The sequence below is a fragment of the Medicago sativa genome, chromosome 4, assembly GCF_051527215.1.
Source record: "Medicago sativa cultivar Bolivia chromosome 4, Bolivia_mono, whole genome shotgun sequence".
Taxonomy (NCBI): Eukaryota; Viridiplantae; Streptophyta; class Magnoliopsida; order Fabales; family Fabaceae; genus Medicago; species Medicago sativa.
In genome coordinates, this window is record NC_140752.1 from 88,022,876 (window position 1) to 88,167,054 (window position 144,179).

Below are 144,179 nucleotides of genomic sequence, written 5' to 3' on the forward strand. Positions count from 1 at the left end.
ATTGGCCACAAAAAATTGGCATTACAATTTTGACCCCAAAATATACGTCGGTGTAATTTCTACCAAAAAAAAACGACTAACACCGACAAAAAAATCCCTTGTTAATTGCCAAGTGATTGGAGAAGATCAAGTGACATAAAATCTTCCTCATCTTCCGCAATAACTTCAAATTGTTGCTTTGGTTTTTCGGGAGTGTCCAACAAAATAGGCGCCGCTTTGTTTGATTCCTTTTGTGGTTTTGGCAGTTTGTTTCCACTTTCAATAGCCATGAGCTTTCGGAACAACTCATGTTGATCCAAATACTCATCTTCCCAAGTCACCGCATCTTGTTTCTTGTGATTGTGCCACTCCGTAGATGATGGAGGTAGTGGACAACCATTCCTCAAGTAAATAAGCACAAAGTGATTAGGAATTACCCCAAGGCACATGATGGGAGTTTTTTGCTTGCCCGGCGGTGGTGGCCCTCTTAGTGGGAAAAAAGATTCTGAGTTACCAACTTCAAGATTTGTCAACACAACCACACACCTTTTGTAATAATTGGCAACAATGTGCCCCATGTCCGGAAAAGTCAACCACTTATCAACAAGATGTGCACAACTTTTTGTATTTGCGGGAGGATGTAATCCATTTAAAATGTAGTTATAACGATCCTCACCCGCAAATACTTCAACATAATCATCTCTGTGATCTTTCAATTCTTGAATAAGATGTGTACGAATCATGAGATGATTTTGTTCGGTTAAGCCCACGAACTCGGCTATAGCCCGGAATCCACAATGTCCATCGCCAATAACATCCACCACTTTTTCAATAAATGGAAGCATGAAGCGTGGCATATAATCAATAGGCCTCATAACCGGGATAGCCTTAGGCTTTGGATACCGAGAAGGTGGTGGAAGTGGGGAAATTGGTGCTTTACCAAGACGAGCACCTTTTTTCCTTTTATATGATGATGTTGTTAGTGATGGTGACGGTTGACTATCCGGATTTTGGGAATCAACAACCTCCCAAGAAGAAGGGATCCGGCTAGTGGATGTAATTCTTCCTTTAGACCTCGCAATGTCCACTTTTTTCTTGGCTCCCTTGGTTGTTGCCTTTTGTGGTGGTGGAGACATCATGGTGGTTTCAGGAAATGCCAATTGCCGCAAAGCCTCCTTGACTTCAAGCTTCATTTGGAAAGGGAGTTTCTTGAGACGTTCTACAATACCCTTCAACTCATCATCCACCGAAAAACCAAGTTCATTACTTTCTTCTCCCATGCGTAACCTTTGCCAATGGTGGTGTATCTCATCCAATAAAATTGGCTTTTCTTCAAGGAGTTTAGTTGCAATTTCGCATGCACATGGTAAGCCATAAGATGTCCTTTGAACACAACCACAAATTTCCTTGTTCATGCACAACGTTTCCCTACAACGTGACTCTTCCATAGCAATGTTGTCCAGAGCATATCTAGACACATGACCACCTAAGCCGGAGTACAAAGTGACATCTTTGAATCTATGTTCCAACACGGTAACGCTTTGACCAAAGGCTGTTTGTATCGCAGTGTGTTGAAGCAACAACATGTTATGTATTTTCTCCCAACAAGTACCCAAATCACCCACACTATTGTCTAAATATTTCTTCACCAAAGCATGAGCCGATTCTACCCTATTGGTGGATCTACAACCAAGATGCAACACACGGTCTGTCCATACCCTCACTATTTTCTCCTTCACTTCATTCAAGGTGGTCATGGCATAGGCTAGGAAAGGTGGGAAATCACTACAAGCATCTTGGAACTCCACTAATGCATTTGCATATAACTCTTGAGTGGACGATTCAACCATATCTTTCCATGCCCTCATGATCTTCTTGACAACATCGCGATTACTCACCTCTTTCCCATCCTTTTTTCCCATAGGATATTTACAATCTAAGACGCACCTTTGTTTAACATTTGCTTGCACATGAAAGTAACAATTCATACCATAACTTTCCGGGAAAACAATTCCAACCGCTTTCATCAAAGACCCATCTCTGTCGGTAACAATCACCTTAGGCATATTCATCTTTGAAGTAAGAAGTTTACGCAACATTTTTAAAACCCAAACAAAGTTTTCCTCTTTCTCATGCATCAAGAATCCAAACCCAACCGAATATGTCAAATCGGTCGAAGTTACCCCAACTACCTCAAACATTGGCATCTTATACAAGTTGGTTTTGTAGGTGGAGTCCATAACCAAAACCGTTGGAAAATTGTTAAACAACTTAACGGATGTTGGATGAGCCCAAAAGATATCTTCGATTGTATTACTTTCACCATGTGTTCTTGAGTAATAAGTATAGTTGTGCTCCTCCAACTTCGAGATTAGATATTGCAACGGCTTCTTGTCACCTCTATTTGCCTTCCATATTTTTTGACGTTCATTGTACACTTGCTTCACATTTGTCATGCAATGTGGTCTTTTGTTCTTCAAGTGTATCAAAATATTTCTTGGAAGCACCTTGCTCTTGGTCAAGTCATGTACAATCTTCTTGTCATCCTCCTTTAATCTACCGGCAAGAATGTGTCCTTCTAAAGCCGGCTCCATCGCATGGTTGTGAACTCCATTAAGAATGTTCAATCCCCATTCCTTTGTTTGCGTACTTTGATATCCACTAATCATGAACAAGCACCCGCATTTTCTTGAGCCCGTTGTCGCATGCTTCGGTTTTTTTTTAGGCACTTTGTGAGCTCCACTCCTTTCACACACTAGGCGCAATATTGGATGGACCAAGCTTGATCTTTGTGTAACAATTGTAAATCCCGCCTTGTTTGCTTGACAACGTACCCACCCAAGCAATTCTTCTCTATCTTGAAACTTAATGTCGTCAGAAAAAAACCTAGCCGTGTCCACTTCGTGGGCTTGAAGTGGGACGACACCGGGGCTAACATATTTAGAAGCTTGTTCAATGTTTGGTTTGACTTCAACCTTAGGCGGCTTGACATCTCCGGAAATTTGGACAAAATTACGTTTTGTCTCTTCCGAAACATCTTCCGCGTTCTCGGTCATTACTATAATTAAACAACACATAAATATGAATTAACAACTAACTAATGCATAAACATCAATGCCATAATGAACTAAAACAAAAAAAACAAAAAAAAACAAAGAAAAAAAAAATTTGAAAAAATGGCAGTAGCTACCATTTTTTCGTCCTTCAAAATTTTCGTAAGTGTTCCTCGGTACTTAACTACCGAGGTTTCCCTCGGCACTAAGCTACCGAGGATTTCCTCGGCAGTAAGCTGCCGAGATTCCCCATGCCAGTCTTACGTGACTGACGTTGTAAACCAACATATGACAGTGTAACATATAACAAAAATAAACCGAATAAAATGCACAATACCTTTTTTTTTACGTCAAAAGTATGTTGAATGATCCTAGGCTTGATGTTTGAATCATTTGGGGGAAGATTTGATAGAAAAAAATTATTGGATTTGGGGGAATGGATGGGTTTGATATGGAAGTTGATGAAAATAGTGTGTAGGGGAGCAGGTTTCCTGTTTCATCTGATGAAACAGCTTTTTTCGGCAGTTAACTACCGAGGAAATCCTCGGCAGTTAACTGCAGCCGGATTTCAAATTCCTCGGCAGTTAACTGCCGAGGGGGTAAAAGGGTATTTTACATGTGTGTCCCAGCCATATGGAATGTGTCAACATCAATTTTCTTTGGTGTTTTGCCATTAAATTTTGATGAGGGGGTAGGTTTTTAGTTAAGCAAAAGGGTCCCGTGAATTACATTGTAATCAACGTTTTTCCAAAAAATGAAAATACCAAGTGATTGCACTATATCGTAATTATTTAGAAAATGCAATTATAAATAATAAATGTGATATGCCAAATAGTACAATGTTTACTATATGGTCTATTTTAGAGGAAAAATGTAAGATTCAAAACAGGGTTCATTTATGAGAGCCTACTCTTTGAGGCCTAATTCGTCATTTTGGTCATAATTTTTTATGCTAGCAGGCAATAAATTAAGGGGTTTGCTAGAACACACCCACTAATTTTTATGTGGGAGTGTTTTAGCAAAGCTACACCTTAGGGTGTAATTAACCACTTTTTAGTTATTTACTTGCTAAAACACTCCCACATAAAAACTAGTGGGTGTGTTCTAGCAAATGCCTATAGGATTTGCTAGAACACACCCACTTGTTATTGTTAGAAGGTGTGTTATAGCAACATACACCTTAGGGTGTATTTAACCACTTTTTAGTTATTTACTTGCTAAAACACTCCCACATAAAAACTAGTGGATGTGTTCTAGCAAACCCCATAAATTAATAGTACAAACAAAAAATAATACAGTCACTTGAGTCAATTCTCACCAAATTCTTCACAAATAAAATATGATCAACCAGCCATCTTTTTCGCTGAGTATGCAAGAAATGATAAAAAAAAAAAAAAGGAAAATGCTACTTTTCAAGAAAAAAAGCTTCAAGAATTTTTCAAGAAATAGTTGGCAAATTTTAATTGGATGATTTATTTGTCCACTTCCTATTTTTCAGCCACACCTCCTTGAATTGTGGCAAATAGTGCATTGTGATTGACTATTCTTTATTCTTGAAGAATTCTTGAGGTTATTTTTCTAGAAATATAGCATTGCTCCAGCGGTTAAACGTTTGATAAAAGGTTTTGACTTTTATGAGTTATCTAGATTAGAATTTATAGTTGGCTTTCAGTTTCACTTCATCCAAAAAAAATCATTTGATATTTGAGATTCTAAGTATTTTTTTTTCTTAAGCTAAATTAACTCATCCAATTGATATCGAAGAGAATCGAACCTCAGATCTCAAAGAAGAACACATTCTCAGATCTCAAGTCAATACCACCAAACCAACCCAAATGGTAAGATTCTAAGTAATTTATTAACAAAATGCTTCTTATATTTTTGTTTCTTCTTATATTTTTTAGATAAATAGAGTGACAATATTCGTTTCAAAACTTATATAAAACGAAGGGTTTCGATTCAATTTAGATCACGATATTCAATCTATCAATTTTAACACTTTATCGATTGAACTAAAACTTGTATAAAGTTAAGAAAACTACCAACATCTTTAAAGATTTTCTTTCTAAAAAAAATCTATAGAGATTTTCAATAAAATTTAAGTATAATTTCAAAATATATCCTTCTGGAATAGTGTGTTTGAAAATAGTGATGCTGAACCGCCAATAATTAAGACATAAATTTAATTTCTTTTTTCACAAAATAATTTAACTTTTTTTTTGAAGGAACAAAATAATTTAACTTGTTTTGTCAAAAAAAAAAAATTTAACTTGTTATATCCTTTACATTTATCTATCTTATCAGGTCAATATGACAATAATTAAACAATAGTATTATAATCAATTCAATTAGGATTTTCACTGAGAAACTTTAAACTCCGTCTTGTAAACTACTCTTGATGTCTCAAAATCAACTAGGATTTTCACTGAGAAACTTTAAACTCCGTCTTGTAATTTGTAAACTACTCTTGATGTCTCAAAATAAGTTACTACATCATTTGACAATGTGCGTTATTTCTATAACACATTTTGACCATATTTTTACTACATCATTTGACAATGTGCGTTATTTCTATAACACATTTTGACCATATTTTTTTACTATTACTTAAAGTCAAATATGAAAATTTTCCACCGTGACGCTGAACTTTTCATATTTAGTAGCATATAAGATTTTGTTGAATTTGTCTCAATAAATATTTTCAAACTATATAATTTTGGGTCATGTTAACTTGTGCCTAAGGGCACATGTTAAGGAATCGAAAAAGAGTAACTTTGCATTAGAAAACATAATATTTTAACTTTTAAGAAGTTAACTGCATGACTTTTGATACGTATATTTCTATAATAATTTTCTTAACATGTGCCCTTGAGGGCATAAGTTAACATTTGCCTATAATTTTATATTTTCTGTTGATACCCACTTAAAGATATTAAATATCAAGCATATGCATTAACATATGTGAAACAGTCAACAATATCACTTATTTCAGGTCGGAAGGAGTAACTCGAGACATGTTTTTAGGTGCGCTAACTAACCTTTGAGTAGAGTAGCTACCGTCTTCAACCACATATTGTCTCTAAGGGAGACGATCTAGGCCCACTCTTGTTAAGGTATCAACTATCAATCATCAAATCATTATTTCCAACTTGAACATTTGTATCAAATTTAAGAAAAATTCAAAATTCAAATCTACTTTTAAATGATTAAATATGTTTGATTCTTTTTAACAAAAGCAAATCCTACAAAATTAGGATGTGGGAGTTTTCACCATTTAAAAAATGCAGAGACTCATGTTGTGGTTAACTATGATTTGCAAGTCAACATTGATGTAGTTTGAAGCAGCATAAAATTTTCCGACAAAGAACCACAACAACGGCACTCCGCTGCCAAATCCAATGCAGCCATTAGCTTCGTAGTGGAAAGTTCACGCTTCTGCCTCACAGTAATCAAAGTAGACAGGCTGCAGTACCCATAATTGGGTCTTTCAATTTGTTTAAGTTTTTCAATATTGTCTAATTTACTACTACATGCTTCTCAAATTACAAATAAAAAAAATTATTATAAGTTGTTTTACAAATTCTTTTTTAATATGATGAAGATAGAATAAAGAATTGAAATAAGATAGAGTAATAATTACTAGTTAATTGTATAAAAGGAAAAATAACATTAATGTTTTATTGGTATTGTAAAACCATTTATAAATGTAAGAAAAGTGAAAAGTGAAAAGTGAAAAGTTTCTTACATTTGAGACCGGGGGGAGTAGTCTTTTTTTCAAAACGACTTATAATTTAGGACTGGTGGAATATCTTCAAAATTAATATTGTTACTTTTTTATATTTTTGTTTTATATATGTTATTTATATTACTCTTAATTATTTATAGTTTGTTTATTTACACAGTATTGTATAAGTAAGATGATATACTCCCTCCGTCCCTCAATACTTGACCTACTTGACCATTTCACACAGTTTAAGAAAAGTGTAAAGATGAAAGAAAGAGAATGATACTTTTACTGAATTGCCCTTGTTATTATTTTTAAACCTTCACTTTTAAGTAATGATTACTTTCTTTGTTCCACTACAAACTTTTACATGGAGACCATAAAAAGTATTTATAAAGGGTAAATTTGTCAAATTCTGCTTAAAAATCTGAGAAGGTCAAGTATTGTGGGACAAATATTTTTTTCAAATAGGTCAAGTATTGAGGGACAGAGGGAGTACTATTTTATTTAATTGAAAACAATAATTAGGGGTGTGAACAGGTCAGACCGTCCGACAGGGGCCTACGGCCTAGCCTATTTAAAGTCTAGCTCGGCCCAACTCGTTTATTAACAAGGCCAAACTCAAGCTTTTTATAAGGCTTATTTAATTAAACAGGTCAGACTAAGGCTTGCAAAAAAACCTATTAAGCTCATCAGGCCGGCCTATTAAGCTTTTCATATACTCCCTCCGTTTCAAAATGAGTGTCGCTTTAGCAAAAAAAATTTGTTTCAAAATGAGTGTCGCTTTACATTTCCAATACAACTTTAATTTTTTTCTTCCAACTTTACCCTCTCCAACTTTTCTCTCACACAATTTTCAATGCAACTTTAATTTTGTATTTTTCTTATAAAGTAGGGGCAGTTTAGTAAAAGCGTTATATCCAATGATTATTTCATTCTATTTCTTAATCTGTGTGTCAAAGCCTAAAGCGACACTCATTTTGAAACGGAGGGAGTATAATATATCTTCCATTATCGATATTTTTGATTTTTTTTTTTCATAAACACAATCCTTCATATGATTGGTTATTTAATAGCTGATATATTGGTGTGATTAGACCTTCGTAAGAATTCATTATTTAGTAGCAAACATATTTGTGTGCTTTAGGCCTTAATAAGTTTTGGCCTATTTAGGAGTGGACTTACATGTGTTGTCAGACCTTAGCATAAAATAGGCTTTTAAATAGACTTTCAGGCTTCATCAGACCTTTAATAAGGTCAGGCCAGACCTCGAAAATGAGCCTATGACGGGTAATAGACCAGACTCAGGCCTATGATTTTTGAAGTAGGCCAGGCTTAGGTCTTACAAAGTCCGACCCGGCCTAACTCATTTCCACCCCTAACAATAATGATGTAGTATTACTATTTATGTTCCTAATAAAAAGAGTGCAAAATTATGAATTTAATATAAAATGCCAAGACAAACTTATTACTTTTAATTTTTTAAATCTACATAAGTTTGCCCATAATAAAAAAAAAACTCAATTATTTATTACTATCTCGTTTTATCTATTTCTCTCTGCAATAAATCATATTTAAGAGAAATATTGGCAAATAATTACTACCTCCGTTCCTTTTTAATTGTCACATTTTGACATTTTACACAAACCAAGACAATCAATAAATGTTGCTACTTTTGATACAATAATTTCTATTTTTACTATAATAACCTTATTTATTTAATATCTCATTACATATATTTCTCTCTCCACAATAATAAATAGAGAAATGATATTTTGACAACTATTTTGTGACAACCTATGTGACAACTTTATCTCTCATACTCACATTATTTTTTTACTTTCTCTCTCTATTGCTTTGGTTTCCGTGTCAGTATCTACTTTCCTTTGTAAATTAGTGGTTGTCACAAAAGTTGTCCCTCAAATGGTTGTTCATATAACACACCTCTAATAAATAAGGGTAATATTAGTAAAATAACATTTAATGTTGCATTGAACTATGTAAAGTGACACTTAAATAGAAACAAAAAAATTCTCCAAAAGTGACACTTAAAAAGGAACGGAGGGAGTAATTAGTAATGTTGTTTATAGCGAAAACTTCAACCGTAAATGCATCCCAATTAGTTGTATTCAAATAGCAGTTGTTGTAGCAAAGTCTCACTTTTCAATCCCACCGCGCATTATTTTAGCCAAATGCAAATCCTATGGTGTGAAAGTTTCGAGAAAGTTTCGTAATGTTATTTCTCGCTAGAAATAGCAGTGCTTATAATTAATTAATGTTACATTAAACTTTAAACAGAACGGTTAAATATAAAAAAGAATCTTCAAATGTGACATTTAAAAGGAATAGAAAAAGTACTTTGTTAGTGTAAAGTATGTGAAAGTGAATATATTAATGCATGGCGAATATAATAAAGCTAAGGTTTTTATATGTCTTTGGACTTCTTTTGGTCATAATTAAAGGGTTTATATATGACTAACTCAAAGAGTTTGGTCTATTGGCAAAATGATAAGTGATAGACTTGGATTTTTCGAGATCCAGTTCTGTTGGGCACTGCCTCTTACCCTAAATATTTTTTTTAGAAAAATAAAGGATATGTCATTGTTCTATATAGACACAGTTAGATCCGTTCATTTTGTAAAAACAATTTCTTGTTCTATTTTCTAAAATATGAGTTCATATTTACTTGTTAATAAAAGTATACATGTGAAACTCTTGAGGTAAATAAGTGTAATAGAGAGAAGATGAAATGCTATTCAGATATGATTCATTTTTAAATTTGTAGTTTATTATCTGTTAGCAAGTAAGATCAACACAAAATAGAACAAAATATATTTTCACAAATAAACTGATAATACATTCATCAAAGCAACTCATATACAATTACAAATAGTACTCGTTTTGAATTCATGCAAAAATAATATCATTCATCCATTTCTTGAATTTTGTTTGTAAGTTGGTGTCGTCGTTGGTCAAGTAGGATTCGATGTCAAGTCTCTTGGATGTTCAATTTGTTTTTGAATAAATGAATAATTGCAAGGAAAGACAGAGATAACAGATGCACATGACAATCACATGAGCTACTTACGTATCTACAAATAAAGATATACAGGAAAGGACAATAAGGAGATGGGATCAACTTCTTTCAAAATTTCTCAATAAAATAATGCTACTATAGATCATGTCATGCCAGTGAAATAAATATGATCATTGATCAGCAGTTTTAACGGATATTTTTCTTAAATGAAAATATTTAACTCATATTGCCTCCTCGTATTAATATTTAATTAGTTTCAAAAGTTGAACTTTTTTTTTTGCAAGCGAATAAATATCCAACATGTAATTAATTAAAATTATATGGTGTTTGGAAGTAAGATGTAGGGATGGTAATTTCTTTCTGTAAAAAAATGGGACGGTAATTTCTTGCCATGCTTAGATGTCAAAAACTCTCCAATCTTTTATTTAGTTTTAAGGAAAAATTCTCTGATCCATAACAACTAATTAGAGTAGGGTTTGGTGGTCCGCTTCGTCATTCTTCTAGGACGTGGATCTCGAGTTTCTCGAGGCTACTTTTAGGATTCTCCGATCCGTAACAACTACTTAGAGCAGGGTTTGGTGGTATGCTTCGTCATTCTTCCGGGACGTGAGGGTTTGGTGGTCTGCTTCGTCATTCTTCTAGGACGTGGATCTCAGGTTTCTCGAGACTACTTTCGGGATCCACTAATTTTCTTCATAGAATACATTATGGGCTTTTGTTGGCTAGGTAGCTGAATCACCATGATGATATTACTTGTTACACATATTCTCTTCGTTATGTTGATATGATATCCTTCAAGTTCAAACACCAAGGTTTCACAAATATGTCACTTTGATCCAAGACATCAAAGATCTCCTTCATCAAGATTGCCATGTTCGCATTGTTCACATGCTTCGATAAGGAAATAGATGTGCAAACTTCCTTGCTAAGTTAAGAGCTTCTTCTAACATTAATATCTTGGTCCACCCCTCCTTTGTGAGACTCTATGGAAACTTGGTTCCCCAGAGCTTAGTTATTCATTTCTTTTTGTTTCATTTTGTTTGTCTTTAGCTTTCCAACAAAAAAACTCTCCTACAAATTATGCACTCCTTTGTGAGACTCTATGGAAACTTGGTTCCCCAGAGCTTAGTTATTCATTTCTTTTTGTTTCATTTTGTTTGTCTTTAGCTTTCCAACAAAAAAACTCTCCTACAAATTATGCAAGGACTTTTTTTTTTTTTAAAGAGGATGCAATAAGTGGTTATATTGCAAGAAATTATAAGATCATTCAAACACATGAAAAAAAAATGTCCTGTAAATGTTTGAAAGATTTAATTTTTTTTGTTTAACAATATACTCGAATGTTGAAAGAAATATAAAGCATATAGGCTAGCTAATCACAACATCCAATGGCACGTGCGGGCCATAAGACACAATCCTTTGCTGGTGATCCATCATCTTCCAAAGTAGGCAATTGAATCCTGACATTTCTTTCTCTTTGGACCCCCTAACCCTAAGCATTTGGACTTTTGCCACCTATTTTGGCTGCACGTACCAACTTGTTCATAGTTTCTTCCATTTGTTTCATCGAATTCTCCATTATATTGTTGCTAATCTTGCTTCTATATTACTTTGTTGTTCCTTTATATGCTCTTGTTGCTTCTTGTGATGTTCTTGTTGCTTCTTGACAGCATCTAAATTTAATTTTCATAACAAGCCGATTATTTCATATTTTGACTTTTTTTTTTTTGTCAAGCATATTTTTAGTCTTTAGTTTCAAAACTCAATTCAATTGAATTAATTCATGCTGGAAATAGTTTCTTGATTTTTAGGGGTTGTACCAAAAGGAGGTGAATCTAGTAAAATGTGATTATTTCTTTAAGTACAACTTACATTCTAAAATCATATAATAGATCTTATTTTTACTTACCGCAACCACTAGGAAAAACTTGTGATGGCGGATAACATTTTCACTTTCAGTGCAAAAATAATTGGCTTAGTTGGGATCAATAGGTCTGAGATTGAAATACTACTACCTAAAAATAGTTGAAATAGTAGCAAATACGTTGCCATCAACTTTAATTTTGTTTTTGAAGCATTGATTCAAATATTTTGTGGATCATTCTTCTGACACCATTTCTAAAGGCCAGTTTGTACTGCTCAGTGGTCCAATATACACCATTATTCATTAGCACTCAACTGAGTATCTGACATCAATGGGTCCAAGGAGTTTCTCCTAGCACTAACCTCTAAACCTCCTGCCTTAAGAATTTATATCTAGAACCTATTTTTTATAGAATAGGATGAACCTTTAAAATCCATGCCCTTCCAATGTATGAGACCTTTGCAAATGTTAGTTCCTAATCTTAAAATGGTGGATTTAAAATTTGGACAAATCAAAGGCCTCTAAGAAGAGTGGAGTGGAGAAAGAATCCGTCATTTTTTCTTTTGTTTTTTAAAATCCGGCATCTGATCTAAAAATGGACTAATCCGTTGATACCAATCTCACTAACCATTATTGGTAGTCCGTTTGAAATCAGAACAAAACTCTGTATAAACTAGCTCACACAAATTGGCGTTGAGAGGATTTAAACAACTTCAAGAGCATTTTAAAATATAGCATGCACTAATTTTTGGCACATTTAAATGTACAATTAAAAAATAGAATTAAAATAGGATGTCATATAATGCCGTATTTTTTAAAATGTCAAGTTAAATCTCAAAGTAAAGTAAAATTTTACTGGCATATTGACCCGCTAGTCTATTTCAAGATATGTTGTATCACCATCCATTACTGATAAAGTTTTGTGATGATTGGGAGGCATTCATGTGAACATGGAGTCGTTTCAGCTGTGATTGAATTGCGGCAATGGTTTCTTCCCTTTTTTGGAAAGGTTTGGGAGGCATGAATAAGAATGAAAGCATCAATAATATAGTACTTACTTTAATGCAACGAGACCCAACTCGAGAAGGGATCAAATCTCCTAATAATTCTACGGTAAAAATATAAATTAAAGATATTGTTTAATTCTCTAGCTCTTTTCATTGATTTCAATCCATTACATAGGACAGGACAATTCAGTTACATAAATTGAAGAGACCTGAAATCTTAGAGAGACAACATAAAAAATAAGATTGGTTGTTGCTTAATTGTTGTTGAAGTATTTCATCCAACAAGGCTGGTACCCGGATCATGAAGCTTGAGAAACATGTCCGTGAGTCTAGAAAAAGTTGCAAGAAAATTTTACTTTGTCTAGTTTAAGATTCTAAACTAATTTTCTATTCTATTTTGTCTCAATTTTCTTTAACTTTTTTTTCATATGATAAATATTCTCACTACCAAATGCATATTTGCTACAATATTTATGCACATGCTCCACAACACGGAATCCAAGCCAAAGCCTCCAATGACAATGGTTTTATAAACTGAAGGCCATTACTTTTCCCACCCTATCCTGCACCCTATTTGGATTCTAAAATCCGAAATACTTCAACATGTTTTTGGAGGTTTTAAGGGATTTTTATGCAGTTCGGATTTTGGATTTTTATGCAGTTCAGATTCTAAAATCCGAACTGCATAGGGTGCATGAGAAGCTCATAGGGTGGGACAAGAAACAATCAAAACTGAAATAGAGAGAGGCCCAAAATTTGAAGGTCAAAACCAAATTTCAAACCAGAACGTCACAAAGTCCATACTCTTGCAAGGTGTCTTGTCCAAAATTAGACCCCCTCCTGCTCCATCACCACTCCCAATTGTTAGGCAATATTCTCATGTGCACTGGACTTTGAGCAATGAACATCAGTATATTATTTTTGGAATTTGTAATGTAATTTAATTTCTTCGTTACAGCTCTTTTTGATATTGATTCGCCGTGTGTGTGTGTTGTAAACCACCTTCTCATGAACAAACAAGAAACACGCTAATGCACAATTTCTAAACACACAAAAGGAGTAGAACATAAGTAACATACCTCCGCTTAGGTTGTTTTCAATTTCATATGTTCGAATGGTTGTACAAATATCATTTCTCTTTCATTTTCCTCATTACTTGGGTTGTTTTGTTAGTCAGAACAACACACTCTTATTGACATGGTTGGAAACAAATTTTGAGGGTATGCATGAAATGTAAGCACAAATCCAAGAAAATTATGAGTTTCTTATATTTTTCATTTGCGTTTAATATTTTAATTTTTTTGTTCTCTCTACTATATTATACATCGATTTTAATATTTTAATCTACTATACTATACATCGATTTTGAAATGTATACTGACAGCCTACGTTGCCTTGCCTAATAATGCACTCATGTTTCTTATGTTTTCATTTACCTGATTTGAAAATATGATGTTGGCATACGCATCAAACTATGATGTATCTCTTAACTCTTCACTATAATATGAAAGAGCTAAACAATGATGGTGAAATATGAAAACATGTTATGCCTCTTATTTCATATATTCATTAATAGAGTGGAATCTGTCTTTTACAAAGAAATTATATAATTATCTCAGTAGTTCCAATTTCATGTGTATTTTTCTGTGCTTTTTGTACTACAATTTATTGTAAAGTCAGTATGACATGACTTCAAATATTCCAAAAGAATTCGGTAGTTGGATTTATTGTATCTCATAGACTCATACTATATGGATTACTGTTGATGAACTTACTCATGAAATCTTTAGTTTAATTTCAAATGACGATTTGGTCCTTATTTAAGACCAAGAGATCATAGGGAAAATAAATCATAGATTTGAAACATGAAAACCCATATGCAATCATAGGTGAAGGTCCAAAATACAACAACAAACAAGTCTTATCCCACTATGGGGAGAAGGTTCAAAATGACATGACAAAAAGACAAGGACCAAATCGTTATTTGAAATTAAGTTAAGGGACTGCACAAGTAATTTTGCCTTATTACTCTATAATATGGACTCATGTATCCATGCCACACCCAATTTTGAGGCTATATTAATTACCAAACAAAATCATAGTTAATTACCAAACAAAATCATAGTTAATTACCAAACACGTCGCTGCTAGTTCAAAACCTTGGCCATAACATTGTACCAGATAAAAGAAGAAATAAATGACCAAAAGGATGATTGTATCAAGTAACAGATAATCTGAATTCATAACATTGTGTATATATTAAAATCCTCAAAACATATTGTTAAAAAAATATCCCCATAACGAACCTAACTTCATATTGTATTCTCTAAGCCTCCTTACGCAAGTACAACTTGCCAATCACATGAAGGATGGCAACAAATGCTATAAAGCCAATGCTCATCACAAGAACCACATTTGGGGAGATCTTGAGTCCAGGGGCATCATCAGTGTAAAACTGAAGCATAGTCCCTGCAGCTCCTCCAGATGCCCCACCACCGGGTGTCTTCCTTCTTCTCATGCTTGCAGTCGCTGCTGCACTTCCTCTTTGGGGAGCTGCTCCACCTGAAGCCATTTTCTGAAACACATGTATTTGAAATGTTAAACTACAAACCAATGAAAATGTAATGCACAACATAATCATATGAGCAACAGATGATAGGTAGTAGTTTTGGCAGGAAAATATCAATTTTAATAACTTATCCTTCCTCCAACATAACGATCAATCTCAGGTTAGAAAACCGAACAGTTTTTAATATCGGCAAAGCCTTATCCTATCTACTGCAAAGGAGCCCTAACCCTAACAATATCCGAAAATAAACAAACAAACCATAAAATTTTAATTAATCGGTGCACCACTCTGTTTTTTCTCCTGCCCAACTAAACAATTACAAACCCTAAAAATGATCATTCAATAAGAGATATTCAGAAAATCTCATTGCTCATACAATAAGAAAAATTAAATAAAACTCTATCAACACAAAAGCATACATGGTCATTCATGAAAATTGGAAATCACAATTCAAACTTAATCAAAATCAAAACAAATAAATACATGAAACAATTCATATCAGAGAAATCAACACACAATAAAAAAATCCAAAACAAAATTTCTAACAATTAACACTCCTATGACACAAAATCACAACCCTTAAACCAAATAGATGAGCATAAATAATAATCTTATACTATTCTTAAACAGATCCATAATTACACAACTAAAACATCACAATCTCATGAGTTTTCAAACAAATTTGCATAATCTCAATCTAAAATCACCAGATCTAGGAATGTATCAAGAAAAATCGATTACAAAACGAAATAAATCCACAAATCGGATCGCAATCACCGATCGAAAGCAATTCAAAACAAGTCAAAGCACGAAGATTAAGGAAGAAAAGCCGAAGAAACATCATCGGATAACATGCAACAGCGAGAGACATAGATTGAATAAAAGAGACAAAGTGGAAGAGTGTTGTTACCTCTGCTGTGGAAACGGAGTTCACGCGTTCAACTGCAAAGATAAATCGAGGGACAGAGGAAACAAGTCAATCAATAGTGTCAAAAAACTCCCTCAAACATCTTATTTATATTATTTCTCCTTCAAAATAAAAATTAATCTAATTTAATTATTTTATTATAAAATAATTTGTTTAATCAAATTTTATTTTTAAGTTAGAATGATAATTTATCTTTTGATTTTACTTCTGAAATTCAAAAAGATAATTCTGTAAATAAAAAATTAAAAAAGATAATTTTATAATTTTTCTTAAAATAAAATACTTCAAATTTTATCCAATTTTAAAAGTCTTATGAACATTCAACTATGTTTTAAAACAAATCTTTTTATTTACTCTAATTCTAAATATTCACTTTGAAACAAATTTATTCTTTGACTAATAGACGTACACTGAACGCCTATATGTTTTTTCTTTTATTTATTTTTTTATTTATATATATTATCGTAATTACGTAGATTAAATGAAAAATCATCTTTTTAAAAAGGAGAATGAAAGATTGGGAATGAGAAGAATAATGGAGTTTAATTTGGCTTTGTTTGGTAAATGGTGCTCAAGATTGAAGGAGGAATGCGTGAGTTTATGGTATAAGGTTTTAGCTGCTCAATATGGGAGGAGGGGGAAGGACCGGTGATGGTGGGAGGACGAGTTCTATTTGGTGGAATAATATGAAAGTTGTAGGAAAAGACGTGGGTGAGGGGGTATGGAGATGGATTGAAGACAACACAGGTATTGTGAGGTGGGGGATGGATCTTCGACGTAATTTTGGAAGGATGGGCTTTAAAGGTAAGTTCAGTCGCCTGTTTGCTTTAGCTAAGAATAAGTTGGTGACGGGTGGCAGAGATGTATGTTTTAGGTTGGGGTGAGGGGGAGAGACGTAGAAGTGGAGGAAGAGGTTATTGGCTTGAGAGGAAGAACATATAGGGGAGTGTTGTGCCTTGTTAAATTTTATTGTTTTGCAAGCTAACATGGAAGAGGGATGGATTTGGTATTAACATGCATGTAAAAAATATAAAGTAGTGGTGCTTCTTTCTACTTGCTCTCGATGAGTTATGTTAATATTCTAGAGAACAATAGTATTACTTGGCTTAAGGTAACTCCTCTGAAAATGTGCCTTTATGCATAGTGAATGTTTCGTAATCGTATTCCTACAAGATATAATTTAGCAAGGAGAGAGGTTCATTAGAATGAAGAGCAACTGTGCATGGGAGGTTGTGGTTATGAGGAGGATCATAAGCATTTGTTTTAAAAGTATTTTTTTGTGGAAAAGTTTGGACTTCTATTTCTCGTTGGCCAGATTTTCTCACAGTTACTTCGACGCGTATTTTGGATCATTTACAAAAATATGAAACTCCCTTGATTCATGTGTAAAGGACAAGGTATACTAGCATTAGGCATGGCATTTGAACCCACACCCGCTCAGACATGGCCGCCCCGCTCCGTATTTAACGGGGAAAAACCGATTTAATTGGATGTGGGTGTGGATGTGGGGGAAAACCTGTTGATTTAGTACAGGGCGGGGTCAGGGGATGGTCAAACCCGCGCCCACCCCCGCCCCGTTTATTTTAAATTACTTTTTTACCTATATATTTGATAATTATATTACTCTTATACCATTCTCTTGTTTTAATAATCTTGCAACTAGATTTTTTTAACTCTGACATTTTGATCTTTAGAAAATGTTCTGAGCTTTAATGATTTTAGAAGTTTTTGTTATTAGATCTTTTTTGTTGCTGTGAAAGGACAAAAAGTTTTTAATTTCTACTACAGTTACGGGTGGGGGTTAGGGCAGGGCTGGGAAACCCGTCTCCGCTGGGGGCAGGTTTGGATGTGAATTTGCTATTCCCAACGGGTTTGGGGAAGGGGGTGGGGCTTGGTACAGTGAAGCGGGGGAGGGGACATACTTGCTAAAACTTGTCCCAACCGGACCTGTTGCCATGTCTAAGTGGCATTAAGATCATTAAAACCATAACCTTTCTTCCTTGTGTAGACCATCAACTCTCTGTTCCTTGAAGAAAACTTTTCACGTTAGTTTAGGGAGCAAGGCTCTCCCTTTCGTGATCGTAGTCATAAGTTGACGGTATTGTCCTCACCATTCACCCATCCTCTCCTTCCGCTATCGAGGAAGACCTTCAGTAGAAGGAGTGCTTCTAAGAGAGATTCCAACAAAACTGAAGTTGAGACTCCAAAAATGAAAAATAAAATATTCTTAGTGATTAAAAACTTATTTAACCTTCTTTATAAAAAAAGACTTATTTAACCTCGTTTAAAAAAACTTATTTAACCTTAAAATTAAATGGTAAAAATGAAAAAGAAACCCATAAATAACATCATGTAGTACTTAATGAGAGAGACATAGAGGCAACATATATACTTTATTCGCCTCAAAATAATTGAGTCATTTCATTATTTCACACATATTAAAAAAATTGTATAAGTAAAAGAGAAAGAAGCATTCAAGTGTCATTCTCAAGTGTTGGTGCATTCGTCATTATCAGAAATATAAAATGAAGATATTGAATTGAGAGTGATAAAATTAGTGTATAATTGAAAAAACAATGAAATGGATCCCTATTTTAAGATAGTATTTCCTTTTTTTTACGGAAGCCCCTAATATGGACCTTAATTTTAAAGGACCATTGGTGGACCTTATTAATTTACCTGCTATAGCCTGTCAACTGTTTTTGTTCTTGTTCTTCCTATATTGGTTATTTTGGGTTTAAAGGTGCAAATTAATCGCATCTCCTTCTCCATTTCTCCAGCCATTTATGGTTGCATCCACTTTCCCAATATTCTCTCACGTTCTTTTTTTTTTTTACAGATACACATACTCTTTTCTTTCACATCTTCATTATACATGACATGCCCCTATCGTTTTCAAACAATAGTGAAGTAATTGTTTGTCAATTGAAAAAAAATTACAAAACATATTTCCCCTTTTCTCTTGTTTGTGTTATTTGTTTAGTGTCTTCAAACAAATAATGGAAAAAAGAAGAAGAAAATTGATCTGGAGTAGGTGCTGTTTGTGTGGTTGTGATTGAAATTTTGAAGCTTTTGGGTAAATGGAAGGAAACACAAGTGTGATGTGGTGCTGGTTGTAGTTATGAAAAATAACCAACAAATAAATATTTAGTGTTCTCTTAAAAACAAATTAAATCAAAATATAATCAGTGACACAAAAATGGCAGTCTCACACACACATTAATTACACAGAAAGGAGAGACATATGACAAGTCAAACTCATAGAAGGGAGAAGAAGAGGGAGAGACCCACAAGAATGGAAGAAATGGGGTGGTGTTTTTGAAGGTGAGAAACACCCACAAAGTGGATTTTAGACTTTGAGATAGACAAAGAGATACATGAACAGCACAGAGACCAGAATGCATAATGTTAATAACTTAAGCTCAAAATCCAATGGTTCATAATAAAAATTGTGGACAAGCTATAACAGGTAAACTAATGAGGTCCATCAATGATCCCTTAAAATTAAGGTCCATACTAGGGACTTCCTTTTTTACAAATGGATTATTTATGTAGGACACAGGAGGCGGTTTTACTTTTATTTTTTTTATAAAAGATATAATTCATAAAATCGTATCCTACTTTAAATTCTTTTGAGGGCAAGTTTAACCTAAGGCTTCAACGATACAAGCGAATCGCAATATATAGGTTACTTTTTATTAAAAGGTTACTGCTTGAATGTTGGGGTCCAGCATGATGATATGACATTTTTAGAGCTGAAAACTTCTAAACAGGGGTCCAAGGTATCTCTGCTACTTCATGCATTTTATACTCATTCGAGTAAACTTTCAAAAGAGCCATAAAAGACAGAGAACCCATGAACAATCAATCAAGCAGGAAAAGTTCTTAAAATATACTCCCTCCGATCCTTATTATAAGAAACAATTGACTTTTTTGGTTCATTGTATAAGTGATGTATCTAGTCTATATTTACAATAAGATACATTAATTATTCTATGAACCTAAAAAGTAAACTTTTTCTTATAATAAGGACCGGAGGGAGTATGCCTCTATGAGTGAATTATTCCACCACCAATAAATATTCCTACAAGCAATTTCAATCCACGCCAAAAAGAGCATTTAAGAAATATATATAAACAAAAAAGACCTAATAAATATACTATCAATTTCCAAAAAATATAAATAAAAATGGAAAAAGTGGCTCATAAAAACTCCCTTCATTCCATGTCGAACTTGTATGTTTCAAAAGAATAACTTTTACCATGTTTAATAAAAAATATTTTTTAAATACTATAAATTCAGGAGCAAAAACTATATTTGACTAAAATTTACTAAATACGGTAATATCCATTTTTGAGTTGGATCCATAGTAGACCTCACTCTTTAATATATTAAGGTTTTGCCAACAAACTTTGTTAGTGATCGAAGGCTTATGATTATTGCCTGCCAGTGTAATATTTTTTTTTACACTATCGGTGTTTATGAATTAATCGTATTCCTTTCAAAAATAAAAATGAATTAATCGTATTAAAATTACTAAAGATTTAGAATGGAGCGGGTCATCTTTATATAATACAAAAACATACTTCTATGGGCAAAAGTACATGTGGCATCTTCACATTCTTCATCACATTTAATGTTTTCTTATCACCCAATCAAATTAAATTATGACTCATTTGTTTTTTTATTAGCCAATCAAGATGGACAATGACTCATTAAGTTTTCATCAACCAATCAAAATTGATCAAGCCATGATTTTTTTTCCCTATATATAGACAACTTTTTTTCATTATTTTCATGTGTCTCTTCCCCCATCAACAAATCATTATTTTTTTCATTATTTTTTATGTGTTTTGAAATCATAGAAGTTTAATCACTTGGTCGTAGATTATGGGGTTGATTTTCTTTTTTATTTGTATCTAATTGTTAATGGATAATGTTACTTTCTCAGGATCTCATTGGAGAGCATGTGTCTACATTCTACGACTTCAAGATGTTCAACATCAACAATATAATTTTTAGTCAAGACAATGTTTTGTATTTGATATAGAATCAAGATGTTAGAGTTTAGATACCTTAGGTTTATTGAATATTATTTAATGAATTTATATGTCGATAAACTAATCTCAATAAATTGATTTAGCCTTTATCTATATCTATTTTATGAATTTTTGTCTTGCACAAAAACGTATATTACACATGAACTCTTATTTGATGAATCCTAATTGATGATTTTAAATACATCTCCGGACATGTTAAACATCATCATAAAGGTTGCATACAATTGGTTCACATCATCTAATTTGGACAAACCTTTTCTAATAAGAAGACATTTTAAATCATCATGTTTTACTATGACGGCTTTTCACTTATCATAGTTTCTTCAATAGAATGTATCAAAAGCTTCAATCAACCATTGAGCAATATACATGGTTTCTTTTTTATTTCTTTTGACCATATATGAGATAATACACAATCCTTTAAGTGTCATTTCATCTTATTTATTTGACAATCAATATATGACTTTTTCTCCTTTAATTTGTCAATTAGATAGTTACTATTAAATAATTTTTTTGTGGGGACTATTAAATAATATTGTTAATTTTGTTATCTACCCTTTATTATAAATATCATCCATTTGCAAGCAATTCCACCCACCATTTCAATCAAAAATTGTATTATTTTCAATCTTTTGTCTCAATGTCATGCCTTTTTTCTTTTTGTTTTTTTTTCCTTTCTAAGTTTCACGTATTTGGTATTTTTAACAAGCCAAAATGATTTTTTTTTGGGGAATTAGTCACTTTAGTCCTTGAATGGGGAACGATTCGTCAATTTAGTCCCTGAATGCAGATAATATGCAAAACAGTCCCTGCATGGTCAATTTAAGGGACTAAAGTGACTAACGAAGTCTACATTCAGGGACTAAATTGACTAACGGAGTCTGCATTCAGGGACTAAATTGACTAACAAAGTCTACATTCAGGGACTATTTTGTAATTTATCTGCATTCAGGGACTAAATTGACGAATCGTTCCCCATTCAGGGACTAAAGTGACTAATTCCCTTTTTTTTTTTGAGAAAAAAAAATCCATTTAATATAATTCTCAAATATAACACAAAATGAATTATATTAACACAAAATTTTCATGTATTTTTGTATACTTAATAATTTAATATAGTTCTCAAATATAATTATTTTCGCATTTATTAAGGATAATATAATGATAAAGCAATTTAAGAGTAATTAATATGTCATTTAAATTAGAATGATTATATAAAGGTTAAAATGTGTCATTTAATTATTTAGAATGAAAATGCCTCATTTGGTGGATCAGACAGGAAACAGAAAAAAAATTAAAGGATAGCGTTAATTATAACCCTTAATTAAAGGAAACAACTAAACACTACCAAAAAAAAAGGAAACAACTAAATCAAAAAAAAAAAGATGGAAACAAACAAATATTGAAGTATAACAAATAAATGGAAGACATTTAAAATTCAAATAGTTCGATTTTCCTATCTGTATAAAAAAAATGAATTATTTGAATCTTTTAACCTTTTAATTAATGTTTTATATTCATTTGTTTTAAGGGAATATTTAATTTACATAAAAAAGTTTTTGACAAATTCACAAAAAAAAAAAAATTCATTAAATTTTGATTTTTTTTGAATGGATTAAATTTTGAAATTTATATTTTTATAATTTAAAATAATTATATTTTATGTGTCATTTTAATTGGGTTGATCCAATAAATATTAAACTTTGTCATTTAATAGGTCAAACAAATAATAGACTAAAAAATAAACGGTTCTTTAAATAATAGTCATTAATGTGGTAATTTAAATTAAAATGATTCTGTTAAATGTCTCATTTATTTAGTCAGATGAAAAAATGTTATTTAAAAGATACCATTATATGATATCATGTTTTGATTCACTATTTTTGCTACTAATACTTAGGGGTGTTCAAAACCGGATCAATCCAAAAGAAAAACCGCTAATCAAATCAATCCAAACCGAAACCGCAAAAAACCGCATTTGGTTCGGATGTATTCGGATCATTTTTTTTACCTAACCGCATGGTTTGGTTCGGTTTACGGTTTTGATTTTACCAACCGAACCAAACCAAACCAAACCACAATATAAGAAGAAAAAAAACTAATTAAATATATATCATCTAGATCAATACTCATAGAAATTCAATGGAAACTTTAATAAAAGAACATATTTTTTCTCTTATTAAGTTTCTACTTTGCTGCTTTTTCTATCAAAAATGTATTTATGTGCTACTTGAACTCTTAGAGAATGATTAAAATTTTAGTCTTTTGTATTTCTTACAAAATAGTATTACTTTTTGTCCTCGTTTTAATTTGGTCTACGTAGTTGAAAACATTGTTGGAAGAAAATAAAATTATAATGTTGGATGAAATTTAAAACATTCCTGAAAATATGTTGTGTTTTAGCTTTTTAATTTGATTTTAAAGTTGAAAACAAAAAAAATATATTATTGTCTAAAAAAACCGCACCAACCGATCCAATCCAAACCGGATTGGTTTGGTTTGGATTTTATTTTAAAAGTCAACCGAACCAAACCAAACCACGTACTTATTTATCTTGCGGTTCAGATGACTAATAATAGCATTTCTAATCAAGATTGGTTTTGCTAATAATGAGTTGACTCAATTTCAAGGGTGTGGATTCAATCTCCGCCATTAGCGTGAAGATCTCTTTGACAAGGGCTCTCTAAAAATTTTGTAAGTGTTTATTGAGTCATGAGACATGTCCTGACCTTGATGTGTCCTAAATTTTTTTTATGTAAAATTAAAGTCTATTTGCCAGATTCTAAAGGAATTTTTTTTGTCAAATAATAATAACAAAGATAATTTAAAAGGAGAATCGAATGATATCTAAAATTAAATTTTACCAATAACTCGGTAATTTTTCATATTTCAATTTTACGAATTTCCTACAATGTTTATCTTGATTTTTTTTTAAATTATGTCATATGTTTTAATAACAAATGCACGTAATTGTCAAAAAAAAAAATAACAAATGCACGTAAATGTGTTTTAATATATAAAAAAAACTTTCTCTATTATAAAGATTTGGCTTCAGAGAATGCAAAAGTACACGTGTACATATATGGTGTTTAAGCTCACTAAATGTTATCAAACTAATCCGCATCAGCATGTACATTTTCAGTTTTTAGTGAGAAAGAAATGCATTAATATGATATTTAAGATTAGACATTTATCATATCATTAGTCAACTATGCATTTATCCTATAAGATATCCATACATTGATGATATCACAAAATTAAAGGGGTAATTGATGTTTTTCTTTTTTGAGGGGAAGGGGGTAATTGAGGTTATTTAATTGATTTTTATTTTATAAAATATTGTTTCTAACTTTCAACATTTTCACACTGTTTCAAAATTCAACGTTCATTCTAAAATTTGAAATTCTTCTCGAATTCTCAAATCCCTTTTTCGTTGAGTGGAGAGTTTGGTTTTCGATTGTGTCCTCCTTCAATATACGTTGACATCTAAATGTAAATTTTACATATCATATTTGTAATTTTTTTTTTCTAAATTAAAAGCACAACTTAAAGAGAATATATGACGTCTCAACTAGACTTTATTCATTTTTGCTTATATATATTATATTATTAAAAAAAGGGGGAGATACAAATACAAATTAGGGGGACATAAACCTACCCCAGTAAATCCACGCAAAAGTGTAGGTCGACCCTAAACGGATAATACAAAAAATTAAAACAACACAAGTGGGTCAGCTTCTAATTAATCGTAAAACTAATCAAAGGTTTTGAGTATATATGTAACTCATCAAATTATTTCCCTAATTTATCTATCATATATTTTTTTAATAAGCATGTATTTTGTCAACTCAACATATCACATTAGCGTTTTTCCATTTTTAGATTCCTCCAAAGACCAAAAATGAAGGAATTTAAAATAACGCAAAAAAATAAAATGATTTTTTTATATTTAATATAAAAAATTAAGCTAATGATATTAAAAAACTAACAAAATATTTCATCATAATGTTTGAAGTTATGAGGGAGTCTTCAATGGGTTGGATCTTCATATTTGTCTAAGAGAAACCTCACAAATGAGATTGACACACCCCTAAAAAAAAATGAGATTGACACCACATCTCACTTATATGTTACTCAATATGTACTTTTGCATCTAATGTGTAGAAGTTTAACTCACACACGACACATTAACATCTCTCCCTTAAGCGTGAGACTCTTTTGTATCTATGATATGGTGAAATAACCAAATAAGGCCATTTCGTAGAGAGATGTTTTCACTCATTTATTTCATGAGAAGAGAAAAAATAAAGTAGAAAAAGAAATCAGATGAAAAAAGAATTTGAACATGAGAGAAAAAGTAAGGGAGAATAGTGAGTTGTTGGTAATTTTATGGGTTTGTTACGTTGAAGAAAATTAAGATAATTTAGTAATTATGCTATCAAAGTATCAAACTCATTAAAAAGTCAACATCAATTTAAAATGTCTAATAAACATCTACAATTTTCCTTTTTCAGATTCCACCAAAGACCAATAGTGAAGGAATTTGAAATAATAGATGTTGAATAAAAATATATATTGCCTTGACAAAAAAAATTGCATGAAAATGAATGATGTCCAGCATCTAAATGTTAAGATTAAAAATATTAAAAAAAATAACTCGCAAAACTAACGAAACAAATTATCATAATGTTGGAATTCCCAGTGTAGCCTACATTAGGTTATATCGTAACATTATGCTAAGAGAAACCACAAAAATTAGATTGATACCACATTTTCGTACAATTTGTTTAGTTCATATCACTTATATGTTATTCAACATCTTCTCTTTTCTCCATTATAATTTTAACTCACATTTGACATATTAACATCTCTCTCTCAAGTGTGCGAGTCTCCACGTCTGTAATTATGTGACATAGGCAAATAAGGTCAAATGAAGGCACAACATGGTCATAAAGATGGGATGGTAGTAATTAAATAGAAGGAGGTTTATATTTCTTACTTTTATGAGAAGAGAGAAAGGAAATTGAAAAAGAAAGAAGATGAAAAATAAATTTGAGATTGAGATAAATGATACAGATAGAAAAAAAAAAGAATTGTGTATTTGTCGATGAGGTTATAAGAAATAAAGTGAGTTGTTGGTAATTTTATAGGTCTATCGAAGAAGTTTGATATTTTTGGGTAATTAATTTGCCAAAAAATTATACCTAATTAAAAAACACTACAACATTTAAATCTTTTTAATAAGAACGAATTATGTCAACTCAACATTCTACGTGAGAATTTTTCTATAGTTAAATCCAACCAATGATCAAAAGTGAAGAAATTTGAAATAATATAGATTGATTAAAAAATAGTGCATGAAAATGAATAACATCCAAAAAAAATATATTTAATATAAAAATGAAATAAATGACATCAAAAAACTAACAAAATAATTAATCATAATGTTCGGAGTTTTGAAGAAGACTAAAATAGGTTAGAACAACACATTAAGCTAAGTGCGACTATAAAAGTGAGATTGACACCACATCATCACCAAAATCTTAACACATTAGTTATATTGATCATCTCACATATCTATTTCTTAACAATTGACACATTAACATATCTTCGTTAAATGTGAGACTCTCTTCGTTTGAGATCTGGTGACATAGCCAAATAAAGCTAGACGAAGGCAAAACATAGTAAAAAAGGTAGGTTGATGGTGGTTTCATGGAAGGAGATTTATGTTTGCACATTTAATGAAAAAGAGAGAAAGAAAAATAGAAAAAGAAATAATATGAAAAAGAAATTTGAACATGAGAGAAATGATAACGGAAAAAAAATTGTGTGTGTTTTGTCCGTGGAAATATTAAGAAAAGAGTGTGTTAGTGATAATTTGATGGGTTATTTGAAGGAGTACGAGATTTATGAGTAATTATTTCACCAAAAAATAGACTCAATAAAAAAACTCCACATCAATTTAAAATGTCTAATAAACATGTACACATGTACTTTATCAACTCATCATAACATATATGTAGTTTTCTATTGTTCAATCTCATCAAAGATCAAAAGTGAAGATATTTGAAATATAGAGGTTGGATAAAAAATTGAATGAAATCAAACAACATCCAAAAATATATATTGAATATTAAAAAATTAAGATATTATATTAAAAAAATAAAAAAATTAACTAATTCATCATAATATTTGTAGTTATAAGGGAGCCTACAATGAATTGAATCATCACATTTGACTAATAAAACTCCAGAAGTGAGATTGACGCCACATCTTCACCTAAAACCTCAAGACATTAGGCATATTATCAATTCATTCATATGTTGCTCAATATATATTATTGCATCCAAAAGAGAAATTTAACTCACATGACACATTAACATATCTCCCTTAAGGTTAGGAATCTCTGTGTATATGATATAGTGAGATAGCGAAATCAGATCAAAGATACAACATCGTAAAAAAATTTGGTTGGTGGTGGTTTCATAAAGGAGTGTTTTTGTTTGTTTCTTTCATGCGAAGAAAGAAAGTAAATTAAAAAAAAGAAAGAAGATGAACAAGGAATTTGAACATGAGAGAAATTACGAGGGAACAAACTAAGGAAAGTATGTTTTACCCATGAGAGTATAGGTAATATAGTGAGTTACTGATAGTTTATGGATTTGTTGAAGGCGTTGGCGATTGCTGGTAATTATGCTACCAAAATATTAGACTCATTAAAAAAATACCACATCAATTTAAACTGTCTAATAAACATGTATTTTGTGACCTAACACATTTATATTTTCCACTATGATTCCACCAAACACCAAAAGTAAAGAAATTTATAGTAACAAAGGTTGAATAAAAAAATTTGCATGAAAGCGAATGACATCTAAAAATTAAAATTTAAGGCTAAAAATTCAACAAATGACAGCCAAAAACTAAAACAAAAAAATCATCATAATATTATGTCTTCTGTGGAAGCCTACAATGGGTTGTATCATCACATTAGACTAAGACCAATCATATAAGTGAAATTGATATTGCACCAATCGTAAGATATTAGATATATGAGTCACCATACTTATATGTTGCTCAACATCTATTCTTGCATATAATGTGAAATTGTTACTCACAGTTGACAAATTAACATCTCTCCACTAAGTATCATAGTCTCTATATACGTGATCCACTACCAAGAACCGCTCCCCAACAATGTTGAACTGGGATATGATACCGTCGTTGGACCTTCAAGGGGAGACATCACTGGTGTGGATCGGCACATTGGAGAAAGAACAACCACACAGGTAAGAATGATACCACATCTTCATTCAAAACTTTAAGGTTTAAGTATGTGTTTTTTTTTCTATTTGTTTGTTGTTCAACCTCCACTATTTTATCAAATATTTAGCTTTAATCGATACATGATACATAATAATATTCTCTATGTCAAGTATAAGCAAATTCTAGCCCGTGCTTGGCACGGGTGTCCAAACTAGTTGATAAATAATAGATATGGTGATGATATAATATATTCGTGGACTATATACGTACGTATCAAGTTGCCAAGTAATGAATGAATTATTTTCAAAAAAAAAAGTAATGAATGAATTGGTTCCCACATGATTAGACAAAATCAAGGAAAGGGTCCTATGTAAACCATTACCAAGTGATCACAATAATGCCTATGGAGAAAAATGATGATTGGTGTGATTGCATTTTTATTATTCTTCGTCCTATAATATTGCTCTCTTTATTCCTATTTATAAGAAACAAAAAGTTATAAAGACCAAAGAAATTCAATTGAAATTCTGCCAAAAATAATCAAAATACAGTAATTATTCAAAGGTGGGGTTTTACCACTTTTAGTAAAAAAAGAATTTTATAATAAGAAGAAGTAAAGATTAAAAACAATATTTTTTATTCTTAAAAAAATATGCTATTAAAATTTACCAAAAGAGAAATAATATTTGGACAACCATTTTGTAAAAAAAATTCTAACTTCAAAAATTTACATTGTGTTTTTACTCTCTCCCTCACTCCGTTGCTTTTGTCTCAAAAGAAGAGGAAAATAATGGTTGTACATTTATATATGCTACATACATCATTTATTGAATGAACCTAGAAAATGGATTTTTGCTGATGTATTTTTAAGAAAATTTACCGTAGTGTTAAATTTGTTAATTATCGTATTGTTTCTTCAAGTTACCTATTAAAAAGAGAGGGTTAAATTATCTTTTCATTATAGTATTGTATTTGAGTTGTTGGTTACAAAATATACAAAAGAATTGGATCAATAATTGCAAATTTATTTTCACTATTAAATCAACAAGCCGGTCTTATTTTTCTGTTGTTCTCTGCCATTTTTTTATTGGGGTGGTTTTGAGTCAATTTTTTTTTACTTGAAATCACCCCTCCTCATTTTTTTAATCTCTATTTCAATCTAAATAAGTAATTTTTACATATATTTTAGTTTTTTCTTCTTGGTTTTGTTGTCTGAGTGTAGTGTTGTGTTATTTGTTGTCTTGTGCGGTGTTGTTTGATTGCTTGTCTTGCTGCTGTGTTTATTTGATTCATATTCAAAGATCGGTTATTCAATCAATGATTTGGACGTTAACGTTGAAGATACGAAGACATGAGTATCCCAATCACTTTAATTTTATCATATTATTTGTAGATATTTTGTCTTTGTATACTGTAAACTTGGGTGTTGTTAGTTTGCTAGTCGATTTATATTCCTATATGTTTTAACGATGTAGAATGATTTACTCTATCAATTTGAGTGAATGAACATCGTTTTTTTTATAAGAAAAAAAAGTTACAAATAATCATAAATATTTTCTTAGAAAAACAATTAATGCATTTAAATTTTTTGAAAGGAACTTATAAAAAGATTATTTATTTAAGATAGTCATATATTTTGAAACCTAAATCAATTTTCATATGAATTTTCAAGATTCAAATCTATGATTTGATTTCAATACGAGCTCTTTAGTGGTCAAATCTATGATCATCCGCTCATATTTTGATATGAATTTTAGATTTGATGTTTGAAGATATATATACACACACACGGAGCAAAACGACAAAAATGACGTGAAAAAAATGGTGAAATCATCATATGAAATCAAGTTAAGAGACAATGAGTGTAATTTTGCCAAAAATTTAATAATATATGCTAGTACATGCATAATAATATTCAAGTAAAAGGTAGAAATACAAATTTGCAAATGTAGGCCGATTTAGTTGATAAAAATTCCTCCCAAGTCCCAAACCTTACGTGATATATATATTTTTGAATAAAGACCTCACAAACACTTGAGTTTAATTTTTTCTTATCCCCGATGAGTTGAGTCATCTAGAGTCCTAGACATTTTCGTTTATAAAATAAATACTGTATCAATTTAGTTCATAAACTATATGTAAATTTAAGATATCATATTTAATGTATATAAATTCATCAATTTAATAGTTGAAATATATAAAAATTCATCAACTTAATTTCTAAAAAAAAATAGAAATAAAGATACGATGGGAAGAAAAGCACTTAGACATAGGACCCACGTTAGGTCCTTTCAAAAGACCACAAGTCGTGATTTTCATCTTTGTTTCTCCACTGCACCAACACCAATACATTCATTCTTTCACTTCACCTTACCCTGTCAAGCACAAAACATGTCTTCTTCTTCTTCCCAAATCGAAAACTCTTCTCTCCTCGCATCTTCTTCCAAATCCAATCATCATGATCATCATCAGCAACAACAGCCACTAAGCAGGTATGAATCTCAAAAACGGAGAGATTGGAACACCTTTAATCAATATCTCAAGAGTCAAAATCCAATAGTTCCACTATCACACTGTAACTTCAACCATGTTCTTGATTTTCTTCGTTACCTTGATCAATTTGGAAAGACTAAGGTTCACTTTCAAGGTTGCATCTTCTTTGGACAACCTACCCCACCTGCACCTTGTGCTTGTCCTCTCAAGCAAGCTTGGGGAAGTCTTGATGCACTCATCGGACGCCTTCGAGCTGCCTACGAAGAGAACGGTGGATCATCGGAGACTAACCCCTTTGCCGGAGGAGCTATTCGGGTTTACCTTCGTGAGGTGAAGGATAGTCAACAAAAGGCAAGAGGGATCCCATATAAGAAGAAGAAAAAGAAGAAGAAAAGTTACCAAATTAAGGGGACTACTCAAGCAGATCAAGGTGCTTGTGTCAAGCAACAAGATTCTTATAATTGAGATATATATCACCCTATATATTGATGGTAAGCTTTTTTGTTTTTTTTATAAGAAAAAAATTATTAAGATATATGGATGGTTATAAGTTTGTCATATATAATATTGATGCCTATATAATTAATTGTTGCTTTATGTATTTTGATTTATCAATTATATAGCTTCAAATCTTTCAGTAGAATCTAAACTAACTAATTAATTAGCAACTTGTATATATATATATATAACTATAAGATAAAATTACATTTGAATTATTGGATAGCATCCGGTGGGAGAAGCAGAAAAGGATTAGATAACTAATTAAAGATTAGTATATTGGGAAATTGAAAGTCTCGATGATTGAAAATAGGAAAAAAGAGGTCAAGTATATGGATCGATGGGGATAGAGCAACAACAAAGTTTGTAGTATTTGAAACCCTAGAAGCAGGACAGAAACCCTAAGTTTGCAATATTGTTGCAGTTTAGACATGCTTTGCTTGGAGGATTATTTTACTAGCTGCTATTATATAAAAGACTGTTAGAGTAATGATTAGACTAAAACTGTTTGTTTCTTTCTCTCTCCTATAATTCAAAATACTATTACTGCACTGCAGTTTTCATAATTAAATATGCTAATCACTTGCTTTAAGCTAATTGTGTTGGAACTTTTTCTGATTCTCCGAGATTTCTTTTGCTCCCCATGGATGTGTTGTGTGTGATCAGCTTGTTCTATCATACGTTGCATGACACACACAACATGACGTAGAAAACTAATTTTTTTTTTAATGTGGTGGTCACATATAATTTTTTTATTTTATTTTAAAACTAATGATAAATTTAACCAATAAGAAGAAAAAAAAATTACTATAACTATTACTTATATAAAATGTACTACATAAAATATACTTAAAACAAATAAGAACGAATTATACAAAAAAAAAAAAACAATAACAGATTGTACCCAAAAAAAAAACAAAATAGGATTGTACTTTTTTTTTTTTTGAGGGAAAATAGGATTGTACTTAAAAAGCAACAACAAAGGAAATAAAAATTGATAGTAGCCATTTATTTTTGAAGGATTAAGGATGCTAGCTATTTATTTTTTTCGAAGGAAAGTAGCTATTTATGAAAGTCAAACTAGACGACCCTTCAAAGACTCGAATTCATCCATAATTTTCTCTAAGCTAAAGTGACTTGCAATGTCTTTTTCAATGTAAATAAAATATATTGTTTCATTGTCGTGTACACACAACTCAGTTGATAGCTGCAAAAACAATTACATGTATGGTTGGGGTTCGAACCCCATACTCTTTATGTTGCTATGTGATTCAAGACTCTAAAGACGACATAAACTAATATAAACCTACGACCCCTGGTGTTGGATACACATATTCTGAAACAATGGATCCTCCTATTATCATGGCTTTACCCGTTAACAAAATTCATTACTCAATAAACTTTATTATTATTACTGCTGCTGCTACTACTACTACTACTACTACTACTACATTTTTAAGGAGAAATATTACATTACGTACACTTGAGGTGTTAGTTTAGTGGTAATAGCTTATGGAAAATGCTATTTATCTAGAAAAATAGCATCAAGAATTTTTCAAGACACATGTGGCAAGTTTTAATTGCATGATTTATTTGTCCACTTCCTATTTTTCAGCCACACCTCCTTGAATTGTGGCAAATAGTGCATTGTGATTGGTTGCTTTTTATTCTTGAAGAATTCTTGATGTTTTTTTTCTAGAGATATAGCATTGCTCATAGCTTATTTCAAGGTACAAAGTTTAAATTTCCTCGAGACCATTGTAAAATTGTCATTAGTGTGTCAGTTTAATTAAAAAGAAATATTATCCTTTCCTCATACTTCTTTTATAAAAAAAAGTAAGGAAAATTTCAATTACTTTATTTTTGTGCGTGTTAATTCCCTCTGGTTCACAGGGAAAGGGGGTCCTGATAATCAGGAGTTCGGCCGAAACGTAAATAAAGAAAGTTTAGCTAAGAAATGTTCCACTCGAGAGTTAAACTCAGGTTCTTTTGAAAAATTCGTCTTTGATGGAGCTCATAAAACAATAGAACTAAATTGCTTGATTGACAATTTAATTAAATTTAAATAAACAATCTGACAAGAAATAAATATAGTTGCAGTGAATTAGAAATTGGAATATATTCGATATAAAAAAGAAAACAGAAAAATGTTAATATAGCAAACATGATTTCATGAAAATTTATATTATTTCACGTCTCAGAAAAATAGTGTATAATACAACCAAAATGTGTTTACAACATTAATATTGAATCCTGTAAAAAAAGTTAATATTGTAAGACACTTATCATGTTAATCAATAATCAAGAAGTTGCTTTCTCTAAAAAGAATTATTGAGATATCAATAATCAACAGTCATAATTATTTATTTGATTGGATATAATGTTGATGATATTTTTTCTCAGGTTATGATTCCTTTCCATACATATTTCGAGCACTAATAGCCAAACCTAAAATTAATGAATTTGTTTTAATAGAGTAATAAATTTAAAATGGTTATTTTAAGAACTAACTTATTTCAAATTGAATATTTTCACTTTTTCGAAACAATTAATTTAAAATTATTAGAAATAGTCTATTTATAGTATTAACTACTAGAAAAACATTTGGCAATATGTCATTATTTCCCTTACAATAAAATTATAATACACTCTTTCTTAATAGACAAAATTACCATAACCACTTAAGAACTCATACATGTATGTTGAGGAGACTGAGTTCTAACTTTATCACAATGTAAAACCTAATAATTTCACCATATTTATCAATTCAGTTATAACTTATAGATAAAATTATCAATCTTTAATATTTAAGGGTCCTGCTAACCGGTGCCCCGGGCACTGGTTAAGCATACCATAAAAGGGAATTATTACCAAAGAAAACTGTTTTTGACTTTATTATAAATTAATTACACAATTTCAATGCATTAACTACTATATAATTTCCTTTTTCATATCCTTAACCAGTGCCCGGGGCACCGGATAACATTTCCCAATATTTAAAAGGGTGTCCTGTGACACTAGTTAAAAAAACTAATATAGAACCATTTGATTGATAAGATCTCATTTGATTTTCTCTCAAAAAAAGATCTCATTTGATTTCATTCATTTATTTCATATAGAATTGGTAATTAATAATATTTAAAATTAAAATAACTAATAGCATACACTTATCAAAGTAAAAGTTAATTATATTCCATAAAAGTGAACATATGATCAAAACAAAAAAAAAAACATAAGCATAAACAACACCTCTCGGAGTTGCCAAAATATTAACATTCTAGAAAACAAAGCTGTCTAAAACCAAAGCCACCACAACACTGGCCACAAAAGAACCACTCAACCTCGTAAAACCCGAACGATCAGGATGTGGCGCTGGAGCAATCTTGTGGTGAGCACTTGGTACCAGAGCAATCCCGCCGTGCGCACTTGATGTCGGAGCATTTGCTGGTACCGGAGATAATGATGGTCCATGATGTTCTTGGTGGTCTGAAGACAAAACAACAAGGCTCAACTTTTCACCCTTTACGCAATGTTTAACATTTCCACTGATGAAGTAAAAGTGTCCCGGTTTGTCCAACAGAAAAGTTGAATCTCCACCATGCATCTTACGAATTGGGTTCGTAACGTTGCATGAATCATAGTCTTGTTTGTTTACCACCAATACTGAATCGACTAGTTTGTTATACTTGAAATCTGCATGCCAAAACACATCATCATTATGAATAAAACAAAAATTTGCAATTTTTCTTAGAGTATTTTTTAAGTTGAATATAAAATTTTAATAATCTAAACAAATTTTTTTTTGTTTTTTGTTTGTTTTTAGTTGTTAGATCTACATTTTAGTATATTCAAATTATAAACTAAATCGCTAAAGAAAGCCTCAATAGATGCTGTCTAGTAAATAATGATAGTCTATAATATATTGCACGGAAAAGTGGATACATAACGAAAAAACCAAAAAATAAAATCCGATGTTTTTTTTTTTATGAAAAGATCCAATGTCAGATTAAAAATACATTTAACCCATATGTAAATAAAGTTTTGATATTTAGAGATGAAAAAATAAGATAAAAAAAAATAAGATTGTTCTTACTAAGTGTGTCGTTGACTAGAAACTTGTTTCTACTAACCCAGACATCATAGCGTCCCGAGGCTTTCACTGTCCAACCATCTTTCCCACCGACGTTAAACTTATATGCAGATGACAATGGAGTACTGAGAATTAGCATTGATAGAATCAAAAGAAAACTTGATCTCATCATTATCAAATTATTGAGAAGGAGATTTTAATTCTAGTTTTAATAATGATTGAATTGAAATTGAAAATGAGATATTGAGTGATGTACAAAAAGTGAGGCTAGTAATTCTTATTTATAGCGCCGTGGCCGCGTTTAACGAGATGATATTTGTTTATCCTCCATAATAATAGTATTTTTTTTTGAAGAGGCCCTCCATAATGATAACTTAATGAGACTCATTGTAATAAATGGACCATGCTAATTGCTAATGTGTCTCACTAATTTTTCTGTTTAGTCCTCTCAAATAAATATTGTTCTAGTACCTCATCTTTATATAATACAAAAGGATACATCTATAAGCGATAGTACATGTGGCATCTTCTTGCTCTTCGTCTCATTTAATGCTTTTCTATCAACCAATGAAAATGGATATTGAATCATTTGTTTTTTATTAGCCAATCAAAATGGATTATGACTCATTTATTTTTAATGAGCCAATCAAAATTGATTATGACATGATTTTTTTCCCAATATATAGAGACAATGTGTTTTTCATTGTTTTCATCTACATCTTCCTCCCATAAAAAACCATCGTTTTCAATCGCATTCCCTTTTCTTTTATTTGTTTATTTCTGAATTTTTATTGTTTGTTTAAGATTTATTATTCTTATGTTACTTTTTATTGTGATTTCTTATGTTGTTATTTTCTATGCATATTCTCTTTAAAAATTTTCTTTTGGTGTTTGTTTCTATATTCTTTGTTTTTGATCGAATCTCTATTCATGTTTCTATTTTCTTTTGTATATACCAAAAAAAAATTGTTTTTATGGCTCCTTTGATTTATTTAAAACAGACAACAACAAAACTAATATTTTATAATTAAAAAAATAGATATTTGAGTGGACAAAGTTAATTAATTGATGTGCGTATAAATAAAAAATAAAAACAAGACCTTGTGTTAGTATATAGTGTTTTTGATTTTTTTTAGTTTTATTTCCTTCATCCTTATGAAATATTTAAATGAATTCATACTATTATTAAAAACAATATTCTAATTAAAGATTATTAAATTATTATATTTTTTAGAGAAAAAATATTACAACGCCATATCTTTGTCTTCATTCTTTTTTTTTTAAGGAGCATTCATTTAAAACTTATAATCACAAATGATTTAAAACCGATTCCATATTTAATTCTTTCCACAATATTTGTTCCATCCTTACTTCTACAGAAAAACAATTCTTTCAAAACACTTCTACAAACTTGAAAAATTAAAATTGATTGGTTTTGAAATTGTAATCATAGTAATTTAAAAAAATAAATATGAAAACCAGGTATTTTGGCTCAAGTTGTTTATGAACTCTATCAAATAATTTTTTTTTAGGAGAACCCGAATTTTAGTTACTTCCCAGTTGAACTCTTCTCTTAGGAACCATAGAGTTAACAAAAAAAAAAAAATAAAGACACATAAATACCCATTATTATTATTTTAGGGAATAAATGCTCATTATCATTTTTCCTAAAAATAATCATACAATATACTACAACAATATAATTTCCACTAAACGACATTTATTACTTTTCTAAGAATATTGAGATTTTTTTTGGTGGTGGCCGGGATTTGAACCCCGGACCTTGCATATTTTTATGCATTGTCCATACCAACTAAGCTAAGCTCACGAGGACAAGAATAATGAGATTGAATATGTCATCATATTTTTACACCTATTCCTTTTAAAAAAAATGATATTGCATTGCATAGGTTTGTACTACATACAAATTTGATTCTATTTAATGGTGTTTTTTTTTGTTCATGCTACTAACAAAGTTCGATTTTGTTATACGATAAAGGATCAAGTTGCACTAACTTAGACAAATTAAGAGTTCAATTTGACTTATATTAAAATTAAGGGACCAAACTGAGATTTTAAAATAAGTTTTTGAACCAAATTGACCAATTTTAAAGTTTTGGGACTAAATTGAACTTTAAAATTAGTTACAGCGCCAAAGTGACATTTAAGCCAAAGAAAAAAAAAATAACAATATGGAAAAATTATAAAATTATAGAAATAGTAATAACAACAACATTTAAAAGGAGAATTGAATGATATTATTAGTATTAATATTTGCTATCATGTTTTTTTTTAATATGGTAACATGTCTTTGATTTTTTTTTTTTATAAGTTAATACTAAATTACTAATGAAGATAGAATCAATTGGTAAAGAATTGACTTAATTGCAAGGTAATTGATTCAATTTATGGTGCATGCGCGAGGACTTCTTTAGTGAATGATTTACAACTTTAAGCCATGAGATTTGTTCTGACCCTGATGAGCTTCCGAAGCCTTACTCATCTAAACATTTTATCATAATTTTTTTAAATTGTAAATTTTAAAAATAAAATTAAAATTGTGAAGTCTTAACTTTTTGATTCAAAATGGAAGCCTAAATTTTAGCATATTCTAAAAAAAAAGATTATTCAAAAACATTTTTTAGGAAAGATTATTCAATTAAATGGAAAAATGATATAATTATAGAAATAATAATAACAAAGTTTTGAAGAAGAATCGAATGTTCCCCAAAATTAAATTTGAACAACAAACGATGATTTTTTAAATTTCAATTTTACTAATTTTCAACAAAGTTTGTATTGCGATTTTTTTTAAAGTATGTCGTATCCTTTTCATAGCATAATGCATGTAAATGTATTTTAACAACAATTTTTTTTAATGCATTTATGTCTAATTTTATAACGAAAAATGTACACGGGATAACTCTTTAATGATCATTGCACTATAACGATTTTTGAGGTATAATATTTAACGAAGTTAATAAAATAAAAAACAAAAATCAAAATGAATTTATTTTTAATAAAAAAAATGTTGAGGAATGTTTTTTTTTTTGAGCAAATGTTGACGAATGTTGAATTTGTTAAAGGTGTGGAATTTCATTTCATCTATCTCGAATGATATTAGCGGTGCTCAAAATTCAGAACCTCTTAATCTAAAGTTTGTCTTTCTTTTTTTTTTTGGTACAAAAAAGTTTGTCTTTTTATTACTAGACTAAACCTTAAGAGTTGGAAAATCACAATTAACTAGACTAAATCCTGAGAGTTTATCATAACGTCGGGACTTCCAGCGGAGCCTACATTGGATTGGATAATCATGTTAAGCCAATAGCAATTACACAAGTTAATTTGACACTACATCTTCACACAGAACCTTAAAGCCCTAGACATATGGGTCATCTTATTTATATGTTGATCAAACTCTACTCTTTCTTCCAATATGTAGAACGTTAACTCACACTTCATACATTAACGTATTTTAATCAAGTGTGTGATTTTATGCGTTCGTAATTATGTGACGTAGTCATAAAAAATAAAATAGAGACACAAACATGTTCAAAAATGTGGATTGATGGTGATTTTAAGGATGTAGGTTTATGTTCCTTTATTTCATGAGAAGGGATAAATGAAATTATAAGCAAAATGAATACGGTAAAGGACATTGAATATGAGAGAAAAGAAGAGAAAAAGAAATGTAATGTGTTTTCTGTCATGAGAAGAGACTTTGAAACCTCTAAATCCAAAGTTTTTTTACCACCAGATTAAACCCTAGAGTCGGAAAATCACAATGAACTAGAAAATGCATTTTTAATTCAAATTAATCATGATAAATAACACATTCATTATACATGAACCATCTCTCATCTTGGTTTTTTACTGAAAAAATTTATTGGTTTAATTGTTCTTGATTATTGGAATGACACGATCAAACACATTTTTCAAAAGTTGTTGGTAATTTTATGAGTTTGTTGAAAAGGTTGAGAATTTCTCGATAATTAATTTACTAAAACATTAGACTCAAATAAAAACACACCACATCATTTAAAAACATGTAATAAACATGTATGTCGTCAACTTTGCATAACATAAAAGTGCTTTTCCAAGGTTAAATCCTACCAAAGACAAAAAATAAAAGAATTTGAAATAATACAAGTTGAATAAAATAAATGGTATGAAAGAGAACAACATGGAAAAACTTAAATTTAATATTTTCCAGAAGAAAAATTAGACTAAACCAAAAAAAGTGTCACATCATTTTAATTTTTTTAATATGCATGTATTTTATCACCTTAACATAATACATCTACATTTGTCTATTATAAAATTCCATCAAATGCCAAAAGTAAATGAATTTGAAAAAATTAAGGTTGAAAAAAAATATAGCATTAATGCGAATGGCATCTAATAACTAGAATTTGAGATAAAAAAAAAATCAAACAAATGACATTCAAAAACAAACAAATCAGTTTATCATAATGTTCACCCTATACCTTAAGGAATTAGGTATATTGGTATATCATTTAAATGTTCTTTAAAATTTACTCTTGCGTTCATGCAAAACTTTAACTCACACTTGACACATTAACATCTCTTCCTCAAGTATGAGACTCTTTGCATATGTGATCTACCACCTTGAACCACTCCCACTTTCCCCACAAAGTTGAATCGGATAGAGAGGAACCCCACAAATGAGAACGATACCACATTTTCACCCAATATTTTAAGGCACTAAGTGTATGAATTTTTTGACTTATATGTTGTTCAACCTTCAATCTTCTACTCAATGTTAGACTATAACCTACACTTGATACATCACAATATTATCTCCCTCAAATATAAAGAAATTCTAGCCCGTGCTTGGCACGGGTGTCCATACTAGTTTGTCCTTAATTCTAACATCATTTACAAAAGAGAAGTTTTGTCTTTAAATATAAATATAAAATCATCTACAAATTTGTAGATACATTTATTATTATTTTTCTTTTAAATACATCACTTATTAATTCTATCAATTCGTTTTATAATATGAAAAGTTAATATTAGATGTATCTATACGTAAGTAATTTAACGAGTCACACACATTTTAGACAAATTTATACAGTGGCGAAGCCAGGAATTATATCGAGCCTGGGCAAAATTTTGACCGCAAATTCACATGTGACATAATATATAAATAGTCATAAATCAAAATAAAATAGGATCGTCATTTTGACGATAAAAGTACAGTTTGAAACAAGAGAGATGAAACATAACCTGTCAATAGTGTGCTAAATAAAATTAGGAGGTAAATGTCCTTTCTGAAACCTCTTTGCGGTCAATGTTCGAAGAATATCAACATGTGACTTGAATATCTCCCGCTCGGTGTAACATATCATCAAGTCATTATTTTTCACGGGCTTATAAGATTATTTTACTAGCTCATTGACAGGGCTTGATAACTGGTGGACTTCCAACTTCTGCCATAAATTTTGTTACCATAAATTAAATGAGCAATGGAGTATATATAGATTTTAATTTATGTGAGTATTAAGAATTTTTGTGAGTATCGAGTATTGGCTTGGGTGAATGGTATAATAGTTCATAGTTAAGGAGAATTATTTTAGTTAAGTCACTTCAATAATTTATTCTAAAAATTCATTATAGTAATCAATTTCAAATTCCAATGATATTGATTATAATATTTTATTATATTGATTAAACTAATTTTAGTCGTAATTTTATGAATTATTCATTTTTAGAATTTATAGTAGAATAGAAAATATAATAAAAATAAATAAAACAATGATAAGTTTTAGTGACAGCCGAAACCGTAGGTAGAAGTCCATAATGTTTTTAAAATGGTCTCCTTAAAATTAACTACGTTTTGTCCGTAGGTAAAAGTGGAAAACATGCAATGACAACCATTTGGTACTGACAGATGGATTTAGCTACGGAAATTTGCCCTATAGTGACAGATTTTGGCTGTCACTATAAGTCAAACTTCTTGTAAATTTCTTTTAGCAATACAAAGAAGGTATATGGGTTGAGCCCGGGCGTGTGCCCGGGCTAGCCGGGTGGTAAAAACGCCCATGAATTTATATTGCTCAAACAGTTTTTCTTAATACTTAATGATTTTTGTTACAAGATCTTGTAAAAAGGGACTGATGAAGTAGTAAATGGAGGGCAGATTAATAGAACAAGCCCAAACTCATGAAATCACCGGAGAAACTATAGGCAATTTTCAATGATATTTTTTTTGAAAAGTCGATATTCGATGAAAAAACTACCTAATTCGATAATGTCAATCTCATCGTCTACATGATTATGAATTTATGATATTAATTTCAAATCACATTAATTGCTTTTACACAAATAGGAGTACATCAGCATGCCTATATGTCATTTTATTTGGATACTTACTCATCAAGTATATCTTTTTTTTTTATCATGCTAACATGTACCCTAATAAATGATCAATGTTAAAGATACATTAATTTTTAATTTTTTGATAAATAAATTGACATAAATGAATTGGCATTTCCTGCTTTTTTTCCTAATACATCAAGTATCTTTTCTCACACACTTTAATACCACACGTTTTGATTTGTTTTTCCTTTCTTTCTACTAATCACGCGTTTTGAATTCTAAGACGACGCAGCCCGTTAGACGTAAATTAGTGTTCCGAATCCCAAGTATTCATGTACTCCCTCCGTTTCAAAATGAGTGTCGCTTTAGCCAAAAAAATTTGTTTCAAAATGAATGTCGCTTTCAGTTTCCAATGCAATAATAACTTTTTCTTTTCAATTATACCCTCTAATTAATACTCTACACACTACTTCCAAAGTATTACTTTTAAAACTAACCAATAGTTAATAAGGATAATTTGGTAAAATAATCATTCTCTTTCTTTTAATCATTGCATTTCTTAATACGTGTGAAAACACCTAAAACGACACTCATTTTGAAACGGAGGGAGTAATTTTTTTGGTGGTGGCCGGGGTTCACACCCCGAACCTTGCATATTTTATACATTGTCCATACCAACTGAGCTAAGAAAAAATATTATAATTTAATTATTAATATTAATTGTAATAATGTTCCTTGTAAAAAAGTTAAATAATGCGATTCAATGAGATATAAAAATTTCCTCTATCGTACTTTTTTTTCTTTCTACAATTACTTGCTCAAAATATGATTAATCCCTCGAATAATCATCATTTTTAGAAATTGATGATCTAGCATGAGCAATTGTCATAACGATATTTGTTAGCATTTTTCTATAAATTATCTACTAGCATGAGCGCCTTCAAAATCCTTCAAGCCTACACTTCTTTTTTCAGTTTTTGTATCAACTATTATTATACATATTAACAGTTCAATTATAATAATATATATAAATTTATTTATTTAAGCATTTTCTACTTTTAATTATCATTTAATGGTAAAAAAATGTTAAATCACTTAAAAGGTTGTTAAAAGTATCGAAAGATCCCATAAATGTAACTCAATTAGTAACTAGTGGACACTTTATAAGCATGGACCAAGGTTTTAGCTCCGAAATCTGCCCTTCTCAATAACTAAAGTTTGTCAATCTAGCAACTAACAGGGCCGGCCGTAGGCCATAGGCAAGGGTGCGATGGCCTAGGGCCCTTGCCGGTAGAGGGCCAAATTTTTTGTATGGTGGGGGTGTATATAGAAATATTTTGTTTATGGGAGGTATATATAGCAAAGTTTACATAAAGGCCCCAAACAATTGACATGATGATGGGTTGGGCTGAAGTCTGTTAATGTTTTTTGGCGTGATTTACTATATGCACCCCCTATAACGCACAAATTTCCATCACCCTCCCTATAAAAAATGTGGTTGTTCTTAATAATGTGCCAAAAAATTTATAATCGAAAAAATTGGTGATATTTTTTTGGGCCCTTTTTTCCTAATAATTTGCTTCATTAATATTAAAAATATAGGTGATATTTATTATCCAATAAATTGGGATAATTTTCATAATAAAACAAATTATATTTTAGTTGAAAATAGACCTACTAGAGAAATTAATCTTAATCTTGTCTTTCAAAGGTGGTTTTTTCTACATTACCCTCTCTTGTTTAGGGGGTATTTACCCCTTCAAGTTATCAACCAATCAAAATGTAATATCCAAATGTAACATTAATTGTCAAATAAATGAGTCAATTTTTTCTATAAAAAAATGAATTTTAATAAGGTAACTTTTAATTTTTATTTAATTATATTTAGGTATACAATCTTAATTAATTTACACTATAGGGCTTGTAACAATTAAAATTTCACATCAAATTCAACCCATCATGGCTGTGTTTGGTAACACGAATAAGCTAGCTTATAGCTTGTTGGACTAGCTTATAAGTTTGTTTTGATATAATAAGATGTGTTGGGTAAAAATCTTTTTCCACTAGCTTATATCGTTTTTTGAGAAACTATTTCAAGTAGCTTTTGAGCTTATAGCTGGTAGTTTTTTTATATTTTCTTTCAATTTTAACCCTATTAATTTAATTTAATTATTTTTTAATAAAACAACATGTTCATGGGTTAAAAAATAATGGCCAAGTTCATAGCTTATTTTTTAATGAAACAACTATCACGTTTTCTCCTTTGAAAAAAAACTGTCATGCTTTATTTTATTTTTTAACTACTAATAGACCCCCGTGCGGTTACGCACGGGTCACGTAACATTGTGGTAATCATATAAAAAATAATTGCTTTGTTAGTACTATCAAATTTTTTTTTTCATATATTATATGTAAAAAATGTTAAATATTTGAATCGTGTATGTTGTGGAATTTATTTTCTTATGTACACGAAAACAAATTTTTATATACACATATAAGAAAGCCAATAAAATAAATTTTTTAAAACTCATGATTATTTTCAAAATATCAACATCAATGTAGTGTTTCTATTAAATAACTTTTTATTTTATATGCAAAACACCTTTCAATGTTTTCACCGTACCCGTTGTAGATTTTATGTGATTTTTCTGCAAAAATAATTTTTTATGTTAATATATGAGAAAGTTGATATGATAAAATCGTAGAAACTCATTAATATTGTCAAAATATAAACATTAATATAGTGTTTCTATTGAATAACTTTTTATTTTATATGCAAAACACCGTTCAATATTTGCACCGCTCTCGTTGCAGATTTTATGTGTTTATATATGCATAAATAAATTTTTATGTACATATATGAGAAAATCGATATGATAAAATTTTGAAAACTCGTGACTATTTTCAAAATATCAACATCGATGTAATGTTTCTATTAAATAACTTTTTATTTTATATTTAAAATACCGATAAATATTTGCACCGCACTCGTTGAAGATTTTATATACTTTATGCAGAAGATTTTTTTTTAACAATATGTAATAGTCAATATGATAAAATTTAGAAAACTCGTGACTATTTTTAAAATATCAACATCACTGTATTGTTTCTCCAAAATACCATTAAATATTTACACCGCACTAATTGTAGACTTTATGTGCTTATATCTCCAAAATCAAATTTTATGTATACCGATATGAGAAAGTTGATATGCTTAAATTTTGAAAACTAATGATTACTTTAAAAAATTTAACATTATTGTATCGTTTCTATTAATTTTTTAAATATGCAAATTATTAAGATTAAGAGATTAAAATAGATGAAAACAAAATGACGATATAGAGAATTAGTTAGGCTTGGAAGTGATAAATCTGAAAAATGAAGATACATAGAGAATTAGTTAGGCTAGAAAGATAAACAAAAATATATATAAAAAAAATTTCAAAATGAATAAATTTGAATTTTATTTTGTAATATGACGATTAAACCCATAAAATTAAGAAGATTGTGAGGATAATTATGAAATTTTGCTCGAGTAAGATTTTCTAATTTTCTTATTATAGTATTAGTAGTAGTAGATTAGTAGTAAAAGTAGATATTTAAATTTGTTGTGTGGAATTGAAAAAATAGTTGTCCGTAATTATCATGATAATATATTGGCTTTTAAGAAGGACAATTATGAAATTTTGTTGGATTTTGATTTTGATATTTTTTTAATAAATATATTGTTTTTTTAATAATTTTTTTATATATTGTTAGTAGATTAAAAAAAACAAATAATATTTAAAATTTTAGAGTATTCCAAAGACTTATTAATTTTGCAACAAAAATACAAATATTGGTGGAAATTTGTTATATCAACTTATCCGTGGAAGTACAAATTAGGAACAATTTTTTTTTTTGTAGAGAAAAAATTGGCTACACCTTTTTGTTTTTAATTAAAAAACAAATAATGTTTTAAAAGTATTCCAAAAACTTATTAATTTTGCATCCTAAAAAATAAATATTTATGGGTTGAATTTGATGTGAAATTTTAATTGTTACAAGCCCTATAGTGTAAATTAATTAAGATTGTATACCTAAATATAATTAAATAAAAATTAAAAGTTACCTTATTAAAATTGATTTTTTTTATAGAAAAATTGACTCATTTATTTGACATTTAATGTTACATTTGTATATTACTTTTTGATTGGTTGATATCTTGAAAGGGTAAATACCCCCTAAACAAGAGAGGGTAATCTAGGCTTCACCTTCAAAGGTTTCAAAAAAATAAATTACATCAATATAGTAATGTCAACTTTCTTGAATTGATTGAAATCATTGCATAGTTTACTTTGATAATGCAAGATCATGTGAGACACATTCATGCATCATCATAATGAACATGTTAGATATACTTATAGCATATAAAAATAAGAATGATGTACTTCTAGTATACAAAGGATTTCTTGTATCTATGATTCCTCTAAAAAGTTTAACACTAATTTTGTATCATGTATTAATGTTGTTATGAGTTTAACATTGTTTAGGTGTCTATGGAGTATTTGATTTATTTTCAGATGTTGCCTGAAAAAAACATTCATTGGGTAGTGTAAAGTGGAAAAAAATGAAATGAAAAGTTAATAAAATCACAACAATGAGCTAACAAATTTTATAATGTATTATGTAAGAGGTCATTTTCTCATATTATGCCCAAGACCCCTAAAACGCTATGAACGACCCTGACAACTAAGCTAATTGACTCCTTAAAAAAACTAATTAACCAAAAAAAAAGTTGTTGAAAGCAAAATGTGTGTATATATCGCATGCAAAATGAATGATTTGGTTGTGCAAAATAATAATTAAATTGACATGTTCCTTTTTTATTAAGAGTAATTTTTATCTATAGTTCTAATGATGTAAATGGACAAATAAGGACTAAAAGGACAAATTATACTCCTAATGAACATCAACAAATGTATTTTTTTTCGGTGGCATGTGTTGTGCCTAACAAATTGGAATACGAAATATAATTTTACAAGCGTATTAATATTTAAAAAAAAAGCATATTCAGGAAATGAAATATTGTTGATGGTAGCTAAACTTAGTCGAGGTCGGCTAAGATTTCTCAATTGTGATTCCTTTGCTTCAAACGATTAATGTTGAGGGAGAAATTCTCTCTCCCAACTGTGTGTGTTCCTTAACTACTCTATTTGAGAGTTAGGTACTGTTGTTTTAGATTTTTGAGCAACACTGAAAAATACATAAATAAATACAGAAAGATAAAGGGATAAATTATGAAAATAAACTTACTTGATTGATTGGATGTGTTAATTACTATGTATGTACAAATATTTACATTGAAACTATTGCCTATTTGACAAACAACGTGGCCTACCGTGCAAACCCCATATTCGGCAAATTTTTGCGAATATGCGTCCTAATTCCCATGTTAGTGGGATTGTGGCGTCCCATCTACTTTCTCCTTCCCTCGACACGATTCGTTGACACAATCTCTTTAAGCGTAACTCCACCACCGTTCGTGTTCGTTTCCTCAATCCTCAGAGTCGTTATTGGCGTTTAGAGCAGCAAGTCGTGGATACTACGTCATTATCCAGTGCCACTATGTAATTGATTCAATTTTGAGCATCCAACAACCCACATTCTAAGTTAGTGGCTTTGAGAAAGAATATCATCTTCCTCACTCGGCTGTTGGATGAGGGGCTTCCTCGTCTGACTATTGTAATCGCATACTTGTTGGATACATTGATAAAATTACGTCACAATCTTCTATCATAACAATATTTTGGTTCAACTCATTAGTCTCTAAATCTTTTCTAATAGTTTATCTTAAAGTTTTTTCTAAGTCTTTCTTTACCTTTGATGATCTCACAAAGTCACCATCTTTTCTTTTCTACTATAAGTGATATCCAAACTCTATATTATTTTTTATTCTAATTATATCTCATTCTAGTCGGTAATCCGAAATTGCACAAAAAGTAAAATAAAATAAAGCTTAAATATTTGATTCGTCCTGCAAATATGTAACTTGTTTGCTTTCGTCCTTGTAAAATAAACGGAATCCGTCCTTACAAAATAAAATGTTATTTATATATATATATATATATATATATATATATATATATATATATATATATATATATATATATATATATATATATATCCATGTCTGGTGTTAGTTTATGGCTTACGGTGATGACGTGTTCGTTTTTATTAGATTTTTTTTAGAGACGTATTTGTTAAAATTTAAGTAGCTTAAATAACACGGGACCAAAATAGAAATGATGAAAACGCATCAGGGACTAAAAAAACAAAAGAATTCCAGATTTGAATAAGAATTGAGAAAATAACATATTCAGGAATTCTAACACTTCACAATTCACTAGTTTTCAATTCATGAACGATTGAAACATGTGTGAATCCCTCAACTAAATTTGTATTGATCACCAAATTAATAACGAGACTTTGTGCAAAATTTGAATCGAAAATTTAAGAACAAATGAACATGAAAAATGGCTCCATAATGAAATTTGAAAGCAAATATGAATTCATCGAATGTTTATATATGAAGAAGAGAAGGTGATGAAAAAAAAAGAAAAAGAATGGTAGAAATTTGTTATATGTTTGGATTTTTTTTGTCAAATAACCTAAGGACTAAAAAAATTCATCTTTAAAAGATGAATAAGTGGATGTTCGGAGATTGGACCAATTGAGATAAACTACGATTACATATTTTTATTATGATTCCTATGATTCCAAATGTATTTTCATCAATTCTTTTTTTTTTGAAGAAGCTAAATTAGCCCATCCAAATTGACACTGGTTAGAATCGATCCTGAGACCTCGAGGAGGAGCACACTCCCAGATCCCAAACCAAGGCCAACCCAAGTGGGTTTATTTTCATCAATTCTATGTTGTCCCTATGTTGATTAAGCTTCGTTTTTAATAAAAACTAGAAAAATATAATAGTGTTTGCACTTTGCATTGAAAGATGTGCCGTTAATTTCTTAAAAGTTAAAAAAAAATGTCATTTTCAATTTAAACTTCGTTTTTTGACTTCCTTAAACAGTGTCCTAAGATACCGGTTGACATAAACCTAAAAATTACACATAAACTCTGTTAGCCCTAAATTAATGCCATGTCAGAGATATACCCCGAACGTCTTATTTTGCAATGCCTAATTCTTTTTTTTTTTTTGTCAAGTAGTCCAGTAATTAACTGATTTTTACCGGGACAAAAATAGATAAATTTGCATATTTACAAGAACAGATCCAATATTTTTTCTCAAAAAACTGATCAAATATTAGACCTAAAAATAACTACCGACTATAGAAAATGAGAAAAATAGACAACACATCAAAACCATAATGAATCATAATTATTTATCAATAACTTATGCATGACTAGATCACCCAAAAAAAAAAAAAAACTTATGCATGACTAATGACTACATTATCACAATAAGTTAAAAAATGAAAGAAATAATTTATACACCTTTCATAAAAATAATAATTTGTACACCTAATAAATAGCACCATAGTCAATACCAACAAAGCTTGAATGGAGGTACATTTCTATCACTAGAAGAAAAAAAAAATCACAACACCTCCAATTCCAATCCAACAGAACCCTCTCCACTCCATCCATCCATGGCAGTGGTAGCTGCTCCCAAGAAGAACAACTCAATCAACAAGAAAGATAATCCAAATCTTCTATTGGGACGTTTTGAATTAGGAAAACTCCTTGGCCATGGAACCTTTGCAAAAGTCCACCTTGCTAAGAACCTCAAAACAGGTGAATCCGTAGCTATAAAGATCATAAGCAAAGACAAAATCCTTAAAAGTGGTTTAGTTTCACATATCAAACGAGAAATCTCCATTCTCCGTCGTGTTCGCCACCCCAACATTGTTCAACTCTTTGAAGTCATGGCTACAAAGACAAAGATTTACTTTGTGATGGAATATGTACGAGGTGGTGAGCTTTTCAACAAGGTTGCTAAAGGTAGGTTGAAAGAAGAAGTTGCAAGAAAATATTTTCAGCAGTTAATATGTGCTGTTGGATTTTGTCATGCTAGAGGTGTTTTTCATAGAGATCTAAAGCCTGAAAATTTGTTGCTTGATGAAAAAGGTAACCTTAAAGTTTCAGATTTTGGTCTTAGTGCTGTGTCAGATGAAATTAAGCAAGATGGGTTGTTTCATACTTTTTGTGGTACACCTGCTTATGTTGCTCCTGAGGTTTTGTCTAGGAAAGGGTATGATGGTGCTAAGGTTGATATTTGGTCTTGTGGGGTTGTTTTGTTTGTTTTGATGGCTGGTTATTTACCTTTTCATGATCCTAATAATGTTATGGCTATGTATAAGAAGATTTATAAAGGTGAATTTAGGTGTCCTAGATGGTTTTCACCTGAGCTTGTTAGTCTTCTTACTAGGCTTCTTGATATTAAACCTCAAACTAGAATTTCTATTCCTGAGATTATGGAGAATCGTTGGTTTAAGATAGGTTTTAAGCAAATTAAGTTTTATGTTGAGGATGATGTTGTTTGTGATCTTGATTCACTTGATTTTGATGGTGATGATAGTAATAAAGTAGTAAAGATCGATGATCATCGCGATGAAGTACTGGAATCAGTATCAGAAAATGAATCGGATTCTGAGGTTGTGAATAGAAGGATCAGGAATCGTGGTTCGTTGCCAAGGCCTGCAAGTTTGAATGCTTTTGATATTATATCGTTTTCGCAAGGTTTTGATCTTTCTGGTTTATTTGAGGAAAAGGGCGATGAGGCTCGGTTTGTGTCAAGTGCATCAGTGCCAAAGATTATATCAAAATTGGAAGAAGTTGGTCAAATGGTTAGGTTCAATGTGAGGAAGAAAGATTGCAAAGTTCACTTGGAGGGTTCAAGAGAAGGGGCAAAAGGGCGATTGACTATTGCTGCCGAGGTCTTCGAATTGACACCTTCTTTGGTGGTGGTTGAGGTGAAGAAAAAAGGAGGTGATAAGGTTGAGTATGATAAATTTTTAAACACTGAATTGAAGCCTGCTTTGCATAGTTTAACCAAGGAGGAATCTGCAGGTTCTTCATCTCAAACTACACCAGATGAATCTTTGCAACAACGTGCATTTTCTGATTCTGCCATTGACAAACATTCAGATAGTATTGAATCTCTGAACTTAGATACCTGAAGAATGACATTGACATATAATAAGATAAAGGGGTAATTTTTTGTTTATTATAGGCTGTGTATGTATGGTACTTTTTCTTTCTTTCTTTGTTCTGTTTTTCCAGATTTGTCCTGTTTTTTTCTTTCATGTTTGTTCCTTGACTGGAGCATTAGATGCTACTGTATTTGTTTGTCCTAATAATGTTGTAAGAAGAATGCATATTCAATTTGAATATACTCAATGGAATATACATGTCCTGTTTTGAAACATTAATTGTTGTGCATTTTATTTTGACAAAATAAGTATGCAATTTTGTGTTAATCCCTGAGGTATTTGAGTTGCTTTGGATTTCATGTATATACCTAGCATTATCATTAAGAGAAGTGTTATTTTGACAAAAACGTCGACACCATATGTCGATATCGAATGAAATGCACCAGAATGAGTATTAATGTAATCCGATGACAGAAAAAGTAATATAAAATCAAAAACTATATTCTAATATGGTGTCTATGTCGATTTTTATGTCGACTAAACATTTGTTCCTTATTATTAATCAACATGTCACAATAACAACTTGTTAAAACTTAAAATAGTGTGTGTGGTGTATATAAAACTAAATCAGGTTCAGAATTCAGATCTTTTTTCTTCCACCAGTTTCTGAAGGAAGGAGGAAACAAAAGTTTTTCTTTAAAGGGCTATTTCCCAATCACGGGCATTTTTCAATCATAAAATAGATTGATATTGATTGGTTGAAGAAATAATATAATAGATTGGTTGGACTGTTTCTCATCACTCCAAATATAAGGTTTCAATTTCATCATACTGGCCCTACACACATTTACTAGTGGCTGACCCATACTGCTTATTGAAAGAACACAGACCGTGAGTTAGGTTGAAGAATGACCCTACAAACCTACAAGTGGTGCCTATTAAATTGACTAACTATCTCAAGTATACCAAGTATGAATAAACTCTAATAAAGAAACCTTTACTTACATTGTTTGTATTCAATTTGAATATGAACTGAACTTTGTTTTAATCTATGATCTCATGAAAAATAAATAAAAATTAAGTTCCAGTTGACTTGTTAGAAAGTGCACACCTTGGTGTGTAACATTATGTAAATGCTAGCACAAATTTCCCATTTCTGGAGTATTTGACACTTTATGCTGATGCAATATATGCAGGCCTGGGTTGGACTAGAACAAGTGACTGTAGATTTGTCTTCTAGTAACTAGTAGTATAACTCATCCTTCACTAATTACTAAAATTCATGCTTGTTCCTTTTTGGGGTCCAGAACAATATGAATCCATGCTTTCAAATAATTCAATTGTAGGGGCCATAATGGTTAATGGAACCAATTATTTAGGACCCACTTTGCTGCTAACTTTGCTTTGTCTCCTTTTTCTGTTTATTTTTTTTATGTAAGTTTATATATTCAAAACTAACCTGGAAGTGGAAGGCTGAAAATGGCAATGGATGGGGGTGGAGGCTGCTGGAGTTTTTCATTTTAAATTTGTTCCCACTTGATTATGAAAGAGTTTAATAATTAGGCTTAAATGCACTTTTGACCTTCTATGTTTTAAATAGTTGCGATTTTGGCCCCCTAAGAAAAAAAATGGATATTTTGACCCCCTATGTTTTGTTTCTCTTTTGATTTGCTGATTTTGACCAAGTCAACGCATATGTGGCATGCCACGTGTGTAATTAATTAATTAAAAAAATAAAAAATCGAAAAAATCAATTTTTAAATAAAATAAATGAAAAAAATAATAAAAAATATTAAAAAATTCTGGAAAAATGAAAAATAATAAAAAAATAGAAAAAATTCCAGATTTTAAATTAAATAATTGAAAAAAATTTAAAAAATCAATTTTTAAATTAAATAAATGAAAAAAAGAATAATAAAAAATTAAAAAATAATGAAAAAATTCGAAAAAAATAATGTCAAATTTTCCAGATTTTTTAAAAAATTCGAAAAAAATACGGAATTTTTTTTAAAAAATCCGGAAAATTTGACATTATTTTTTTCGAAATTTTTTTTTCAAATTTTTTCCAGAATCTTTTACAGAATTTTCTAATGTTGAAAATTTGACATTCTAAAGGCGCAAGGAAACGAAAAAAATATACACAAAAACACCGACGAGAATACAACTTGGCCACAAATTTGGTACATATTTCTTCTTTAGGGAAATGAATGTTTCCATGACATTACTTTTTCGAATAAGTGATTCTTGGAATTGGCCATGAATTTTTGTCAAAATTTTTTCGTTTTTTTAATCATTTTTATTAATATTTTTATTTTTCAAGAATTTATTTCATTTTTTTTGTAATATTTTTTCGTTTTTTAATTTTTTTTATTTTTTCATTATTTTTCATTTTTCCAGAATTTATTTCATTTTTTTGTAATATTTTTTCATTATTTTTTTCGTTTTTTAAAAAATCTGGAAAATTCGACATTATTTTTTTCGAATTTTTTCATTATTTTTTAATTTTTTATTATTCTTTTTTTCATTTATTTAATTTAAAAATTGATTTTCTGGATTTTTTTCATTTATTTAATTTAAAATCTGGAAAATTTTTAATTTTTTTATTATTTTTCATTTTTCCAGAATTTTTTAATATTTTTTTATTATTTTTCATTTTTCCAGAATTTTTTAATATTTTTTTATTATTTTTTTCATTTATTTTATTTAAAAATTGATTTTTTCGATTTTTTATTTTTTTAATTAATTAATTACACACGTGGCATGCCACGTATGCGTTGACTTGGTCAAAATCAGCATATCAAAAGAGAAACAAAACATAGGGGGTCAAAATATCCATTTTTTTTCTTAGGGGGCCAAAATCGCAACTATTTGAAACATAGCGGACCAAAAGTGCATTTAAGCCTAATAATTATGCAAGTACGGCGTAGTTTTTCTAAGCAAATATCGATAAGATTTTGTTTTTACAAATGTGAATTGATGCCTATCATCAGATTTTCAGCTCACATTAACCATAAACTTTTTCAATTCCCAACACTCCACATCATTTTCTCTCTCTTATTCAACACTCATTCAACTCGTCTCCAATGGTTTTTCATTCAACACTCTACCCCATCACCTTTTATTTCTTATTCTTATTTAATTTTATATTTTTGTTTTTATAATTACATAAAATTACAATTATCGATTAAACTTATAAAAGCAATATTTATTTTTAATCCTTATATTTAACTTTTTAATCAAAAAACAAATGGTTTTTGTATTATACAGAAATGACTAAAAGTGACAAATTTGTAGAGATGTCAGCATGCAACGTTTAATGATATATCCATACCTTCTTTATACTGTACCGATTATAAACCATTGAGAAATGATAGTCATCATTATTAAAAAGAAAATGATAATGCCCTTTTACTCATGGTTTGAAGAAAGCATGGTATATACTAGTTTCATTCATAATTGAATATGAATAGACCTGTATAGAAGAAGTTCCATGCTTCATTGGGACCAGGATAGCATAGCAATATATAATACATCATGATTTGTTTTACATTCCAAGGTCCATCAACAAAAGTACAAATTTACAACACCCCACTTGCAACAAAATAACATAACACACTTCCATTGGAACACAAGAATAACTATGGTATTAATCATATGGACTTACAAAAGAACAAATGGAATTAAAGAAGAAAAGAATTTGAGTTGCAAATATCATATAGTGTCATCACAAAGCTTTATATTTTGTCAACTTGGTACAGGTTAGAGAGAGGCTTTGACTTACAAACACAAATAAGAGAGCTTAAGTGGCCTCCACCGACAAGATCTCAAGTTCAGCCCACCAGAGTGGAGAAAGTCTTGGCACTGCTTGATCAGGTGATATAGAAAGCACTTCCCTCAATTTGTGAGTTACTTCCTTCATTGTTGGCCTTAACCTCTGATCAGATTGAACACATTCTTTTATCACCTCACATATCACATCAAGTTCGTTGTCTTTGAAGGACTCGAGCGTGGGATCGATCAAACAGCCAATGTTTCGCTTATCATTCAAGTGCTCAGCAGCCTAGGAAATTAACGAAGAAGATTTATTTACTTAGACGCATGCAAGAAGGATATTGCAGCTAAAATTCTTAGAAAGGAGAGTTCTAAGGAGGGGGAAGGGGTGCAGATTCCAAACTTACCCAGTTCACAAGGTGACCTTGTTCTTCAGAGTATGGTAGTTTCCCAGAAATGATTTCAAGCAATAATATTCCAAAGTTATAAACATCGGTTTCAGGACCTTGGGGGGGTGGCAATTCAGATTTCTTTGATTCATCGCCAACTGTGCTGGCTGGTGATAATCCATTACTTCCAAAACTGATCTCTGATACCTGAGAAAGTGCAATAGAACAGATATTTGTTATATAACATACATCATAAGATAAAGCGAACGAAAGAGAATAGAAATGTGTATACCTTAGCAGCAAAGTCATCTGTTAATAATATTGCAACTGAATTAAGGTTGGAATGAGAGACTGGTGGATTGAGATCATGGTGCATGTACTGAAGACAATAAGCTGTGCCCATGATAACCCTCATCCTTGCACTCCAATCAAGATGTTCAATTTCCTTAACTGAAGAAAAGCAAGACATACATAGCATGATTCTTTTTTTTTTTTTTTTTGGTACGGAGAGCTTTTGAGTCTAATTGACACAAGTTTTCAGTTTTCAAGCTAATAACTTGAACAAAAGACGGTTACCATGTAGATGCTCGAATAAGCTTCCATTTGGAGCATACTCCAACACCATCATCCTTGTGAATGGTTCTTCTTCGTCACAGTAACCAATAAGATTGGTAAAGTTCTTATGGTTAACACGGGACAGAGAAGCAATCTGTAAGCATATAAGAAAAAAAAAATTAGCAACAGTTAAGTTTGAAAAATCAGAGTCCCTCTGTCAATTGAATTGGGATTCTCGATGTTATAAGAAGGAGAAAACCTTTCTCCTATAGGCCATCTCCATGTTCTTTGACCAATCTTCGGAAGAAGTAACAACAGTAGAATCAACAGCAATCTCAACTCCACTGGACAGTGTTCCTTTATATATGGTGCATTTTTCAAAACTGTTAATGATATTGCTGAAATCTTCACAGGCTGTCTCCAACTCTGCTCGATTCAACTTGGGGACCCCTGCATTTCATACAAGCGCAGAAAATAAGTTAACAGGAAATTCTAACTCGAGCGAGAGCATCCACATCACATTGGAGTCCTAACATGGTTGAATCGAGCAATTTTACAGCCACTGAATTGCTTGAAAATGGAATCTGTCCATCTATATTAGTCAATGATGTCTGAGATATTTGCAAGTTATCATCTCAATCAATGATTTTCATCAAATGTCAATGATTATTTGCTACTTAACAAACTTGACTGAAATGAGTTCTAGCCTAACTATCATCAAACATGTTAGAAGAATGTAGTGAAAGCAAGATCTAATAACCTTCCAAATATTAAGTGGAATAAACACATATCAGTCAAAATATGAGTTTTTTGTGACACAGGCTTTAATTTTATATTTTCAAAAAGAAAAACAAACATCCATCCGGTGATATGCTCAAGAGACAGTATTACCTGTTACAAATGCCTTCTGTAACTGTCCACTTATTCCTGTCTTCCATGGCTTTATTACTTTTGCAGCTCGTTTTCGCAAGATGCAAAACATGATCACGCTAAAAATGGCCAAGAAAATCACACCGAAGATAATAATAATATATTTCCAGAGTTTACTTGGAGCACCATTAGCTGAATTTGGTTGACTTATTTGATTATCATGTGGAGAACCGGTAGCTGAATGCAGTGGCGCAGAAGATTGATTTTGTTTCTTATGGGCATCTGGCACAGCCGGGAAAGATCCACTACTTATTGAAATTGGAATAATACTGATCTGTATAGCAGGTCCACCGCTATAAGGTGCAGCTGCAAGGTTATTGGACTGATCGAGCAACTTACGACGTGCAGAACTGATTAGATTTGATACATCTGGGCCAAACTCCGACTCGTCAGAACCTACATGATGCAAGGCATGTTTTGAAAGTCAATTAAAAGCATATATTTCAGTCTGTCACATACCGCAAATGAGTCAAGATTCTCTACTCACTAGGAAGATTGCCCCAGTAATTCTCCTCATAGCCATGAGAAGCGGCCTTTCCAAGCTTGAACCTTCAAATAAGAGCAGACAATTTTAGTAAGTTGAATGTGATGAAAGAAAAATATGTATATATTAAGATTGAAATGGGGAAAAATGCTGTCTACATACAGTTGCAGCGCCATGGCCTTAAGATATCTTTTAAGTGCTCCTTTAATTGGAACAGCCAAAGAATTTGCCTCGTTCCATTGCTTGAGATCTCTATACCAGATGCTGTTCACACCATGCACCAAAAGGTCAAACATTCTTGTTAACCGTATAAAAGATGGAACAAATTTGAGAGAAGTACACAAATCCCAGTGGATGATCATGCACAGATTTTATTTTATCACCCTATACAGACCTCTAGTCAATAAAGAATTACATTGCCATCGTGATGATGCATAAGATTTAACAGATGAATTAAAAGCTCCATCACAAGGAATATCTGTATCTACCAAAGAATTGCACAGGAACTTTACATCCAAACAAAATTAACTATTTCAGTTGTGTGAATATAGATATAGGAGATCTCAGACATATTCGCATTTCTCAAAATATTTGAAAACAATTAACATCGACATGATTAAGAAATCATAACTGTGCTGCATTTGATATATCTAGAATAAGTAAATACAGGCACAATGGCACATTGTAAGTTTAACCAACTAAGTAGAATCTATTTCACACAATGCCCGGCCTAGTCGAAATAATTTATCAAAAAACACCCAATATATATCAGTGATTGTATGAGAATAAATTGTGAGAAACGTTCTTAAATTATTTCGAAATAATTTACCAAAAACCACCCAATATATGAACGTATGCAAGAGAAAAAGAAGCATTCAATGGAATTACTATGATCCCTCACTCGGTCAAGGAGAAAATATGAAGATACGCTTACCAATGTGCAAACTTTCTATTTTTGCACTGAAATAAACTTGTCAGAGGTGATGAATAGTTGTCACTAAATAGTGATTTGGAAGGCAATCCCATGTTCCCGAGCTCTTGAGAATCACCACCTTCAATTTTATTGTCATGAACCAACCTAAGGAATAATAAAATCTCATTGAAGATATGCCAAGAAATCTTACAAAATAAATAAGCTAATAGAGTTAACTTACAATTGCTCTAACAACAACATCCTGCCAATTTCTGCAGGGATATTTCCTGTCAAGTTATTCTCCCTTAAATCCAACAACTTCAAATTGTCTAGATCTCCAAGTTCCTTGGGAATGGTGCCAGAAAAATTGTTCTTGCATAGCACACTATTTCAAAGTAACAAAGGTAGGGTATCCGAATTAGAAATAGCGTGAAATATAAATTACTAGATTAAGTCAACTGAACTGTTGGACTTTTAAACTTCTGAGAAAATAGCCTCTAATTTAATCTTTCAACGAAGAGATAGATTAACAAATAGGGTAAGATAGCGAAGAATCCTTACAGAGATTTTAAGTGATTAAGTTTCCCAAGATGAGGAGTCAATGTCCCTTCCAATGATTGCCCATTTAGGTCCCTGCAAGAAATAGCAAGAAGACACAAAATCCTATAAGCACAAAATATTCAACACTGTATTCACCTCAATCAAAATGGAAGCGTTCTTCAAACGTCAAGAACCGTTACATGTATTAGTCGTCGCTAAAAAATAACAGCACTGTCTCAATGGAAAACTTTAAAGGAGGAAACCAAAGGAACTTACAGGATTTGCACTTTACCATCAACACAATGAACTCCCTTCCACTTGCAAGGGTTGGAATCATTTGGATTCCAATTTAGCAGAGCACCATACGGATCAGAAATTATTCTTACCCGAAATTCCCACAAAGCAATTCCTGCGAAGTTCCATTCCAATTACAACAACAAAAACAATCTCACATCAAGATACAACAAATGTATTACACCAAATCCAAATAATCCATTGTAAGTTGTAAAAGGCTAATTCATGAAAATCACCTTCATCATTCAGAGACCAGCACAGTCGAATTCCCCAGATACAAATCAATCCAATATAAATTCTGAGCCATAATCCAAACCGATCCCATATGCATTCCATTGCAGTAGGAAGGCAGCGGTCGCTTTGGTAGAGACGCAGATTCGTATCTCTCTTTATAAGCTAGAAGCTATATGATATGTCAAATCATTGTACAAAATTTGGCAAGGTTTATCTGTAAATAGAAACCCTTAAGCCTTTTGAGATGAAGGTAACTAATCAACTAAGCAAAACTTGTATGTTACAATGGAAAGCAAAAATAAATGCAGCAGTTGGGTCCAAAGATAACATCAGGGTCTCTCATCTTTCTATGAATCCTTCCTTACAACCCTTCCCTCACCAAATACATAACCAAGCTTAGTATCTTCTTCTCAGATGATTCCCAACACTATGGTTTGAGCTGAAAAAAAGAAAAAGCACACCCACATAACCAATTAACTAACTTTTTAAAACCCCGAATTTTTTTTTTATGCAAAGCTGATAACAAAGTAACAAACCAAAAGCATAACAATGAAGAAACATGGAATAACCCTATTAGCAAGCAACCTTTTCTAGGGTATCATAAAAATTTAAATATTTTCCTAAAAGAAAGGGATAAAAATCTTTGTAGCATCGACATTTATGATCGAAGGCATGTCCTTGTGTCTGACACATGAGATGATGACATTGATAGATAAAAAGGTAAGAATTTGTAAGAAAGAATAGAATTACCATGCAAAAGGGAGAAAAGGGTGCAAGAAAAGGAAGTCCTTTGTTGGATTGTAATTGAAGAAATGAACAATGTGGAGGGGGGGGATTGATTTGAGAGCTTGAATGAAAGAGAAAAAAGGCAGCAAAAATTACAAGGAATTAATAGATAAATCGTATTAATTAATTAATTAATTAATGAAATGATAATCAAAGAATTAAAGCACAAAGATTCTTTTCTTGTAAATGCTGCCTTTTTCAAGATGATCTCAGAGGAAGTTCCTCTTTTCGATCATCTTCACCAAGTTTCTCTCTCTCTCCCCTCTCTCTCTATGTTACAATGTTTGTGTTTTTTTTTTTTTTTTCCTCTTTCTTTTGGTTTCTCTCTCATCTCATCAATACCCGCGCAAATTTTGCGCTATAACAAAACATGTTTTCTAAAACTAAAATTCTTTGTAGGTCCCATTGGCCCTTACTTCCGAATAACTCGGACGCGCTTTTGTTGTTGATGTCACTGTGATATTCTTATCTTACCCGAAAAGTTCCAACAAAATCCTTATTTTTTTTGCAGGGAAATGGTTTTCGTGCTCTCACGAATGTAACAGTGTCAATTGTTGTTAAAACGTTTCACATTTTTTAATTCCTTTCTGGAAATTCAATCGTTGAATTTATTCATCCTATTGAATCTATGATATGATCTTGATACCAGCTTTCTCACAGTATGACCAGTTGAGTTAGATATTTTTACTAAATTAGTATATTTTTATAAATTTTGACACATTTTAAATATATGAGTGGATGATTAGTAAATATGGCGATGTGTCGCAACTTATTAATTATTATCTCAACATGTGATTAACAACTAATTTGAGGTGGACCAAGAACATGGTTGCAATTGGTGTGATGTATTTGCAAACACTCAATTCAGTTTTCGAATAAGGTGAATGAGGGATTTTTGAAATAGAATGTGTACCTTTATCTTGGTGAATATATAATTTTATAACAAGGATTTTAGGAGAAATGGACTAGAATAACAAAAAGTTACCGTGCTTAAATTCAATGGATAGTTAATGAGTTGTGATGCTTAGCTATGTTCATTAGTCAATCCGCTAAATATAATTAAGCCCATATTTAAATTGTGTTAATCATTTCAATTACTAGAAAAGACTTAAAAAAAAAAAATTTGGTTAATCATATTACATGCACTTTTGGTCTTCTATTTTTATTAAAACTAACTTTTAGTCTCTCCATTATTTTGGTTAACAGCTATGCTATACATAGCGACATTTTTTATCACGAGCAGTTCAAGAATATAAATTGACCAATGAAAAATCAGGGATGGGCACAAATCAAGGAAGGGTTGTAACATACTTGGAAAGCAACAAATAAAGTGGCGAGTTAAATACACAGTCGGGATAAATTCTTGAGTTTCTTTCTCGTGATAAATAGCATTTTTGTTTGGTTAAATACTCTAGTGGCGAGAATTATACACCTTAATTGTGGATTAATGAGGAATTTTTAATTCGAACTCGCATCCCAACACATCAAATATCTCTACAGAACAATCCGTCCATTTATAAAACTTGGTTTTTAGTCCTCTTTAACCTTTGGGATTTTTTTTGTCCTACCTATTTTTTATGATATGACACGAATCGGATAAAATTTAATCCTTGTCATTAATCAATATACCCATATAATTATTTTTCTAATTAAATATATTTAAATATTAATATTTTTTATAAAATGATAAAAAAACACATGAACCAAAATCCTACTTGATGCAAACCCCCTTTATCAGGTTGAAGAAGGTGTAGTTGTGATTTTTGTGTGTAGATGAAGTGTTTAAGTTTGTTGATTTCTAGATCACTTTAGTCAGATTAGAGCCAGATTTGTGCTTTCCATGTGGTGCTGCATGCAACTCTTGAGAGATTTCTGCTCTTCCCCCTGCGCTTTTTGCTCGCATCTAGCTGAAAAGACAATTATACCCCTGCGTGAGTTAAGTCACACATCACTGTGCGCACGTTGGCCGGTGGTCAGAACTGAAGAACAAACGTTTTTTGGTTTTTGGTCAGTTTTTCAACATTCAATCTACACGTTTTTTTTACCAATTTTACACGTTTTTTTTACCACATTAATGGTATTTATAGCCTATACTACCATTCCCACCTATAAATACCCCTCCATACTTCCCTACTTCCTCACACCATATCACTTTCCCTCCCTCCTCACTCTCTCCCTCTAGTTCTTTTTTTTTTCTTTTTTTTCAATAGTCTCTTTGGGGGCAAAAGTGATCAGACTTCTTCGGGGCAAAATAGTGAGTAACCGACTTGGAGAAGTGATCAACCTTTGGGATAAGTTTAAATTTGCTTTTTTTTACCCCAGAAACTTTTTACTGTGGGTAAAAAGAATCTTCTTGGAGTATAAAAAAAAAAACCAGATTTAAATTTAGCCCAAGAGTTCATGATGTATTTTCCCCAAGAATGTTGGTCACTATTTTACCCCAAGAAGGCTGGTCACTTTATACCCCAAAAGGGTAAAAAGAAAATAAGTAGATTTAGTGAATTCGAATAAATTATTGTATCAATTATTGTATGAATTCTATTAATAAAATGAGATGTTGTTATATGCCTCAATTTTGCTCATTCCTTTTTATTTATATTTGCTTTTATTTTCTAATTTTGTGTTTAATGAATAAATATTAATTTAGTTCATTTCCTTTTATTTATATTTGTATTTATTTAATGAATAAGTTCGAATCAATATTTATTTGAAGTTCATAAATAAATTAGAATAAAGTAAATACGTAAATAAATTAATTTTAATAAAGTAAATAAATTAGAATAGAGTGAACAAATAATTTAGAAAATAAATAAATTAGAATAAAGTGAACAATTAAATTAGAAAATAAATAAATTAGAATAAAGTAAAAAAAAATCAGAATAAAGTAAATAAAATAATTTGAATATAGTAAATAAATTAAATAAAGTGAGTTAAGTCACTCTGCGTGACTTAAGTCACGTAGCGTAACTTAAATTGCGCACATTTTTACTTCTGCGTTACAGCGTTAGTTAACTAACATAGGGGTAGTTTGGGTATTTCAGCTGGGCGCGAGCGAAACTTGCTGGGAGAAGAGAAGAAATCCTCTTGAGATTCACTACCTTATTGGGCTGGCCTTTTTCTTTCTTGGGCTTTTCCTTGTTTCTGTTGCGGGCTTTTCCCACGAAAGTTGAAACAAATGTTTTTTCAACATGAAACTTACTTTTTCCACCCTATTTGATTTATTGTGCGCCTTATGTTGTTCAAATTACAGAATCCAAACAAAAAAAACATGAAACCATCCAAAACATGTCAAATATTTTGTATTTTAGGATCCGAACATGATGCGCGAGAAACTCATCAAATGGGAAAAGTATGTGCCTTTCAGCATTCACACGGTTCACAAATTTGATCAGTTTCCGTTGTAAAATATGTAAAAGTATAATTGGTACTATATAATAATAATAATAATAATAATAATAATAATAATAATAATAATAATAATAATAATAATAATAATAATAATAATAATAATCCACAAATTCTAGCTCAATTGACAAAAAATACTAAAATTGTTATGTCGGATGTCGTGATTGAAGTTCGAATCCCATTCTTTCACTTGGGCGCGTGTAAGTTTCCATTATTGTCATTTCATTTATCTACGGCAGTAATAATAATAATAATAATAATAATAATAATAATAATAATAATAATAATAATAATAATAATAATAATAATAATAATAATAATAATAATAATAATAATAATAATAATAATAATAATAATAAGAGTAAAATACACACCCCTCCCCCCAAAGATGGACTCGGATTCCCTGCTGTAACTGCAACACGCAGTTTCACGCTGTGGTAAATCTCAGCCATAAAACATTGATCCAACGGCTCAGATTTGTTCTGCTAGTTTTCACACAGTTTGATCTCAACCACTTATTTATGATCGGACGGTTCACACGCCTTACAGCATCCTGCTGTTACAGCAGGAAATCTGCTTCCCCTCAAAGATATCAATATCACACTCCCCTCCCCTCTTGTTACAAAACACACACTCTCATCCCTTAATAAATTAAATGCACTACAACTTGATCCATTTGTGCATTTTCCGTTAACTTCAATCAACACCCGTTAAATTTTATTTTTTATCACCAAAATACCCCTATCAATTCTTTACGGAGTGTTTCCTTTGCTTTTGCTTGTAATAACATCCATGAACAACAGTTGATTTCTGAAACAAGCAATTGCCATGTTAATTTACAGACAATTAAAACAAAACCTCCATCGCTAAGAATTTCTTCAAACAATATGTAATATTTGGATATTTTCCTAATTTTTCTAGTAGCAATTATTTTTTTTTTTTTGAAGAGGCTAAAATAGAATATATTACCACGACATTGTAGTAGCAATTATATAATTTTAAAAATAGAAGTAACAACGTCAAAGCCAAAATTACCCACACAACCCCTCTCAACCAATTTTGATCAATCGCTAGTCAGACATCCATGTTTTGAAATAGATCCAATAAGATAAAGCGCACAAACTGAACCTGAAGTAAGACACACCCCATAAGAAAGTAGGCAATAGTGGTAACAATCCTTGATTGCAATGGAAGAGGTGAAGTAACATGTTTGGAGAAATTAAGGGTTATTTTGGTAAAAGAAAATATTGTGTAACATAAATGATTAAAAAGTTAACAAATCGTTTAAAAATTGGTGGAAATGTGAATTACTATTAAGGGAGGGGAGTGTGTGTTTTACAACAAGAGGGGAGGGGAGTGTAATACTCATATATTTGAGGGGAGGGGAGTGTATTTTACTCTAATAATAATAATAAAGTTTTACTAGAGATGCATGTTAGTGTAAAACAGTTGTACCAGTGCATCAACATCCAATAAAAACACATGATGTTGGTACGCAAGTCTATTTTGTAAAAGTGTAATAATTTAAAGTAAGAGTAAAATGTTGGATTCTTATAGGATTGTTAGTGTAAACTTGACTGGAATATGTCTTCTTTTCTTATGACAAATTTTTTTTAAGCGATACTTATAAAGTTTTATTTTGATACTTACGACAATAATATATATATTTTTTTATAAGCAAATACTAATAAAGTTTTATTTTGTTTTGATAAAGTGTAGGTAGGATTTTGATACGGGGAATTAGTCACTTTAGTTCCTGAATATGAAATAAGTCGTCACTTTAGTCCCTGAATTCAGATAAATTACAAAATAGTCCTTGAATGTAGACTCTGTTAGTCAATTTAGTCCCTGAATGCAGACTTCGTTAGTCAATTTAGTCCCTGAACGTAGACTCTGTTAGTCACTTTAGTCCCTGAAATTGACTAACAAAGTCTACATTCAGGGACTGTTTTGCAATTTCTCTGCATTCAGGGACTAAAGTGACTACTCATTTCCCATTCAGGGACTAAAGTGATTAATTCTCCGTTTTAACACTCAAACTTACAATCAAGCGTACATAGGATTTTACTAATAACTCGATCAAACCGGAGATTTTTTACCATGAGAGTAAGCGGTGAGTGATGAGTTGGGCGGACTTGGACAACAACTCCTTCATCTCATTAGAGGAAGATGATGTACCAGCAAGTACTATGATGATCATATAAAAATGCTTCATATATCTGATGTTTTTATGGTAGAAAAGTGTGGCTGATTATGAGGGTTTTGGGGTCCCTTAAACTCTATTTTGGACAACCATCTCAAGGGACACTTATGAGCAGATTAGAACAAGTTGATATGGGATTCGAAAAAAATAATCCATTTGGCGGCCCTGCTTAGACCATTTACAATGGCCACCAACATTAAACACCCTTCAACACCCACTTTTTCAATTCCCAACACTCCACATCATCTTCTCTCTCTTAATTCAACACTCATTCAACTTTAACCTCTCCAATGGTTTTTTTCATTCAACACTCTACCCCACCACTTTTTATTTCTTATTCTTATTTAATTTTATATTTTTGTTTTTATAATTACATAAAATTACAATTATCGATTATAATTAAATTAAAATAAAGAAAAACTTAACAATTTTTTTTTAAAAACAAAATTTATTGGGATTCATTTCACTGAAAAGAAGATTAAAACTTCACTTAGTTTGTTAATAAAAAGATATAATAAAAAGAAGATAGTGAAAAACTTGGTATTTTTTTCTGTGTCCAAATGAAATGAACCAAGTCTCTATTTATAGAGGAAAAAAAATCATGAATTTTGATATATTTATTTATTTTTTAAAATTATTTTTCAATGAAATAATTGATGTACAATTATTAAAAAAATTAAAAACCGGGCGTTCAATGAAAAGCCAACACGCGTTCATACTGTACATATTTTTTGCTTTCTCTCTCCGGGCTCTGCTCTTCACGTGCGCTGTCGGGAAGTGTAATACACCCGCCATTTTCGGGCGAATCAAAACGCGACGCGTGGCATTTCCTTCCCTTTCAATTGTGTTGAACCGGTTAAACCTCTCTTTCCTCCAGCTCAGTTTTCATCACTTGTTAAACATACCATTGGAGTGCAATTTTCTGTTTAATGCTTCATTCAACAGACCATTGTAAATGGTCTTATATGCATATAGGGGAAGTCCTTGAGATATAGTCTATATGCTTAGCTAGAGACATGAGATGACTCAAACACTTGAGGAAATGAGCATTGACCAAGTTCGAAACATGTAATAATTATGGTAAAGTAATATATTTTTAATGATTCATGACTAAGATTAATTGACAATGCATATAAGTTTAATTTTTTTTGGTTCATGCATAAGTTAAATCCATAATAATAATAATAATAATAATAATAATAATAATAATAATAATAATAATAATAATAATAATAATAATAATAATAATAATAATAATAATAATAATAATAATAATAATAATAATAATAATCTATACTATATATAAAGAAAACTACCCCTTTCAGCACACTTTTGGGTTGGAATTTTCTTTCCAAAAATACCCTTAATTTTAAATACAAATAGCCAATTATAAAATAACACCTGGATTAATAATCAATGTCACCAATCGTCACCGTTAACTTTCTTTTACCACCGTTAACAACAGATCAAACTCACAAAAAGTTTAAAAATTATATTTGCATTCTTTATGTCTCTTCTCATGAATTCAAATCGATCCAGAATTCATCATAGTACCCTCTGATCACATCTCATCACCTCTAAAAAATTAGAAAGTTCCAAGGCTTACGAACTTGATTAATACTTCTGAAACACTATTGAATGGAATATCTTTAAGGTCCACATCATGAATTGAATATCTTTCTGTTTTATCCTTCGAGCAATTTACTTTCCGCCAACATTACAATTCAAGCATTGTTTTTACTTTTTTTTGTTAGAAGAATGAATGAATCAGAATTTGAGAAAATCAAAGTTGAACAATAATCACTTATGAAAAAAAATAATCCAAAGTTTATGTTTTTTTTGCTTTATTTCTCACGAATCTATGAGTTTTTTTAATTTTTTTTTAAACAAAAATAACAGCCGATGAGGATTGGACTATAAATCCTCTAAAAAAAATTGTAACAAACTTGAGCAAAAAATATTGTTAAAGATTGGACTTTAAATCCTCTAAAAAAAAAGATTAGTAACAAACATGAGCAAAAAATAATGTTAAAGATTAAACTTTAAATCCTCTAATAAAAGATTAGTAACAAACGTGAGCAAAAAAAAAAGATTAGTAACAAACTAAGCAAAAAATAATGTTAAAAATTGGACTTTAAATCCTCTGATAAAAATATTAGTAACATACATGAGCAAAATATTATGATTCAAAATCTTTTAGAAAAAGATTTGTTAGCACTATATTAAATGAACTATAAATCCTCTAAAAAAAGATTAGTAACAAACGTGAGCAAAAAATATTGTTAAAGATTGGACTTTAAATCCTCTAAAAAAAATATTAGTAACAAACATGAGCAAAAAATAATGTTAAATATTAGACTTTAAATCCTCTAATAAAAGATTAGTAACAAACGTGAGCAAAAAAAAAAAACAAAGATTAGTAACAAACATGAGAAAAAAATAATGTTAAAAATTGGACTTCAAATCCTCTGATAAAAATATTAGTAATAAACGTGAGCAAAATATTATGATTCAAAGTCTTTTAGAAAAAGATTTGTTAGCACTATATTAAAAATATTAATAGTAGGGTTCTCACAGTTCATAGTTCGTTCCCGCAATGTTTAGTTTTTCTCAACCTCTCTCCGCCCTCTGCATCAGAATTCAGAATTAACCTGTAAGTTTTATTTTTCTTTCATGTTACAACTAATCAAAGTTTATTAATTTTATGGATTATTTGACTTTGCTGGTTTATAAGTGATTATGATTCAAATTATTTACAATTAATTTTAAGAATTATTTGATTTTGCTGATTTATAATTTGCTTATACAAACTACGATAGTGTGCTTTTTTTTTTTATCTATAAGCACACCTTTGGGTTGGACTTTTCTTCCCAAAAATACACTTAATTTTAAATACAAATATCCAATTATAAAATAATACGTGGATTAGTAATCAATATCACTAATCGTCACCGTTAACCCTCTTTTACCTCTGTTAACCAAGAAAGTATTCCATATTATTTTATTGATATAAATTACTCATCCTTAATCTTTGATCAATTGTAACAAACATGAGTAAAAAATAATGGAAAAGATTGGACTTTAAATCCTCTAAAAAAAGATTAGTAAAAAACGTGAACAAAAAATAATGTTAAATATTGGAATTTAAATCCTCTAAAAAAAATTAGTAACAAACGTGAGCAAAAAATATTGTTAAAGATTGGACTTTAAATCCTCTAAAAAAAGATTAGTAATAGACGCAAGCAAAAAATATTGTTGAAGATTGGACTTTAAATCCTCTAAAAAAATATTAGTAACAAATGTGAGCAAAAATTAATCTTAAAGGGCAGACCATTCCCAATGTCGGAATCTATCTTGCACGACATGTTTTCAATCATGGTCAATTATATGTAGCTTTATCGAGAGGAGTTTCTCAAAATTCAACAAAAGTTCTCATTAATGAAGGGAAAATAGAAGGAGAAGATGGAGACTTTATGAAAAATGTAGTTTTTAAATATATTCTTTTATCGCAATCATAACAATGTTTCTTTTAAATAAAATGTCATTTATACATTTATGTTATGATGTTACTAATTACTATTAGAATAAACAATAAAAGATCATTATTTTTTCTTTATTTTATATGCAGACAAACTAAAATATGTTGAGTTCATAAATAATTGTTATATAACTTGACAATATTTTGTTTATAAATCAATATATCAATAATTTCCGTTAATTTTTAAAAATTTAAAAAATTCAATCAAAATTACACAAACAAACATAATAAAATAATCACATATGTTAGCGCAGTAGAAAGAGCGGACAGACGGGCACGATAGTGCCCGTCTTTCCGCTAGTAGTAATAATAATAATAATAATAATAATAATAATAATAATAATAATAATAATAATAATAATAATAATAATAATAATAATAATAATAATAATAATAATCTATACTATATATAAAGAAAACTACCCCTTTCAGCATACTTTTGGGTTGGACTTTTTTTTTCCAAAAATACCCTTAATTTTAAATACAAATAGCCAATTATAAAATAACACGTGGATTAGTAATCCTTTTAAATACAAATATCCAATTATAATATAACACGTGGATACATCCGTTGACCCTCTTTTACCTTCGTTAACCAAAGATCAACTCACAAAAAACTAGCACAAAACAAAAACTCATGTTACTTTTTTATCAGCCGCTTTTATGTTGTACATCTGTGTTGTTCCCCTCAATACAACCGACAAAGATTGCCAAGTATTTTCATATCCCTTCCACAAAGAACAATATTTCCATATTATTTTATTAATATAAATTACTCTTCCTTAACCTTTGATCAATTGTAACAAACGTGAGCTAAAAATAATGGTAAAGATTGGACTTTAAATCCTCTAAAAAAATATTAGTAACAAACGTGAGCTAAAAATAATGTTAAAGATTGAACTTTAAATCCTCTAAAAAAAGATTAGTAACAAACGTGAGCAAAAAATATTGTTAAAGATTGGACTTTAAAGCCTCTAAAAAAATATTAGTAACAAACGTGAACAAAAAATATTGTTAAAGAATAGACTATAAATCCTTTAAAAAAAAGATTAGTAACAAACGTGAGCAAAAAATAATGTCAAAGATTGGACTTTAAATCCTCTAAAAAAAAGATTAGGAACAAACGTGAGCAAAAAATAATGTTAAAGATTGGACTTTAAATACTCTAAAAAAAGATTAGTAACAAACGTGAGCAAAAAATAATGTTAAAATTGGATTTTAAATCCTCTAAAAAAAGATTAGTAACCAACGTGAGCAAAATATAATGTTAAAGATTGGACTTTAAATCCTCTAAAAAAAGATTTGTAACAAACTTGAGCAAAAAATAATGTTAAAAATTGGATTTTAATTATCAACCAGTTTCCTTGAGAAGAACATAATTTGTTGTCATTTGACGATGTTGAAGGGGATACTCATAACTTATATCAACATGAATTCTTAAACTCAATTGCTCAAGGAAGTATCCCACCACATATTTTAAAGGTAAAAAAAGTGAACCTTTGATGTTGTTGCGAAACATAGACCCTAGATATGGGCTGTGTAATGGGACACGATTGTTATGTCGTGGTTTATTTAAGAATATGTTGGATATGGAAATCCTAACAGGAAGCAATGCTGGAAAAAGAGCATTCTTGCCCAGAATTAAATCAAAAACAAATGCGAGTTCAGAACTTCCCTTTGTGCTTAGTAGAAAACAGTTTCCTGTTAGACTAAGTTTTGCTATTACCATAAATAAGTCACAAGGGCAGACCATTCCCAATGTCGAAATCTATCTTCCACGACATGTTTTTAGCCATGGTCAATTATATGTAGCTTTATTAAGAGGAGTTTCTCAAAATTCAACAAAAGTTCTCATTAAAGAAGGGAAAATAGAAGGAGAAGATGGAGACTTTACAAAAAATGTAGGTTTTAAAGATATTCTTTTATCGCAATCATAACAATGTTTCTTTTACATATCATGTCATTTATACATTTATGTTATGATGTTACTAATTACAATTAAAATAAACAATAAAAGATCATTATTTTATCTTTATTTTATATGCAGGCAAACTAAAATATGTCGAGTTCATAAATAATTTTTATATGCCTTGACAATATTTTTTTTATAAATCAATATATCAATATTTTTCATTAATATTTTAAAATTTAAAAATTTTAATCAAAATTATACAAACAAACATAATAAAATAATCACATGCGTTAGCGCAGCAGAAAGAGCGGACAGATGGGCACGATAGTGCCCGTCTTTCCGCTAGTAATAATAATAATAATAATAAGGGTCTTGCTAACCAATGTCTTCATGACATTGGTTAAAAATATCTACAAATATAAATTTTGTCTTAGAAATATAATATATTACTTTTGATAAATTAATGATTACACAACTTTTTTAAGAAAATTTATTTGTTTTACATGCTTAACCAATGTCTTTGGCGCACTGGTTTTTTTTTTTGACAAAGTTTAGGGCACTCGTTAACATTCTCCTAATAATAATAACAATATAATAATAATGTTTATTTTTAGAATAATAATAATGATGATGCTTATTCATTTGGTACATTCGTTCATCGGTCAATGATCAGTTCTCAGTCAAAGCACACCAACGCAACATCCGAAGTAAGTCCAAAGATTAAGAATCCTAAGTAATTTAGACCAAAGAAAGAGATGAATAAATTAAACTAAAATGTTAGTATAATAAGGTTAATGGTTCTTAAGGATTCACTCACTCAATAATATACTAAAATTCTTAGTATGAATATAAGCACTACAATTAATTGAAAATTTGATTTCTTTCACAACATAAGCACTCATTGTTTATAAAAAAAAAATAATAGCGAAAGGGATATATATAATACCCTGCAATGCAATATTGATATAAAACACTTTTGTGCAGGTCTTATTATGAGACATGATTCTCCTTTATGGGTCAATCAAATAATGCTGAATTTTGTAGTATTTTATAGGTGTAGATCGTTTTTGCAAATCAGTATATATAATGTCATATAGGTTGGGTGTCCTCATCCATGAAATAATAAAAAATACGCCTAATTCTTTGAAAGATTCGTATGCATTATAGTTTATTGTAAAATGTCAACTCTAATGCATATATAAGGACAAAATCAACCAAATGTTTTCACAATTCTTAATATCCATTGATAGGCTCTCCCCATTTTCATTTTTTTGGTACGTTATTTTTTTCTCTGCCAATTCTATACTTTAATACTCTTCGAATATCTGTCATCACATACACACACACTTACACTCTGATCAAAATTTGTATTCATATGAACATGATCAGCACATATTATGGGAGAGGCATGTTTTCCTTGTTTGGTCTCTAATAGTCCCAGACAGTGCCACATTCCCCATTTTCAAACTTGTCTCTCTCCCGGTTCTTCTGCATATTGAACTTTGAAGCATAATAATTAATTAATAATATATTGTGGCTATTCACATGGAGCACATGATCTATAATAGTAAGTTAGCTAGATTAATTGAAACTACAAAGCTTATATTATTAATTTCTCATAAGAGGATATATAGCTAAACCAATCTCATCATGTCTAACATTAGTATGTGGCACACTCCTTATTGGCCAATGTTATATAACATTGGTACCTTAATGGTACACAAGTGCTATCCAATATTGAACATCTAGAGTGTGATTCGAGTAGCTAAAATATCCAACAAATTTTAATTAGAAAGGCTATAATACCATATTAAAATTTTAGATCTTATCCAACATGGAACTTATCAACAATTGTGAATTTGTGATCATCTCAAAATTTGAGCAGTTGTTCAACATTCAACAAAAAACCTTGAGTAGGGAAACGTTGATGTTAATATTAATAATAATATAGTACACATATAATGGGGACTGACAAAGACATCACTCGGTAATTTTAGCCACATACCATATGGTTGCGGTATTCAACAAATTAAAAGAGTTTGGTGCATCAGAAGTCAATAAAGTTGATATAAATTTCAACTCCCTCTTCTCTCTTATAGATTTCCTTTAGAAGAAAGCTTCAATTTGTCAAATGTTTTGCTAACAAATCCTCTCCTTCCCACATCCATTCTCTTTATAGAAATAAACTTATATATTTAGGTCAAAAAGTGATGAAATCTTAGTTAATGGATCAATGATCTATTGCTAGGTTTAGTAATAATTTTTTAATTTTTATTATAATAATAATACAATGCTTTGGAATTATGTAGGTGTTCAAAAAGTGGAATCTTTACTTAATGGATCAGTGATCTAGCAATTGCTAGGTTTAGTATTACTTATTTAATCATATAATGATTCTTTTCTTTTACTTCCAAACACGATTGAAAGTCTATAGAAATTGAGTCAAGCGAGATTCCAATCATATAGCATATGCATACAATTAAGAAAGTAAAATACAATTTGTCAAATAAGCAATATTAATCGTGAAGTACAAATTTCCCATCAGTCATATTATTATCGAAAGTCCCTCAAGTAAATAAAATAATTACTATTGAAAGTGCCTTCAAAAACTAAACTACTATGCATGGTCTTATTAATAATTATACACATTTCCCACCAAAATTGACTTTATAAAACCTCACATTACTTCATTATATTAAGGTTGTTCTAATCGCTAATATTATTCTACACACAAAGCATACCAAAAATCAGACGTCATGGTTAGATGTACATAGCAAAGAAGGCTGTGGAAGCATATGGCATTTGAAGAAGAAAATAATATAACAAAGTAGCAATCGAGAAATTCCACATAGTGACAGAAAAACAGTGGTATGGAAATGAGAACAAAGTCTTAGTTTAGGTGGGAACAAATTGAAAAGTTTGACGAAGAAACGGGTCCCATTACATACGTGCATGTATATATATTATATGCTAAGATTATAGAGTTATTAGCATGGTGAATTTCAATGAACATTGATCATATTCTTATGCCTCATTTATTTATTATTATAAATTATATGTCACATTCTTTTTGAAATATAAAATGAAATAGGGATTATATTTTTTAAATACAATAATAATAATTTAAAAGGAAGTACAAGAAACACTATACTCCAATTGACATATATAATTATAAAACATCTAATTAATCAACACTGTGAAAATAATAATAATAATGGAATGAACAAAAGTAGCACATTGATCTCTATGTTTACGTTACCACTTAGGCGCTCCGTGTCTATTCTATAAGTGGTTTGTAAATTTGTAAATATTGTATGATATCTATAATTTTACGTGTTTATTGAAATCTACTACACTTGTATACTAGATTTCACTAGTATACATGTAGTATTGTTTGTACTTCTTTTCATTATCATTGTCTAATAATATTTTGCCATCCAAAAAATAAGAAAATAGAACAAAAATATTTTAACACTCTAATATGAGGGTTTGTCTAATACAAACCTTTGAAAGGATTTAAAGGTGATCCATACTACTTTTAGTAAAAAAATAAGAAAGAATTGTAGTATTTTATTAAAACAATAAGCAACCACCTTAAAACGTATCATTTTTTTAGAAGTCCACATTAGATAATTCTAAAATTTCTATCCATCAACTTATCATATCTATCACATTACTGTACATCGAAATAGTGCACTTTCCTATATATTATCATTTGTAAAAACAAACAATAATATTATCATATTATTATGCAAACTAAACAAAACCTATTATCACAACACATTAAAGAAAAAATTTGCATATATATATGAGAGGTCAAATATATTGTAATAAAGTTAATCACGAGCAAGAAAGCATGAGAGACAGAGAAAGGTAGATTTTTACAACTGTCAATTAGGGAGGAAGAGGGTAGGAGGAGTTGTCACATGATTTGCAACAGTACAAAAAAGGGGACAGTAACATATCTGTATCCATTATGTAGGTTTATTACAATTTAAACACAACTACTAGTATAGCCTGTCCGAATATTATTCATTCTTTTTTCATTTTTGAACCTTAAAAGTCTCCCTATTATAATATCTTATTAAACTTATGATGACTCTAATTTTCTTCTTCTTCTTCTTCTTCTGATCAAGTGATATATGATATACCAATAACACACTCCAAACCAAAACTACCTATCAAGTTTACATTTCCTTCCACTCAAAAGATCAACAGCATCATCAGAGAATAATTCAGTTGATCAATCTCTCAAGAATTCTTCTCTTATGTATATGATCAATATATATATATAGCCTTGGAAGAGAAATAATCGAGGGACACATCTTCATCTTGAATGGTTGGTATTTATGAAGAAATTTCTTTGCTTATATTTCTTCAGCAAGTCTTAATCATAGTTTATATATACCCCTCATCTCTATCTTCATGGTTCCACCAATATCCCTTTTGTGTTCATTTTGATCATAATCATGAATAGCCTGTTCTTTTTGTGTTCATTTTGATTAGAATTAAAATAACCCATCTAATATTTGTTATCTTATGTAACTTTAGATTTATATATATTTTAATTTATCTACAACTTGTTGATGATTTCCTAATCAATCTCCTAACTTGTTTTTCCAAAGAAAATTTTTCTTTATTGAATATTTCCCTCAGAAGTACATCCCTCTAAAGGAAGATGTGTTTTCTGCTTTGTGCATGATGATTTGCAGTGTTTTGAATCTCTATTATACGTATGCTTATGTAACTTTTCACTTCAAAACATAGAGTACATATAAAAGTACATTTTTTTGCTGATATAAAGTTAGTAATTAAAGGATGATAAATAAGATTGAAGATACCAATGTGTTGATCTGTCACTAATTTGTTCTTTTCCAATAAACGTATCTTACACAGGATATCATATGATAAACCTGAATATGGATAAAATTGCAAGAAAATTGACTGTCTCAGAACTCAGAAGTTTATTAATTATTAACACCCTGGTTTCATTAATTTGCATATCTTCCTCCACCCTTTACAGTTAATTCCTTTCTCCTTTTCTGATTATTCAGCTACTTATTCATTAGGTGATTCATTCACATAAAGTACTTTGTTCAAATTCTTTAAATATATAGGTAGATCTGAATTTGATATATCTGTCAGAAATTTGATTCACAGGTTAATTGATGAGAGAATAGAGTAGAGATGTTGGTTTGGTTGCATTCTTTCTCTTTATTAAAATTCTTAGCTTTTTTAACCTACTAGTACTATACTCTACTATCTACCTTCTAATATGAATCTTATTAATTATTATTAATTATCATCCTCTCTCATTAATTATTTCTCACTGTTACTCTCTACTTTTTACAATCACACACACTGTTCCTTTATTACCATGCCATTCAAGCATTTCAGTACCTATATTTTAAAAGTTTTAAAGCTAAGTAATTGTAGACATCTTACAGCCTGTTCTCATCACTTTTAATTCTTGTTCATTTTAACAACTTTTTGTACATTTTACTATTTGTTTGTTTCAGACTTGAAAACATAATTTGCAAACAACAAATATAGAACAAGTAGTTGTTAATGAATATGTCAGATGGATATGAGAAACATGAGAATGAGAGGAGTACTGGGAAGAGTGAAGAACATGCTGAGGACACTTCAATGGAATCTTCACATAAGTGTTCAATATCCTTTGATTTGAATGAAGAAGCTAGTCGTAGTGATCAAGATGTTAACAATGAGGAGAATGATGAGGCATGTGATCATGAATTAGTGAATGGTGATGATGATGATGATGAGAAATTAGTAAAGGATGATGATGAAGGTAGTTCAAGTTCAACAAAAAGAAGTAGTGGATCAAATGAAAGAAGAAGAAATGGTGTAAGACAATATGTTAGATCAAAGATGCCTAGGCTTAGGTGGACTCCTGATCTTCATCACTCTTTTATGCATGCTGTTGAAAGGCTTGGAGGCCAAGAGAGTAAGTATATATATATTTTTTGTCTTAATTCTTTAGAAGAAAAAACTATGCCCTAGATAATTGTGAAATTGTTTAATTTGGTTGAAGTTGAAAACTTTATGTTGTGTTCATTATTAATGTTGGTGGTGCATGCAGGAGCAACACCCAAATTGGTGCTTCAACTGATGAATGTGAGAGGACTCAGCATTGCTCATGTCAAGAGTCACTTGCAGGTATATAAGACAAAATTTGAGGTAGATATATATGTTTCTTAAAAGAAAAAAAACAAAACTGTACAACTTCAATCTTATAGCCACTGATATTTTTGTTTCACGTAAAATATATTAAAATAAAAGGGGGGAATAATTGAGAAACATATATTAGATCAATTAATTTTTCTGCAGGGTGATCCGTGTCCACCGGGGGATAATGTTTGTAGGTTTTTTTAATTTGATTTTTGATGTTCTTTATGATAAGTTTTATAAAAAAATAAAAATCATTTATATATTCAAACAATTTGTACATTCCAAATTAATCAATAAAAAAAATACCGAATGATTTATCTTGGAATTGGATATTTTTTTAAAAATGATTTTTAGACACCAAAGAATAATATACCACTAGAGAGAAAAAAAAATAAAGATAGCGATGCAATAAATACAATAGATTGGTTGGGGATGTGATATGAAGAAAGAGATAGAAAAAATATGAAGTGTTGGATGAATGTAAAAAAAGTAAAAGTGTTTAAATATAATTGCTCTTTTTTTTTTTTCCTTGATTTTTTTTTTTGGTGGTGATGGTATTTTTTTGGTAGTGATTTTATTTTTCCTTGAAATTAAGTGTTGATATATGTATTTCATAAATCATTTTATGGCTATGCAATTTTCATTTCAGATGTACCGGAGCAAGAAACTTGACGAGGCTGGACAAGGTAAGGATTGCCCTAAATCTTGTTAGACACGCCTTGAATTTTTTTTTGTCTGCCCTATAATGAAAAAAAAATTCTAAATCTGCCCTACATGAAAAAGAAAGTCCAAAACTACCATACTTTTTCTCTTTCTCTTTATTCCCCGCAAAACAGGTTTGGGGGGTGTCCTTCCCAGCAATTTCATTTTGGGGGGAAGGTCCTGTTTTTTTGTCTTATAAATCTACTACATACTTTGAGAATATACAATCATTCAAACCGCTGCTCTCACTCTTCAAATAAGTGACATCTTTTGGCTATGTGTACTATTCATATAATATATTTTGACCATATTTTTTTCACTGTTATATAAAAACAAATGGTGTCATATAAGATGTTGTGTGAATTTGTCTCTATCAACATTTTAAAAACATCAAATTTTATATTTTTTTTCATTACATAATTAAAAATATTAAAGATTAAAAATGTGCACATGTGTAAAACGGTCAATGATGTCATCTATTTTAAAATTGATGGAGTAAATGTTATGTTTAGATTCCCAACTCTAATGATACTTACTTCTGTCTTTTAAAAAAAAACATTATTTTTTAGTAATTACATAAAAGAGTAGGTCTAATTAAAAATTTGTACTGGGTGTTCAAAATCAAAGTATTACAATACAAGGGCTTAGGGTTAGTTTACTTTAGCCGATTTTGTTTATTTTGACATTTATTCGTATTTATTTACTTTGCAGTACTAAGTCCAACACACAGATCAACCCATGAATTAGGTTCCATTTCTCACCATGTAGCCCATCAGTCCATGATACCTCATCAACATTTCAAGATGGCAAATGGTGGAATTGTTCTAGAAACTAATTACAACCAGCACAGTTATAATTTCCACAGTCTCCTGCATCCCTCATCCTTATCACATTCACATTCACATTCAAAGCCCATCAATTCAAGGTAAACTATATATGCATACATTCTTATTTATTTATTTTATTTTTTTCCATTCAAGTGGCATTAAAGTTACATTTTTTTTACTTAGGCACCAAGAATGGTACTTAAATCATCAATCTTGGAGACCAAGCTACATGAGCAATGAATTAGTTATGCCATCAACAGCCATAAATACACAAGGAAGATCATCCATAACTTTGAACCAGCAGCTTCAAGTTAAGGATACTACAGTCACTGCCACACTTGCTCCTATGAGACCAAGCCAATTTCTTGAAGAGAAAAGATGGCCTCCCTTAGATATCATGAACAATCATCCATATTGGAAGAAAAATTTACATGATAATTTTTCTAATAATACTTGTGATAGAACATCACTTAGACCCGCTGAGGTGAGCTTTGGAAACAACACAAGAAGCAGGGAAAACATATCAAACATCAATAATGACCACAACTATTTTAATAGTTCAAAGATTGAATTTGATCCCCCGTTTCGGATTAAGGTAACATTAATAACTATATGCTACTGGAACAAATAGTATAGTGACGGAAATCAATGATGAAAGAAAAAAAATTCCTCTCTAATTCTCTTGTCACTAAATTTAGTGATAGATTTAGAGAGAAATTTCATGTTTTTTCCTTCTACGTTTCTTTTGCTAATTTCAATTTCTTTAATAGTTTAGCTGAAGAAAATAAGATACTCTTTCTTTTTTCCTTTCTTAACCTTTCATATATATATTTTCTCAATGCAGTTGAATCAAGAGACATTGCTGAAAGACAAACAATGGGTGCCTGATTTGCAACTGAGTTTAAGTCAAACAAACGGCAACAATGATGGCAAGAGTGATGGTTTGAGAGAAACCAAAGAAATCGACACGAAACTCTCACTTTCTTAGAATTTAATTTATTTATTTATCCATGTCAATAATAATATGAAAATTAATACAACCTAGCTAGTCGATCATAAAGTTGTGAGAGAATATATGGTATATTGATACTAAAAGAAAGTTACACAATTGCATGTTGCTACAATACAGATTGTTGGCTTGCCAATACATATATTTGATTAGAATGAGCTTGTTTACAATTTTCATATTTCAAACTAGGGCTGACAATGAACCGAATCAACTCGATTAGAGTTCGTAATTCGATTTGATAATTGATTCGTCGAACTTGGTTCATGAACCAAATGAACCGAACTTGAGTTGAAAATTAAGTTCGTCAACTAATTGAGCTCAACTTGAGTTATATGTAGTTCTATTCGTTTGGTTTACGTGATGACGTGATTATATATATATATATATATATATATATATATATATATATATATATATATATATATATATATGAGGAGCAACACAACCTTATGATAGGGATTAGTAGTAATTAATCACAACCATCAATTAATATTAAAATCAATGGCTAAGATTTGGAGTAACTTTTTATACTTACTCTTGGAGTCAATGGATCCCTCCTCTGTGTGTGTGTGTGCGCGCGTCTATATATATATATATATATATATATATATATATATAACACTTAAAAAATATTTTTAAATTTATATATAATTGATTTTACACAATTAGATAATTGATTATATATATAATACTTTAAAAACTAAGACAAACACTTAGCAATAATAGGATAAAAATGAGTTAAAAATTGGTATAAATTCCAATATATTTATGTGTCAAAAATTTAAATTCTTTGAATTTTGAATTACGTGGTTCAAGTGGCTTTACTCATTTCCATATCTAAAGTTATGTGTTTTGAACAAACGAATTGAACCTAATGAGCCGAACTAAACTGTTCGTGAACTTTAAACGATCCGAACTTGAGCTAAAAAAGAAATTTGTGTCAAACTCGAACCGAGGTTCGAACCGAGCCAATTCTTAACAAGTCGAGTCGAGCTCAGACAAGTTCGATTCGACTCATTTCCAGCCCTATTTCAAACCATTAATTCTCTTGGATGAGCAAAATAAATTAATAGGACTACAAGTGCCGGAGGTTGATTGGTTTTAGGATACCAATGATGACACATGTAATGCATGATTTGCTGCTGTGGAGTTTTTTTTTTTTTTTTCTTTTTCAAGAATTTTAATCTGTTTGGATATGTCTGCCTAAATTATTTTGAGGAAATAAACTGCGCAATGAAACATTCCTTAAAAAGGCAATTAAATATATATGGGTTAACCCACTTGGGTTAGCCCGGTAATATATTGGCTTGGAACTATGGAGTATATTCCCTTCTCAAAGTCTCATGTTCGATGATCTTTGGTGTTAATTTAGGTGGGTTAGTTTATCTTCTTAAAAAAATATGTGTTAATTATTTGTTCGATTCCTTATAGTGTTAGTTTGGTTGGACTAATTTATCTTCTTAAAAAAAAAAGTTTAGTAGGAAGCCTCCATTTAATTTAATACTCCATAAAGTAGGATATAATATACTACATTAATTTTATATGTATGCTTCTTCTGATTGTACATAGAATTATATATACAACTAGCATGGACACCCGTGCCAAGCACGGGCTAGAACGTCGTTATATTTGATGGAGGGAATATTGTGATGTATCAGGTGTTACTTAAAATTTTAGATGGAGTTTTGGTTGTATCATTATCACTTGTGTGGTTTCTCTTTATTCAAATTGTTGATCTACATCAACGTAGGCTCCCACAGAAAGCCCAACGATGGTATCACATCCGGGTTCGACGTTGTGGGGGAGCGAGAGTTGTTCTTGGTGGTGGACTACAGACACAAAGATCCTAACACTTAATGGAGAGATGTTAATGTCTCAAGTGTGAGTTAAAATTCCGTATTGTATGCAAGAGTAGATGTGAGAAACATATAAGTGAAATGACTCATATACATAATGCCTTAAGACTTTGAAAGAAGATATGTGAATCTCACTTCTGTGATTGATCTTAGCTTAATGTGATAATACAATCCATTGTAGGATCCTAGCCTAATGTGATGATTTGTTTCGTTATTTTTTGAGTGTCATTTGTTTAATTTTTCATCTTAAATTTTAGTTTTTGAATGTGATTAGCTTTCATGCACAAAAAAAAAAAATAACCTTTGTCATTTCGAATTCCTTCACTTATGGTATTTCATGGGATCTTGCAATGGAAAAATGTATATGTATGATGAGTTGACAAAATATATATTCGTTAGACATTTTAAATAGATGTACATATTTTCAATAAATCTAATATTTTGGTAGCATAATTGCCCAGTAATATTGAACAAATCCATAAAATCACCAGCAATTCATTATGTTTCCTATGCTCTCACGAATAAAACGCACACTCCTTATTTTTTTTCTCTTTTCATTTATATCAAGTTCAAATTCATTTTTAATCTTATTTTCTTTTATAATTTACTTTATCTCTTCTCATGAAAGAAAGAAACAAACACCCCTCTATGAAACTGCCGCCAACCCATTTTTTTTTACCATGTCGTGTCTCTGACCTTATGTGATATCTCACCAGATCACATACATAATAGTCTCACACTTAAGGGAGAGATGTTTATGTTTCATATGTGAGTTAAACTTATGTGCAATAATATACATTGAGTAACATATAAGCAAGAAGAACAATATACCTAATGTCTTAAGATTTTACGCAAAGATGTGATGTCAATCTCACTTGTGGAGTTTCTCATAGTCAAATGTGATGGTCCAATCCATTGTAGACTCCCTCAGAACTCTAAACATTATAGTGAGTTAAACTTGTGTGCAATAATATACATTGAGTAACGTATAAGCGAGAAGAACAATATACCTAATGTCTTAAGATTTTACGCGAAGATGTGCTGTCAATATCACTTGTGGAGTTTCTCATAGTCAAATGTGATGGTCCAACCCATTGTAGACTCCCTCAGAACTCTAAACATTAAAAAAAAAAATTAGTTTTTGAATTTCATTTGTTTAACTTTTTATATCAAGTATAAGTTTATGGATGTCATTTGCTTTCATACAATTTTTTTATCCAATCAATATTATATCAAATACCTCCATAATTGGTCTTTGGGTGAACGAACATGCGGATGGAAAAATACAAATGTGTTATGCTGAATTGAAAAAGTACATGATTATTAAACATTTTATAAAGATGTGGCGTTTTTTTAACCGAGTCTATTTTTTGGTGAAATATTTACTCTTAAATTTCCAACACTTTTTAACTGACCCATAAAATTGTCAGTAACTCGCTATATTTCCGATACTTCCATGGACAAAACACACACTATTTTTTTCCCTTATCATTTCTTTCATGTTCAAATTTCTTTTCATATTCTAATTTAATTTTATTGTTGCTAAATTTATTTCTCTCGTTTCATGAAAGATGGGAACACAAACTTCCCTCCGCAAAAACACCATTAATCCATTTTTTTTAACCATGGTGTGCCTTCGACTAACCTTATTTGACTATCAACAAATTACAGACGCATTGAGTCTCACACTTTAGAGATATATGTTCATGTGTAAATTAAAGTTCCACATTATTGGATGCCAAAGTAGACGTTGAGAAACATATAAGTAAGATGACCAATACACCTAATGCCTTAAGGTTTTGGATAATGATGTGATGTCAATCACAATTGTGTGGTTTCACTTAGCCTAATGTGATAGTCCAACCTATTGTAGACACCCTTAGAACTCTCAACATTACGATAAACGGTTTCGTTAGTTTTGGGATGCCAATTATTTAATTTTTATATCAAATTTATGTTTTTGGGTGTTGTTCACTTTCATGCAATATTTTTTAATCAATCTCTAAGATATTAAATTCCTTATCCTTTGATCTTTGGTGGAATTTAACCATAGATAAACACTTAAGTGTTATCCTGAGTTAACAAAATATGTGCTTAGTAAATTCTTTATATGTTGTTGCGTTTTTTTACCCGAATCTAACTTTTTGGTAAATTAGTTTTTTTAACGCAATCTAACTTTTTGGTAAATTAGTTACACAAAAATCTTCAACTTCTTCAACAATTTCATAAAATCACTTGCAACTTACTTCGTTCTTTATAACCTCATGGACAAAATACACAATTCTTATTTTTTTTAACCGGTATCAGTTCTCTCAATCTCAAATTTATTTTTCATCTTCTAATTTCTTTGATCTCTTCTCATGAAATAAAGGAACAAAAACACACTTCTAGTAAATTACCATTAATCTACCTTTTTGATCATGTTGTACATCGGTTGACCTTATTTGGCTATGTCACGTAATTACGGACACAGAGAATGTCACACTTGAGGGAGATATGTTATCGTGTAAAATAAGAGTTAATGTTCTACAATGAAAGGAATAGTATATATTGAATAAGATATATGTGAGATGACTCACAAACGTGTGCCTAAATAATTTGGGAGAAATTGTGGTGTCGATATCATTTGTCTAGTTTCTTTTAGCCTAATGCAAAGATACAACCCAATGTAGGTTACACTTGCAGTCCCAAAATTATGATGATTTGTTTTGTTAGCTTTTGAATGTCATTGGTTTAATTTTTTTATGTTAAATATTATATTTTGGAAGTCGTTCGCTTTCATGCAATTTTTATTTGTCAAGGCGGTAACTTTTTTTTATTTAACCTCTATTATTTTAAGTTCCTTCACTTTTAGTCTTTAGTGGGATATGACAAAGGAAAAACGTTTATGTGTTATGCTGAGTTGAAAAATACATGTTTATTGTACATTTTAAATTGATGTGACATTTTTAATGAGTCTAATATTTTTGGTAGAATAATTACTCAGTAATATCCAACTCCTTCAACAAACTCATAAAACTACCCACAAGTCACTCGTTTTCCTTGTCATTTCTTTCTAGTTCGAATAATTTTTCTAATTTAATTTCTCTCTTCTCATAAAATAAATGAGAGAAAAAAAACACATCTCTATGAAACCACCACCAAGCCACCTTTTTTACCATGTTGTGCCTCTGGCCTTATTTGACTATTTCATCATATCATAGACATAGAGAGTCTCATGTTTAAGGGAGAAATGCTAATTTGTCATGTGTGAGTAAAAATTCTATATTGCCAGCAAGATTTGATATTTATGAACATATAAATGAGATGAGTAATATACATATTGTCTTAAGGTTTTGGATGAAGATGTGAGGTTTCTCATTCTGAAACACAATACCTTGGTATATGTTCCTCATCAATATTATTGGACATCCAACTTTAAATCTTAATTTGTGGTTTGAAATATGCAGCTATTAATATCATTCAAGAACTCAATTGAATACCATTTGCTTTGTAGCTTTTTATTTTGGTCAGATTGACAAACCGAATCAAATCTAATATTTTCCTTCTCGTTTTCTGGAAACAACGATAGAATAATATTGTTAAAGTGCTCAAATGGGTCCAAAGTTTGAGCAAGTATCCCTCGCTCTTAATTTTTTTGGAGATCTATATATTTTCCAAATTATTTGGATAAACAAAGTCAATAAGGGAACACAATGAATAAGTTTGATCTAACCCACTTGTTTTGGCCTGGGACTACTTTTAAGGTCTCGTGTTTGATTCTCTCTGCTGCCTTCATATCAATTTTAAGGTCTCGTATTTTCTTTTCAAACCCATGTATCAATGCTTCATTGATTTTCAATGGAATATTGAAGGATGAACCGGTTGTACGAACACCTGGAATTAACATGTAAGCTATGACCCTAGGAAAAAATCGTCAAATTGATAATAGATTAGAGCCTCATAAGTATGTGGATAGCAGTTCAATTTCTGCCTCATGTGTATGGAAAATATTCGGCTGAGATGAGAGAACTCGTCTTATGTATCCCACAGGTTTTCCAACTAAGATTAGTCACTGCTAAGCGGTGATGTAAGCTTTATACCAATTTAATGATAACTCGAAAAAATATCAAATATAAAATTAGTTACCAAACTTAATTGATACATTTAATTAGTATATCTAATAAACATTAAAAATCAATATTTATTATTATTATTAATAATATAATAATAATAACAATAATATTTAAAAATTGATAATTTCAGCAAGCATTTATTTTGTATTATTTTCGACCAAAAATTTTCATCAATAAGTTAATCGATTGTTAGAGCATCCACAATGGACCTCTCCTTTTGGTTGCTTAAATGAGTCTCTATGTACATGTCACTTGCTCTTATAATTAATACTTAATAAGATTCAATCTTTCAAACTCTAGGAGTATATATGTTACCAGAATAACTCAAGGACTTTCTCTTAGTGCGTTCCTTTTATTTTTCTTTTGGTTTTCTTTACTTTTTATTTTCTTGTTATTTACTTTTTTCTTGGTTTGGTGTTTGCCCCTCAGCTTTTTGCTTAGCTTTATTGAGAAGGTTTTGGCCCATCCCCCAACTCCTTTTGTTCTTGTTTCCTTTTATTTATGCATTTATAAAGTGATGCAGCTGGTTCATAATTGAACTCCATTTAACTAAAAAAATAAAAAATATCTCAAACTCAACACTTCAAAAAATATTAAATGGGTCTTAGTAATAAATAATTGTTGTGCATTTTATATTAAATGTGTAGTTTTTTAATAAATAATAGTTGTTTTCAATAAGAAGTTATTACTTTCAGTTGCTTTAACATGTGCAATATTGCTTCTAAAAACCCATAGGTCTAGCCACTATATATGTTCTACACCTAATTTTCTAGTTCTATCTAGTGGAGGTTCGGGTTAAAATTAACATAAAAAAAAAATACACATTTGTTGGCTAGTGCCCCTTTTAAAATAGATATATTTTGATTAATGTGTATATACACTCTTTACAACTTTGTTTGTATGAGAGGTAGTACAATACTTATATTATTGAGTAAACGTGTTTTATTCAAAATATTGATTGTTATAATGATTTTTTTAAATTACCATTTACATGCTCTTCAAAGTCAAATGAGGTTTGGGTTTTATCATTTTTTTAAAAGTGAAAACGAACCAAACTGAATCGATGGTGTACGGTTTGGTTCGACCAAAACTGCATTTAAATAAAAGAGGAATTCCCTCAAAAAAAAAATAAAAGAGGAATTTTTTTTTCTTCAAATGTTTGTATTCATTTAATACTGAAAATAAAATATATGAAATTCCGTGAGAACACATAATTCAGAAATAAAGTTGCAATAAAAATTTAGATTTTTTTTAGCAAAATTCAGAAATAATCATAGTAATAAAATTCAGAAAAACTTTTGCAACGTAAGAATCTAGAATATGTCAAAAAAGAAACTTAAGAATCCAGAAGAGAAGCTGCAACAAAGAAAAATGAAACCCTAATTCAAAATTCTTATAATGTAACACTAATCCAAACAACACAAAGAAGAAAAATAAACAAAAGCCTTAAAAAGATTAAAATACACACTTATTACATATGATTTGTGGTATAAAATGAGTAAACGACAAATTACCACAAAAACTAAAGTTTGGCCCTGACAGTTAATATAGGATGCGCGACCTTGAACTGAATATATAGATAGGAAACTACTTTGTTCTCAATATTATAAAGGTCTCTGCAAAATAATGAACACATTGTAAATAAAACCGATAAAAGAAATTTCAATAATGTTGAGTTTCCTCCCAATTAGAAGAAACACAACCAAACTGGAAGGAATTAAAGTCGATTAAACTGAGATACACTTTAGTTATAAATCCGATAAGTTCTTTGTAAATTTGAGGAACATTGAGTAGCAATATGGTCATCCGCAAACAAATATATGGGAAAATAAATATGTTACATTAATAGCAAAAGAAATTTAATGAATAAGATCATATCGTTATATGATGAAAATAATGTCTCAAATGAAGCATTTTCAAAAATGTTATATAGTAGACAATTATTTGGAACAAAATATAAATCATGAGAGAATTGGAACAAAATATAAATCATGAGAGAAGATTCAAGATCCCTTTCGTTTATGCCTTTCTTCAGCTTCAAAATCAATTTCTCAACAAATTATTTGATAACTAACATTCTCCCTCTTATTTTCTCCGGTACAGCTAAAAATCCAACTATTAGCAATAAAATCCTAAACCATGGTCACAAACCATGATGAAGGGGAACGGTCTGATGCAATCAACAATAAAATTTGATGAAATTGTAGGAACTAAAGGTGTTCTTGATCTTCTTACCGTTCTCAAAACCATTTTTGAAAAATAGTAATAGTGATGAGAATAGGATGGGAGATAAAGATCTGAGCTATTTTATTTCCTATTTGTGACAAAAAGAATCATTACCTTTCACTATTTTATTTTGGTTTTAATTTGATTTTAATAGGTGAGAAAAAATTCAACGATAGTCTTGAATTAGACCAATTGTCAACATTCTTTTTTAGGACTGTTATAAGTGTTGAATAATTTGAATTTAATTTCATTAATTGGTAGTTGATAGTTTCTTGTTTGATTTTTTTATGGGCAGTTTCTTGTTTGATTTGATATCAGGCAATTAAATTTCTAGATATCATTTTGATCATAATAATAAATCGAATGATTTCTTAAAATAGAGGCAGTATATGGAAGTATGTGTTGAGAATGAAATACCAGGTGCTAAGCATATACCATGTAATGGAAATTTGATTTTTTCTAGCATTAATTAGCCTGACATTAATTAGAATAAGACTATAACATGCCACATGTACTTTTGAATGAAAATGGTTTCACTTGTTTATATTGTAGATGTAGATGTAGATTGTAGATGTGGAGAAGGATACGGATAGAGATATTGATAGTTTAGCCGAGATTGTTGTCTTTTTTTTAATATAATTTTAAAATAAATAAGAAAATATGGGTATGAAATAAAGGCAAATAAATATTATCGATGTTGATAAGTGACTCAAACAACCATAAGTATGTGTTTTATCATGCAATTTGTAAAAAAATTAACAAAAAAGTTTGAGTATGTGTTGATGGCAGAAATAAATAAATATGGGGAGATAAAAATGGAATGCTTGATTAGGTGATAAAGAGTATTTGATGCATGTGAACTAATTTATCAAATGAAATGAATGGATGAGTTTTGATGTTAAAATAATTTATGTGAAATAATATATATCAACGCCATGTTTAGTGAAAATGAGTGATTGACAATAGAAACGAAAAAACTTAATAAAATAAATCAGTTCTTATGAATAGGAGCAAATGAAAATAATAAAGAAAATAGTGAAGTTTAGATAAAATTCATTGAAAAAAAAATAACCAAAATAAATTTTCTACATTTTCGCAGGGGTCGGTCTTGTTCTACAACATACATGAATAGTTTGCACCACAAAAATGTAAGATAAAAATATAATATCTTGAGAACTATCAACTAATATGTTACCCAAAAATACTTGAGAATTCTCTGTTTTTTTTAAGGAAGAATTCTCTTTTATATGCACAACTTCAACGTTGGAAGAACAAAACATTGACATGCCTTTCACATATCTCTCATTATTAATAGTGGCAAAAAAAATAGTTTTGGAATGAAGAAATCTAATTCAAAACGTCTTTCAATTACGTTGCTTCAAATTAATAGAAAAATAATGAAATTCATTAAAACGTGAAGCAAACTTTTTCAAAAGGTGTAAATATATATGGGGATGAAAACCCTAAAATTAACAGAGCCGACAGCTAAACCTATAAAAGGGAATCAAAATTCGGACGGAAAAAAAAAGGTGCCTAAATCAATTTGATAATAATGAAATCAATAAAATTGAATTGGTCAGGAGGTAGAAATATTTGCATTTCAAATAAATGATATTATAAACAATTTGTACGAAAGGAAGATGCATATACAAATGATGAAAGACAAATTGACTATATATAGGAAAAAAAACTCAAGACTGGCTAACTTAATATGACGATGTGTTGATTACAATTTGATTGGATGATAATTAAGAATTATGTACCAACATGTAATTGATACATATCTTGTCATAAGCCGTTAGAACTCGAGGGTATCATAGGATGAATATGTGAATTTGAACAAAATACATGGATATATACAACATGTAGTGGAGTAATATCATAAATTGAATCAATTTTTGAAATTAGAGTGATGAAAAAAATATGTTATGAAGAAAAATGTTTCAATAAAATAAAAGAGAGATTTTGAGAATAATTTTAAAATTTTAGTATGAATTCTAAATGATGTGAAGATGTTTGAGACGGACAAACAATATTTATAGGAAAAAAGAAGCAAGTAAGTCACATCAATTATGCCATTAATTTAGTAATGAAATCAGTAACACATTAAATAGCAAAAATAATTTGAATAAAATATTCCATTTATTTTTTTGTCATTATAAGCCTTTTAGTCAACTTGCATAATCATGTCAATTACATAAGTCTTGCACAAATCACATAATATGTACCAATTACACAAAACATTAAATGCACCTTTCAATATAAGGATGCCATGTGTACTATCAAAATAAAATAGAGCAAATATATATAATAGAGATGCATTCCATAAAGTAGGAAATTTGTATACAAAATTCAAACTTCCATTTTGAGCGTAATTTTTTTTAACGATCAAATTTATTTAAAACTCGATCCCAGCTCAAGACATGAATTATACATATGATCCCAGCTCAGAGACTATAAAGGCGTCATATATAGGCGGAACACCTAAAATAAAATCAATAAAGACATGAATTACACATATGATCACCTCCCTCTACCTTCAACACCCTTGAACCCCAAAACCATCAAAACCAATGTCACCGCTAAAACAAACTTCATCGTGAACCACCACTGTAAAAACGAAATCCAAAAACAACCATCGCCGCTACTCACTCAAAAAAAAAAACACCCTTCTAAATCAAACATGCTCTTCACCTCGCCATGATTAAGCCACACCCAAAGAGTTATATTCCAACACTCCTTCGGCTTCCACCATCTCTCTACCCCCGGTTTACCGAAGAAAAAACACCATAACATACTAAAGCAAACTTGAATCAAAGAATTGACTCCCGATCTCGAATCAAAAGCGATCAACCTACCAGACTCCAGGGACAAATCAATAAGGTACCCCTCATCCCTAATCTACCGAAGTAGAAGAATTGATTAAAGTATGAAAAAGAATAGTTGATTAATGTATGTCATTAGATTATCTTCCATCTAATGTGTCATTTTAGTGATATTTGTCCTTCTATTTTCAGCTAATTAATGATAACATTGTAAAGTTAAGGTAAATTATAACTTGCACACTAGCGAAAAGATGGGCACTCACGTGCCCGTCTTTCCGCTCTTTATATCGTGTCTACGTTTGAAAATTATGAACGGTATTTTTTTTCTAAAATTTTGGTTTTGAGTAAAATTAAAAATATAAATGATTTTTTCTTTCAAATTATAATAAATAAACTAACCATGATTGATTATTTCAATGACACCAATAATATAAATATATATAATTTAAATTCTTTTTTTTAATGACACCAACAACAATCCTTATTATAGAAAAAAGTTGTTTAAGGGTGTAATTAGGATAATAAAAAAAAGTAAGTATAAATATACTCATCTAATTTGTTACACTTATTAAATGATAAAGGAATAAAAATTTGGACAAATGTATATATACTCATATCGTGTTTGTTACATTTTTTTAATATTTAAATTTATTCTTATTTATTTGTTAGATGTGTTATTTGTATTGAAAATTAAGAGATTTTTTGAAAGAAAAATCCAGCCAAAATAGATTAAATTGGATTTACTTTACTTTTACTAGCGGAAAGAAGGGCACTATCGTGCCCGTCTGTCCGCTCTTTCTACTGCGCTAACGCATGTGATTATTTTATTATGTTTGTTTGTATAATTTTGATTAAATTTTTAAATATTAATGGAAATTATTGATATATTGATTTATAAACAAAATATTGTCAAGCTATATAACAATTATTTATGAACTCAACATATTTTAGTTTGTCTGCATATAAAATAAAGAAAAAATAATGATCTTTTATTGTTTATTCTAATAGTAATTAGTAACATCATAACATAAATGTATAAATGATATTTTATGTAAAAAAAACATTGGTATGATTGCGATAAAAGAATATCTTTAAAAACTACATTTTTCGTAAAGTCTTCGTCTTCTCCTTCTATTTTCCCTTCATTAATGAGAACTTTTGTTGAATTTTGAGAAACTCCTCTCGATAAAGCTACATATAATTGACCATGACTGAAAACATGTCGTGGAAGATAGATTCCGATATTGGGAATGGTCTGCCCTTTAACATTGATTTTTGCTCACATTTGTTACTAATATTTTTTTAGAGGATTTAAAGTCCAATCTTTAACATAATATTTTGCTCACGTTTGTTACTAATATTTTTTTTTCCAGAGGATTTAAAGTTCAATTTTTTCCATTATTTTTTACTCACGTTTGTTACTATTTTTTTTAGAGGATTTAAATTCCAATATTTAACATTATTTTTTGCTCACGTTTGTTACTAATCTTTTTTAGAGGATTTAAATTCCAATCTTTTCAATTATTTTTTTACTCACGCTTGTTACAATTGATCAAAGACTAAGGATGAGTAATTTATATCAATAAAATAATATGGAATACTGTTTTTTGTGGAAGGGATATGAAAATACTTGACAATCTTTGTCAGTTGTATTGAGGGGAACAACACAGATGTACAACATAAAAGCGGCTGATAAAAAGTAACATGAGTTGTTGTTCTGTGCTAATTTTTTTGTGAGTTTGATCTTTGGTTGAGGTAAAAGAGGGTTAACAATGACGATTAGTGACATGGATTACTAATCCACGTATTATTTTATAATTGGCTATTTGTATTTAAAATTAAGAGTATTTTTGGAAAGAAAAGTCCAACCCAAAGGTGTGCTTATAGTTAAAAAAAAAAAGCACACTATCATAGTTTGTATAAGCAATTATAAACCAGCAAAGTCAAATAATTCTTAAAATTAATCGTAAATAATTTAAATCATAATCACTTATAAACCAACAAAGTCAAATAATCCATAAAATTAATCAACTTTGATTAGTTGTAACATGAAAGAAAAAAAAACTTACAGGTTAATTCTGAATTCTTTTTTTGAAGACATAAAAATGGAATATATTAACACAAGCAGTGCACCCACTTCAGTACAAGATGTACCAAATGGTCACCCCTAAAGAGGAACAGTCATACAATATTTACAACATTTATATCAGTCGATACCCAAACATAACAAGGGATTCGACCACCACATCTGCGTGCCATGCACAAAATTGGCATTATTAGCCTTAAGCCACCACAACGACTGAAATTTAATCTTTTCTAATATTTGTTCTACGGTGGTATGATTGTTATTAAAAATTCTATTATTACGATCATTCCACACCATCCAAACAGAAAGAAGCCATACTAGCTGAAGGAAAGATCTTCGCTTCCTAGAATGCCATGTCAAGTGAATGAACTGAAAAAAATGCTCACCGATATCAAAAGGTTCAACACCTGAAACACCAATCCACGACCTGATGAGCCTCCATAACTCCCTATAGTCGTCGCAATGCAGAAACAAATGAGACACTGATTCGTCTTGACTGCAGCCGGCTACACACCTAGCGTCCTCGGCTGGAATCATACCTCTTCTGACAAGATTAGTCTTGGTTGGTAACTTGTCCCGCATGAGTCTCCAAGCAAAAATGGACACCTTCAAAGGTACCTGTTTGTGCCAAACTAGATCAAGCAAGCCGACATCTATAGGTTTGGTGGGAGTCGTCAAGATGTGATAGACGCCGCTCACAGTGTAACCCCCTTGGATATCCGGGTTCCACTGCCACCTGTCAGAAACATCAGCCTGCAAAACAATATTATTAAGAAGACTCCTACACTCCACCACCAACTCCTCCTCCCACGCCCAAAATCTCCTCCTTCAACTCCACGCATCACCCCCGTTTTCCCAACCAAGCTGAAACATGTCAGCCAACTCCACGCATCACCTAAAGTCCAATCTTTAACAATATTTTTTGCTCACGTTTGTTATAATATTTTTTTAGAGGATTTGTAGTCCAATCCTCATCGGCTATTATTTTTGTTTAAAAAAATTAAAAAAACTCATAGACTCGTGAGAAATAAAGCAGGAAAAAACATAAACTTTGGATTATTTTTTTTCATAAGTGATTATTGTTCAACTTTGATTTTCTCAAATTCTGATTCATTCATTCTTCTAACAAAAAAAAGTAAAAACAAAGCTTGAATTGTAATGTTGGCGGAAAGTAAATTGCTCGAAGAATAAAACAGAAAGATATTCAATTCATGAAGTGGACCTTAAAGATATTCCATTCAATGGTGCTTTAGAAGTATTAATCAAGTTCGTGAGCCTTGGAATTTTCTAATTTTTTAGAGGTGATGAGATGTGATCAGAGGGTACTATTAATTCTGGATCGATTTGAATTCATGAGAAGAGACGTAAAGAATGCAAATATAGTTTTTAAACTTTTTGTGAGTTTGATTTGTTGTTAACGGTGGTAAAAGAAAGTTAACGGTGACGACTAGTGACATTGATTATTAATCCACATGTTATTTTATAATTGACTATTTGTATTTAAAATTAAGGGTATTTTTGGAAAGAAAAATTCAACCTAAAAGTGTGCTGGAAGGAGTATTTTTCTTTATATATACTAGCGGAAAGACGGGCACTATCGTGCCCGTCTGTCCGCTCTTTCTACTGTGCTAACGCATGTGATTATTTTATTATGTTTGTTTGTATGATTTTGATTAAAAATTTTAAATTTGAAAATATTAATGGAAATTATTGATATATTGATTTATAAACAAAATATTGTCATGGCATATAACAAAATTATTTTTGAATCATAATCACTTATAAACCAGCAAAGTCAAATATAATTCATAAAATTAATCGACTTTGATTAGTTGTAACATGAAAGAAAAAGAAAAAAAACTTACATGTTAATTCTGAATTCTGATCTAGAGGGCTGAGAGAGATTGAGAAAAACTAAACAATGCGGGAACGAACTATGAACTGTGAGAACCCTAATTATTAATATTTAATATAGTGCTAACAAATCTTTTTCTAAAATATTTTGAGTCTTAATCTTTTTTTAGAGGATTTAAAGTCCAATCTTTAGCAATATTTTTTGTTCATGTTTGTTATTAATCTTTTTATTAGTGGATTTAAAGTTCAATCTTTAACATTGTATTTTGCTCACGTTTGTTACTGATCTTTTTTTTTTTCTAGAAGATTTAAAGTCCAATCTTTAACATTGTATTTTGCTCACGTTTGTTACTAATCTTTTTTTAGAGTATTTAAAGTCCAATCTTTAACATTATTAGTTTAGAGACCCGGCGTTGCCCGGGTTAGATATTAAATAAGTTTTATAAGTTTGTGTGCACGAATACACGTGTCAGTATATTAGATTGAATTTATTTAAATTTACAATTATAATAATATCATAAAAATAAATATATAAAAATAAATATAAATGATAAGATGAATGTCCAATGCAAGAATTTTTTAAGAAAAATACCTTTATATAATTTAAACTTAGCCAATTGCAATATCAAAATAACTGGTACATCTGGATTTTCAGACATAAAGCCAATAAGTTGATTTGCATATTCTCCCCAAAGTGTGCACCTGGGTTTCTCCCCTCCTCTGCAAATAAATTAAATTATAAATCACAGAAGTTTATCAACGTGGAACAAAAACATTAAATAATATTTACTCAAGATCATCTAACTCCAGAGGCAAAAAATTGGTTGATTGAACACCACTTTTGTATTCTATGAGTTCCCCCTTTGCAGCTAATACTCCAATAATATCTTACAAAAATGTGAAAGGTGAAGTTAATATCCAACGCAATAAAAAAACAAAACTATAACAAATTAATAGGCAATAAATATAAGAATTAAATCATTAAAACCAATTAGGTGTGAATCTTCATTCCTAGCCTTAACAATTTCATCATATGATGTGAACTTGAATGCATAAAAAGGAACAATTGAGTCATCAACCAGCTCGACGGTGGTCATATCCTTAAAAAATAGTCTATAGTCATGGCAAGTTGGTTTAAATTTATAGTTGTTCTTAGAAACTGAGATATTTGTTATCTCGTAACACATTCCCTCAACCAACATAGATTGATAATTTGCAACTTTGTCACCCCACACAGTACATTGAATCTTGCTCCCCTAGAATATTAGAAAGAACAAAAGTCAACAAAAATTGTGAATAATAAAACAAAACAAATAAAAACCGGTAATGATTAATGATAATATAAAAAATAACTTTAAATAATGTAAAATCATGTTAGTTTGTAAAAGTTAATAAGGAAAAAGAACCGATGCATACTTTTTCATCCATGAAAACCATATCGATTAAATCAACCTGGTCTCTATCTTTAAAGTTTGGCATCCTCCACATTCTAATGATCCTAATCTTGAATCTCCATACTCTGTACTTATTATTGATTATTATGCTATCAATGAGGTCAAATTTTGCAGCCATAATTTCTGAAAAAGAAAATTAGAAACCAAACTGATGAAATTTATTGGTTAAATAGGAATCAAATTTGAATGAAGGTATTGCAAGTGTGCGTAAACATGATTAGAAATTTTTAAAATGCTGTTTAAAAATCCGTCTACAAAAATCAACGGAGGACTCCATTCAGTGACTCCGCGATCGCCCTCTAACTCCTCAGATTTCCCTTTGCTTTCTTTATTACTTATCGCACGTGCCCAGTCTCAACGTCACTTCCCAAACCTAAACCGCCGAGAATGACCCTAAGACATCGGTCTAACATTCTAGCCATGTGTTATATTAAAAAGCAGGATTAAAAAGATATATGTATATAATAATTATTTAGCAATAAGGACCTGAAATAATAGTATAGGTGTTATCATAAAATGATAGTATAGGTGATTAATAATATTAAAACGCTATTGGTGAAATAATAATATTTTAGGACCTGAAATATTATTATTAAAATCAAAACGCTACTGATTAATAATATTGAAACTAAAAGGACCTGAAAAAATAGTTTATGTGATAATAGTATAGGTGATTAATAATATTAAAACGCTACTGTTGAATCGAAAAGAAAAAAAAATAGTATAGGTGTTAGTTTAAGGACGTGAAAAAAGAAAAAAAAACAATCAGTAAACTCAATCGTAGGTGTTAGTTCCCTCTTATATTATATATAAAAATACAAATCTAAGCATAAGTAAAAGTAAAAGAAACAATAGTATAGGTGTTTGTCAAACCTGAAGAAAGAAAAAGTTTGATCAAAAAAGTTTTGAGTTTCAGTTTCTGCTCAAAATATGTGATTACGTGATTAAAAAATTCTCCTTTATTTATAGTTAAAAAAAACAAACCGAAGCCTTTTTTTCCTCAATGAAAAAAACTAATTGAATAATATGGTGTTAAAAGAGATAGTAACTAATTGAAACTTCTTTTCCTAAAAAAAAGAAATATTTAATGGATAGTATTGAAAGTATTATATATAGTTTTTTGAGACATTTTGGCTACATAAAATATTAGGAATTAAATATAAAATTAAATAAAAATATTTCAGGTCCTGAAATATCAATCAATAGTATATATATAAAGTAAGGTATTTTATGCCACGTGTCACTTCCACATTCATTCTCAATATTTTTATTATTTTTTCTATTTTTAAAAACCAATATTTTATTTAACATAAATATCTCAACAAACTTTTGATCTTATGCACTCAGTATTTTTTATCTCAGCAAACTACACATCAATCAATCAATCAATAGTATATATATATAAAGTAAGGTTTTTTTATGCCATGTGTCACTTTCACATTCATTCTCAATATTTTTATTATTTTTTCTATTTTTAAAAAACCAATATTTTATTTAACAAAAATATCTCAACAAACTTTTGATCTTATGCACTCAGTATTTTTCCTCAATATTTTTATTATTTTTTTTAGTTTTAAAAACCAATATTTTAATAGGTTAATTAAGTAAATGGTTCCTGCAAATATTTAGAATTTTGTTTTTAGTCTCCATAAAATAAAATCACACTTCTTAGTCCTTATAAAATTTTCCATCACCATTTTTAGTCCTATAAAATTTTTCCATTAGCATTTTTATTCCCTATAAAAAATTTCCATCAACATTTTTTGTCCCTAAAATGCTTAAGGAAAATGTCATAGGGACTAAAAAGTGTGATTTTATTTTATAGGGACTAAAAACAAAACCGTGAATATTTATAGGGACTAAAAACTTAATTAACCCTATTTTATTTAACATAAATGTCTCAACAACATTTTGATCTTATCCACTCAATATTTTCTTTAAATTTTTATTGAATTTCTAATATTTTATGTAACAGAAATATCTCAACAAACTACTCATAATACTTTCAACAAAGTCTATGATTGAAAGACTCCAATTTGTTTATTTGTTTTTAGGAAAAGAAGCTTCAATTATTTATTTACTAATCTTTTATCCCTATATCATTCAATTAGTTTTTGTGTTTGAGGAAAAAAAAAAGGTTCGATTAGTTTTTCTTTTCTTTTTGATAAAAAAAAGGTTCGATTAGTTATTTTGTTATCTTTTAACAACATATTCTAATGCAAATGTTAACTATAAATAAATAAATTTTCGTTAAGCACATATTCATATATTTTGAGCACAAGCAGAAACCCCAAACCTTCGTTTCATCTAACATTTTTCCTTCTTTAGGTTTGCCAAACACCAATTTTATTATTTCTCATATATATACTTTGGTGTATATATATATATATATCAACCGCTTTCTTCCTTTTCAATCGATTTTTCTCTCTTATACGCATGGGCCACGAAACAAACCCATGACCACATGTTTAAAGGGACCCAAAACTCTTACCACTTGGACTAATTCATTATTGATTTTGTTACACTTTTTATTCCTGCATTGTATATTCATCTCATCATTTATATTTATTTTTATGATATTATTATAATTATAAATTTAAATAAATTCAATCTAATATACTGACACGTGTATTCGTGCACATAAACTTATAAAACTTATTTAATATCTAACCCGGACAACGCCGGGTCTCTAAACTAGTTATTATTAAAATCAAAACGCTACTGATTAATAATATTAAAACAAAAAGGACTGAAAAAAATAGCATATGTGATTAATAATATTAAAACGCTACTGTTGAAACGAAAAGGAAAAAAAATAGTATAGGTGTTAGTTCAAGGACTTGAAACAGAAACAATAATATAGGTATTAGTTCAAGAACCTGAAACTCGTATGTGTTTGTAATTGATGCCAGCAACAATAGTTCAAGGACCAGAAAGAAAAAAAAAACAATCGGTAAACTCACTCGTAGGTGTTAGTTCCCTCTCATATTATATATAAAAATAAAAATCTAAGCATAAGTAAAAGAAACAATAGTATAAGTGTTTTCCTTCAAAAAAAAAAATAGTATAAGTGTTTGTCAAACCTGAAGAAAGAAAAAACTTAGACCAAAAAAGGTTTGAGTTTCAGTTTCTGCTCAAAATATGTGTTTACGTGATTAAAAAATTCTCCTTTATTTATAGTTAAAAAAAAAACAAATCGAAGCCTTTTTTTCCTTAATGAAAAAAACTAATTGAAACTTCTTTTCCTAAAAAAAAGAAAGAAAAAAAATAAAGGAAGATTTAATGGATAATATTGAAAGTATTATATATAGTTTGTTGAGATATTTTGGCTACACAAAATATTTGGAATTAAATATAAAATTAAATAAAATATTTAGTGGATGAGATCAACAGTTTGCTGAGATTTTTATGTCAAATAAGATGTCAAATAAAATATAGAAAAAAATATAAAAATATTGAGAATAAACGTGGAAGCGACACGTGACATAAAAAACCTTACTTTATATATATACTATTGATTGATTGATTGATTGATTGATGTGTAATTTGTTGAGATATTTCTACTACATAAAATATTAGAAATACAATAAAAATTAAAAAAAAATTTTGAGTGCATAAGATCAAAAGTTTGTTGAGATATTTATGTTAAATAAAATATTGGTTTTTAAAAATAGAAAAAATAATAAAAATATTAAGAATGAATGTGGAAGTGACATGTGGCATAAAAAACCTTACTTTATATATATACTATTGATTATTTTTTGCTCATGTTTGTTACTAATATTTCTTTAGAGGATTTAAAATCCAATCTTTAACATTATTTTTTGCTTACGTTTGTTACTAATTTTTTTAAGAGGATTTAAAGTCCAATCTTTACATTATTTTTTGCTCACGTTTGTTACTAATCTTTTTTTAGAGGATTTAAAGTCCAATCTTTACCATTATTTTTTGCTCATGTTTTTAACAATTGATCAAAGGTTAAGGAAGAGTGAACTTATATCAATAAAATAATATGGAAATACTGTTTTTTGTGGAAGGGATATGAAAATACATGGCAATCTTTGTCGGTTGTATTGAGGGGAACAACACAGATGTACAACATAAAATCAGTTGATAAAAAAGTAACATGAGTTTTTGTTTTGTGCTATTTTTTGTGAGTTTAATTTGTGGTTAACGGAGGTAAAAGAGGGTTAACGGGGACGATTAGAGACATTGATTAGTAATCCACATGTTATTTTATAATTGGCTAACATAACAGTTCATAATGAATTATTTATGAGTTTTCACTTTAAATGGAATTTATTCTTATTTGTTTGTTACATGTCTTATTTTTATTTAAAATAAAATTAAAATTAAAACTTAAGGGTATTCTTGGAAAGAAAAGTTCAACCCAAAAGTGTGTTGAAAGGTAGTTTTCTTTATATATAGTATAGAATAGTATAGATACGTCGTCGCAAGCGTCAAGTGAGAAAAGTAAGCTAGCAAAAAAGAGAGAAAGTATGAAATCGAGAAACCCTAGTTTAACCTATCCTTCTGTCGCATCCTGCTCCTCCTGCGTCGATTACACGGTGAAGAGGGAGAAAAATAAGTTCAAGAAAAGCTCCAAAGCTCTCGAACATCATATTCATTCTCGTATCAGCTTAAGGATTTTGAAGGAAGTTATTTTTCAACTAAAGGAGGAGGTTAAGTCGGAAGATAATATATCTAATTCTTATTATTATTATTTCATATTTAGGACAAGCCTGATGCAACGAGATCACTTGGAGTTGGACGATTATCCCTCTATGACCCCTACTTCGTAGACGAAGACACCTGGTGTGGCCCACGAGCTTTTCACGAAAACTTTTTTCAAATGTTCAGAGAAGCAGCAAAAAATTTTGCTTTAAGTAATGTTATACTACTGCACTTTATTGTTTTGTTTTGATTGTTCTTAGCATGTTCGTTTCCTTCTTCGTCCTGATTTCGAATTCTTCCTTTTAATTTGCAGAAAAAAACCAACCATTGCCTGAACCAACAATCAAGTTATACAAGCGGTATATACAATTTCCCCCCACTTCAATTTAATATGTAATTTACATTTACATGAACGAGTTCATTTCCATCTCCAGCTTTCAAATCTCAGGGTTGCAACTCGTCTTAGCAATTATACAGTTGGTGAACTTCCCAAGGCTTTTAAACACATCCCCTCAATGACACATTGGGAGGATGTTTTATCTATAACTCAACCCGAGAATTGGTCTCCAAATGCTGTCTACCAAGCCACTAGGATATTTTCTTTTTATGGTGCAAAAATGGCTGAGCGCTTCTACAGCCTTGTGCTGCTTCCAAGAATCAGAGAAGATATAAGAAAGAACAAATGGCTGCATCTTGCGTTATACCATTCACTCAAAATGGCATTGTACAAACTTTCTGCTTTCTTTAACGGAATACTGTTTCCGATGTGTGAGGTACTCCATCATATCTATGTTGCTTTTTATATTTATGTTCCTAACTAATCATTGCTTGATATTTTTAGTATGTATGTGATATTCTGTTGGTATACCTTAGACTTTGATTTTCCATCCACTTACGTAAATATCTTTCTGAAGTTGGTAGTTTCTGCAATGTAAAAACTGGGATGTGATCTCACTAAATTTATGTATTTGGATGTCGAGGAATCAATGTGCCACACCACACCCTCTAAAATGATTACCTATGTTCTGTTTTCTGTCATAATTATTGGAAAGAAGATACAAAAAAGATGGAATAACATGGGTGTGGAATTATGAATGAACTTGGAAAAAGTGTGATATTCGTCACGCCAAAGATGCATTGTGATTCATTTAGCTGTACTGACAAATAATACGCGCTACTGTGATTCTGAGGATAACAGAATCTTAAAATTTTAGTGTTGTTCATTTTGTCGTCAATTTCCCTCATTTCCCCATACCTTGTTTTTGTTTGTGTAGTTGCTTTTACAATTGCATGCACATTTGCTCTGATATTATTTTTCTGAGGGGTCTTGTAGAATGACCAACACTTTTCATTTTATTTAGGAAATTAATAAATTACCCTGAAGATATCATAATTTTGAATTTATTCATTGTTAAGTATACTATTCTTTTTTTAATCATATTTTACATGAATCATAAGTGGTCTCAACAAAACCTACAAATTTACATGTTCATTCATTTTTCTTTTCTGGTTTGACAATATTCTTAACGTACACTGTACAGTCACGTACATGCACTCTTAGGGAAGCAGTCATTATTGGAAGCATTATAGAAAAGATTTCTATTCCCCCGCTCCATTCAAGGTATGTTAACTTGGTCAATCATATCTTTTTAAAAATTGGATGCAATGAAGCCAAGTGTTTTCTTTTCTTTTGTAGAGTACACTGATGTGTGTCATAGTGGTCAAGGATCGGTTTCTCATACTTAAGTTTAGAAAGGTTGCATTTATTATAGTAGAAAGAAATTAGGAATTAATTTCTTTAGTAAAGCATTGCTAATTTATTTGATCATATCTCCTTATCATCATTAGCCGGTAAAATTGTTTACATTCTTTCTTCATTATCAATGTTGGATTGTTCAACCTTGGATTTCCAGACTTTTTCCCATATCACCTCTATTTTGGTTGTATGTTATATTTTCCTATATACTATTTACTAATATGGAAGCAAGTTAAAAATATCATGGCAAGTCTATTTGTTTGCATGTGTTATTCCCCAGCGTTTAAAAGTTACTGCTATACTTAGTGTACATCTTTCATGTAAGAATTGAAGTTAAAAGTATGAATTTTTTCATGTTTGACTCATGTACAATCAGTGTCTGATGCACCCAAATTTATGGACATGTATACAGTGTTACACTACTGAAGCTTGCTGAGATGGATTATTGTGACGCTACAAGGTATTTAACATTGTTGTTCGTTAGAAGAATTTATAAAATAGAATCGATGAATGGGGCTCTAACCGTTGCTATGAAATCATGGAGTAGGAGTTCATATTTAAAAATTGCTTAAAACATATGTTCCACGTAATGAATCACACTTCAACCGTTGTATAATGGTAAGATAAATTGATAGGTGGTATGGCAATTGTTATTTTTTAAACAAATAAAATAAATTAACAGCAAGTGGTAGTAGTTTATGCGACATGTAAACTTTAAATTTTTTTGGTTATGCGAAAAGAGGTCACACAGTTTGTTGATTTGACTAAACATTGAGTTAAGGAACTACAAAAATAGAACACTATATAAGTTTTCTGAAAAACTCATATTTTCCTCTCAATATCTGATAGATACTAATGGTGATGATAATTGCAGCTATTTCATAAAGCTTTTTCTGAAGAAGAAGAAATATGCTTTGCCGTATCACGTGATTGATGCACTTGTTGATTATTTCATGAAATTTGCCAATGAAACTAGGATAATGCCTGTTATATGGCACCAGACACTTCTTACATTTGTGCAGAGGTCGGTGATTCTTCTTTTTTTGTAATTTTTTGTTACATACCAAACAATGTCTTGATTCAGCAGTGACCAGGAAATTCTAGCTCCAGTATTGAGCATGCATATTTTATTGAAACGATAATAAGAGGAACGATAGGCAGTGTAAAGGTAATAGGTAACCCTTGGCTAGTTAGGTAGTTGGTTACTTGGGGAGTTAGTTAGAAAAATCAAGTTATGTTTCATATAAATACTACAGATGATTGAGAATGATTGAGGGATATCCTATTATTTGTGCTAGATTTGAGGCCTTCTGTATTGAGAGGTGCAGACCCTCAAAGCCCAAGTAACATTGTAATCACGGGAGTTTCCCTATTTTCTTGTACACTGTTTAGTACAAGAGATTTTTCTAAGAGAGAGATTGCAACGAGAGAAAAAGCAGACAAAGATAAGATACAAGTTCCTATCAATAGGAGGCATGACATGAGAAGAAAAGGGTACTGCTTTAGGCTAGAAGTATATTGTAAGGGGCTAATTTTCATGTTTTTATTCATCAAAATCAGTTCCTAATAGAGGGACTCTGTTATCCCTGTAGATTTTTGTCTCTACTAATTCGGTAATCACTTTGATTTATATTTGGAGGAACAATATTCAATGAAAAATTCATATTCTTAAAGATTTTTCATATTATCTGATTCAATGTATTGGACCCTTTGGATTAGTCGGTCCTTGAATCGGACACCGAGTTTTCCAAAAAAAGAAAACTGCCCAATGTTCTTTTTGAATTTTAAGCTATTCGGATATGATATTTGTTTCAGGTACAAAAATGTGCTGCAGAAGGAAGATAAATATAATTTAAAGTTTCTACTGGAAATGCAAATGCATAAATTAGTGAGAGCACTAGAACTGATAGTCTGTTTTTCTCGTTTTCTCAAATATGGTTGGGATTGATATTAATTTTCGTTCTGCAGGTTACACCCGAAGTTGGTAGAAAGCTAAACCACAGTTATAACCGAGGTGAAAAGGAGGATGATCTCATGTCAATTTATATCCTTTTCAAGACATTGTTCTTCGTGAGAAAATACACGTCGAAATTTTTATTGTTACTGTTGGTGACATATGTTTGATTGTTTTCTGAATGCCTATTTTGATCGAAGGGTTTACTTGATCCAAACCAAATACCTTATTTAAAACATAGTATGTGTCTGATTCTAACTTATGTGTAACCAACCTATTATCATCAATCTTATCGATTGTGGATGGCGGAATGGCAAAAATCTGCCATGGCACCGCCATCCTTAACAAATTGGCTATGGGGGTTGTCTAGAAATCTGCAAGTGCAATCTACCTTGGTAGATACTTGACAACACTGGTTATGATTGTGAAAAACTGTGTTGCCTGCTCTTTCCTTAACAACTCGATACCTTGTTCAGTATCTGTGATAAACAAGACTATTGAAGAAGTTGGATTTGACATTTCAGATGTACCAATGGAGGACTAATTTAATGTGGTATGCTTCTGATCTTATCTTTAGATTTTTCTATTTTGGGTTTTACCCTTCTATTAAAAACCATGTCTTTCTCTTATGACTACTATATATCTTGATGAAAGATGGGTAAAATACTCTTGCACTACTACCACCCACTAGTTAAAAAAAAAACTTAATTATACTCTATTCATTCAATTCTGTTCTGCCTCTTCGTTTCTTTTGAGACTGAAATCCTTATACAACCTACGTCGACGACCTTCTATTCTTGGTTCATTTTTGTGACCGTCTATTTACGTTGAGTTCGTTTTTGAGTCTCCGTTTACGACGTGCTTCCATAGTTATTACTTATTAATAATTCTTCCACTTTTATTTGCAATTTGCATTTACTTTTTAGTCATTAAGTTCTCGTGTATTATGAAATACAGATGTGGCGGAAATAGAGGAGATACGCTCGTATGCAAAACCAAGTGCTCAAGGAACTTTGACCAAGAAGTTTGTTTATATTTTATAATTTATTTTGTTATCTACTTTGAATTGTCGGACTTATAATACTTTTTGGAAAATGTTAACTTGTGTCTAAAGGCACATGATAAGGATTTAAAAATAGAATTAAAAAATAAAGGTTTTGCATTGAAAAGGTAAGTTTTTAAACTTTTAAGATTATGAATGCACACTTTATAAGATTGCGTGAATGTTTATGTTGTAGCTATTTTGTAGCAATCTATGTCAACTCAGTGCAACTATATATTTGTTTTATGAGCATTAGGCTGTTTATTTGGCACTTGGTAAATCATCTTATTCAGCATGCCTACTGTTATCCTTACATCAAATACCATGTTTATGCATATGACTCACTGACTTTAAACAATTTGTCAAAATGTTTCTCTCTGTCGTTAAAAGGTTTATAATGTGAATAACATCAGGGCCTCGGGTATTTCTGATGCAGTGAGGAGTTTTACGATTTTTGGGGGTAAACTAGTTGGAAAAACTTTTGTTGTTAGAAGGTTTGAACCTAGGACCTCCAACTTCTTTTTCACTTGGCTCAAACCAGTTGAGCTACCCAACCCCCTCAAAAGGTTTATAATGTGAATAACATCAGGGCCTCGGGTATTTCTGATGCAGTGAGGAGTTTTACGATTTTTGGGGGTAAACTAGTTGGAAAAACTTTTGTTGTTAAAAGGTTTGAACCTAGGACCTCCAACTTCTTTTTCACTTAGCTCAAACCAGTTGAGCTACCCAACCCCCTCAATCCTCAATTACAATGTTAATATAATTTCAGTAGATGTTTGGGTTGATCTTCGCAAGATAGATGTTGTTCATGAATATTCAACTGAGGCAGATTCTTTGAATGTGATCATAGCAATGTCTATGTCTCAATGCTCAAATCATATTAATTCTATGTTTAGAATACTGGTTAACCAATTGACTCATTATTAGCTAAATTTGTTTTGGCAATTATGCTGATTCAGAGGATGTGCCCGAAGGTTTTGCTTCTGCTTTGACCTCCGATTTTGTTTTTCCATTGAAAAAAACTAATCAATATTTCTAATTCAATGTTTTTAACATAGAATTAAAAATTAGGGAAATGTTAACCGGATGCTAAAAAAGGAAATTATATAATAGTTATTGCATTAAAAAACCTTTTTTTAGCTTCATTGCACCGGTTAGCATGACCCATAAAAAAGTGTATTTGTAAAAATCTTAAATCTTTGACCTCTTGTTAAGTACCAATTAATTGTTGAAGATTTCATTTTCTGATAAATTGCAATTCAAGTAAGTTGTCCCTTGACAATATACTTCATTCCAACTTCGATGCAGCTTCTCCTTTCCTTTTCCTGAGGCTATGACTTAACTCTGGATAAATACCATACGGCATGCCATTTTGAAGTTGCTTGTTGATGATGGTGATGATTGCACTTAAATTTCATTTCGTGTGTGAACACACTACGCTTTAGGCATCATAATACTAACAATAGTAAGATTTGCATAGTCTAAAAAGTTTATTCTATTAAGATCATATTCCTATCTTAGTATGTTGGCCAACTAGTCTCATACAAGAAAAGTGGTTAGCAGAAAAAACTTGATGGGTCATTCACAACAAGTTTATCAGATAATTGCAAGTATTGAAATCCATAAGATATCATACCTTGTTTTGAGAAATTAAGTATCAGCTATATACTTGCACATTCCATTATGACATAACCATTTAAACAAGCAATTAAAATAGAATTATCAATAAATAAAAATAACAAAGCACCAACTACATATGAGTTTTTTCGGGGTAGCTTTATGGGCGGTTGGGACTTGGGTAGGTAGGGGAATGTTTTTGCAGCTTTGTAAAATGGTAAAGCAAAAACACTCCACACCCACCAAAGCTGGAGAACTATAATTTAAGAGGTGAAAAGTTTTGAAAATAAAAATTCATCTCTTTTTTCCCCTAAAATAAAAACATCTCTTTTTTATTCAAGGCACGCTTGTTTTGGACTGTTCCATAATATATCCTAAGTTGCAAGGAAATTCAACAAAAATCCTTGCAACTTAAATCATCAATCTTTGAGACCAAGCTACATGAGCAATGAATTAGTTGTGCCATCAACAGCCTTACATACGCAAGGAAGATCATCCATAGCTTTGAACCAGCAGCTTCAAGTTAAGGATACTACGGTCACTACCACACTTGCTCCTATGAGACCAAGCCAATTTCTTGAAGAGAAAAGATGACCTCCCTTGGATATCATGAACAATCATCCATATTGGAAGAAAAATTTACATGATAATTTTTCTAATAGTACCAGTGAGACACAATTTGGAAACAACACAAGAAGAAGGGAACATATATCAAATCACAAGGGATTGTCGGTGTAAATTACCTTTACACCGATCAAATCACCACATAAGTCCATTTTTAACCGTTGTTTAAAAACAACTATACCATATACTTGATTCTTATTGGAAATAAGTGCTAAACAATTTTATACTGACAGTGCATATGTCCTATTTTTTCATATTATAAAAAGAAAAAAAGTATACGCATGTTTTGGATTTTTAAGAATTCTGTAGATTAGAAAACAACATAGGAAAATCAACTCATGTTAATCTCCAAATAATTAGAGTCTAGTGATTGAAACCAAAATAAAAGAGTAAATAAACATTTTAGTTATTGAAATTTTAAAGTTCAGTTAATTTAGTCTCTTGAAATGAAAAATATCATTCAATTTAGTCATTTTCTCAAATTGTGTACCATAATTTTAAGGATTTTATGTTTTTTTTAATGTAACAAAAGACTATTTAAATCAATATGTGAGGTATATACATTGCCTTAATCACATTCATAGAATCAGTCTCAGTTTGAATATTCAAGAACAGGATATATCTAGCAAATCAACTCAAGCCTCTAGTGAAATGTATAACTTCAATACATTTAAGTTAAAAAGAATTATTTGATGATCAATACATTATGATCAACATTAACTTCAATACAAATCTCACTAACAGGAAAGCTAGATAAGCTAAAACAACCAAGCAAAGCTGGTATATAAGAATAAAATGTATAACTGGACATATTATTCATGCTTAACAGAGGTGGCATTAATGAGTAAACAGGCTACACCATGAACAACAAAATCTTTTCCCACTAGTTTACCCCAAAAAATGATAGTTAAACTTAAACTCCACACTGCATCATAAATACTCTGATGTTATTCACATTATAAACCTTTTAAGGACAAAGAGAAACATTTTGACAAATTGTTTGAAACGACTCAAACTATTAAAATAAAATACAGTACAAATGAAATCTGCCCATAAAGTTTTAAAATAGCCCACTATATGATTTCTATGTTTTCATTTCAGCTAAAATTTGTAGTGAGCATGCAGTTTTTCACATAGTCTCATCCCATGAAACTTTCCCCCTCAATTATTTAGAGTTAAAGCATGTTTATATACTAATTTATTTTTATGTCTAAAGCATTTAGAAGTATTGATTAATTTTTTTAATGGAAAACTGATATTTCAATTTCATTTACTGTAGAAAGAATTTAGCATGAAATCAGCGGTCAAAGCAGCATAATAGAAACTGATATTTCAATTTCATTCACATCCTCTATCCAAACTAAATCAACATTTGCAAAAGCAAATTTAGCTAATAAACGATCTAATAGGATTGCAACTATAATAAAGGATCAAAACAATAAAAAAGAACTGAAGTCTAACCATAAAGTTTGGTAGTTCTCTATACCAACCCAAAATACTATTTCAGCAGTGTACAATTTAGACATTGACTTCATTACATTCGAGTAATCTGTTTCACTTAGAATATTCAGAAACAAAATCTATCCAGCAAAATACATAGATTTTCCATAAGCAACTTCACTACTGTTTGACCATCAACAACGTTTATCCCATTTGTCAAGTTGGTTGCGGAAGATACATTGCATCTGCCATGAGCAATATATAAAGTTGAGAATTCCCTCAAATATAAATTTTAAATTTATAATATTAATAGTAAGCAATATAAAAAGTAGCAACAGTAACAATAGTAGTTTGAAGACCAAAACAAAGGCAAAAGAAAAATACCGTGACATAAGGAAAAATCCTGGCACAATAGATGGAGAATCCAGTGTAAAACTTCAAAGGTCCTCCTGCTATGAGAGTTTTGACAGCACAGTCAACAAAGCCAGTGTATGGATATTTCCCTTTGTCATCAGGTTGCATCTTCTTAATTTCAATCATCACATATTCAAATGGTAAACAGCAAACAGCTGCAAGAAACGTGGCTACAAAAATTGTACCTGGACAAGAAACTCAGTAGCGAATTAGTGTTCAATAAAGGAAAAACCTTAGAGTGCAAATAAAATGAAACAAAGAGCATCAGACAAAGTTAAGAGACAAATTTCAATAGCACGGATGAAACAAAAACATATAGAAAAAGGTAAAGACTCAATAAAAGATTGTATCATTGAGCTCCACAAGCTATGGAGGATAAGTTAAGTCAAATTGAGTCATGAAGTTAAGATTGATTTCTTATTCAGTTGAAAACTTCAGTTTGAAATAGGCCTGGCATGGATAGTTCAACTCATTCAGCCCAACAGAAAACGGTATTTATTTGAACTAGTATGTTTTTCTGTCAAAAAACTTCCAATCAAAGAGTTTGAGCAATTTTGGCTTAAAAGCATTTTTTAAATAGCAAATAATCAGAAACAAACATGACCTGAGATGAATTATTTCAGTTTATTGCTATCAAGATTATATCCAAAGGAAAAAGCAAAATACAAAGAGATAGGAGTTACTTAATACATATCACAATGCTTGTGATCTACATGAATCTAGTTTGCTAACAACACATACATTTAGGGGAGAGCCTATTAGGTAATCCCACCAATTAGCTAGTAAATAGAGTGAGAGATGCATGGGATACTATGTCGTTAAATCGGATAACTGAACCCCAAAAACCATTGTAGCGTGATAGCCGCTATTCCAAAAACTAAAACATAGTACACAAATAATACATAGATCCCAATAGTATACATATGTACTAAAAATGAATGAAATATAAAAAACCAAAGAGACAGACTATATATGTTGGCAAACATTTGCACTTAACAATAAATTTAGAAACAAGTTCAAGTAAGATTATTTACCAACCACTGCAGCCATTTCTTCAAGACCAACAACATCCTTGAAGAACTCAACACTTTGAGGATAAATTGCATGCACTGTATGGGCTCTTACTACAGTAATGCCAATAGTTTGCACACATGAGATACCCCTTTGAATATCAGCCACCATTAATTCCGTTCTAAAAAAAACATTAAAACCATTAAAGTAAGTTAAAACATGATAAAAGAAATTGCAACATAAGGTAATTGAAGTGAATCCAAATCCAATAGTAATTAATGAATAATCTGATTGTGACGACTCACATCAACGATCCAAGTAGAGCAGCGACAAATGCATAGAGCTCGAGTAACATAGCTAGTAGACCCTGCAATGCATGAAGTGAAGTGATTCAGTTTAGATTCATACCTCAACAATAACTCACAATTCATAAAATTCAAAGCAACAAAATATATAAATCCCCTTCCAGTAGCAAAACACGAACAATAAGGGAATTAACCAAAAACTACATGCAACAGAATATGATAATAACTATAGTAGTTCATCAACAAAACAAAATCATCGCAACAAAGTTTTGTTAGCACCAACCAATAGAAAAAAAGTTTACAGATTAAAACATGCATGTAGTTTTTGGAAACCAGTAGATTCATACCTCAAAGTATTGACTCATAGTTGATTAAGTAAGTAGAAATGCAATTGAAATTATGAACGAAGATTAAGCAAGCAAAGCAGGGAAGTATGATACAATAACAAGATTTCTAGGCCTAAGTGATAAGTTATCTCCAAAACCACAGTCAATAATTTAGCCTTATTTCCTATATATGTAGTGATTAATGAACAATTAGTTGGTTCAATTTCTACCAACATTCCCACTTCAACGTATATGAATATGAAGCACGGACACAGACACGGACACCGGATACGACATTGGCACAGACACGTCAACACGGATAAAATTTTACGAAAATAACATAATTGATTGTAATCACAAGTTTCGGTGTTTAGTCGTGTCGGTGTCGGATACGATACATGTCGGACACCGGTACCACGCCTTCAATCAGAAGTGTATGTGCAACACAAAACTTCCATAGTCCAAAGAATCCCTACATTTTGTTCGTTATCAACGCTTGCCACAAATTTCAATCGTAAAATTTAACTAAAATTCACATCAACTATACAAAACGCGAAGCTCTGTGTCGTTTTACAGTACCAATTTTGAAAAAACGTAATGCAGATAGGAACCGAAATGTAGAGCGATTAAGAGAGTAAATCGAAGTACCTATCGGTAGGTGTTGAAGATCTAGATAAGAAAAACGCAAACGATTCGTCTCGAAAAACCTTAGAACTTGAAAAACAAAGAACGGAGAAGATGAGAAGAATAAAAGCAAAATCACAGAGCTTCACGTTTAAGCACGTAACGGAAATAAAGAAGAACTAAGAGAAGAAAAATCAAAGTAAAAAATGTATTGAAAACAAAGGAAGAAATTAGAAGAAACAGAACCATAAGGAAGAAAGGAACAATAAGCTCAGACTTGGGCATGATGAACGAAGAGTCTTCAAATCTTCAAAATCCCGAAATACTTGGAAAAGTGTCACTGTTCAAACATATAGGAACGAGTAAATAGGCAATTACCCCTGAAATTGTAAGTTTCGTCAATTACCCCTCTGAAATTAACAAAACTTCAATTACCCCCCTAAAATTGCACAACGTTAATCAATTTACCCCTCCGTCAAATTATTCTGTTAGTCAACATGACGTTTTGCAAATACCCCCGAAGTTTTGCACTTATGTGCAAAATGCCCCCTGAACTTGAAAATTTATATTTTTTCTGGACTTGTTGGAAGTGATTACATTGTTTTTTGGCATGAATATCCATCAAGGATGTCTTTCTGGGTGACTGCACAATAGCAAATAATTATTGGGAATGGATTCTTTGATCCTTCAAGGATGTCTTTTTGGGTGACTGCACAACAACAATGTTGCTGATACATGTGAGCCGAGGATGCATTCTTTTAAAGTTACTTGAATGACGCTACTATGTTGATAGAAACTCTCTTAAGTTGAAGATATGAATTATTATTCATGAGTACTGCTTTTAGAGAAAGCAATTTAAGTTCTTTATTTATGGTTGACAATTAACTACCGCATGATTTTAATATTTTTAGTTTAGATTTTCTTTAACAAAAGATAAGATGTTATTTTATTAACTAAACAGATATTTTTCCAATATAGAAAAGGAAAGACTTTATTAAGAACACTAACCCAAAAACAATGTGTAAAATGATTTCTGATTATATCAAGTTAAAAAAGTTACGCACACATTGCTATAGCACAAGACTTGCAAATAAAGAACTCTCCCAATAGACAACACGTAATTGATTCAAAGTAAATTCCCTCACAAAAGCAAAGATAACTAGTATACTTCTGCCCTCAACCCACGAAATGATGATACTTCCATCTCTTGACTTGCAACATGTTAAATCACAATCTACAATGTTTTCCAATCAAAATTTGCAATATTCTTCAATTACTTCAGTCAACAAATTATACAAGTCTTGGCATTTGGTTCATGTATCTCCATTCAGCTATTGCACAATGTTCTTCATCTCCTCTTCCACATTTGTCAAGGATAAGAAAAAAAAATATAAATTTTCAAGTTTGGTGGGCATTTTGCACATAAGTGTAAAACTTCAGGGGGGTATTTGCAAAATGTCATGTTGACTAACAGAAGAATTTGACGGAGGGGGTAAATTGATTAACGTTGTGCAATTTCAGGGGGGTAATTGAAATTTTGTTAATTTCAGGGGGGTAATTGACGAAACTTACAATTTCAGGGGGGGTAATTGCCTATTTACTCATATAGGAACTCATATTCTCTCTATTTTTGCAAACTTCCGATGTGGGACTTACTTCATTTATTTTTCATAACTTTATTCAAATCATAAATGAAGTGGTCTACATTAATAAATGTTCTTTTAATTGGAAATAAATTAAGTCATGCCACTTATAGTAATCTATTTCTGTCATGCATGTGATGATCCTATCCTGTGATGCACTTAGTTTTAGAGAATTATTGTACCAAATCTCTTTTTTAATTAAAAAAAATGAAGTCTCTTTTTTAATCATAATATCATATTGCTCTTGGAGTTTAGTTCAGTAGGAACAATGCATGATATATGTAAGATCTGAGGTTAGAACTCCAACCACAACCAAAAAAATCATACTACCATATTAGAAATTGCGATTATGCAAAACACAACCCCACAAAACTAATTTGTGAAATGAGAATCGTCCCTACTTATAAATCTATGTTTAGACTATCTTTCGTTCGATATGTGACTCTTTAACAACTAACATAAGAATCAAATAAGAAACGATGAGGCGAAAATAACAGTACTAAACATTATTGTATATGTACATCTGGGACATATTATGAAATCTTGAATCCATTGTAGGCACCACAAAGTCCAAAAGAATACCAATTAGGATATGTATTCTTCTCTGTAAAATATTGATATTAAAAAACTGCAAATGTGTTTCAATGCTCAATTTTAAGAAGACAACATATGTCAACAAAATTGAAAACAGCAAAGAAGTGTTTTGCATTACCGCTATTGTTTTGATGTGCTAAGTGTAAGTTAGAAGTTCTATGTTTGATAAAATAGTTAGAAGTGTTCGATTTTCTAGTCGAAATTCAAATTTCAATTTGCTGGTGCGTTTTAGGAGCATAGCTCATTCTTCTAAACTCAACATTGTTGGTTAACAATGCTAATTCATCACTACATAATAATTCACATTATTAATAATATGACTGGATAATGTTGAGACTACATATTAGATTTTGATAATTTCGTAAATTAGAAAACAAAATAGGAAAATAAACTTGTGCTAACCTCCAAACAATCAGAGTCTAGTGATTGAAACAAGAACAAGAGAGTCAATAGATATTTTAGCAGATGAAATTGTAAAAAGTCATTTTAGTCTCACGAAACTACGATAGTGTCTTAAATTGAAAATATCAACCAATTTTGTAATGTTCTAATTTTATACCACAATTTTAAAGCTTTTATATTTATTTTGATGGAGCAAAATAAAAGACTGTTTAAAATACTATGCATGTCTATTAATAGCTTTCTATCATATTCAAAGTGTTTATTCCCTAATTACCCTTTAATTAATTTAGATTTAATTTTTCAATAACTTTTTTATTCTCATTGAGTAAGTTCTTATTAGAAATCCATGTGAGTTTAACTCAGTTGGTACGAATATTGTGTAATATATGCAGGTCTGGGTTTGAGTTATAAATATCTCACTTATTCTCTTTAAAAAGAGAACTTTTAGCCACTATACTGCTTAACAATTTTTTTTCCTTATTAGAGGTCATTTGCAATATACTGTTACTATTTTATTACTTTAGAACATAGAATTAGATTAACTATATTTCATAATAAGTATGAAAATAATTATATTGACTTATATATGAGATCGGATTGAATATTGTTTTTACAAAACAAATTTATCGGTTATATTTATGGGGGGGGGGGGGGGGGGGGGGGGGGGGGGGGGTGGGAATTACATATAGACCAAATACATTAAAACATTAGATAATGTGACCGGATTTTATCAGTAAAAAATCTAGGTTATAATGCGAATCGCAATATATAGGTTACTTTTTATTAAAAGGTTACTGCTTGAATGTTGGGGTCCAGCATGATGATATGACATTTTTAGAGCTGAAAACTTCTAAACAGGGGTCCAAGGTATCTCTGCTGCTTCATGCATTTTATACTCATTCGAGTAAACTTTCAAAAGAGCCATAAAAGACAGAGAACCCATGAACAATCAATCAAGCAGGAAAAGTTCTTAAAATATACTCCCTCCGATGCTTATTATAAGAAACAATTGACTTTTTTGGTTCATTGTGTAAGTGATGTCTCTAGTCTATATTTACAATAAGATACATTAATTATTCGATGAACTTAAAAAGTTAACTTTTTCTTATAATAAGGACCGGAGGGAGTATTAATTATAGTTATAATTTGAAAAAAGTAATTAATGTTGTATTGAAAAGTGAAATGGGTCAAGATTCTTGGGACAATATTTTTTTACAAATGGCTCAGTTATCATAGGACGGAGGGAGTACTATTTTTAGTAGTAGTCTCAACCTATACCTATGCAATAATGCATAGGATAGAAAAATGTGCAATAATGTATAGGATAGAGAGACCTATAAAAATGGGAAATGTTAACGAGTGCCCCCGGAGCACTCGTTAAGCACTTTAATTAGTAAGTTCTTTATGAAAAGTTGTGTATTGAGTGCATTGGAAATTGTAATAGTTGACTTTTTAAAAGAATATTTTCTAAATTTAGTATGCTTAAAGAGTGCCCCGGGGGCACTCGTTAACAAGACCTATAAAAAATTACTACCTCCGCCCCTAATTATAAGATCCTTTTGAGAAATTTTTTCTCTTTTTATAAGACCTCTTTGCAATTTCGAACTACATTAATTATTTTTTACATACATGCTCATATTTATTATACATTTTTTCTTCAATTAGCAATAAATAACATGTTGAAAACATAAACTAACTCTCTAAAGGATAAAATTGTAAAAACAATAGTGATTACAAACAACTTTAATACAAATATCCATTTTCTTAATTCCCGTGATTTGGCCAAAGGGTATTGTATATAAGGACAGAGGTAGTATCATTCTTCGTATTGATTATTTTTTTTTTTTGTTAACTTATGCCCTTAGGGCACATGTTAAAAAATCCAAAAGAAATAATATTCTCTAAGTGCATTTAATTGATTAAAAAGTTAAAGATTAAATGCATTGCACACATTCTAATAAATTATTTTCATATTTAAATCATTAACCTGTGTCTTGAAGAATATGTACTTCAAACTTCCATCTTAGTTCATATTTATAAGCAAAGCCTTTCAGTACTTTTACCATAGTTATCGATGTGGGACTTAAACACAAACATTCTTCTTATACATTCCCCATTTTGGTCTTGAAGATCATCAAACTTCATAAATATGTCAAATCTGCGATTGTATATTGAATATTGATCATAGGTACTTTGTCCCGTTAATGTTATAAGTTTACTATATCATGCATCACACAAGAAACGCCCAAATACACAGAATGTGAAGTTTATCTAAGCTGATATTAATCTGATTTTCATGCTTTGGCATAAGGTTATGAAGTTACAAAAAAAGGCAGAGTAAAATATTAAAGGCACAACAATTCCAAAAGAAGCATTGTTTTTTATATTGATCACCAATTAGGATGTGTATTCTTCTCTATACAATATTGTTGGAACACTAGTTAATTCTAGTGAAGAAAATTGGAAAGAAAAACACTATGAAAGAACTAGTGTGTGGGTGCGACTTAAAAATGTCCTACATTGGAGGGTCATCCCAACTAGTAAGTGTTTATATATGGGCAAAGTGACCTCCAAGGGTGTGCCCTTGGGGTACCCAATTTTGTGAACGGGTGAACGCTTACAAAATATATATATATATCACGCGCGCGACGACGCCGGCCGGGCTTGGGTCGTGGGTTGAAAAAAATGATATATATATTTTTTTTGTTACTTGAAAATGTTAAATTAATTAATTTAATCATTATCCATAAGCGCTACGCGTAACAAATAAATTTGTTACGATACGATCCGATCCAAATCGCGTATCCAGAAACTTCCGGATATATCCAATTAAGAAACAAAACGCGTTTGCTTAAGGATTAAGCAGACTTAATCCCCAAGTCACTCATTTTTTGTTACAAACTCTCCCTATAAAAGGAGAAGTTCGCCCCACTCATTCTTAATACCGAAAAGAATTTCATTGAGTTGTCGGGAATTCTTTTCTTCTCTTCTCCCTCCGACTTGTGTTAACAAGTTTCTTCTGCTTCTACTCCTTTATGTCCCTTTCGGTTTCAAATAGAGCGGTTACGTACCGTATCGAGTGGCTTCGATCAATCGATTGAACCATATTTTAAGAATGTTCTTAAGACCATAGTCCCTTTTTCGGTTTAATGTCCCTTCAGAATTAAAAGTGGTCTTAAGTTCATAGTCCCTTCGATAATATATGTCCATTCGGAATATAGAGTACTATTAAGATCATAGTCCCTTTTCATAATACTAATGTCCCGTCGGAATTAAGAATGATCTTAACAGTATATAAATTATTTCAATAATTTTCTATTTAATGAGAAATGGTGGTATCACCATATTTGAGTGGTCGTAGTGCCATATTGATGTTTTGGAGAAGTTAAAGTTAGAATGGTGGTAACACCATATTTGAGTGGTCTCAGCACCATAATAGAATGGTAATAATACCATATTAATTTGAGTGGTTTCAATATTAAAGAGTGGTCTTAGAACCATATTTGAGGGTGTAATTCTCGAACGATTTTCTACAGTGCAGTAGTTAATCGAACAGTTGTAGCTGAGCTTGTTTTATCCTGGAGGCGGCGTGGTTGATAGTCTACCTTGCACAACTTTGGGTAGTGCCACGAAACGTCTTAAAGAGAGCGACCTGGTCGTGACTCAACCTAGTAACAACTTCGGTAGATAACAGAATTTGGAAATCCAAATTTAACAGTTTGGAAATCCAAAAACAACAAATATTGATATAAAAATAATGCAAAGGTGTGTCAATGCTCAATTTTAAGAAGACAACAGATGTAAACAAAATCGAAAACTGCAAAGAAAGGACAAGTGAATGAAAATATAACCAACCATGGAAAAAGTAGTTACCTATTCTATCATGCCAAAAACAATATTAGGAGTTTCATCTCTAAGATTTTGAATGCTGATATTCATATATGGTTAGTTCCTGTAAACAGAATTCATGGTCATGATTTATATATGTTTGTTTCCCACTTGCTATAGCTGGATGCTCTACTAAAACCTAGTCTTTTATCAGCATGTGATTGCTGTGTTCCTTGACATGACTACGCTACCGAATTCTTCAAAGAAACTAAAGGTACTATCAAGATTGCCAAGATCAGATCGCAGAAAATATCAATTTGTTCGAATTACGCTATGCTACACTGTTATAGCGCTGCTAATATCAGTGGCTATTAAACAACATTTTATACAGATTAGCGTATTGTAGAACACTAGTGATTTGTTCAAATTTTATGCTATAGCTATAGCTATAGTGTGGGACATTGACATTGCCTTAATCACATTCAAAGAATCAGTCCCAATTTGAATATATAGGGAAAAAAATCTATCTAGCAAAGATCAACAGAAGCCTCTAGTGAAATGTTAATGACATGATAATTGAGAAAGCAATTCGGAAGCAATACAACAAGTTAAAAAGAATGATTTGATGATAAATACATACATGATGATCAATATTAACTTAGTAGTGAAGTTGCTTATGGAAAATTTGTCTCCTTCGCCGGGTGCCCACTGAATGCACCAAAGTCGACCTCTATCCAAACCAAACGGAATCAGCATAATTGCCAAATCAAATTTAGCTAATAGATGAGTTAATTGGTCAACAACTATTCTAAACATAATAATTAACAAAGGATGGTAGCATTTTATCCCTCCAACCCCCACCTCAATTTTTTTACTAAATGGGTTCTACGGATAACTTTACATCTTCTATCGATAATTATATATCATTACATTGTACTCCCTCCGGTCCTTATTATAAGAAACAATTAATTTTTTTGGTTCATTGTGCAAGTGATGTATCTAGTCTATATTTACAATAAGATACATTAATTATTCTATGAACCTAAAAAGTCAACTTTTTCTTATAATAAGGACTGGAGGGAGTAATATTCTAATTTGGAAAGTGTGGGTCCAACGGAGAGAGAAATTACTTATTGTAGCATCTCATCTCAATAAATGCTCTTTTTTTTTCCTCCTCAATGACTTAGAAAAATGAAACCAATAAATAAATTTTATAAAAAAAAGTTACATTTTAAAATATCAATGTGTTAAATATACAGTTCTCAAGATAAAATGTAAAGATATGAATGCATCCATGATCCAAGATAATGTACATTATTTTGAAAATGTACACTATATGATTCTTTGGTAATAGGATTGGTAAGGTGGGAGTGGTGGAGAAAAGGTACATGAAAAAGTTTTAAGCTTCATGTTGATAATGGAGTGTCTTAGGTTCAAAGACAATCCATAAACTTAATTTTGAGAATCTTATTTCTTTGGCACCTAATAATAGTTTTGGTGTGGAAGAATAAACTATTATTATCATCGAATTTTAAGAACCTATTTTTATCACGATTAAACATAATTAAAAATACAATGATAAATTATAACTAATACAAGGAAAATTCAACGTTCCTTCAACAAAAAAAGTAAAACCCAATGACAAATTTTAGAATGAATTTTTCTATGAATATCCTATATATCTTTAGTTTGGAATAAATATATATTTTCATCTCTTTTTTTTTACAAGAATAGATATTTTAATCTTTAAAATTATAAAGATCAACTAATTTGGTATATCAAATTAAGGACATACTTGCATTACTATCTCTTTTCTTTAGTATATTAATTAATAAAGGGAATGTCATCGTAAGATAGGCGAACTTAATCAACTAAAACAATTATTTACTCCACTACATTACAATCGTAATAGGGATTAAAATATCGTCCATTGGGGACAAGAGACAAGCAGAGACAAATAACTTAGTAGATATTCGTGAATAAAATGAATTGTTTTTTGGTAAGGAATAAAATGAATTGTTGAATTGTTTTTTTTTTTTTGGTAAGGAATAAAATGAATTGTTATTTCAATCATCCTACCTAATGATTTTTTTTTCCTTTCAAAAAAAAAAAATTTGTGCCTAATGTGATATACTCTTTGTTAAATATCTTATATCTAACTTATTAATGTGATATACTCTTTTCTGTCAAAAAAAATGTGATATACTCTTTGTTAAATATAAAAGACACTTTCAATATAAAAGACACTTTGTTAAATATATCTTTTTTTGGTAGTGTAGCATAATTTTTTTTGGTAGTGTTTGTTGAATATATCTAACTTATTAATGTGATGCACATTAATAAGATATATTTTTTTTCACCATAAATATAACTTATTAATGTGATATACTCTTTGTTAAATATAAAAAGACACTTTCAAATTTAATAATAAAAAAATTTAAACTCATAAATATCATTACTTAAATATAGGTGTGTGAAAGATTTAAAAAATAAATAAAGAATTTCCTTTTTCAAAAAGATAATTTTCTTAAAATAAAAATAGGCATAAATCTTTGGATTAAATATCTTATGTGAAAATGTAAAATATTTTACATGAAAAAACAAGACTTTGGGAGACTAATAAGTAGAAACTATCTATGTCACTCCTTGACAGCTCACCTACATCTTAGTTTATTTTTATAAGCAAAGCCTTTAAGTACTTTTACCAGAGCTATAGATGTGGGACTTAGGACACTGTCATTCTTTTTGTACATGTCTCCATATCCTGATTTTGCATCTTGTCAAATAATTGGCCATAATAAGTATCTTGCAACAAAGCTACAAACACCCCCCCAACCACCCAAGCACCAGCTCCAACAATGATCACCATCAAGAAGGTTATACAGTTGATACACCTAACCACTTTATGAATTTTGCCAATGACAACTTGAAGTAGGTTGCATGCTTCATATTTCATGGCATTCAAAAAGATTAATCTACACATATAGGTTACATAAATATGTCAAGATGGCGATTATGTATTGAATATTGAGCACAGATTTATAGGTACTTTACCCTGTTAATGTGCTAAGTTTACTAACGTGTATATCACACAAAAAACACCTGAAATGTACAGAATATGAAGTTCATCTAAGCCGGAATTAATCTGATTTTCATACTTGAACATAAGTTTATGAAGTTGCAAGAAAAGGAAGAGTAAAATGTTAAACAGAATTTTCTTATGCAATATAATGTAGGCTTAATTACTTTTTTGGTACCTTAACTTATTTTTTGGTTTCGTTTTGGTCCCTTAAGTTATTAACGTTACAATTTGGTCCCTTAACTTACTTTTTGGTTTCGTTTTGGTCCCTTAACTATTAAAAGTTTCGTTTTGGTCCCTTAACTTATTTTTTTTGTTTCGATTTGGTCCCTTAACTTATTTTTTGGTTTCGTTTTGGTCCCTTAACTCTAATACATTCATCCTAACGTAAAGGACCAAAGTGGTTGACGGAGGAAGAGTTAAGGGACCAAAACGAAACAAAAAAATAAGTTAAGGGACCAAAACGAAACCAAAAAATAAGTTAAGGGACCAAAACGAAACTTTTAATAGTTAAGGGACCAAAACGAAACCAAAAAGTAACTTAAGGGACCAAATTGTAACGTTAATAACTTATGGGACCAAAATGTAACCAACAAATAACTTAAGGGACCAAATCATTAGTTAAGCCTATAATGTATGTATGTATGTGTATATAATAATCAAATAAGAAACAAGAAGAAAGGATAACAGCACTCAGAATTAGTGTATATGTACCTCTGGCAACAGATTATGAAATCTTGAATCAGTTGAAGGCACCACAATTCCAAAATAAGCTTTGTTTTTTTATTTTTATTGATCACCAATTAGGATATGTATTCTTCTCTATACAATACTGATGTGAAGAAAATGCAAAGACATAAGAGTTCAATTTTAACAAGTCAACAGATGTAAACAAAAACCGACCAAAGAAATGAGAAGTGTATAAAATATAAGCAACCATGGAAAACTTTACCTATGCTATCATGCCAAAAACTAATAAGGAGTTCCATCTCTAAGATTTTGAACGCTGAGATTTATATATGGTTAGTTCCTGTGAACAAAATTCATGATCATGATTTAAATTTGAAGTTTTCACTATTGTTTCCCACTTGCTATAGCTGAGTGTTCTACTAAAACCTGGCCTTTTAGCAGCATGTGATTGTTGTTTTCCTCGACTTGAATACGCTAACTAATTCTTCAAAGAAACTAAAGGCAAGGCATGAGCATGAGATAGCCACGACATGACTCAGAAGGTGACTTTGGCAATAGTGACGAAAGAAGGTGCATAACACAATTAGCATCCGTTTCTACTAAACCATCAACTTACAACGATTTACTTGTTGTTGATCTTTGTTTCTTTACCAAATGAACATTGCACAAGTTGCAAGGACATGGATTCTTGGTTAATTTCCATTGAAAGGTTCCTTGAATTTGAACTTCTTTTGGATCATTGTCACTGCGCCTCTTGAAAACTTTCATGTTCTTGGCTCAATAGTCAATGGCTTGTGAATTTCAATTTTCTAAATTGATTATTCTCAGCCTGAGATTGCTGCTTACTTCTAAATTGATTTAATAAACACACTGAACTCTTAATGCATGAACTAGGAAATAATCCACAACCCTTGGCTGAAATATTGGCATAATCATCAGTTTCATGCGCCTCATATATTGTGCTGTGAGACCTCTCACAGCAACAGCAAGCATTAAGAAGTGTATGTATCATGATTAGGAAATACTAAAATTTATTAATTAATTTCAGACGTAGTCCCCACGGAATTCTCTTTCTCTTTTCTTAATTAATTAACTTGCTTACTCACTCGTTTGCAAAAACTTGGATGTATTGTAGACAATTTGGAAATTTCATAGCACATGCTTAGAAAATAATAGGGCAAACATCTATATGTGAGGTGCTGCCAATATACACATCCTTAGTGTCTCTTTTGTTAGTAATTCTGTGGAATAAATTGACCAACAAAAATTATATTCCATGACTAAACCGACTATCTAAAAATACATTGAAATAAAAGAGACACATGTGAATGTGTTTGAAATTTTGATACATTTATGCACCAATGTGACATCGGATTAATTATATTTTCAAGGTTTAAAACCACGGTTCACCCGAAATTAATAGGGATGAACATTTGAAACAGAGTGTGTAATGGTTCCTTATTTCGATATATCACGTTGAAATAGCTTGACTTGTTCGACTAACAAGCAACTACAAAACAGTACAGCGTGTGGCTCCTTATCAAGAGACAACTTCCTTCTGTTTATCATGAAAATAATACAGTCTAACCTCAAGCTTTGTAATAATCATTTAATACAATCTCAAAATATGATTTGAGCAGTGAGCCATAGATATTGCCTTAATCACTTTCAAAAAATCACTCACAGTTTAGTGAAATTATAATGACATGATAATTGCGAAACCAAATTGGAAGCAATACAACAAGTTAAAAAGAATGACTTGATGATCACTATATGATGATCAATATCAACTTAGTGATAGAACCCATTATCTATGTTTTATCCATTTATTTTTAGACATGGAAGATGATCCTTACCAAAAGTCACATAGATTTCATTTGAAATTACTTAAACTATTAAATAAAATAAAATACATTACAAATGAAATCTACATATAAAATTTAACATAGCTCAGCTCATATTTTCTATATTTTTACATATATTTCATTCTTCCAAACTTACACGCACCCTCGATTATTTAGAGTTAAAGCATATGATTATTTATTTTTATGTATTGATTATAAGTATTGATTAGTTTTTTACAAATGTAAACTGATGTTTCATTCACAGTAAAAAGAATTTAGCATGAAAACAGAGGTCAAAGCAAAAGTAGTACCTTCAAGCACACATATATACCCTGATTTCATAGGTTAGCCACTATAATAAAGAATCTAAAGTAAACATAACAAAAGAACTGAAGTCCAAACTTAAAGCTTTGCAATCCTCTAATACCATCCCAAAATATGATTTACATTCGATCCAGCAAAATAGACATTTTTCATAAGCAACTTCACTACAGCTTGGCCATCAACAATAACTTTTCTACCATTTGTGAAGGTCGAACAAGATCCATGAAATCTGCCATGAACAATATATAAACTTGATAATACCCTCAAATATAAATTATAAATTAATCATAATAATAATATTAGCAGCAGTAGTTAGAAAAATAAAAACAAAGGCAAAAGAATACCGTGAGATGGAGAGAAATCCTGGCACAATAGACGGGGAATCCAGCATAAAATTTCAAGGGTCCTCCTTTGAATGTTTTGACAGCACAGTCAAGATAGCCAGTGTATGGATAATTCCCATCGGCATCAGGTTGCATCTTTTTAATTTGAATCATCACATATTCAAATGGTAAGCTACAAGCAGCTGCAAAAACAATAGACACAAAAATTCCACCTGAACAGGATATTCAGATGCATATTAGTGCTCATATAAGGAAGAAATCGTGGAATGCAAATAAAATGCAACAAAGAGCACCAGACAAAGTTCAAGAGATAAATTGCAAAAGCAATAATGAATCAAAAGCATACAAAAAAAGGTGAAAGACTCGATTAGTACAAGATTGAATCATTTAGCTCCAGCAGCCAAGGAGGATAAATTAAGCCAAATTGAGCCATGAAGTTAAGATTGACTTATTTAGTTGAACAATTCAATTTGAACTAGGTCTGGCATGGATAGCTCAACTCATTCAACACTACACGAAATGGTTTTTATTTGAACTGGTATGTTATCTTAACTTTTAAGCAGAGAATTCTTGCAATTTAGGCTTAAAAGCATTTCTCAAATTCCAAATAATCAGAAACAAACATGGAGTATTTCAGTTTATTGCTATCAAGATTATATCTAAAGGGAAAAGCAAAATACAACAAAAAAGGAGTAACTTATTACGTATCAAATACCTACGATATACATGAATCTAGTTTGCTGACAAGTGACAACACCTTTCATTAAGGGGAGAGATTAGGTATTCCAACCAATTAGCTAGTAAATAGAATAGTTAATATCGGATAGTTGAACCCGAAAACCGCTATAGCTTGACAGTGGATTGTGGGAAAGCCCAACATTATACATATATAATAAAGCTAATGAAATATACAAAGCCAAAAGGACGGAACAGGCAAAGACTATATCTGTTGGCAAACTTTGGCACTCAACACTTACCAATACTTTTTGAAACAGGCTCAAGTAAGAATTCTTACCAGCCACAGCAGCCATTTCTTCCAGACCAATTGTATCCTTGAAGAACTCAGCACATCGAAAATACAATGCAGAAATTTGAAAGATAGAACTTCTTAGTGCAGTAAGGGAAAGATCTTGCCATAGTGACAGGGGATGAAATGCTTCATTTGCCAAGTTTCTGAAAAACATTAAAACCCTGAAAGTAAGTTGAAAAGATAAAGGATGCATTGATTAAGAAATGCAAAGGACTCACACAAAGCCTCATAAAGAAAACCCCCAAGATATTTGTGTGCATGCGCGCGTGTGTTTGTTTGAAGAAAAAAAGAAATTCAAAAGTCCCTACTCATAAGTTAAAACAGCAGTGGGAGAAGAAAGCTGTAAAAGAAATTTCATCATAAATTCAATGTTTACAAAAGTGAATATAAATCCAATTGTGATGAATGATGTGATCATAACAACTTACACAAATGATTCAAGTCGAGCAGTGACAGATGCATACAGCTGGAGCAACATAGCTAATAGAGCCTGCATGAAGTGATTCAGTTTAAAAACCGGTAGATTCATACCTCAAAGTAAAAATGACAACCCAAACCAAAACCTAAAATGTCAAAACATTGACTCATAGTTCATTAAGCACATTTTAACAAGTAAACTGAAGTATCAATGCAATTGAAATTATCATTGAAGATTAAGCAAGCAAAGCAAGGAAGTATGATACAATAACAACTTTAGGCCCAAGTGATCATTTGGGCAAATAGTCATTTTTGTCCCTGAATGTGTAACGAGTAGCTACAATAGTCTCTCAATATATCAAAATTCCAAAATAGTCCCTAATTGTATACTCTTTTAGTCAAAATAGTCCAATGCTCTCATAATACCCTCAAATATAAATTATAAATTAATCATAATAATAATGTTAGCAGCAGTAGTTAGAAAAATAAAGGAAAAAGAATACCGTGAGATGAAGAGAAATCCTGGCACAATAGACAGGGAGTCCAGTATAAAATTTCAAGGGTCCTACTCTGAATATTTTGACAGCACAGTCAAAAAAGCCAGTGAATGGATATTTCCCATTGGCATCAGGTTGCATCTTGTTAATTTGAATCATCACATATTCGAATGGTAAACTACAAACAGTTGCAAGAAAAGCAGACACAAAAAGTGCACCTGAACAGTATATTCAGGTGCAAATTAGTTCTCATAAAAGGAAGGAATCTTGGGATGCAAATAAAATACAACAAAGAGTATCAGACAAAGTTTAAGAGATAAATTGCAAGAGCAATAATGAAATAAAAGCATACAAAAAAAGGTGAAAGACTCAATTAGTACAAGATTGAATCATTGAGCTCCAGCAGCCAAGGAGGATAAATTAAGCCAAATTGAGCCATGAATTTAAGATTGAGTTCTTATTTAGATGAACAATTCAATTTGAACTACGTCTGGCATGGATAGCTCAACTCATTTGACCATACACAAAATAGTTTTTATTCGAACTAGTGTGTTTTTCTATCTTAAAACTTTTAATCAAATAATTCTAGCAATTTAGGCTTAAAAGCATTTCTCAAATTACAAATAATCTGACACAAACATTGAGTATCATAATACCTATGATATACATGAATCTAGTTTGCTAACATCACATCTTTAAGGGGAGAGACTATTAGAATAGTTAATATAAGATAGCAGAAACCCAAAACCGCTATAGCTTGATAGTGGATTGTGGGATGGCCATTCTTGTACAATACATAAACATAGTACACAAACAATACATAAATCCAAACAGCATACATATTTTATAATAAAGTTAATGAAATATACAAAACCAAAGGGATAGAACAGGGAAAGACTAATATCAATTGGCAAACTTTGGCACTCAACAGTTATCAATACATTTTGAAATAGGCTCAAGTAAGAATTCTTACCAGCCACAACAACCATTTCTTCCAGACCAATTGTATCCTTGAAGAACTCAGCACATCGAAAATAAGATGCAAACATTCGAAAGATAGAATCTCTTAGTGCAATAAGGGCAAGGGTTTGCCATAGTGACAAGGGATGAAATGCTTCAATTGCCAAGCTTCTGAAAAACATTAAAACCTTGAAAGTAAGTTGAAATGATAAAAGATGCATTGCATAAGAAATGCAAAGGACTCACTCATAGCCACTGAAAGAAAACCCCTAAGATCTCATTTAATGGAGTAAGGTCCCATTTGTGTGTGTGTGTGTGTGTGTGTGTGTGTGTGTGTGTGTGTGTTTGAAGAAAAAGGGAAATTGAAAAGTCCCTACTCATAAGCTAAAACACTAGTGCCAGAAGAAAGCTGTAAAGAAATTGCATTATAAATTCATTGTTTACAAAAGTGAATATAAATCCAGATGTGATGAATAATGTGATCATAACAACTTACACAAATGATCCAAGTCGAGCAGTGACAGATGCATACAGATCGAGCAACATAGCTAATAGAGCCTGCATGAAGTGATTCAGTTTAGACACCGGTAGATTCATACCTCAAGGTATTGACTGATAGTTTGTTAAGTAAGTAAAAATGCAATTGAAATCATGAACGAAGATTAAGCAAGCAAAGCAGGGAAGTATTAGTATGATACAATAAAAACATTTCTGGGCCTAAGTGATCATTTGTCTCCAAAACCACTGCAATATTTTCCTATATATGCAGTGAACATTTCTACCACTTCATTTTCCTTAATTGGTTTCGTTCAATTGACAATGTTGCAGACATTTAAAAACTAAATGAAGAACATAACTCTAAGTAAAGAATTTCAGAAGAAACAAAACGAAACTCTATATTAAAGAAACCTAATGAATGATAAGTAAAATGCATTGAAATTGAAATCAAAGGAAGGGGATAAAAGAACAAGAACCTTAAAGAAGGAGGAAACAACACCCTGAGCCTCGGTGTTGGGCATGGTGTATGGGAGAAGCGCGTTTTGAAAAGCAAATACACTTCAAAATCCCGAAATACATGGAACCATGTCACTGTTCATATATATAGAAACTCTTACTCTCTCTATTTTGCAAACTTCCGATGTGGGACTTCACTTCGTTTATTTTTCAAAACTTTAGTTATAGGAGTACATTTTGGTTTAAATTCAAGTAAATGAAGTGTTCTACCCTAGTAAATGTTTCTTTTAATGCTAAATAAATTAAGTCATGCCACTTCAACGATTTTCATTTTACTTTGACGAAAATGCCACTTTAACTATATTAATTTTTTTTTTGAAAGAAACTATATTAATTAATTAATTTAATAAATACATCCAAATTTGTTTTTCATATTCAAGATAAATTGATAGCACTCCCTTTATTTCTAAATAGTCGTCATAGTTGGACACATGTAATACACAACTTTGACCATTAATATATTTAATTAACTATAATAAAAAAATATAAAAGTTCTCGTAGACTTTAACTCGGTTGGTAGAGATATTGTATCAAGGCCTTGTCTAACATGTGCAACATTGCACATGTTAAAACAGTTAATAGTAGTAACTTTTTCTTGGAAAACAACAATTATTTATTCAAAAAAATTTATATTTCATATTAAATGTACAAGTTTTAATACAAAATTTCTATTTTAAAAGACAAAATGTCCTATTTAACCAAAAAAAGACAAACTTTATCCTATTTAATCTTGTTTTAAAAAAAAAAATCATCTTTTCCTAGAAAAACTTTTGTTTATTGTCATGAAGTTAAATGAAATTACATTCAATTTTCTTTCTCTTCTATTTTCTCCATAATCAATAGCAAATGAAATTATTTTTACATTTTCCTATAAAACTTATTCCAATAAAAACACAAAAAATTATACTCCAGATTTTTATGTTTTAGTTTTCTTAATAAGTATGATTTGATTTTTTTTTTGTTTACAATTTGGGACAGAGAGAGTATTGAATTGAGAGTGATAAAACTAATATTAATTAGAGTTATAATTGAAAAAACTGCAATGATAGGTTGACACCCTTAATGTGTACACTTCATTGTACCACTCTGGAAAATTTATGTTAACCAAATATATGGTCTGTGTGACCACATTTTTTTAGTTGTATGACTACTATTTTTTCGGAATTTATATGGTTAACTAAGTGGAAAAATAGTGAACAAGCGCATTTTAGTTGCGTGACCACATTTTTCAGCTTCTAAATAGTGGTCACGCAACTGAAAAATGTGGTCGCCCAGACCATTTATTTGATTAACTGAAATTTTTCAAAGTAGTACAAAATGATGTACACATTAAAAGTGTTAACCTATCTTTATTCTTGAAAAAAAAAAGTAGTTGTTGTTACATTAAAAAAATAGAATAGATCAATTATTTTAAGACAATTTTTTTTAATTATTTTAGGACACATGGGAGTAAAAAGGTGATGAGTTTATTTAGCATTAAAAGAGACATTTATTAATGTAGAACACTTCATTTATGAGGTTAAGTCCCACATCGAAAGTTGGCAAACATAGAGAGAATAAGAGTTCCTATATATTTGAACAGTGACACTGTTCCTTATATTTCGGGGTTTTGAAGATTTGAAGACTCTTCATTCATCATGCCCAAGTCTGAGCTTGTTGTTCCTTTCTTCCTTATGGTTCTGTTTCTTTTTCCTTCCTTTGATTTCAATGCATTTTATTTATTTATCATTAGGTTTATTTTTATTAGGGTTTCTTTAATGTTTGTTTTTGTCAATTTTCATTCATGTTTTATGATATTCTGTTTTGAGGAGGACCATGCAGTGTCTTGTCTAGTTCTCTTACTGTGTTCCACAAAGTTAGCGTTTTGATGATGAAATATTGAACACATAGTTTTTGGCCATAGTTCTTCTAGTGGAATTGAAGGGGATTTATAGATGTATGAATTTAGTGGTGTCTAAACTGAATCACTTCATGCGTGCAGGGTCTATTGGCTATGTTTGTCGGGTTGAATTTATTTCTCGCTTTTAGATATGCGATTTATGGATCCATTGCTAATCTACTCTTATCGTTCATGTAAGTTGTTATGAATTATGATCACATTATTCTTTTTTGTAAACAACATTATGCTGCAATTTATTTTAGATCTTTCTTCAGACACTGCTATTTTGGCTTCTGAGTTTCCCTTTTTCTTGAAAAGGATATGTTTTATTGGTTTTCTTTCTGAGGCTTTGTTTGAGTCCTTATTATGCAATGCATCTTTTATCGTTTTAACATACTTTAATGGTTTTAATGGTTTTAATGTTTTTTTAGAGCGAATGCAACTGTGCCTGATGTTAAAAGGGGTCTCTCACGAAAGAATAATGTTAGCCTTTTTGTATTAAGAGCCGTTACAGTGACTGCATGCTATCCTCAAAGTGTTGAGTTTTTCACAGATACTGTTGGTCTTGAAGAAATTGCTACTATGGTTGGTAAGTAATCTTACTTGAACTTGTTTCATAATTTATTTGTAAGTGTTGAGTGTCAAAGTTTGCCAACAGATATAGTGTTTGCCTGTTCTGTCCCTTTGGTTTTGTATATTTCATGAATTTTTAAGTATATATGTATGATGTTGGGATTTTTGTATTATTTGTGTACTGTTTTGTTTTTGCAATTGCGTCTATCACACTACATCGGTTTTGGGGTTCAGTTATCTGATCATAGTATCCCGTGATCTCTCACTCTCCAAATAACTTCCTGACTTACTATTCTATTAGTAGCTAATCGGAGGTTTTACCTAAAAGACTCTCTCCCTAATTTAGATGTGCTGTCGGCAAACTAGATTCATGTAGGTCATAGGTGTGTTGTGATATGTATCAAGTAACTCCTATCTCGTTGTATTTTTGCTTTTTCCTTTGGATATAGTCTTGATGGCAATAAACTGAAATAATTCATCTTAGATTCTTAGTTCATGTGTCTGTTTTAGGCAATCTTAGTTCATGTTTGTTTCTGATTATTTGCTATATGAAAAATGCTTTTAAGCCAAAATTGCTCAAACTCTTTGATTAAAAGTTTGTTGACAAAAAAACATACTAGTTCAAATAAATACCATTTTGTGTTGGGCTGATCGAATGAGTTGAATTATCCATGTCAGGCCTAGTTCAAATTGAAGTGTTCAACTGAATTAGAAATCAATCCTAACTTCATGACTCAATTTGGCTTAATTTATGAATATACCATGCCACAAATATGGAAACAAGTATTTTATAGAAAATATATTTATTTTTGCCACAATATTAACCCACCAATTATATAATTGATGACAACAAGATATAAAATATTCAAGATTTGGCAGCACCAAAGATATTCATTCTTAAAAAGGGTAAACACTACGCTTACCACTGCTAACTCGAATTTGATAGACTTTGGCATTACCAAATAGGCTGAGAAGTTCGAAAACTCTGAAATCTCTCATATCATAACTTTCGCAGATCTCATGTAAAATGATTTTAGCAGAGGCATGGCATAGGGATGGTAGTGAAACTTCTTGTGGTAAAAAACTACAATAACTGAATTCCTTGAGTTTCGATGCAGAACAACAAAAATTGATACGACTTCTAGGATAGTTTTTATCATAATAATAATATGGCATATCAATGTCATGTTGAATGGAAATGGTTTCAAGTAAAGGTGCAGATACATAGACATAAGATGCTTGAAAAAACCAAGCGCAATTTTTAGACTCAAATTTTGTTAGGAGTGGGAATGTAAGCCAAACTGTGCGGCGAAAGTCGGTTTGGAATTTGATTCCACTCAACTTGAGAACTTTTAGGTTTCTAAAAAGAGTGTATTCGGTGGAAATGGGAAGATTAATCGAATCAGGGACCAATTCCAATTCTTCGAATGGCGAATGAGAACCAAGAAGTACTTGGTTAACAAAGCTGGGAGAGGAATGTTGGTGTAGGAGAGTTTGGTGAGGGAAGTCCAACGGTTTTTCCATCTCTTAGATAAGATAGAAGTGCGAATTGCATCTTTGGTTGGGAGAAAGGAGAGAATGGGAATAATTATGGGTTCAGAAAACTTGTTGCAGAGTAATCTTACTTGAACTTGTTTCATAATTTATTTGTAAGTGTTGAGTGCCAAAGTTTGCCAACAGATACAAGTTTGCCTGTTCTGTCCCTTTGGTTTTGTATATTTCATGAATTTTTAAGTACATATGTATGATTGGGATTTTTGTAATGTTTGTGTACTATGTTTTGTTTTTGCAATTGTGTCTATCACATTACATCGGTTTTGTGGTTCAGTTATCTGATCATAGTATCCCATGATCTCCCACTCTCCAAGTAACTTCCTGGCTTACTATTCTATTTACTAGCTAATCAGAGGTAGTACCTAATAGACTCTCCTCCTAATTTAGATGTGTTGTCGATAAACTAGATTCATGTAGGTCATAGGTGTTGTGATATGTATTAAGTAACTCCTATCTCGTTGTATTTTGCTTTTTTCATTTGGATATAGTCTTGATGGCAATAAACTGAGATAATTCATCTTAGATTCTTAGTTCATTTATTTGTTTTAGGCAATCTTAGTTCATGTTTGTTTCTGATTATTTGCTATATGAAAAATGCTTTTAAGCCGAAATTGCTCGAACTCTTTGATTAAAAGTTTTGACAAAAAAACATACTTGTTCAAATAAATACCATTTTGTGTTGGGCTGATCGAACGAGTTGAACTATCTATGTCAGGCCTAGTTCAAATTGAAGTGTTCAACAGAATTAGAAATCAATCCTAACTTCATGACTCAATTTGGCTTAATTTATCCTCCGTAACTGCAAGCTGCACAATTTGAAGTGTTCAACAACTTTGTCTGATGCTCTTTTATTCATTTTATTTGCACTTCAAGGTTTCTTCCTTCATTGGACACTAATTCACTGCTGAATATCATGTTCAGGTGCAACTCTTGTGTCTATTTCTCTTGCAGCAGCTTGCAGTTTGCCATTTGAATATGTGATGATTCAAATTAAGAAGAGACAACCTGATGGCGAAGAGAAATATCCATACACTGGCTTTGTTGATTGTGCTGTCAAAACATTCAAAGCAGGAGGGCCTTTAAAGTTTTACACTGGATTCCCGGTCTATTGTGCCAGGATTTCTCCTGATGCCGTGGTATTATTCTTTTGCCACTGTTTTATTCTTCAAACTACTATTGTTACTATTGATAGTACTATTATTATTAATTTAAAATTTATATTTAAAGGTATTCATAACTTTATATATTGCTCATGCAGATGCTATGTATCTTCATGTACCAACTTCACAACTGGGAGAAACTTGTTGATGGCCAAACAGCAGTGAAGTTGGTTATGAAAAATCTGTATATTTTGCTGGATGAAATTGTCAAGGGATGAGATTTATGTGAAAAACTCATCCGTGAGCATGCTCACTCTAAATTTTAGCTGAAATGAAAATATAGAAAATATGTAATGAGCTATGCTATGTTAAAACTTTGTGCAAGTTTTATTTTAGTAGTTTAAGTCATTTCATATGCTAATCTATGTCAACTCAGTGTAACTATATATTCGTTTTATGAGCATAGGCTGTTTGTTTGGCACTTGGTAAATCAACTTATTCAGCATGCCTACTTTTATCCTTACATCAAATACCATCTATATATGTATATGGCTCACTGATTTTAAACAATTTGTGAAAATGTTTCTCTGTCCTTAAAAGGTTTATAATGTGAATAACATCAGGGGTATTTCTGATGCAGTGAGGAATTTTACGATTTAGGGGGTAAACTAGTGGGAAAAGCTTTTGTTGTTCTTGTTGTAGCCTCTTTGCTCATTAATGCTACCTCTGTTTGGCGTGAATACTATTTATGGTTATCCTTTTTTTTTTTTTTTTGCTGATGCCAGGGCTGCTTGGGAAAAGCTTTTGTTGTTCTTGAAGTTGATCATCAAATCATTCTTTTTAACTTGTTTTATTGCTTCCAAACTGGTTCTTCAATTTGTTTTTTTTGAATGGCAAATGTAAATAGTTTGTTTGTTCGATTAAGATTTACTCATTCGCCTGGGTTTGAATGGCAAATGTCATAATGGAATGTGTAAGTATCAACTATATACTTACACATTTCATTATGACATAACCATTTAAACAAGCAATTAAAATAGAATTATCAAGAAATATGCAACAACTACATATGAACTTTTTTCGGGGTAGCTTTATGGGTACTTGGGTTACGTGGGGGAGTGTTTTTGCAGCTTTGTTAGATTATAATATTATGGACATTTCTGGGACAGGATACAAATGGAATGACAGTGTCTAAGTCATTCCACTCTTACTTCCTTCCAACTTTTTTTCTCTTTATCTTACGTGTTTTCAATTAGGGATTATTGATGTCCACTTGATTGAATAAATATACTTGTATGAGGAGTATTGTAAACACTCTTATTAAGTAAAATCAATATGGATGTTAGACAAAATATTAAGAAAAAAGTGTTCATTTAACTCTTCATACCATCTCCTTCCTTAACTATATTAATTAATGAAGGTTGAAGGTTATAGGCTAACTCAATCAACTGAAAAAACTATCTTTTATTTTGGTCAAACTGAAAAGGAAACTATTTAATGAATTTTTTCACTTGTTTATTTCTCTTATCTCTCATGTGTTGTTTGTTAATACAACATATTAGAGATGGAAAAGAAATTGAGAGGATCCATTTCCATCTCCATTATAACCAGCTTCCATTGATTGTGATACCCTTTGAAATTTCATCTTGGTTCATTCTTATAATCAAAGCCTTTCAGTGCTTTTACCATAGTTATCGATGTGGGACTTAGGACACTGTCATTCTTTTTGTACCTTCACCATACTCTGACTATGTATCTTGTCACATAATTAATCGGCCATAACAATTGTTTTATTTTTTTAATGACAAATGTTAGTTGTTAGATTAGACTTTTCTCTTTTATTTAGATTTAAACTCAGGACTTTCAACCATTTTCTCTTGGCTCAAAAAATCTCGCAACACAGCTGCAAAAACCCACCCAAGCACCAACTCCTACACTACAAAGGATCACCATTTGCCTTACCAAGAAGGTCATCAAACTTCTCTAAAAAAACCATTGCAATTCTGAACAGATCACCATTTGACTTTGCATTACACCCATAAAGCTACCCCGAAAAAGGTTAATTTCCATTGAAAGGCTCCTTGAATTTCAACTTGTTTTGGATCCTTCCTGTTCCTTGTGACTGCACCTCTTGAAAACTTTCATGTCCTTGGCTTGTGAATTTCAATTTTCTAAATTCATTATTCTCAGCATGAGATTGCGGCTTGCTTCGAAAAGAAGATATTCCAGCAGCAGCTCCTGACCGACGAAATGAAGCAAGCCTACTTATCTCATTAAGTTCACCTGAGTAAGTATTAATATCATACCTCTTTGATTCACTGGTCCATTTTTTTTCTTGCCCCTTCATATCTGGTGATGAAGCTCCAAAGATTGATTTGCTTTTATGAATAGCATCCCTAGCCTGCAGGAAGTATTCATTAGTTGAAGTCATGATTGAGGTAAGGTACTATCAAGATTGTCAATATCAGATCGCGGAAAATAGCAATTTGTTCGAATTATGCTATGCTACATTGTTATAGTGCTGCTAATAATAGTGGTTATTAAACAACATTTTTTGTACTAATTAGCGTATTGTAGAGCAATAGTGATTTGTTTAAATTATGCTATGTTATAGTTATAGTAACACTATTTAACAAGATTAAAGTGCAATGTAAGAAATTGTACAGAGAAATAAGCTAACTTAGTTCTTACCTTCTCTATGGATGGACATGATCTATGAGAGCCAAATTGAGAACTTTTGTTAGGCCTTTCAACCTCATAGGAAGACCGAAGACCACATGGGAATCCGATTCTCCATTTTTTTCTCAGACATTGGATTTAATAAAAGCAATAACTTCTTAATGCATGAATTAGGAAATAATCCACAACCCTTGGCTGAAATACTTGCATGATCATCAGTTTCATGCACCTCTTATATTGTGTCGTGAGACCAACAACATGATTAGGAAATACTCAAATTTATTAATTAATTTTAGACGTAGTCTCCACCGAATTATCTCTTATCTTTTCTTAATTAATTAACTAACTTGATTAGTCCCGTGAGCATAGCTCAGTTGATGGGACAATGCTTATTATATGCAGGGGCTGGGGTTCGAACCCCGGACACCCCACTTATTCACCTTATAAGGTGAATTCTAGCCACTAGACTACCTGACAAAAAAAAAAATTTAACTTGATTACTTGTTTGTTGGCAAAAACCTTATAAGGTGAATTCTAGCCACTAGACTACCTGACAAAAAAAAAAAAAAATTTAACTTGATTACTCGTTTGTTGCCAAAAACTTGTGAAAATTGCTGTTGACACATATGCATTGGCTGAGAAACACAAGTAAATTACCCAAATACCCTTCGGTAGTTAACTGCCGAATTCTGAAGAAACCGGCTGCAGTTAACTGCTGAGGAAACCTTAACAAGTTTCAGGTTTACTGCAAGTTTCAGGTTTTCTATTTCCTCGACACTTAACTACCGAGGGGTATTTGAATAATTTACTTGTGTTTCTCAGTCAAACAACATGTGTATCCAGCAATTTTCAAAACTTGTTAGTGTTGTGTTGTAGACAATTTGGATATTGCATAGCACATGCTTAGAAATTAATAGGGCAAACATCTCTCTAAACGTGTGAGGTGTTGTTATTAATATAGTTCTAAATGTATAATTGCAAACATATCCTTAGTGCCTCTTTGTTAGTAATTTTGCGGACTAAATTGATCAACACAAATCATATTTCATGACTAAATTAACTATTTTAAAATAGATTGAAGGACCTTGATGACTAATGAAAGAGACACTTGTGAATGTGTTTGAAATCTGTCTTTATCTTTCTCTTTATATTAGATCTTTTCAACTCATTGTTTAGGCAACGTGTCAAATTTTTAATTAACCAATCTCATAATCAATTAATCACAAAACAACAAATTTTTATCCTGAAATAACTTTTGTAACATAAGAAACCAATAAGAGAGCTTCATCTGATAATTGAGACCAATTGCTTCGTTACTTAAGTTATGTTTTAATCTTAGTCATTCCTTTTAATTTAATAAATGAAATAAATGGTAATGAAACATTAAATTGGTCTGAAATGATTAACGAGTTTCAACAAAAAAACGAATTATTAGTAAAAACTGAGTTTGATTCACTCCAAATTATCAAGCCTTTTCCCATGGAATAGAAGGGTTAACAAAAAAAAAAAAAAACTTAAGCGAATCATTGTCAATCATATGTCACTGGTAAAAGACTCGTGTTTTCGCACGGGTCACATAACATTGCGATAATTATATAAAAATAATTAAATTGTTAATGTTGTAAAATGTTTATAGATATTAAATGAAAATTATGAGTATTAATGTAATGTTTCTATTAAATATTTTTCTCTTATATATACAAAAATTTGTTTATATATGCAAAAAAAAAAAGTAGATATATGAGCAAGTTGATAGATAAAATTTTGAAAACTCTGATTATTTTACAAATCAAACCCAATGTAGTGTTTCTATTAAATAACATTTTATTTTATATGCAAACTGTTGTTCATTGTTTGCATGGCACCCGTTGTAGATTTTATGTACTTATATCTGGATAAACAAATTTTTATATACATATATGAGAAATTCAATATGATAAAATTTTGAAAACTCATGGTTATTTTCAAAATCAAAATTAATGTAATGTTTCTATTGAATAACTTTTTATTTTATATGCAAAAGATTTTTCAATGTTTGCATCACACCCGTTGTAGATTTTATATACTTATATATAAACAAATTTGTATATAGATATATGAGAAAGTCGATATGATAAAATTTTGGAAAATCGTGACTATTTTCAAAATATCAACATTAAGTAGTGTGTCTAAAATAAATTCTTATTTTATATTTTAAACACCGTTAAATATTTAAACCGCACTTGTTGAGGATTTTATATGTTTATATATGCAGAAGAAATTTTTTATATACCAATATGTGATAGTCGATATGATAAAATTTTGAAAACTAGTAAATATTTTCAAAATATCAACATTATTGCAGTGTTTTTATAAGATTTTTATTTTATATGCAAAACACCGCTCAATGTTTGCACCGCTCCCGTTGCAGATTTTAAATGTTTATATCTACATAAACAAATCTTTATATACATATATGAGAAAGTCGGTATGATAAATTATTGGAAACTCATTATTATTTTTGAAATATAACCATTAATGCAGTGTGTCTATTAAATAAATTTTTATTTTATATTTAAAACACTATTAAATATTTAAACCTCACTCGTTGAGGATTTTATATGCTTATATATGTAGAAGAAAATTTTTATGTGCTGGTACGTGATAGTCGGTATGATAAAATTTTGATAACATGTGACTATTTTAAAAATATCAACATTAATGCAGTGTTTCTATTAATTAAATTTTTAATTTATATGCAAAACAATGTTCAATGTTTGCAACGCTCCCGTTGCAGATTTTAAATGTTTATATATTATGTAGAAACAAATTTTATATGCATATATGAGAAAGTCGATATGATAAAATATTGGAAACTCATGATTATTTTCAATATATAAACATCATTGTAGTGTGTCTATTAAATAAATTTTTACTTTATATGCAAAACAACTTTCATTGTTTGCACTTCACCTATTGCAGATTTTTTGTGTTTATATTTGCAGAAATATAAATTTGAGAATAGCCTCAATAATAATAATAAAAATAAAAATAATATAAGTAGCATTAGAGATAATAGCTACAATAGCAATAGTAATTAGAAAAATATGCAAAAGAATAATACCAAGCCACGGTGAACAATCCTAGCACAACGGTAAGGAATGCAATGTAAAATATAAAGGGGCCTTCTTCTTTAAAGATTTTGAAAGCACAATCATCATAAGTGGTATAAGGATAGTTTCCTTCGGTATCAGGTTTCTTATTCTGCATCCTAGTTTTCACATAAAAAAATGGAAAACGGACAACTGTTAAAGAAATTAGAGATACAACAATTGCACTTGACCAAGATATTCATTAATTAGAAATTGCAAATAATCATAACCAAATAGAAATTAAGATAAAATATTTTATTTTATTGCAATCAATATTATTATATTAAAAGGAAAAACAAAACAAAACAAAAAACAACAAAAAAGGAGTTAACATACTGCATAATATAATACTTATGAACTACATGAGTTTTTTGACAACACATTTACATTAAGGGGATAAGTTTAAATAAGATTAATGGAAGTGTATATTTTTGTAGTAGAACAACACTTAACATATTTTTGTAAGTGTATACTTTTGTAACATCAATGGAATAAAATGTAGTGAACAACAGTAGGTGAGAGCATAAAATACCAAGTAGACAGAAAAGTGAAACAACAATTCACACGAACACAAAAAAAAATGAAGAGTAGAAGAAAATCATATGAAATTAAACTATCTTTATAACCAAATATAGGTTTTATGTTAAAACTCTTTTGTAAACTTGAGATTTTTATGAAAACGAGCATTACACATTTTTTGACTTGAGTTTTCACTACTTTACGTTTGCAGTGCAAGTTTAACAAAAGAATCATCCCTCAAAAAATTGATCAAGATGTCATATCGTGATATAAGAACTTCAAGCAATAAAACAACCCATGACAAATTCATATCATCATTCCCCGTATAGCTATAATGACCAAAACAAAGCTAGGTTGAGCTTCAATCAAGATTTTACAAACATATGTTTCATGTATATCTAAAGTTTGTCATTATGACCAACCAAAACAATTATCTAATAATGTATCCATATATCACAGCAAATGCAACATCTCTTTCAACGGTTTTCGCAAATGCAAATAAGAGACAATAACATAAAAATGGTATAAAAGTAAACAATTGGATAAATACTTAATAATTGAAAACAAGAAAATGTAGCACCAACACTTTCGATGAATGGCGTGTCAACGTCAAACATGTATATGTATCTGACTCCGTCACATGTGAGTAAATACAATTAATTCATTTTTTTTTCTTCAAATTTTTACTAGTGTCAAAGTGTTTGTGTTGGTATAAAATAAACAAATAAAACACAATAAAATCCCACCACTCAAACATTCACATTGCAAAATATTTAACACACTTTTGTGAGTGTATACTTTTATAATATCAACATACTTACCAATATTTTTGACAAGCACTCAACACATGTACCAATATTTTTGATAATAAGTCCAATTAAGATTAATTAACAATATTAACATAGTTACTTACAGATAGCAGCAGTCCTGTCATCTAGACCAATAAGCTTGCAAAACGTAGCAATCTGCAAATGAACCACAAACAATGACAATTCCAACACATAATGTTGTAGAATTTGCATCCGACATTGAAATTATCAACACAAATCTTATGGACAAAGTAAACCAAGAAGATTAAGAAAGCAAGGATGTACGATTGGAAAAGATTGAAACATAATCCAAATAAGAAAAATATAGGAAGTGCGTATAGCCAAACACATGTTCAAATAATTATCAACCATCAATGACATTTGATATCTTCTCACAATTATAAATTGGATAACAGCCAACACCTCTAGTTTAAAAGAATACCAATCGGTAACAAATTTTAACAAAAACATGAGTCAATCACAAAACTTAGGACTAATGCATCCAACTAAAAACAAAACCAGCTCCTAATAATTGTGATCAACTAATGTACCTACTAAATAGAAGCATACACCATTATTGTGTGCTTTAAAGTTTGAATTTTTGCAAAAATGATTTCAAGTGTTCGACATATACATCAACAATTTAAGTGTTCAAGACATATTCCAACAATTTTAAGACGTTATGTATCTGCCATGTTTATCGCAATTCTTGAGTGTCTCAACGAACCATTTCAATGTTAAGGTACTTTTGATGAACTTCAAAAATTTGCTAGGAGACAAGTGAATATAGTTCTTATGCTAATCGCCAATATTTGTATTATGCTCCTCGTATTCAATTGTTTTTTATTAATGAAATAATACAAGTTTCTTTGGTTTTAAAAAGAAGTTCATGGATTCAAACATCATTAATTACCATCTTTCATTTCCATCACTTCTATACTATTTTATTTTATTTGTAAACTATACGAATTTTTTTTATTTGAAATGACCAATGTCAATAATTAGGTGTTAGATTACTTTTTTCTACTTCGTTCGAGTTTGAACCGATGACCTCCAACTGTTTATTCCTTAGTTAAAACTAGTTGAACTATCCTACTTCATCAAGGATAATATAATCAATGTATACTATAAAGAGATTGTTATGGTTATTCAACTTATACACCCATGCACATGAAATAATAGTTCAAGGACATTTCAATACTTCAAAGAGGTAGAAAGACATTAATTCAAGAGAAATAGAAAGGAAATCTACCTAGGGTCATTTTTGTTAGTAATGCTAAGAACTAAATTGACCAACAAAAAACATATTCAGTGACTAAATTAACGGCTAAAAATATATTTGATGACTGTAATGGTTAATCCAAAAGATACTTGTGAATGTGTTTGCAATTCTGATACATTTAGGTATCAATGTGACGACAAATTATATTTCCGGGGACCAAAATATTGGCTTATCAAAAATTAGTTGATATGAAACAAGGTCAGTCATGATGCCGTATTTCAATATATCTTGTAAAAATAGCTAGACAAATTTGACTCATAAGCAAATTCAAAATAGTACGACGTGTAGTTTATTATCTTAAGTTAAGTCGTGGCCTCGTAGATATTAAGAAAGAGAAGTGTTATTTGAAAAATCATTTAGTTGTTCAAAATCGTAGTTATATACTATGTATGTACAATTTCATTTAGTTGTTTTAAAATCCAAGCATGACAAAAAGTAAGTATTATATTTAATTTTAAATAGTAAACAAAATCTTAAATTACTTTATTCGAAAGAATATTTGTTGGGTGAGGTCAATCCCTTTAAGTATATAAATTAATCTTCACATTTACACGCGGAGGATACAATTGGTTAAAAAAAAAATGGAGGAATCACGTTTGCAGGGGCGTAGCTATGTGCTGGAGAGGGGTAGCTTTGGCTACCCCAAAAATCATTTTTTATTTATATTGGTATGAGTATGGTATGTTTAACTACCCCAATAAAATATGTTTAGCTACTCCAGATTAGTATATTTGTGTAACGTTAAGATAAATAAAATACTCAAAAGATTATCATTTGTTTAGTAGATTTTTTTTAAGGAATTTGTTTAATAATTTTTTTTTTTGGTCTTGTTTTGACATTTTCGATATCTTAAGCAGCTAAAAAGACAACATTGTTAGCAATAAAAATTGTAAAGATAAAAGTAAAAAAATAAGATTACTTAGTTATTGTAAGTATAAACAAAGTCAATTATAGATAAATTTGATTCTTTGAAGTGTTCTTTAACTCTTCTTCTTTTTTTTTTAATAAATAGCTATCGTTAGTTTTTATATTTTTTGTGTTACTTTAATTTACATTTTATATAAGTAAAATTATTGTGTTTTTTTCCTTATGAGTTAAATTTAATATATTGACCCCGTACAAAATTGGACAGCTTTGCCGCTGCAAGTTTGATTTGTAAGGAAAGGAACTACCGCTAATTAGCTATAGTTTAGTTTTTAGGGGACTAATTAGATATAGTTTTGTTATTCATAGATTTCTCTGAAAATATACTTGAAAAAAATCTATTGTGGTTTTTTTTTGTTGGGGTTAACTCTTTGGTTTCTAAGAGAAAAGGACCCGGGTAATTCAGAGTTCGGAAGATAAATTAAAGTCTGTTAATGAATTGTTTCTCCAAATAATCGACTCAAGTTCTATTGAATAACTCGTTTTTTTGTTGGGGCTCATTAATCACTTAAACCCAATTGATTAAAATTTACAATTGTTTGAAATAATATTGACCTTTTCGAAAAGTAGTTGCTTTTTTTTTACGTGTATAGTTAGTAAACGAACAAGTTTATCAAATCCTTCAAAACAATTACACCTCTTTAAGATCAAAAATATTTTCGACCGAAAAAAAAAATCGAAAATAATGATATGATGAAAAAACTAATCCTGGCAAAGAAAAAAGGGTAAGTATTATCTATACTATCTATAAAGGCAAAACATTACTTTGGTGTGGCCTTTTTTTTAAATCTCAAAATACCCTTACTTGATGGTAGTTATTAAAAAAAAGGGTCATGTTAACCAGTGCCCCCGGGCACTGGTTAAGGAAGGCAAAAGAGAAAATTTTAAATAAAAAATAGGCTTAATTACCTTTTTTGTCCTCTAACTATTTAATTAGTATCAGTTTGGTCCTCTAACTAAAATTTGATTTATTTCGGTCCTCTAAGTTTCTCACAGTTACTACATTAGTCCTTTCTGTTAGTTTTATTCAAATAAATGTTAGGGATTGTGTTATGTGGGTACCAGACCTCCTGTTTCACACATACATATGAACCATAACAGTTACTAATAA

At 30.6% G+C, this 144,179-nt stretch overlaps 7 protein-coding genes and 3 pseudogenes across 13 annotated transcripts; 5 read left to right on the forward strand and 5 right to left on the reverse strand.

Moving 5' to 3' along the window:
* Window positions 1–14,862: 14,862 nt before the first annotated feature.
* Window positions 14,863–15,239, reverse strand: LOC146933334 (protein transport protein Sec61 subunit beta pseudogene; annotated as a pseudogene). Its single transcript, XR_015007430.1, has one exon. The product of XR_015007430.1 is annotated as a protein transport protein Sec61 subunit beta pseudogene (transcript).
* Window positions 15,240–30,776: 15,537 nt separating this feature from the next.
* LOC146933335 (protein LIGHT-DEPENDENT SHORT HYPOCOTYLS 10 pseudogene) lies at window positions 30,777–32,075 on the forward strand (annotated as a pseudogene). The gene is made up of 2 exons (XR_015007431.1): window positions 30,777–31,471; window positions 31,792–32,075. The product of XR_015007431.1 is annotated as a protein LIGHT-DEPENDENT SHORT HYPOCOTYLS 10 pseudogene (transcript).
* A 2,580-nt stretch (window positions 32,076–34,655) lies between these two features.
* On the reverse strand, window positions 34,656–35,740 carry LOC146933336 (early nodulin-like protein 3). Its single transcript, XM_085705127.1, has 2 exons — window positions 35,572–35,740; window positions 34,656–35,171 (listed from the first exon to the last, which is right to left on the reverse strand). Exons 1-2 carry the CDS (start codon window positions 35,738–35,740, stop codon window positions 34,756–34,758), a joined length of 585 nt encoding a protein of 194 aa, XP_085561253.1. The 3' UTR covers window positions 34,656–34,755.
* A 13,731-nt stretch (window positions 35,741–49,471) lies between these two features.
* LOC146933337 (CBL-interacting serine/threonine-protein kinase 12 pseudogene) lies at window positions 49,472–51,338 on the forward strand (annotated as a pseudogene). The gene has a single exon (XR_015007433.1). The product of XR_015007433.1 is annotated as a CBL-interacting serine/threonine-protein kinase 12 pseudogene (transcript).
* Window positions 51,339–54,542: 3,204 nt separating this feature from the next.
* On the reverse strand, window positions 54,543–60,306 carry LOC146933338 (protein MALE DISCOVERER 2-like). Of its 2 annotated transcripts, XM_085705129.1 has the most exons (14): window positions 59,926–60,306; window positions 59,178–59,389; window positions 58,924–59,056; window positions 58,669–58,740; window positions 58,349–58,492; window positions 58,129–58,272; window positions 57,357–57,458; window positions 57,198–57,259; window positions 56,672–57,106; window positions 56,040–56,230; window positions 55,802–55,934; window positions 55,518–55,675; window positions 55,244–55,432; window positions 54,543–55,125 (listed from the first exon to the last, which is right to left on the reverse strand). In XM_085705129.1, exons 2-14 carry the CDS (start codon window positions 59,275–59,277, stop codon window positions 54,865–54,867), a joined length of 2,124 nt encoding a protein of 707 aa, XP_085561255.1. In that variant the 5' UTR covers window positions 59,278–59,389; window positions 59,926–60,306; the 3' UTR covers window positions 54,543–54,864. The 2 variants fall into 2 exon arrangements, with proteins under 2 accessions (XP_085561255.1, XP_085561254.1); XM_085705128.1 differs by lacking the exon at window positions 59,926–60,306 and having other exon boundaries at window positions 59,178–59,670.
* A 14,545-nt stretch (window positions 60,307–74,851) lies between these two features.
* Window positions 74,852–79,904, forward strand: LOC146933339 (uncharacterized). The gene is made up of 7 exons (XM_085705124.1): window positions 74,852–75,358; window positions 76,539–76,987; window positions 77,123–77,199; window positions 77,861–77,897; window positions 78,625–78,838; window positions 78,924–79,335; window positions 79,585–79,904. Exons 2-7 carry the CDS (start codon window positions 76,588–76,590, stop codon window positions 79,726–79,728), a joined length of 1,284 nt encoding a protein of 427 aa, XP_085561250.1. The 5' UTR covers window positions 74,852–75,358; window positions 76,539–76,587; the 3' UTR covers window positions 79,729–79,904.
* A 20,730-nt stretch (window positions 79,905–100,634) lies between these two features.
* Window positions 100,635–105,862, forward strand: LOC146933340 (bystin-like). Of its 2 annotated transcripts, XM_085705130.1 has the most exons (11): window positions 100,635–100,847; window positions 100,901–101,051; window positions 101,153–101,198; window positions 101,288–101,612; window positions 102,381–102,460; window positions 103,008–103,055; window positions 103,470–103,619; window positions 104,411–104,483; window positions 104,564–104,639; window positions 105,017–105,102; window positions 105,507–105,862. In XM_085705130.1, the coding sequence occupies exons 1-10, from the start codon at window positions 100,665–100,667 to the stop codon at window positions 105,091–105,093; spliced, it is 1,209 nt and encodes a 402-aa protein (XP_085561256.1). In that variant the 5' UTR covers window positions 100,635–100,664; the 3' UTR covers window positions 105,094–105,102; window positions 105,507–105,862. The 2 variants fall into 2 exon arrangements, 1 of the variants encoding a protein (XP_085561256.1); XR_015007434.1 differs by lacking the exon at window positions 104,411–104,483 and having other exon boundaries at window positions 105,507–105,559.
* A 3,427-nt stretch (window positions 105,863–109,289) lies between these two features.
* Window positions 109,290–112,324, reverse strand: LOC146933341 (mitochondrial dicarboxylate/tricarboxylate transporter DTC-like). Of its 2 annotated transcripts, XM_085705132.1 has the most exons (6): window positions 112,199–112,285; window positions 111,977–112,042; window positions 111,003–111,064; window positions 110,721–110,878; window positions 109,657–109,871; window positions 109,290–109,517 (listed from the first exon to the last, which is right to left on the reverse strand). In XM_085705132.1, the coding sequence occupies exons 3-6, from the start codon at window positions 111,050–111,052 to the stop codon at window positions 109,467–109,469; spliced, it is 474 nt and encodes a 157-aa protein (XP_085561258.1). In that variant the 5' UTR covers window positions 111,053–111,064; window positions 111,977–112,042; window positions 112,199–112,285; the 3' UTR covers window positions 109,290–109,466. The 2 variants fall into 2 exon arrangements, with proteins under 2 accessions (XP_085561258.1, XP_085561257.1); XM_085705131.1 differs by lacking the exon at window positions 111,977–112,042 and having other exon boundaries at window positions 112,199–112,324.
* A 12,041-nt stretch (window positions 112,325–124,365) lies between these two features.
* LOC146933342 (uncharacterized) lies at window positions 124,366–128,727 on the reverse strand. The gene is made up of 8 exons (XM_085705135.1): window positions 128,579–128,727; window positions 128,101–128,162; window positions 127,618–127,775; window positions 126,651–126,862; window positions 126,159–126,220; window positions 125,716–125,873; window positions 124,701–124,912; window positions 124,366–124,585 (listed from the first exon to the last, which is right to left on the reverse strand). The coding sequence occupies exons 1-8, from the start codon at window positions 128,621–128,623 to the stop codon at window positions 124,550–124,552; spliced, it is 945 nt and encodes a 314-aa protein (XP_085561261.1). The 5' UTR covers window positions 128,624–128,727; the 3' UTR covers window positions 124,366–124,549.
* Window positions 128,728–130,149: 1,422 nt separating this feature from the next.
* LOC146933343 (mitochondrial dicarboxylate/tricarboxylate transporter DTC-like) lies at window positions 130,150–134,214 on the forward strand. Its single transcript, XM_085705136.1, has 5 exons — window positions 130,150–130,294; window positions 130,600–130,691; window positions 130,929–131,086; window positions 133,546–133,760; window positions 133,883–134,214. Exons 1-5 carry the CDS (start codon window positions 130,256–130,258, stop codon window positions 134,000–134,002), a joined length of 624 nt encoding a protein of 207 aa, XP_085561262.1. The 5' UTR covers window positions 130,150–130,255; the 3' UTR covers window positions 134,003–134,214.
* The last annotated feature ends 9,965 nt before the right edge of the window (window positions 134,215–144,179 follow it).

What these genes read in the sequence shown, in the direction of transcription:
- LOC146933336 (XM_085705127.1), bottom strand. Translation starts at nt 35,740, where the DNA reads ATGATGAGATCAAGTTTTCTTTTGATTCTATCAATGCTAATTCTCAGT. An exon ending in TCTAGTCAACGACACACTTA is followed by an intron (nt 35,172 to 35,571) that starts GTAAGAACAATC and finishes TTTGGCATGCAG; the next exon opens with ATTTCAAGTATAACAAACTA.
- LOC146933338 (XM_085705129.1), bottom strand. Translation starts at nt 59,277, where the DNA reads ATGGAATGCATATGGGATCGGTTTGGATTATGGCTCAGAATTTATATT. An exon ending in ATGTTGTTGTTAGAGCAATT is followed by an intron (nt 58,273 to 58,348) that starts GTAAGTTAACTC and finishes ATTATTCCTTAG; the next exon opens with GTTGGTTCATGACAATAAAA. An exon ending in CTTATTCGAGCATCTACATG is followed by an intron (nt 55,676 to 55,801) that starts GTAACCGTCTTT and finishes GCTTTTCTTCAG; the next exon opens with TTAAGGAAATTGAACATCTT.
- LOC146933339 (XM_085705124.1), top strand. Translation starts at nt 76,588, where the DNA reads ATGAATATGTCAGATGGATATGAGAAACATGAGAATGAGAGGAGTACT. An exon ending in TCAAAGCCCATCAATTCAAG is followed by an intron (nt 78,839 to 78,923) that starts GTAAACTATATA and finishes TTTTTTACTTAG; the next exon opens with GCACCAAGAATGGTACTTAA. An exon ending in ATCCCCCGTTTCGGATTAAG is followed by an intron (nt 79,336 to 79,584) that starts GTAACATTAATA and finishes TTCTCAATGCAG; the next exon opens with TTGAATCAAGAGACATTGCT.
- LOC146933340 (XM_085705130.1), top strand. Translation starts at nt 100,665, where the DNA reads ATGAAATCGAGAAACCCTAGTTTAACCTATCCTTCTGTCGCATCCTGC. An exon ending in ACAATCAAGTTATACAAGCG is followed by an intron (nt 101,199 to 101,287) that starts GTATATACAATT and finishes TTCAAATCTCAG; the next exon opens with GGTTGCAACTCGTCTTAGCA. An exon ending in GATTATTGTGACGCTACAAG is followed by an intron (nt 103,056 to 103,469) that starts GTATTTAACATT and finishes TGATAATTGCAG; the next exon opens with CTATTTCATAAAGCTTTTTC.
- LOC146933341 (XM_085705131.1), bottom strand. Translation starts at nt 112,237, where the DNA reads ATGCCCAAGTCTGAGCTTATTGTTCCTTTCTTCCTTATG. An exon ending in TTGTTCCTTTCTTCCTTATG is followed by an intron (nt 111,065 to 112,198) that starts GTTCTGTTTCTT and finishes CATGCATTGCAG; the next exon opens with GGTCTACTAGCTATGTTACT. An exon ending in GGATTTTTCCTTATGTCACG is followed by an intron (nt 109,518 to 109,656) that starts GTATTTTTCTTT and finishes TGCTCATGGCAG; the next exon opens with ATGCAATGTATCTTCCGCAA.
- LOC146933342 (XM_085705135.1), bottom strand. Translation starts at nt 128,623, where the DNA reads ATGCCCAACACCGAGGCTCAGGGTGTTGTTTCCTCCTTCTTTAAG. An exon ending in TTGTTTCCTCCTTCTTTAAG is followed by an intron (nt 128,163 to 128,578) that starts GTTCTTGTTCTT and finishes CACTTCATGCAG; the next exon opens with GCTCTATTAGCTATGTTGCT. An exon ending in GGATTTCTCTTCATCTCACG is followed by an intron (nt 126,221 to 126,650) that starts GTATTCTTTTTC and finishes CACTTCATGCAG; the next exon opens with GCTCTATTAGCTATGTTGCT.
- LOC146933343 (XM_085705136.1), top strand. Translation starts at nt 130,256, where the DNA reads ATGCCCAAGTCTGAGCTTGTTGTTCCTTTCTTCCTTATG. An exon ending in TTGTTCCTTTCTTCCTTATG is followed by an intron (nt 130,295 to 130,599) that starts GTTCTGTTTCTT and finishes TCATGCGTGCAG; the next exon opens with GGTCTATTGGCTATGTTTGT. An exon ending in GGATTTCTCCTGATGCCGTG is followed by an intron (nt 133,761 to 133,882) that starts GTATTATTCTTT and finishes TTGCTCATGCAG; the next exon opens with ATGCTATGTATCTTCATGTA.